This window comes from Rhinolophus ferrumequinum, chromosome 26 (assembly GCF_004115265.2).
Source record: "Rhinolophus ferrumequinum isolate MPI-CBG mRhiFer1 chromosome 26, mRhiFer1_v1.p, whole genome shotgun sequence".
NCBI lineage: Eukaryota > Metazoa > Chordata > Mammalia > Chiroptera > Rhinolophidae > Rhinolophus > Rhinolophus ferrumequinum.
In genome coordinates, this window is record NC_046309.1 from 16275870 (window position 1) to 16405898 (window position 130029).

The 130029-nt window shown below is 41.9% G+C and overlaps 4 protein-coding genes across 5 annotated transcripts; 1 reads left to right on the forward strand and 3 right to left on the reverse strand.

Annotated features, from left to right (window-relative positions):
• Positions 1–5011: 5011 nt before the first annotated feature.
• CPA4 (carboxypeptidase A4) lies at positions 5012–26532 on the reverse strand. The gene is made up of 11 exons (XM_033099000.1): positions 26462–26532; positions 20989–21070; positions 20422–20556; positions 19256–19354; positions 16422–16523; positions 15084–15188; positions 14196–14306; positions 13037–13127; positions 11380–11579; positions 10167–10251; positions 5012–6336 (listed from the first exon to the last, which is right to left on the reverse strand). Exons 1-11 carry the CDS (start codon positions 26527–26529, stop codon positions 6149–6151), a joined length of 1266 nt encoding a protein of 421 aa, XP_032954891.1. The 5' UTR covers positions 26530–26532; the 3' UTR covers positions 5012–6148.
• A 2305-nt stretch (positions 26533–28837) lies between these two features.
• CPA2 (carboxypeptidase A2) lies at positions 28838–50155 on the reverse strand. Its single transcript, XM_033099030.1, has 11 exons — positions 50082–50155; positions 47682–47763; positions 46899–47033; positions 45660–45755; positions 43838–43939; positions 41814–41912; positions 40365–40475; positions 39150–39240; positions 37381–37580; positions 35250–35334; positions 28838–29069 (listed from the first exon to the last, which is right to left on the reverse strand). The coding sequence occupies exons 1-11, from the start codon at positions 50144–50146 to the stop codon at positions 28882–28884; spliced, it is 1254 nt and encodes a 417-aa protein (XP_032954921.1). The 5' UTR covers positions 50147–50155; the 3' UTR covers positions 28838–28881.
• Positions 50156–72673: 22518 nt separating this feature from the next.
• Positions 72674–79727, reverse strand: SSMEM1 (serine rich single-pass membrane protein 1). The gene is made up of 3 exons (XM_033098685.1): positions 79545–79727; positions 74720–74774; positions 72674–73167 (listed from the first exon to the last, which is right to left on the reverse strand). The coding sequence occupies exons 1-3, from the start codon at positions 79725–79727 to the stop codon at positions 72674–72676; spliced, it is 732 nt and encodes a 243-aa protein (XP_032954576.1).
• Positions 79728–81941: 2214 nt separating this feature from the next.
• Positions 81942–106292, forward strand: TMEM209 (transmembrane protein 209). 2 transcript variants are annotated; one of them, XM_033099294.1, is made up of 15 exons: positions 81942–82068; positions 83033–83169; positions 83297–83355; positions 84215–84346; positions 84824–85062; positions 85973–86174; positions 92622–92797; positions 93428–93499; positions 95590–95686; positions 98267–98392; positions 100363–100460; positions 101299–101413; positions 101509–101606; positions 103370–103443; positions 105887–106292. In XM_033099294.1, the coding sequence occupies exons 1-15, from the start codon at positions 82066–82068 to the stop codon at positions 105939–105941; spliced, it is 1683 nt and encodes a 560-aa protein (XP_032955185.1). In that variant the 5' UTR covers positions 81942–82065; the 3' UTR covers positions 105942–106292. The 2 variants fall into 2 exon arrangements, with proteins under 2 accessions (XP_032955185.1, XP_032955184.1); XM_033099293.1 differs by lacking the exon at positions 81942–82068 and adding an exon at positions 82117–82232.
• The last annotated feature ends 23737 nt before the right edge of the window (positions 106293–130029 follow it).

The window sequence follows — 130029 nt, forward strand, 5'->3', positions numbered from 1 at the left end:
CGAAACACGTGGACATTTTGTTATCCAAGGTTTCGAGAGGCTAATAGTTAAAGATGGGGGTTTGTGGTTCTAGGGGCTGTCTAACCCCGATGAAAGGGCATAAAGTACCTAAAGGATGGAAATAGTGTCATTGGTCCATTCTGGGTGTTTCCTAATAATTAAAACATTACCCTAAATTCTCCCTGGATGACAATCTTGAGCACAGAAATAAAGAGGGGGCCGACCCATAGGAACCATGCAGCACCCTTCAATTAGTGGTCGTCATCTGCCATCAACAGCAGCCAGAGAGGGTGGCCGGGCTCCTGTTTCCTCCCTAAATTCTCTCTCATCGCTGCAAAACTGGGAACACCAAGGATTCCGGAGCCAGGCAGATAATACAGGGCTGTGAAACCAGAGGGGCAGGAGGAACTCCGTGCATTTGAAAGGCATTCAGATTCAAACACAAAGTCAGCAAAATAGTGGCCTCTTTGCTTTCTCAGCAATAATCTGAAAGAGCCGGATCCTGAGAATCTGCGTCACCTTTTCCATCTGTGTACGGGCATGTTACTTCTCTTTAAGACTTTGATTCCTCTTCATTTCAGTAGGGATAATAATACCCGTCCTGCATATATCACCAGGTGGTTGTGATAATTTAATTATCCGATATCTATAAAAGCTTTTCAAGCTATAAATCATTACAAAAATGCAAGCAATTTAACCAGTATCAAATCTTTCTTATCTCTCAAGGTGTAATTTATGCTCTGTCTTTTTTAGAACCTAGGGACGTAAATTCCAATCTATTTTCCAAAAATCCCCTGATGATATTTGCTGGGAAAAATACTCTTTTCCTGCTGCCCTAACATGTTGAGGGTATGGCTTATGTGACTGTTAACTCGCTGCCCTGCAGCAAATCGAATCAACAAATATTTACTAGCTGCTGAGCTCGGCCTTGTAGGAGATACAGAAAATGGTGAGATTCACTTTCTGCATTCAAGGAGCATGTTGCCCAGCTGCCCCATTGTACCCCTATATTCTAGAGGAGGAAAGAACTGCCTATGTTCTCTGGATGCCCCCAACACACCTGGAGCTTTACTTCAAATACGAGAAACAGCTGGTGTTCATACTTTAAGGCTCAATACAAATAGTAGAGAGAATTTCTTTTACAAGCTGTCTGGCTTGGCAAAATTCCAGGGTTCATCAAACAGAAAGATAAGGATGGTGATGATAAAAGTGATTCTTCATAGTTGGCCTTAATACAGTGACATAAAAGAAGTGTGATCTACATAGGACATTCCAGAGCTGGAACATAACCTCAACTTCACCAGAAATTGACTTAGGCCAGGGCCTTCCCAGCACCTGTAAAAATCAAAGGTGACCCCATATGCTTGACACGGTTGTCCTTGGAAGGTGGACCTGGGAAGGTTTCAGGCAATGATTCTTTATATTATTCCAGTAAAAGGGCATCCATTTCTATTTAACGTACGAAAGCTCTCAGAGAAAGAACCCCAGTATTTCCAAACCCAAATACTAAAAATGACTTAACATCCAACTAATGATTTTCTGTGAACTGTTGAGATCTTTGTCATTAAGTCTCACGAAAACCCTGAAGAGAAGAAGTCTTCCAGATAGGGACAATGCCAATTGCCTAATTCACAAATAAATTTCCACCACTTGCTGAGGATGATAATTCCAGCTAACACACACTGAGTGCTTTTACTGCCAGTACAGTGCTCAGCACAGTAGCTGACTGAATTCTCTTAATAAGTGATTATAAATAATATCATTATTCTCATTTTAAAGATGAGGAAACTGAGGCTCCCAGAGGTTTACATCATGGCCCAAGGTCACATAGCTAAGTGAGGGAGTTGGGCTATTCTGCTTTTCCTCACCATCTGTAACCTAGAAGACAGAAATTGATGCCTTTTCGTAGGCAGATCAATGAATGGCTCCAGTTTCAGTGGGCAGCGCGTGGGATGACAGCTAATCCATCCATAGCCATGGACTGTATCCTTCACCCTGTCAAGATCTTCTTTTGGTCCCCAACAGGATTGGGTGTAAGGCCTGGAGATGGCTTAGCAAATCCCCTCCCCAGTACTGCCAAAAAAAAAAAAAAAAAAAACCAACCCTCAAAATACTTTTTCCATTATCAATGCTCACTGGTGTCCTTAATAGTGGAAAATTCCATGGAGACGGATTTCATACAAAAGCCTTTTGAACTTAAATGTGTTTCAGAAATTTAAGTCATCTCCATGAATGTTTAGGTTTTCTCTTTTCCAGTGGGGTCCTCACTTACAAAACAGAACATATTAATTATTCGTCGTGGGAAAGAAACATATTGCTCTTAAATTTTTCCACCCGTAAAATGTGGATAATAACATCTAGTCCGCCTTTTTCACGTGGTTTTGGGTAGTATAAAAAGAATACAAAGACAAAAGTTAAGAACAATTTTATAATACAAGCCCAATGCCGTCGTCTCTAACTTTCCCAGCCTATACGCCCCCCACCGTCACCCATCACTCTCCTTACAGCTGCCAGGTTTTTTGTTTTGTTTTGTTTTTTACTTAAAGCAGCTCTCATTACCCAAATTAAATTTATAAATTTAATTGTGTACTTGAGTCTTTCCTGCCTCTCCAACTACAATAAGATTCCACGCAAGAAGGGATTTTGTCTTCTTTCTTGCCATTGTATTGCCAGCATCTAAACCTGTCCCCGGCACACAATAGACACTCAACCAATGCATGTTGAATAGCAACACCTTTATGTGTTAAAATCTATATCTTTATAAACATTTTAAAAATTGGGTTTCAGACCCATAGCACTAGAATCGTCACCATCCTTGGTTAACGGCACACTCATTGTTGATGCACGCATGGCCCTCTTTTATTATTCATTTCGCTATTTGATTAGGTGTTTTAAAAACCCATCTAATAAGTACCTGAGAAAACAGAACCTAAAACAAAATCTAGAGTCCTTCATCTAACCCTGACCCCCATTTCATCCCCCGTGCCTTTCCTCATCTGAGGTCATCATCATGCAGAATCCCAGGTTCATTTCTTAGTCTTACGTCAATTTCCCTAGAAGCAGAGCCTGAGATGATGGGAGTTTTGTTTAGGTGATTTAGTAAAGCAGTGCTCAGAAGAAGGGGAGGTTGGGAAGTAGGGTGGGGCCAGAGAAATGGCTAGGCAAGGCTGTAGAATCGGCTGGAAACTAGATTCGGAGCTCTGGAGCCCACAATGCACTGCAGCATTGACTGGCCTTGAGGCAAAAGACTAGCTCTTTGTACCCCCAAGTCAGTGAGTCATTACCTGACATTTGAGGAGGTGATATAGGGAAAGCAGGTGCACAGCCTCCTGGGTGAGGCAGGCCCCATTTGGCTAAGAGCAAGTCTTCAGAGAAGGATGGAGCCTTGGACTGTGGGCAGCCAACACCCATAGCGGTTAGGGATCAGTGCACTTGACCAGGAAAAGGGGGTCCAGGCATTGCTACTACATCTTGCTTCCTTTTTTATAAAATTTTGTCTGTCTTCCTTAAAAGTGTGTGTATATATTTTTCAGTTATTTGGAACTTTCTAGAAAGGAAATCATACTAAATTTTGTTTTGATTGTTGTATATTTCAGGATGTGAAAATATTAGGTTGGTGCACAAGTAATTGCGGTGTTTTCAATTATTTTTAACTTTTTAAACCGCAATTACTTGTGCACCAACCTAATACCATACTTTATTCACCCATTCTCCCACCGGTGGACTTTTGAGTCATTTTTAGGTCAGGTCATTTTGCTACGAATGTTCTTATATATGTCTCCTCTTGCATATGTGTTTATGCCTGTGATGAAATAGCTGGATGATAAAGTATGGACTTTAAAAGATAATGCCAAACTGTTTTCCAAAATGGTTTTACTAATTCACATGTTCACCAATATCATCTTTTCTGACTTCTGTAAATTGAAGGAGTATAAAATAGTATCTCACTGTGGTCTTGATTTGTGTGTCCTCCATCACTACTCGTCTCTTCATATGTTTATCAGATATACCTGTTTCCTCTTACGTGAAATTCTTGCTCCTTTCTTTTGTCCATTTTTCTATCGTCTTACTTATGCTTTTCTTATTGATCTATAGGAGTTCTTTATGTGTCCTTAGTCTGTCGTGTGTGTTTTGAATATTGTGAATATCTTCTCCTAGTTTGTAACTTTTCTCTCTTTATGGTGTCTTTTAATGAGCAGAAGTTCTTAATTTTATTATAGTCACAGGTATTCTTTTTATGGCTGTTTCTATCTTGTTTAAGAAATATTTCCCTTAAGGAATCTAAAGGACAATCTTAATCTTAGGGGGAGGGGGGCACAAAGGAAGCCAGGTTACAGGTGAGTCACAGAGACGAGCATTGTCATACCCTGCTGAGACATCGTCTGGTCCCAGGCAGCCCTGAGCAGCCAGCACAAGCACGCAGCTGCCCGGTTGGCAGGTGTGTTTTGGTTATAGAATTGGCTATATCGTGCTATTAGAGCTGGATACCATTAAAAATTCTAATCATAGGCTGTAATTAACTTTCCTTGCTCTGATGCCCCGCTCACTAAACAACCTTCTGATTATAATTTGGCTTCCCATGTATCTTGCCTACAGGGAGAGAATGTACTATTCAGGCCGACGTGAGGATCCAATCCACTAAATAGTTACATGCCATGATGTAAATTAATAAATTCGTATTCTGGTTTTATCATCTGCCTCATCTGAGCTCTGTAAGCGTGAGTCAGCATCCCCGAGTCTAATCAACAGGGACACGGAGAATATCAAGCTTCCGAGCTGAAAACTAAGAACTAGACCCAGGACCAGAGTGAAATCACCAAGGTAACACTGCCCTGGAGGCCCCGCGGCCTGATGGAGAAGGTCTTCCTACATGTCATGCGATATGGACAGGGATTAAAATTAATGTTTGACATTATAAAAAACTGCATATTCAAAACCATGGCTTGGTCCCATTCAGGTGAAAGCAAAGAACAGGAGACAATCATAAGACTTGTATTGAATATTTATTGGCTTATGAGCACACACCAGATGCTGCACAAATCCTAGGCAGAAGGATAAGATTTACAGACATATTTGAAAAAAAGAAAAAAGAAAGGGAAGGTGCAGATGGTACATGCTAAGGAGGGATGGAACAAGAGAAACCTGACTGATGAATCCTTGCTCCACCTTGGTACAGGATGCAAAATAGAAGACGATGACTTTAAAGACCAACAAAACCAAACAAAACAAAACAGAGGAAGGAAACACAAGGCACACCAGAGCACAAAGAGGGATGTGCCAGGGTAGTGAGATTATCCAGGCCAGAGGAGTGATTTAGGACCTGTAGTGTGAGGGCAAGATCTTTGAAGTGAGTTCAAAAGGTAAAGTGGAGGTAAGCCCATTAGGACAGATGGGGATAATTTAGCAATCCTGCTATTAGATCATCACTTTATCCAGGGTTTCTGGGTGAGCAGTATCTGTAGTGACACAGATGCCCTTCTGGGATCCCAGTTACATTGAATAATAAAGGGAAGACCATGATCAGAACTGTACTGTAGCATCTGGGAATTTTTGGCCCGGTGATAAGAAGTGACCCTCTACTTTGTATTCAGACAGAAACACACAAAAATAAAAAATGTGGGGGAGGGATGACCTATATCGATGACCCTGAAGGATTTGTTTTTCAAAGAAAAATATGCTCCAGAAGGACTGAGATAAATTATTGGAGGATCTGCATCATCTTTGAGACCACCGTGCCTCCCTTGGGGCCCCCACAAGAGCAAGGGCACCAGCTTGGCTAGATTGGATGAGGCTAGAGGACCATCTCAGATATCCTTTTGTTCTAAAAATGAGGTAGAGACATGCCACTCAGTAAGGGGCGATCCTAAGTGTGGCCTGCCTAACCAGCTGCGAAGAAAGAAAAGCATACAAAGGGCTCAGTGAAACAGCAGGACCAAAATATGGCAGGTGACACACGCGCTTCTCTCAGGTTCACCACCAGAATGTTCGAACTTCAGCAAGTGGGGGCAGGAGAAGGGCTGACCTGTGTTCTCTACAAAGCTAGAGGGCGCTGACTCACTCGTGAAGGAACAAGGTCCCTTTAACAGTGGCTTCTGTGTGCTGTGCATACGTAGAGATGAAGAAGTGTAGACAGAGTGGGGCTCCTCATCTAGTACAGGTGGTCCCGCACATGCTCCATGATGGTCTTCAGCCCCAGCCAGGTCTCCTCTGCGGTGGGAATGATCTGGTCAGCTGGCAGGAGGAAGCCATATTGCCCAGTGTCTCTCAACTCAAAAGTGAATGCATACTTGATGCCATTATTATACGCCCAGTCAATGCTGCTCCCGCTAGCTTGATCTGCAAGTCAGAAGAGAAAACACCTTGGAAGCTCAGTTCCTTTCAGGGTTAGGTGGGGAGGGGCCAGGAGTTCTGCACGCCTGTGTTTCCTTAGGGATCCGGAGTGCTTTCTGCAAGTCATTAGGCTATGACACATAAACACTGCTCTGCTCCGTATGTCTCAGGCTTTCCTGCACCACGAGATCCTTCACTAGTCTCAAGTCAAGAGATAAAATCCTCATTTCCACCTTGTCACTAACTTATTCTGTAGACTCCTGTAGGTCACTCCAAACCAGTCTTGACAGAGTACGGTAGACAGCCTCCACGACAGCTCCAATGATCCTTGTCCCCTGGTATTCATTTCCCTTTCCCAAATCAAATAGGGCTGACTTGACCTGTGTAACTAATAAGAGGTTGCAGAAGTGAAGGTCTGTGACCTTCAAGGCTAGGTCATAAGACATACTGTGGCTTCCACATTTCTCTCTCTGGGGAAAGCCAGATGTCATCTTATAAGGACACTCAAGCAGCCCTATAAAGAGGTCCACATGGTGAAGAACTGAGGCCTCCAGCCAATAATCAGCACTAACTCACCAGGCATCTGAAGGAGCCCCCATAGAAGCAGACCCTCCAGCCCAGTCAAGCCTTTAAATGACTGTAGCCCTAGAAGACATTTGACTGCAGCCTCATGAGAGACTTTGAGGCAGAGCTACACAGCTAAGCCACTCGTGAATTCCTGACCCACAAACAGTTTTAGAAAATAAATGTTTAGGGCCAGCCCAGTGGCTCAGGTGGTGGGAGCGCCATGCTCCTAATGCCGAGGTCTCCGGTTTGATTCCCACATGGGCTAGTGAGCTGCACCCTCGACAGCTAAGATTGTGAACAATGTCTCTCCCTGGAGCTGGGCTGCCGTGAGCAGCCAGAAGTTGGCGTGTGCTGCCATGAGCGGCCGGTGGCCAGCATGAGTGGCCGGCGGCTGGTGAGAGCTGCTGGGAGCCGCTGGGGGCCTGACCAACTACCGGCAACCAACAGCCTCAGCCAGCGGGGAGCGCAAGGCTCCTAATACCCACATGGGCCAGGGAGTTGTGTCCTACACAACTAGACTGAGAAACAACGGCTTGAACCGGAGTGGGGGGTGGAGGAGGCGGAAGAAAGGCGGGGGGAGTATTAAAAAAAAATAAAATAAATGTTTATTGTTTTAAGCTGCTAAATTTTAAGATAACTTTTTACATAGCAAGAGATAACTGATACACAGAAAGCAGCACGGCCCCTGGGATTTCCCTTGGCCAAAAGGCTGGGGAAAGGCAAGAGGCCTGTTTTTTTGCTTCTTCCCAAACTTGACTAAAGCAGAAATTAGGTAAGGGTGCAAAGTGTAGATGATATTGAATAATAAAATAATGATGTCAACAGTGGCAGTCAGTTAGTGAACATCTACCATGAGCCATTCATTATACTGGAAAGTTTACATTTATGATCTCATTTAATCTTTAAAAACCCAGTGAGGGTAAGTATTATCGTCCTTGTTTTTCAGATGAGGAAATCCAGGCTCAGAATGGGTAATTTATCTGCGGAAATACCGATGGGAAATGGCGATGGAATTTAAACCCAGGTCCATCTGATGACAAAGCCCATGCATTCTTCAACCTACTTCCAGACCATTTGGTATATTACGTGTCAGTTAAATGAAAACATGAGTCCTTTTGTTTTTCCACTGTTCCTGAGGGTTATTTCTCATTATACCATTTGTGGTTTTTCTAGATATGTTTTCTAGATTACCTGTTCCCTGAGATTATGGAGCAGGCTCTCTTACACTCTCTCAAATCTTTGTGTGGTTCCCATAGCCTTTCTCTACCCTGAAAAAATGCTGAATAAAAAACAAACAATGGCACCAGAGGTTTCTAGAGGTTATATATACAGCAAGCTCAAGTATTTCAGAACACATTTAAAATTCAGGAAGAAGGCAAGAAGGCCTCTACTGACCAAATCATCAAGTTCACGAATTTCACTTTATTTGGGTCCCTGCTCAAAGTCTATCTACTCTTTTTTTTTTTTTAACTCAAATAGGAACACACTATTTACACTGTTCTGCACATTGTATATTTAATTAATATTTGAAGGTTATAGACTATTAGCACATATAGATCCACCTCATTCATTTAAGGGCTGCATACTATTTCATTGGTGAATGCTCCAAATGTATTTTTATCCAGCATTCTACTGATGGACATTTAGATGTTTACCAGTCTTTTGTGTAAACAATGCTGTCATGAACATCCTTAATACTCACAATCTAACAAGCCAAACCAGCTCAAAGAACTTATTTCCAAGCCCTTAGAAGATCAAAATCAGTAAGAGGAAGGGAAAGGGCTGCTAGAGGCAGTTGGCCTGAAAGCGGTCCAGTCTGAGAGTTAGAAATACGTTAAAAAGATCCTATATCATGATCGAGTGGGATTCATTCCTGATATGCAAAGTTGGTTCAATATACACAAATTAATTAATGTGAAACACCACATAAACAAAATTTAAAATAAAAATCATATGGACATATCAATAGATGCAGGAAAAGCATTTGACAAAATCCAGCATCCATTTATGATAAAAACTTTCAGCAAAGTAGGAATACCAGGAACATATCTCAACACAATAAAGGCTATATATGACAAACCCACAACTAATATCATACTCAGTGGGGGGAGGCTAAAATCATTCTCCCTAAGATCAGGAAAAAAACGAGGTGTCCACTTTCACCTCTTTTGTTCGACATAGTACTGGAAGTCCTAGCCACAGCAATCAGACAAGGAAAAGAAATAAAATCATCCAAATTGGTAAGGAGGAAGTAAAATTGTTATTATTTGCAGATGACATGATACTATATATATAAAAGGTGCCAAAAAAATGTATACACATTTTAAGAAAGGAAAACAACTGTATTAAAATTGTAATACTCAATATATATACTAATAACAAAAGATGAATACAAGTCATGTATATACATTTTTTGGCACCCCTGGTAAAGAACCCCAAAAATTCCACTGAAAAACTATTAAAACTGATAAGTGAATTCAGTAAAGTAGCAGGAGGTAAAATTAATATTAAGAAATCAGTTGCATTTTTACACACCAACAGCAAATTAATAGCTAAGGTCTTGGAGAATGACCATTTTCTTCCATTTTTAAATTTAAAGATCAGACTCACAGAATACAGGAACTGGAAGGATATCAGCAGGAATAGAATGAATTGCACAGATGAAACACTTCACGGAGAAACCAAAATGGTATTTTCTCAAAATGAATTTGAGGTCGTGGGTAAGGAGCCTGAAGACCATCTTCAGGTTTGGGGTTCTGGTAGAGCTGTTTTTTGTTTTTGTTTTTCTGTTTGGCTTGATATTAACCATCGTTGGGAGGATCCCTCAACCCAGCTCCCAGCCTCCCGTGCTCCAACACATGTTCATTTCCGATAGCAAAGTGAGGGAGTCTCATCCACCCCATACCACCACCTCAGGCTGCCAATCCAAAGGTGGGCTGCCATTGAAAATGGAATGATGGGCTTGAGGAATTTTTGACAAACCATGTCAGGATCTTTAATGGAAGATAAGGAATGCAGACTCTCCCACACTGGTAGAACTCAGCTCATTGTAAGCACATAATAAATAGCATGATAGCAGTGATGAGCTGCTGAAGATAACTTCCTGCAACAGCTATCACCACACAGGCCTGACATAACTTCAGTCTATTGCTAACAACAAAAACAATCAGACGACAGCAGAGGAAGTCTAACGTGCAGCTCCTCTGCTGTATTTCAAGTTTCCTCTCAAAGCCTTTTCTAAATAACAAATAAATGGAGTGAGTACTTACAGACAGTGGTGCTGGTAGAGCCCACTTGGTACTTTGTGCCCGACAGGGAAGCCAGAACTTTGGCTGCATGCTTTGCCACCTTGTCCTAGGAGCGGGAATCAGCAGAGTGAGAAAGAATGGATTTCGCAGCCTGACATTCCTCCGTTGTTCTGCACTGCAATGATTTGGAAGATTCTCGGCCCCTCCCCCAATTTTCCCTTCTGTTTCTTCTTCTTTCCCATCCAACGAAAGCCAAGGCCTGACCACAAACTCAGGGGAATGACATGGTTCCTCCAACTCCTTCTCCCACCACATCTCCAGCTCTTTACTTCCTGTTTGGGGAAAGGATAGAAAGAGGTGGAAGAAGGGCCGGATATGCACTCTGAAAGCGTGTGTGTTATATACACGAATCAGAAGAGCTGTACTCAGGCTCTCCAAATATCTAAAGGGCTGCTCACCAGCCCATTAAGAATCTAGTAAAGACACCATCTTCACCTACCCTGAGGGAAGGGAACATCACACTTGTGCACACGAGGGAAGGCCAAGTATGTTCAAGAGAAAACCTTAAGCTGGGTGTTCCCAGAATGGAGGTGGAGACGGGGCTGCCATATATGGATGTGTCCTATGCAGAGCACCTACTGAGACCAGAATCTAGTCCACACTTAGCTGCTAGCCCCGCATCTGCTGGGAGGTTTATGGGCTAGCTGAGATCCTAGGTAGAAGGGCACAGGCAAGCCAATCGGCGGGAGAAGCCTACAGTTGGAGAAGCCTACAGTCACTCTACAGATGCCAGCCCAGGTCCAGTCAATCCACCCTCCGGGCCTATTCACATCCTGGAGTGTGTCACTATATGTGACACAGAGCACTCCTAGGCTGTGGCCTACATGCTACTTAAGCTCTCCTCAACTGGAGTGAGGAACACCTCCCCTCGTCCAACAAAATTCCACCCCCAGCTCTTGGCGAGCAGTAGGTCTGCAATACATTTTGGTCAGAAAAACAAGTGAGAAGGAAAGGCAGGGGTCAGATGTAGTTCTTGGAACTCACAGCAAACACAGAAATAAAGGCACCAACCCCTTCCTGTCCCCAGCAGGCATAATGGCACATCCCAAAGGGTGAGGAGAGAAGGTTGGGTCCTTAAAGAAAGAAGCCCAGGCTCCCGGACTTTCCCTATGAAGCTGCAGTGCCCAAGGGTAAAGCGGGCCTGGGGCTGTGTGGAAGGCAGCCCTTTACTCACCAGCTCTGTAGCATCTGGGGCCTTTTTTTGTGTGTACCCATATGGATACATGAGCAGCTGCGAGTAGCTATGCAGATCAATGAAGCATTTGAAATTCCCGTGTTCTTGAATGAAATCTACCACTGATTTCACCTCCACTTCCGAATGGGCATGGAGTCCATGGTACACTTCGGAGCAAGGATTGCTACTGGCTCCCTCTCCTGTGGGTGTGGCCCAAGTAGAAACAGTAATGCATAAGCCAAGAAAACAGCAATACAGGACCCTCCAACCTGAGGAGGGACAGAAGGTGTTGGCAATGGCAGACCACTACTTGATGCCCCCAAGAATTTGGTCCACGGGTGTATATTTTGCAGGGTGGGTGCAGAAGTGGAAAGTTGGGGTGTTGGGTCTGCCACAGCTGAGAAGGAAAACTGGCAGGACTCCTTTAAAAGGATAGAGTTGACCTTGTATTGTATCACTAACAGTTGTCATAAATAATTAATATCATACTTGACAATGAGATGTAATGAATCAGTATTCTAGATAATTAATATGAATACCAATTAATAATGAAAATGACTCCATTTATTCTGGTGTCAACTCATTCTCTTGGTTCAGATCTTAATGGCCAAACACTGCCAAATAATCTATTGTTGTGACTAAAATCTCTTGATTATTTGACAGGTGTTTAGAAATATTGTCTTCAATGTTACTTCACAATATAGCTCCCTGAGGTATCTAGTGTGTGAGTTTGTGTGTGTGTGAGAGAGAGAGAGAGAGAGAGAGACAGAGACAGAGACAGAGACAGAGACAGAGAGAAACCACCCCAGTTGTGGAATATCTGGCCTAACTTTGATGTCCTCGGTTCCCACATTTGAGCTCCTTTCCCACAGTCATGTTATTTTTCCTCCCAACAGCTTGTGTGGTATTGTTATGCAAGCAAAAGAAGTACATTAAGAACAAAACATCAGGACAGCTGTGAAATGGTGAAAGAGAACCATTCGGATTTGGCATTACAAGGTGAGGTTAGATCCTAACCCTTAACCATAAGCTCTTGAGATGGTCTCTGAGCTTCAATTGCCCCATTTCAGATAATAAAATTCACTCCCTAGGTCAGAAGAATAAATAAGATAACATATGGGAAAATACCTGACACACAGTTGGGACTATTGTGGGAATGATTTTTAAACAGCAGGAACTCAGAACCCAGGTGTCCTAATTCTCATTCTCTTTCCATGACATCAAAAGGCTGAGGTTCATATCTACACATCTAAGTGTAAACTGCTGGAGTTTAATTCTTACCACGGATCTTGCCTGTTACAATAACAGTGCTAATTGGTCTCTTCTGAGTTGCCACCAGGAGCCCTTCCATCCACCCAGTAACACCCCCAGGACAAGCTGGGGTGATCAGGATATAAGGAAGAGGTATGGATTTGTATAAGACTAGAACGGTTTTTTAAATATTAGGTTCTCTTAGGAGGACAGGAATTGCTGAATCATTCCCTTTCAAAATTACAAAAGTAAAAAAAAAAAAAAATTAACTAACAACTAACAGGACATGGAGGGCTTACAGGATTCACCCAAGTCTCTCAATGAATCAGCAATGGAGCCAGCTTGGAACCCTGCGGACCAGGCTACCCAGGGGTAGCAGGATTTGAAAACTATCTCCCCAACCTACCTGCAAAACTAGCATTCCAATTTCTATTTGGATCAACACCAATGCAGGAACTTCCAGGATTTAGGGACCGTGTCTTCCTCCAAAATCGGTTCTGAAAAATCCACCAAGGAAGGAACACACATCCAGAGATGAGTCAGGGCACAAGAGAGGCAAAGATTTTCTTTGGGGGCCAATGACGGACATGGGCACCAAGGATAGGGTGAGCTGCTTACAGTTCTGTCTGGAGGGTCCTTGGGGTTCCTGCCCTCTTGCCCCAAAGAGATGATGCTTAGCCCTTCTAGCCCTGAGAGAAGGGCTCTCTCCAAATGCCCTGAGGAGAACTTTATAATGCAAGAACCAGGCCGATACCCCCTGACCCCACTAAATAATTTTTGGCTTTGGTAAAAGTGGAACAAACAGACATCATGCACCTGAATGAACACTGATGCGATAGAAAGTACACAACTGTCATAGTCTTGCCGAAAAAATGAACCTGAATTCAACCAAGCCTCTACATCTGACCATCAGTGCAGAGGAAATAGGGGGACAAAAGAACAAATTAAATGGCACACAATAAAGAAGCCATCGGCCAAATTCAGAATGGGAGACATTTTATAGGACAATTTACTTGGTTTCTCCAACCCATGAATGACATTTTTAAAAGATGTGTGTGTGTGGGGGGGGTGACTATTGTAGAATAAAAAAAGCCTGCAGAGCCATAAACAACCAAATGCAGGTATAGATCTTATTCGGATTCTGATTTCAACAAATTGACGTAAAGAACTTCTATTACCTTTTTAAAGGTGACAGTGGTGAGGTGTTTGTTTCTTTGTTGTAATTATCATCAACTACAGAGGCATACTAAAGACGTTTGGGTGAAATAACTTGATGTCTGGGATTTGCTTGAAAATATGTCAGGAAAAAAAAATGTGTGGGAGGGAAAGAAATGCAAAGAAGATTGGGAAAGAATCCGTGATAGGGAGTTCGATAGATTGTTCAAAGGAAAAATATTCCCTGGTGATTCTCAGCTCAGAGAATGACTGGAAACGAGACCCCCAAGGAAACTCGTAACATGCACATTTGTGGACGTTTTCTCCAAGACCATGCAACTCTTCAGCGGCAAAGCAAGGAATTCAACAAACAAGACTTAACTCCAAACAGCCCATTGGCTGTTACTCACGTGAGTGTGCGTGTATACATATCCGTCAGGATTGGCCACAGGCAACAAGAAAATATCCATTTTCTCCAAGATGGAGGTGATAGCTGAATCCTTCCCGTAATCAGATACAATCTAAGCAGAGACAATGAGTCTGTCAGCTACGCCATCGCAGGCTGGGGCGCTAGGTCTAGGCCCGTGTACCTTCCCCAGACGCCCAGCTCTTGGAACAGCATCTACCCTCTGCAGACTCCCTGCCACCATCAGAGGCACAGCTCTCTGCAAAGTCCTGGGAGCACTTGAAAACCTGGGTGATCACTGCTGAGTGATGATATCAAGTGCAATGAGTCCTGAGCTGCCTGGTTTATTCATTCCTTCCAAGGGGTGAGATAGGGGAGGGGAGGGCCACACATCATAACAGTTCATGGGAATCTGAGCCCCCACGCGAGTGGTAGGGAAGATGGATCCTCCACACACACCACGCCTCCTTGTCCAGTGCTGGCTTAAAGCAGACTTTCCAGAGCGACATGGAGGCAGCATGAGGTCACTGAGAGCCGGGGTTGGGGGTGGGGGGTGGAGGGGGTGCCTTGGAAAGGGGCTGAAGGCAGAGCTCATCTGAGTTTTGCTGCTGACCAGGCTCTGCTCCCTTTCTGCTGGCTGACTGTGGACCCACATTTTAGGGCCACCTCTGTAGCTTGTTAGCTTGTTCAGTGCCACAAACGGACTGTCATTTAGCCACAGTGGCTTGATGAAGGGGCTCCGACCTTTTGCTTCTCCAAAATGAAAAGGCCCCCAGCCTGCTGTGTCCATGCAAAGCATCTTCCTACCTCATCCCCTGGGCCCAGACTCATGGGAGGCCGCAGGGCCACCCCAGGCCCACCAGAAATCCCTCCTAATGCCAGGTGACATGACCTTCCTTGCGGTCCAGATCGCCGTGGCCTGTGAGACCCACTCCCGGGAGTGGAGGCCTGCATTCAGCCAAATGGCCGGACGCTGCCTGCCTTTTCCAGTGCTGAACTGTGGAAGGAAAAAGAGACCAGAAAATGACCCTCCTGCCCCCGACAGTGTCACCTCCCCTCTCCCCAGCTTGCCCTTATTCATTTAATCCATTTAAGACAATTCAGAGACCAAATGTTCCTGAGGGTACCATCTATTTATCAGGTTTATCCGTGACCAGGGAGCTTAATTGGTTGGCTGCTGGGCAGCTTGAGCAGCTCCAGGGTTAGAAGCAAATGGGAAGGGCAAACAACTGCTATTGTGAATGATAATACTCATGTGATTAGAGATAATACTATGTCTCGTGAAAAACCTCAAATGGTATCCCAACAGAGAGAGACCACTGTGCATGGACCAGCCTGTTCTGGCTGATGCAATAAATGAATTCAGTTTTAAAAAGAGGAAGAGAGGATTCACTACGGCTCGTTGTAAATGGCATTAAATGAATTCTGGATCCTGCCTTTTAGTGGGGGGCCCCCTGCGTCAGAGCTTGATGCCAATGAAGCCAGGGCGTCCATCAGTTTGGCAAATAATCTAAATTTATTTTAGAGCAAGCAGCTCAGTGGCAGGTCTCCTCCCACTGGTAATTTACCCGTTGCTATCAGCCTGGGTTCTTCAGGGCTTGTATGAAGCTAAGGGTTTGACAAATTCTTAGCATCGTCAGTTATTCCATGGTTCGTATCTCCAAATCCCCTTTTATTCATTCGGCTAGATTATTTATGTAATTTATGTCATTGCCATAAATTTTCTACCTCCTTTCCCAATATAGACCTGAATCTGTTAGAAATATCTGGAAATTAGGCTTTGAGCAGCCAAGGGTTATAGGCTGGGCTTAAAATTACATCAGCCCTAAAATTAGCTTCGTAGATTGCTTTTCCAATAAGGACCCCTAAGAGCAGGATAGAATGTGTAGAAATATCCCAATTAGTCTTGATATTTACAGAAGGTGGGAATGAAGGCAAAAGACTGTGGCCTACCTGAGAGCTTTCGGGAATACGACCTACCTCTACTCACCCCCGTACAGACCCCCTTAATCCTGCCTTTCAGTCAAAACTTGGAATGGGATGTGCAAGTAGGGGACTCTCTGTCAGACTAAATTTGAACGCGGGGAGATGTCTCCCACCTCAGTCTCCTCCCTGAAGTCCAGGAGGTCCTAAAAAGCTGCCCGTGGTGGGAGGCCGCTAGCTGGGTCTTGGACACAAGGAACCAGGACCCCGCATTCAGTCTGGCCCCTTGAAGAGCACGGAGTCTCACCTTCAGTACATAAATCGACCGGTTTTCAAACGAATGTCCAATCTTCACCCTGCTCGCCAAGTCAGGAAAATCGCTAGCAATGCTGTGCATTTCATGGTAAATCTGAAGCATGAAAAAAGTGAATTCAGGGGCTTTTAAAAAATGTGTTCAGCTCTAGGTAGGTATCGGAACTTCATGTTGTTGATCTTAATGATTTCTTCCAGCTCCCTATTGTCAACCTTGGCACTGACGATACGGTCAGCATGGAATGCTTATTCTTGAAGAGCAGTCTAAAGAGTCCTTTTCTACAGTATTCTAGAGAATAACATATTGTATCGATCCACAAAATTATAGTCCACTAAATTAGAGACTTGTGCAGATATCGTTCCAACAGTGTCGCCCTTTGCACCGTACTAAACTGGGTAATTAGCAACAAGCTCACTTATCTAAGGTTCTTGGAAGCAGTGCCCTCCAAACTTCTTGATCACTTTCACCATCAGTTAAAAAAAAAATTAGCTTGCTATATACACAAATATATAATATATCGGTTACATATATTATGTTACATGATATATGTATATATATCTCTCCACACAAATATGTACATTATTTTAAAAACAAAAATAAAGATAGTAACATTAATAAGAAATAGAAATATATGTGGAAATATGAATAGAAGTTGTAATAGTTCCTTCCTCCATCCCAGGTGACCATATTGCTTATACCTGCAGTACAGGCACCCCACTTTGGACATGATTCCTTTAGAGGAACAAGTGAAGAGCTGCCATTTGTGGCTACAAATGCTTCCATTTGCTTTCAGTTAAAATTTTTTTAATTTAAACAAGGTTCATCCGTCTTAGTTGCTCAAATCTTTTGAGGGTCAAAAGAAGAAAACAAACAAACTTATATTTAGACCTTAAAATTGGAAGAAGGAGCTTTACAGAAGAGGAAAATGTGCTATCAATGTATAGAATAAAATCAGGCTTAAAGGCTCTATCAGAGTTGCAGTCAACATGGCAGATTGAAGCAAGAAATCACCCCCCAAATATATAGGCAAGCCAGATAAGATACAATGGAAATGATTCACAGCCAAGCTAAAAGCCAAGAAAGAGGAAATTGCAGGTGTCAGTGATGAAGAGGGAACTAGCTAACAGAGTGGAGGGCAGAAGATGAAGCCCAGGTATCTGCCTTAGAAACTGGGGGTTCACAGCAAACCAGGAATAGGACCCAGCGTAGGGCAAGGGCTGGAATTTGAGAGCTGGGAATTAGCAATTGAGCCATGAGAAGGGTCTGGAAACTCTACCCACTAACCCTAGAAAGTGGAGCACAAGCTGCATGCTGGCCCTGAGCCATGAGAGGAAAAAGTTAAAACACCAAGCTGAGTCCAGACAAAGGGTTCAAATTTACACTGCCAACATCAAGGGAAAACTCAGCTGAGAAACTAATAAAAATAATGGCAACCACAACAACACATACAAAGGGTCTGAAACTAGAAAGCTTGGCAGAGACAAACATGAAATTCCCACTAGAGATCTAAGGAGGCCTAAGTGGGGTTGTAGGATATGAGTTCTAAAAAGTTGTTTTTGGAAAGAACAGAATATGATCAAGCCAGGAGGAGAGGGTACACCAATCCACAGCAAAAGCCCTTCCAAGGAACAAGAGATAGCTGTAAACTAGGTGACAATGGCACCCAAAGCCAGAGAACAAAAGCTAATGGATAAAGGAGTGAGGTTCCCACAGCCGGCAAGTGAGCCGTGGAGTTTGGGAGTCTTGGGTGACATTTGCAACCGGTTAGCTCAGCTAGGGAGTGGCCGATGTTAACAAAGCTCATGTTATGGATTTGATCCCTATTTGGGCCCTGAACTCTGGTCCCTGGCTCTAGTCTGAACTCCTAACTTTATCCAGCTGTTCTGCAGATGTATGTCAGTGGTCACAAGAGGGATCGAGGGGCAGTGCCGTTGGAAGTGTACACAATAAACAAAGCCACTGACAATCATGGGAAAGAAGTGGAAATAGTTGGTCAGGCTTTGGAAAAAATCTCCCATCTAGAAGAAAAACAACTCAAAGTATATGCTTTATGAAAAAAGCATGCCAGGAACACCATCTTTGGATATAAATAACAACATGTAGTGAGGTATAGGAAGGAGAATACCAATTTAGATTTGGGTTGTGTTCCTAAGCTAGTAGTTTCCGGACTGATGAAGAAGACATTGAGGGACATGAGAGAGCTGTACTGTACGTGATGCCATTCCATTCTATTAGTTCCCTCTTGATTCCTAAAGTTCCAATATCATATTAAATTATTTCACTCCAAGTTTTTCAGTTGAAGGGTTGGCTTACCTTGAAAGCCAGTCATCTGTATAAAGTGGTTTCTAACTAAACACAGCACTAAAATGCATTATGGAACAAATATACATTATAAGTAGTCATGATAAATGAATGGAAATACTTGGTTAACCTTGAAATAACCACTTGTCTACTTGCCTGGAATAAGTAACATTTTGACCTGGGAGAATCAAATACAAAGATTACGGTGGGTGGGGTATAAGATGGTTGAATTACAAGCACTGGAAATGATTGCAATTATTTCATGGCTTCCTTTAAGAGGTTGCTGAAGAAACGAAGGATGCATGTGGGAGAAAGTGTTCAGTTTGTCTTTCACTATGCTCTTAGGTGGGAGTTAAACAACCCAAGAATTAGAAAGGAATCGAAATGTACTCATTGTAGCCCCTCAGTGAAGGGATATTGTCCTAAGGCCCCTAATTCAAAGTAAGGACGTATGGGAAGTAAAGAAAAGGGGTGACGATACCAAGAAGGCCAATGACCTTGATCTTAACTAGCTCAGAAACACTTACAGATTCCAGAGAATGATAGGCCCCATAGTTGAAATTATTACTGCTCCGTTCTTGCCTTTCATTGTGTTGTAGTTCTTCACCTTCTTTATCTAAAAGGGCCTAAAACAGACACAGCAACATGGTGTAGTGGTCCATTGGAGGTGGAGGTTCACGTCGTTTCTGCCATATCTTGGTACATGGGCTAGCCAAGATGGTGGCACCGTCAGCACACACATCAAACAACACAAATGACAACGTGTAAAAGGGGTCAGATTGCTTCCACATATCTATAAAATCTTACTCCTTGGAGCCCGACGTACACCACTCCATTCAAAACCCACTTACTCCCTGGTAGCAACAGATGTGCTATTTGGTTATTCTATGAACTCTCTAGACATCAGCCCGCATCTGGTATCCAGTGCCTCTGAAATACACAGCTTGGGAAACCATTCAGAAACAAAGAAATTCTTATAACCACTCATACTTTGAAGGTTCCTGGCAGATGTCTATGACATGTGAGGATGATTAATAGGCTCACAGCTGCTCATGCCATCAGGAAACTCCAGGGCCAAATTACCAATTAGTCCATAACCTACCTCGGTGAAGGAGAGAACATGAGCCAGACACTGTCCTGCTGTTCAGATACAGGTCGTGAGGCTGGTGCCTGGCTTGGGCGGTGATGTCCCCTCTGCTGGGGGCTGTTGCTGACATTCCTCCTTTCTCAAAGAATGCTTTTTATGACTGGTCTCCAACACCCTCCCCCCTCTCTGTTCTTCCCTCCTGACTTCAAGTAAGAAAAGGGAGAGAAACTTAATACTTGTGGGCATCTGTGACATTTACATACACTTAATCACTTACTCTTCTCAATAAATTGTTATGAAGAAGGTATCACTATTACCATCTTATAGATGAAGAAACAGGCTCGAGAGGTTAAAAGCTTGTCCAAAGCCACACAGCTAGTAGTTAGCAAAACCAGGATTTAGCTCCAGATCTGTCTGGTTCCCTACCCTATGTATGCCCTTTCTACTACAACATTCTCTAACAAGTCATTGAACTTTACTTCCACATACCTCAATGTCTTCACCGGTAAAATGGAAAAGGATTAAGACCAGAACTTAGATATCTCTTGGGCCCACTCTGGCTGCTTTGCCCTACGCGAGACCAGTGAGGGGTCTTGGCCTACTCACCTGCAGGTCTTCAATTGTCACTGAGTACTCTAAGCCCTGGGACTCCAGGAAGCATTTGACTGGCTGCAGACTGACAGATGGGACCAGGACATCCACAGGAAGACCAAAAGTTGAGGGACATTTCCAGACGTTGAGCTGAAGTGAACAGAAATAAAACCAGGTCAAAGGACGGTTCAGGTAAAAGGCACAATGAGCTCATTCTTCTAGAACAACGGCCAAAAGCCAGGGTGATCCCTGAGGAGCTGGGTTCTGCCCAAGGGCAAACTTCATCCATTTCACAGTTGTATCGGCTCAGGCCTGCCCAGCAGGCAATGCCCAGCAAAGCCCAAGAATTAAAAAGTCAACAGCAGATGGAAAGATGGCGCCCACTGCTGAGGCCTCCTGTCTCCCAGGACAGCACTGCTGTATTCTCTACAGCACTTCTACCCCCTCGACCCTCTATTATGGAAAGGCATGTTGACCGGTACAGGATTATACACAGAAGCTCTTCAGAAATAATGTCGGTGGTACACGTCTTCTCCCCCCGAAGTTAGAAGATACCCAGGAGGTCTAGGAAGAACCGGGTACCTTCAAGTTGTCTGAATTCACTAGCTGATTTAGTTTGCTGATCTCGTCTCCATTTCTGACGTTAATCCTAAAAACTTGGTCCCTGGAGGGAGGGGGAAAAAAAAAAAAGCAAAAGATAATGGTGAGCTTTCAGCTGACAAATAAACCCCAAGCCGACTCTCCCAGACATAACTGGGCTGAATGAGAGGAAATGGTCTAGTCTTTGGTTATAATGTATAGCCATTAAAAATAAGACTACGTGGCAAATATGAAAAAGTGCTTATGGTATAACTTTAAGGGAAGTATTAAGTGAAAGAGCAGGACACAAAATTGTATGTATGCCATGATCACAAGTATGGAAAAAGCAGATGCATTGGAAGAAAAACAGACAACGGAAATATAGCAAATGCTGACAGTGCTTATGTTCGGGTCGTGGGATTATGGATGACTGACTTTTTTTTCCCCTTGTATCTGTTTTCTGTAATGTGGTCATATTACTTTATAATGAAAAACATATATATTTTGCAGAAAGGAATGTTCCTGAGTTACACGCAAAGCTAACTCAAGACATAAAGAAGCACTTCTTCACTGTCAGGGGCTAGGACTGAAACTCTGGCACAAGGTCCATGCTGGAAAGAGCTGGAAAAGAGAACAGACCTTCCCTCCTTGAAGGGTTAGCTATTTTCCTCTGAGCAAAGAGGGGAGAGGCTGGGTGCTCTTTGAATACCGTCCAGCTCCAGAACCCTATAAAAATTCGAATTACGATCAGGGCCAAGGTGCTGAGGCTGAATTTGGGATTCAATCCTCCCAAGGGGGCCCTGAGAGGGCTCAGAGGAAGCCGGCCAGTCCCGAGCCCCCTTTTGTTGTTTGTCCTGCACTTGCTTCATATACACCATTTAGCATCCACCGCAACGGCAGGGATAGAGGCCCCCAAAGTCCTGTGTGTGGGTGGGAGAAGGCCGAGCCTGAAAAGCTGCCTTTGTGCTCTCTGCCGGCTCAAGTAGCCAGGGGAGCCATTAGGCCGTTGCTAGGTGACAGCCCGAATGAATCCGCACTCGATGCTGTCACATGCGTCATCCCTTTGACAGGAATGAATGCAGGAAGAGCTGCTGGAGAGAGCTGTGGGCTGAAGGACCTGTTGACAGAGAAAATGGTTCTGTCACAGGGAGGAAAACGTGCAGCCTCACGTGGCAGATCAGCATCTCCTCATCCGAAAACCGGCTCAATCCGGTTGGACTCTCAGGATGTAACTTTGTTCTGGGAGGCTCTGGAGGATCTCTGAGGGGTCTAGTCCCGCTCCAAGGGGGCAATGAAGAGTTGCCTCCATTGCAAGTGGCAGGTCTGGAGGAAATGCCAGTGTTGAAAGCTCACTTTCTCCTGGTAACTCCTCAGGTCTCCACAGAGTCCTGGGAAGTGGGCAGCTAACCGCATCCACGGGTGCTGCTGGGGCCGTGGTGATGAAGCTGCTGGAGAGACAGGTCTCGGTCTGAACCCAACAGGCTTGCTAGGAGTTGGACTGCAGCCCTGGGAAGACGGGGAGTCAAACCACCATTTCCCTGACACAGGCAGGCCTCACAAAAAAGAGAAGGGTTTCAAACAGAAGGGGAAATCCTTACCTCTGGCAGAGCACCAGGGCTCATCTGCCAAAGTCATGCTCTGTCACAACCCACCTCCAGCACTCCAGAAAAAGAACGTCTTAGAAGTGGTGTTCTAGAAAGCGCCTGTGCACTGATATTGGCAAAATTGGGCATTTGTAAAATATGGCACCGACAAGAGCAATCACAAAGAAGCACAGGAGGTGGGGGGAAAGCAGGAAAAGAGGAACTAAGAATAAGGAGTTCTCGGAGTATGAAAATCAGGTTCCGCATTCGCTTTCCTCTTCCCAATACAACTTCCATGCTCCCGAGGCCGGTCTGTGACAATGGAACGCTGATTCTCACCGGCCCTGATGTGACGAAATCCACAGCCCATTTCATCAGGCCCTAATCAGCCCAGCCACACAGGTTGAAACTGCAGTATTCAGCAAGGCCGTGTGGACAAAAAGGGACCCTGTGATAAATCTACCCCAGTCACCTCAGCGGGTGATCTGATCATAAATGCCTAACTGGGCGGGTCATGGTGGGTAGTCACGTCCTAGGCCTGTAGGAAGGTATACCTTTTCTGCCTTAAACAAAACCCTGTCCATTGTTCGTGTACATCTAGGTTAACACTCCTGTGAAATGCACCTTTTTCAGGCCCCTCAAGGAAGTGCATAGTCTTGTTACCTATTCTGTAATCCCCGCCTTCATGTAATCTTCCTTACCTCCCCTCCTTAATTCCAGATGTATAAAACACATTGCAAAACTGTCCTTCTCTGGAGCATTTGAGACCTTGCTTCTGGGCATGTCATCTGTTTGGCTCAAATAAACTCATAAAAATTCTCTACAGTTTCGGACGTTTTGATGTCGACAAAGGGCTGGTGCAGGGGAGAGTCCTTCCCCATCTGTCTCTCCTCCACTTCCTCCTGTGCTCTCTTGGCTTCAGCCTCAAGCAAATCCCAAGTTCACCACGTACTTTGCCTTTCTATGCCTTTGCACGTGCTGTGTCTTCTGCCTGGACACCCAGCCCTTTTCGTTAGTTGCCTGGCAATCTCTCACCCAGGCTTTAGGACCAACTCCCATCAACCATGAGGTTCTCCCTACCCAGAGGAGGCCGAGTTAGGCACAGTCCTCAGATGGCGTTAAAATTGGGGTGGGGGGTTGTCTGACATTATTCTCATGAACCTAAGTCCATCAAAACCTGGAAGCGGAGAGACCACAAATGGGTTCCAGATGAACGGCAGCCTTTTTCTCGTCCTCATTGTCTTTGTCTCTATTTGGAAAACAGAGTGTGGATGGCTGGGCTGAACACAACCTATCTCCATCATCTAGAAATCCATTCAAAGACCTTAAGCTCGTTCTGACATGGAAGATTGGCCTAGGAGCAGGGATATGAAGGGATTTGCAGGTTGCCATGCTCAGCCCTTCTACTCCACACAAGTGTTCTCACAGCTCTTCTTAATTCTGACTCTCTCCAATGCCCTGGGCTGTCCAGCTACTGCCTGCACAATGGCTGATGATGCTCTCCCTACTCTCTCACACTTGTCCCACGTTCTCGTCAGCAGTGCCGAGCTTCTATCCCTCCCCCTTTGACCATGCGGGCAGCCAAGTGGCCTGGTCTTTGTTCCGTCTCATCTGCATCCCCAGCCAGGCTTAGCCGCCACCATGAGTCCTGAGAGGTGATTTTACAGAACTCTCGCCAGTTCCTGCTGATGCTACGACCCTTTCTGCAACTACTTCTTCTTCTCTGCCTGCCCTACACCTCTGGGCATCCTGGCCACTGTCCCATCTTTAAGATGACTGAAGATCAGGGCAGAAGACACTGGCAGAATGAGAAAGACTGGGGAGTTAGGTGAGTTGGATGAAAGGAAGGGAGACTGGAGTGAGGGGTTTGGGGGAGCCATCACCCTCACCTTCATCAGCCCTACACTTGTGTCCTGGCTTCCTAACCACTTGAATGCTCAGAGGTCAGCTTCCCCATGCTCTAAATGTTCACCTTCTGGGACATTTCTGTGGACCCCAGGAAGGATTCCACCACCTCTGCTGGGTTCCCTATTATGGGGTGATACCAGATTTGAGGGTGAGGATGGCACGAATGGTTAAAACCATCTGCAGTTAGCCCCGGGCACACAGCGCTTTCTGTGCACACTCCTGGGTGATCGCTCCAGCGCCCAGCCCAGCTGTCTCAACCCAGGTGCCCACTGCATTATAATAGAGGTCTGTATCCTGAGAAATACAGATTCTTTTCAGCCACGTGAATAGCTGCAGTGGGAGCCTGACAGCTGCGTGCGTCAGCCCACACGGCGGCGAGCACAGTTATTACACACCTACTGCTGAGCTGTCTGTGGAAAAATCTCCTTCCTGGCCACCTGCTATGCATAACCCCTCTCAGCTATTTGGCAATAGACCAGGTGTGAACAGAAGTCATCACCATAAAAATCACTCAGCCTCATATAAGTACAGTTATTCCCTCTTATCTGTGGCTTTGCTTTCTGTGGCTTCAGTTACCCGAGGTCAGTGTGGTCTGAAAATATTAAATGAAAAATTTCAGAAATAAACAATTCCTAAGTTTTAAATTACACACCATTCTGAGTTCCCTGCTTCATCTCATCACGTAGGCATTGTACCATCTCCCATCATCACAAGAAGAAAGGTGAGTACAGCACAATAAGTTATTTTGAGAGAGACACCACATTCACATAACTTTTATTACAGTATATTGCTATAATTGTTCCATTTTATTAGTTATTCATGTTCATCTCTTACTGTGCCTAATTTGTAGATTAAACTTTGTCATAAATATGTATGCATAGGAGAAAAGAGAGTATTTATAGGGTTCGGTACTATCTGCAGTTTCAGGCATCCCCTGGGGTCTTGGAACACATCCCCTGCAGATAAGGGGAGACTACTATAATTACCTCAGTAAACAACCCCTAAGTCCCTTTAGCCAGACAGCATAATAGAGCGTAAACTAGTAGATATAGATTCATCAGTGAGATCTCAGATTCTATCTGGAGATTACTTTGTGTTATAGCAAAAGGGTACGGGTTTTGCATTCAGAGTTTCAGCTCCCCCGCTTACCAGCAAGTGGCCTTGGGTGGGTTTCTTAATCTTTCTAAGGCTGAGTTTTTTCATGTTTAAATTAAGGAAAATAACACGCCTGCTCTGGCAGAGATGTTGTGTGATCTAAAAGGTAATGCACATGAAAGCTTTTTGCAAATGGCAAAGCATCATGCAGTAATGAGATGTTAGAATTCAATCTTCTGGCAGGGTACCATAGCATCCTTTCCTTTCTCCTACTTCCCAAATGTCCTGTCCTTTGCAAACCACAGAGCATTCTGTGCGCAGCACCTTGAGCTCCACAGGTATACCCTTGCATGTCATTTTGAGAGCTGCGGCTAGGCAAGACCTATCAAATCTCCACATCCCAGATGCTGACGAGAAGGCACCAGCTCCACTAAGCCTTCCCCGTTAACAGAGAGGTGAAACCAAAAAGCCTAAGACCCAGATTTTCCCTTACACATGACAGACATGAGAAACAATTTCTGGTAATTCATAATATAGGAGTAAGAAAGTAGGAAAAAACTAAAGAAAAAAAACACAAAGAAAAAAAGAAAACAACGAATAAAAAACAAAAAGAAAGTCAGAGATGCCTAGAACTGACTTTACAAATAAGAACTAGGAAGAAAAAGAATTGGCAGGGGATTAGGGAGACTACCTAGTCCTGAATTCACAGGACTTGAGCCTGAGAAAAAAGTAACTTGTCCAGGACGACAGGACAGAGCTGGGACAGGAGCCCAGGTCTTTTTTCCCAATGCCATACCCTTGAAGAATAATCAGCCATTCATTTCCAATTCATTTGACTCCCATATCTCTAAACAAACCAAGTAATAATAATAAATCCAAAAGGAACTTACCCAAAAAACTTTTCTCGGCCACAGATGCTGGGCCCAATAAGGGCCCCAAAGAACAGTATCCACTTCATGTCCCAAAGGTGTCAGTCACACAGTGACTGAGTCAAGTTGTATTTATAAGGAGTCGGAGGCCGACTCATGTCCTCAAAAATGTTACTGTGATTCCCAAGCAGCCTTGCAACTCTCTTGGTAGCCAGGCGGGCCCCTACCTGTGCCTCTTCCATTCCTGCTGAGTGATAAAAGCCAAGCCTCCTGATTTACAAGATCAGGAACTTGTTCCTCAGGCTAGCAAACTCTATGCCAAAGGTACCATATTTCTCAACACAGTGTTTGAATAGTGTTTTTTGAGTCAATAGGAAAGTCCCACAGTGCTGGATAGAATTTATACTAATAGAAGAAGCCAGGTTGCAAACCTAAAATGGAGTTATCTCTAGAGAGAGAGAGAGAAGAAAGAAAAAAAAGTGAAGACTATCAAAGAAACCGCACACCAGCTCCAAGACCACACACTTGACAAGCCCTGTCAGAGACATCACCAGAGCAGGTCATAATGACAGCAGTTTGTGGCTTCTGTTATGAATCTGACATAGAATTCTGATGACTCCAGTAAGAAAGTAGAAATGTATGTGGTAAAGGGTATAGGAAGAATGCGTTAGTCTGAGTAAATTACCAGTTTTCCTTAGGGTCTGAACTCAGGTAAGCCTCAATGCTATTAATAATTATAAGACGTCCTGCTGTTTGCTAGGCTCTGAGTCTAGTGTCCTTTACACCAAGTCATAGCAGAATACCTGGAAGACCTGTGTGATCTCCATGACTTCTCCATGGCCTCTGAGTCCTTTGAGTCTGTCCCGGGAGCCCTAAATCCCACAAACCTCCCCCAACCCATTGTCCCATGGTCTACATTCTTTCTGCATTTGCTCAAGGGGAGTGGATACAACCAAGGGTCATGACTGGGGGTGTTGAAGAAAAATTATTCCGACATTTGTTAACACTGTAAGGAAGACTTTATTCAAGGTTTTTGCAATAGGGGTCATGTAATAGGAGACTGCACTGGTTTTTAACTCGGAATACGGTAAAGGCGACAGAGGGGTCAGTGGATGGAAAGTTGCTAAGAGGAGACATCAAGGGTGGGGGGATTCTTGCTTAACTGGCCTAACAGGATTCTGGCTTGCCAAGACTGAGACATCAACAGTGGAGGACGAGGACCTGGACCAGATATTAAGGACGGGGGGGTGACTTACTTAGCAGGATTCTTGCTAAGACTGACGTAGACAGGGCCCAAGGATAAGCCTACTCAAAAAGAGGACTCAGAGAAGCCTGTCTAGGTTCGGTCAAGGAGAGTGTTTGTTGGGAGCTGTGGGCCTGGGGTCTCTATCAGGCTCTGTCGTCCTTCTGCTGTGCTCACCATGGTCTATCACAAAGGTTGGGCTCCCCTTCACCGACATAGATTTCAGCTTTGAAATGAGTAACAAGAGGAGTTCAGACTTGAATCTGCAAGAAATATGAGCTAAAGAATCTAGCACCCAGAATTCTAGGCAAGCCGCAATTCACTTCCCACCGTTTTCTCCCGGTGAAAACCATCAACGTGAAGAAAATCTAAACCCCTCATGTAAGTGAATGTCTAAAGAGAAATTATATGGACTCTGAGACCCAGATTTGATGGGGCAACAGGAAGAGGTGTGGGTCCCCACCAGATTTCATAATGCAGCACATCAGAAAGAGAAAAGCAACGACAACAATGGAACCAGGGGATACAGCACCTAGCATAATGCTCGGAACAACGTAGTTGCTTAGCTAGTATTTATTGAATAAATGAACTCAAAAGTTCCTTTCAAGCTCAAAAATGTGATTCTATTAAGATGAAGGCGATGACACATGCCACAACATGGGTAAACCTCAAAAACATTATGTTGAGTAAAATAAACCAGTCACAAAATGACAATATGATTTCATTTGTCATTTGTCAAATAGGCAGATTCATAGAGACAGCAAGTAGAAAAGAGGTGACCAGGGGCTGGAGGGAAGGAAACGGGGAGTTATTGCTCAATAGATACATAGTTTCAGTTTGGGATGATGAAAAAGTTCTAGAAATAGATGGTGGTGATAATTGCACAACATTATGAATGTATTTAATGCCATTGAACTGTACACTTAAAAATGGTGAAAATGGTAAAATTTTCTGATTTGTATATTTTACCACAATTTTTAACAAATGTTGAAAGGACGTTGGGAGTATTTTGCTAAGGAAGTATCAAAAAAAAAAAAACACAAAAGATGAAGGGATATAGCTCAGTGGCTTGTTGTGTTTTAGGGCAACATAAATTAAAGAAATAATCCTCCTAAGTCAGCATTAGAAAAAGGAATAATTACTACCCAATTTTGTTTCAAAATAGAGAGATTTTAATGGTGTTTATTCCCCCAGAGCCCTAATAAGGGTGGTCTCGCACATGTTCCATGATGGTCTTCAAGCCAAGCCAGGTCTCTTCTGCTGTGGGTAAGATCTGCTTGGCTGGCAGGAGGAAGCCATATCGCCCCGTGTCTCTCAGTTCAAAGGCAAATGAGTATTTGATGCCAGAGTCATAGGACCAGTCAATGCTTCCTCCACTGGCTTGGTCTAAAGAGAACAAAGTCTGGTTACACTCTCCCCACTGGACTCTCACAGATATATAACCTCTATGTTAAGATCCACCATTATCAAAGATAAGTTAGGCCCCTATCTGCATGGACCTTGAGAGCTGAGATGGCTTATGAAGAAAACACAAGATTAATTTGAAAAGCAAAAGGTGTTATGTAAACGGACACTATATTTGGCCTTCCTCTTAGGAGTCTCTCTGGCTTCGCCCACCCATTTGGAACCCTACCTGCTCTCCTAATTGGCGTCTTCTACACCTTAGGGAGACTACCCCACTTCCTTGTTTAAAAGAGTGCTAAGTGCAGATGCTGTTTTCTCTAGTGGGAGAGGAGGGATTACAATAGAGGAAAAGATTTGGTCCCTACCCTCAGGGGACTCTTAGCATAAGGATAGAACAGGCTTTGTTCTGAATATCAAATAACATGCCCAGTACCTAAGTGTGATGGGTTCAACCATGAGAGTAGCATGCACCTGTGTGATGTGTGGCCGCTGACATGACAAATGACAAAGGAAGGTGGCATTAGCCCACAAAGACTTGTGGCAATCATGACTCAGAAGAGCTGACTAATGGACGGGCTCAGAGGGCCCGCCTAGGGAGAGCAAGTAGAGGTCAAATGGAAGAGATGGTTTGGGGGGAAAATGGAGGAAGTCACCTAGTCCCTAAGAATGGAGCTGGGCAAAGGGGAAGGCTAAGGAGGTTGTTCCAGGTAGGAGCAGGACTTGTGCTTAATATTGTGAACTAACACTATGAACCTGCGACCTGTGTCTTTGCCTTCACTCATAGCAGCTATGGTAGCACCTGATAAATACCACATCCCAAATGGTTGCTGACTTGAACTGAACCTTCCTGGGTACCAAAATTACTAACTTATACCTTTTGGTGTGGCTACATGACACAGCCAATCCCACTAAGAAGTCCGTAGTGGACGGAATACTGGCTGCAGATTGAATCCTGATTCTGCAACTCATTAGCTGGGTGACCTAAGACACACCACTTATCTCACTGAGTCCCAAATGTTTCATCCATCAAATAGGGATAATAATATGACTTATTTCACAGAGCAGTGAGAATTAAACGGGATACTGTAATGTTTATGATTCCAACACTTGTTGAGTGCTTACTAAACGTGTTAGGCACTATTGTAAATTGGTTCATTTAATCCCCACTTGGGTCATGAGATAGATATTAGTATTATTTCCATTTTACAGATGAGGAAACTGAGGTTCAGAGAGATTAAGCGAAGAAGCTGGGATAATGTATGTAGAGTAGGCATTCAATAAATGTCAGTTATGATTATAACTATCATTATCAATAAATGACTGAGATCCTATTAAAAAGTTAGACCACATTAAGGATCAGAGGTCTCTGGAGCAGAGTACTGTGGTACCTCGGTTTTCGAACATCTCCGTTGACGAACATTTCGGTTTACGAACGCAGTAAATTTTATGGATCTACGGTATCATTAGATAGTCAAATTCATGCTAAATTTGCATTTTTAGGGATCGATTTTAAAGGTCTGGAACAGATTAATCCATTTTGCATTACTTTCTATGGGGAAACTGTGCCTCGGTTTTCGAACGTTTCAGAACTTGAACGGTCTTCTGGAACGGATTACGTTAAAAAAACCGAGGTACCACTGTAGTTCACCAGGAAACTATCAAGGAACATTTATATAGTGCCTTAGAGTTAGTGAAACTTTTATTCTATGTTCTATCTTTTGAGCCTCTCAACAACCCATTTCACAGATGAAAAAAACCAAGGTAGGATGAGTGACTTGCCCAAGGTTACTTGGTTCCAAAGTTGCAGAGCTATAACTCAAACCCAGGCTCCCTGTCCCCCAGGACTGTGATTTTTCCCCCCTACACTTTCCTGAGAAAGAACTCAAGTAACAACTTCTCCTGGACCAAATACCCATTGGTAGTGCAGCTCCTCACAGCCCTTTGCAGATGAGAAACTGTCCAGGAAATGGCTCACCCACCACAGAAGTCCAGCCACATGTTGGGTGGAGTGAAGCAGGTGCTCAGCCCAGAGCTGCATACCAGTCTGGGGTAGGAGGCATACAGTACTTAATTAAGACTAGTTCTTAGAGTCAGTGTTTATCCAAGCTGACACCAGGCCAGGATCAAAGATAACAGAGTCAGCTCTGGGCAGAGATGTAGTCAAAACTTGCTTGATCATTAATGGAGAGGTTCCAAAAGATCAGACAGCAAACCCTACACCTGTCTGATATTTGCTTATTCAAAGTATCTTAAATATCTATGACCTTACCAAGAAAAACATACAAAACCTCAATCTTCCAAGGTCTACCTTACTTGTAAATACCTAAGCAAAGGAGCGTGAAAAACTAGATTCCTTGTAATAAAATGGCTGAGATCCCATTAGAGGGTCTCAGGGGCATAGGCTACTATCCTGCTGACATTCCAACCTTCCGCCTTCATTCAGAGGCTGCCAACCAGAGACAACAGGCATTCCTCAGCCTTAAGTGGCTATGATGGCCTTCCCCACCGCTGCCACCACTCAGAAGGCCCTCCTCCTTGGCGGTTCCCCACACACACCCCAAAGGGGAGGACGACATCACATGGAACATGGTTAAAAAGGTCTGGGCGACTGTAAACAGTTCAGTCTTCCCAGAGAATAGCCTGAAAATCCTATAAAAGAGCTCCAAAGCTATTCATCCCATATGACTTGGTAATCTTGCCTTGGGAACCTACACCAAAGAGATCCAAACCAAAGAGGAGTTTGTACCAATATGTTCATAGTAGCACTTTTTAGCAAAAAGTTGAAATAATCCAAAGGCCCAATAACTGGGATATAGCACCATGATAAAATAACAAATACCTAGACTGGAAAAACATAAAACTGTAAGAAAATAATGTTAACTGAAAAAAAGCTGGATATGAAATGGAACACAGACATGTAGCTATGGCTTTGCCCCCAGCATGTCTGCAGACTCACCCTCTTGTTCAAGCTGGATCTGCCCATCCTCTGCTTGTTCCCTTTTTGCGCCTCTTCACCCCACTCGGGAACAGTACTACACTGGTCATTTCTCCTGTCTTTTTCACCTCTCCGTCACTTCATCCTTTCCCACAATCAGTAAATGAGTCTCTTATCTCAAAAAAAACGGAATCCTCTACTTCCCTTCTCATCCAGGCTCCGCTAAAGAGTCGTCTACTCAGCAGTGCCCCCTCTCCGCAGCCCTATACCCTTCCAGCTACTCTCACAACTCTTCTGGGACTGTTCTGATGAAGGTCACTACTAAGCTAGTGTAGGGGTTCACAATGAGTTACCCCAAGATGTGTCTCTGTGGTATGCGGACTGTTCTAAGCTAAAGGCAACCGAGACCCTGCAGACTCAAGAGAAACTTCTGCCCTCCCCCACTTCACTACCTAGAAAACTTTGAATTAGGGGCCTTGCCCATAATAAGAGATTATCAGAGATCATCTTTTTTTGACCTATCTACAGGGGAGGGCAAACTTCTAATTATAGAACATCTGGTCTTCTCGCCACCCTGCAATGACATTCCTTCCCTCGGAAGCCCCACGGTGAGTCTTAGAATGTCATATGCGTATATACCTCATTTTCCTTTTCTGTCATTAAACCTCTCATGTATTTGGGGACTCTGACTCTCTCGTATTTGTGGGGCTCCCATACATATGTATGTAATTAAATTTTGTCATTTTCTCCTGTTAATCTGTCTCATGTCTATTTGTTAGACCAGCCAAAAGAACCTTGAGGATAAAGGAAAAGTTTCTTCCTCCCCCACACTAGTGTTAAAAAGAAAAGCCAGAGGCCCAAAATGGCATCACTGGTACTAAAAGCCCTTGATACCAAACCTAGATTTATTACCTAACCTAATTGCGGTTTCAGCCTCTCCCAGGAGTGGCATTTTAAATAAATCAGTTTGGAATTTCCAGATCCACACTAGTGAGTTAATATCCCTGATAAGACCCCCTACCTTCCCCTAAGGGAAGGTGTCCTTGCCTGAAATAACCCACTCTTCACTTCTAAGTCCCACCTTCTCTCTGCTTATAAAAACCTTCCATTTTGTACAACATCCAGAGCGCCCTTTTTGTTGCTAGATAGGACGCCGTCCAATTCATGCATCACTTAATAAAGTCAATTAGATCACACTGAAGTAAAATCACATTTACTTGGTTGAATTTTGCTTTTTAACACTAGTGATGAAAATCCAATAGTAAATATTCTGTCCCGGTAATACTTGGCCTTTCCGTGGTCTCGGTCATTGTTAACTATTGCCTCCTTTCCAACGACTGCTCCTTCCCCGGTTTCTGAAACACAGCGTTCACTGCCTCCTCTTTGACCAGCCCTACTGTGTGTCCCTCCGATTGCTAACCTCTTCTGCCTATCATCTTACCCCGCTCCTCCACCCGGGGCTCTTCCCACCCCAAATGATCTCCTTGTTTTCCTGTTCCAACCATCCTCTGTGTCAATTACCCCTAAATCAATCAATCAATCTATTTCTCTCTCTCTCTCTCTCTCTCTCTCTCTCTGCAGAATCTCGCGGCCTTGTAGCCAAAAGCCTGCCAAATAACTCCACTTGAAAACAACTTCCACATTTCCAGAGCTGAACTCATTATCTTTCCATCCCCACCCGTTTCACCATCCTCTTCCTCAGTGAACTTTCCATCCCCACCCGTTTCACCATCCTCTTCCTCAGTGAATAGCACCATTCACTGTCCTTCAGTAAGAAACTCTCCACACCCAATAAATGACAAAAGCCTTTTGGTTTGACCTCCTACATGTCCCCCTCCTGTCCTCACTGGCACTGCCCTAGTGTGGGCCACCATCTATCTCTCCTTCAAATTCTTCCTACTCTTCCATGTTCCTGATGAACTACTAATTCCAGTTCATTATTACTCCATCCTCCATACAGAAACTAACATGTTTTATCTGAAACACAATGCCTGGAAGCACTCACTGCCCTGCTGAAAACTCTCCCATGGCTTCCCGAATCTTTTGGGTTAAAACCTAAACTCCTTAACATGGTACACAAAACCCTGAACTCCCCCATTCCTCTTCTGACCACTTTCATTCCAGCAGTCCCCAACCTTGTAGTTCACAGAGCCCATCATAAAATTCCATACTTCTGTGCCTTTGCAATGTGCTGTTAAGGAGCTAGAATGCCCTATTTCTTTTACCCATCTCTAGCTATCTGGTGATCAGCCGTCAAAATCCTGCCCTCTTCTTATATGAAGCTTTTCCTGACTCTGCCACTGTCAAATCCTCCCGACTTTCTAATATTTTTGCACCACGTTTAGCTTCCTATTGCACATATCACACTAAAATTCACTGACTCCCTGTTCATCTCCAATATTAAACAATGAATTTTCTGTAGATTTGTTATGTCTCCAGTACTTGGCATAATAATGAGCACGTAGTAGATGCTTAACAAATGTGTGATGAACTGAGTGTGTGCCTTTGTTTACAAAGGATCCCTGCACATAGGAAAACTAGGGAACTACCGGGCATTCAAACGTGGGGACCTGAGAGTCTGGCTGTGTCCATAGGAACTGGAGGGAATCCTTGGGGACTCCAAATCTGCATAAGGGTGCATTAGAATTCCCGGTAGCACTGAAGTTATTGCTTGGTTTTATCCCAGTCCGCTGCAGGAGAGGGGAGTTTCAGGCAATCTGACACAGGCTCGCCAGCTTTATTCCTGACATTGTCGTCCTCGTCTCCCCAAACTCTGCATGGGCAAATGACTGCCATCGAGTCATGCAGATGGTTCCTTTTCAAAAGTCACACCCATTCTGTCCTCACACACAGCACATGGGATGACTCAGGAGGTGAGCTCCTGTTAGCCAAGCAAGCTATAATTCACACAAGTGACGATGTAGGACCAGGTCTTGATAAAGGCCTATTTTCAGGCAGAGAGTCCACACGATGAGAGGAAGCTGTAAGGATCGGAACAAGCAAAGAGTACACAACTCCAATATTTAGGAAGTTCTTTGTTCCAGATATCACATAGTAAGTATCTCATGGAAGAAGAGGCCTCGCCTTACTGAGGGAAACTGGGGAAGGCTGGGCTTCATGCATGAAGGCCTATCTACTTCACATCAGGGTATTAAAAAGCTTTGGCCCCAAATCACATTGTGCCTGCTATCTTAGTGAGTCGTTTGTAAAAACATATAGATACTTACAGATGACGGAGCAGATAGGTCCCACTTTGTACTTGGTGCCATGCAGGCTTTTCAGAGATTGGGTAGCCTTTTGGGCCACTTCATTCTAGAGGCAGAGAACCAAGGAAAGGTGGATGGATAACACTTGTCTTTTGAAAGAACAGATGCCCGATATCAGAATGTAGAAAGGGACACTCTGATTAACTGGACTTCTCATTAATTGAGGCTTAAGCACAACGTCCTTTTCGTTTCAACCACTTTCACTGAGGAGCAAGCACAAGTTCACTTTTGTTGGCTTTGAAAATACAACATGAAGGCCCTCACTGATTATCTAGGTGTTTGCATTAATAATGACCAGAGTCATTTTGCCACTAGCCTTCCTTGTTCAGGGGCACGGATGGAAATAGGGTGGGCGTAAGTAAGGAGCTCAGTAGAATGTGCACTGACCTCAGAATGTACCCAGGAAGTTGGTTTTTGTTTTTTTTGTTTTTTTGCTAGATCCTTACATTGGCTAATTCCCCTGTCTCTTTTTCCAAGAAGTAGAGCTCAGCAAAATATTTTCATTATTTGAGGGTTCCAAATTTGACTGATTGAGGCTTTACGATCCTTGCTAGGGACAAATCTTAAGGTCTTGAACTTGGGTCCAGGAAAACAACTGTACACTTACCAGATGGGGGAAACCTGGCTCGCCAGACACCTCGGAGAGCATGGGGGTTTCAGTTGTCAATAAGCCCAACATGAGTCAACAGTACAGTGTTGCTGCCAAAAAACTGTGACCCTCAACTGCAGCCGCAGAAGTGCACAGCCTGGATGGGGACAAGCATGCTCCGCTGTGCTGGTGAAGCCACAACACAGGTTTTACAGTGACTTCTGGGAGCTACTCTTGAAGAACACAGACCAACCAAAGCAGGTTTGAAAAATAGCAACCTGAATGGTGTGGAAACTTGGGACCATACTACGAGTGCTTGAAAGAATTGCGGGTGTTGAGTAGAGATAAGGAAACACCTAGGAGAAGCAGGTCAGTTGGTCTTTAAGTAACGAATACATTTGCCTCTCACAAGGATATAAACTTGCTCCGTGGAGCCAGATGATAAATCAGGGCTAGTAGGTGAACACCATAAGGAGGTGGTATGGTCTCTCTACAAGGAAGAATGAAAACAATCAAATAAGCTACGACGTGGACTAGGCTCCCGTAAAGGCAGGAAGCCATCCAATCAAAGGCTACATGTACTTCTGGCAGAGATTTAAGCACCAGGTTTGAAAAATTTATGATGATCTAGGACTACTAAAAGTATCTTTTAGGTTCTTTTCAACCCTGACAGAGTTTTCCCCCCAATTCAACCTTGAGTGGTAATATCATCAAAACCCTAAAAACTATCCTATGGTGGGAAAATCCAACTGATAAAACGAAAGATACACCTGGATTAGAATAATCTATTCCATTGCTGCCAGGAGCTGTTGACAATAATCTATTTGAAAGTAAATTGACCAAAAGGTCCCATCTGAGAGATTATCTCTAACATATGGCTTTCAAAAACCAAGCCTAAAAGCCAAATTGGAACTATCTGCACATTCTCTTCAGCTGGGGATAGTTCTTGCTCAGTTGTAAGTAGCCCCTAAGATGTCACCATCTGACTTAAGGCTGCCACCAGTTTGCTTATTCCTGAAACAGGAAAGATGATGGCAGATATCGAGTTAAGGAAGTGAGTGTTTTACACTCAGTATCATACACCGGTGCACCATGAGGGCAGGTTACAGAGCCAAAGGCACCAGGAGGGTATAGGCAAGGAGCTGGGAGACAGCATTGCTTAGCAAAGAGCATCTGACTACAGATCCAAGATCCTCAGGTCCAGATCCAAGTGGTTGTTTCCTAAGCAACAGAAAGTACCTCCTGGGAGCTTATGTTCAAATCAGGGTCTCGCTTGTCTAGACTAAGGCAATAATAATTTCATGAATTCTATTTCCCAAGGAAACTTAATTTAGGAAAGTCTGCATCACAGTGTTCTCAGTGGTTGGACGTATTATGTCTCATTCCTCTTTATAACCTATCACTCGTTCACTCCCATCTGGGTACCTAACTTTGTGACTGAAACTTACTTGTCCACACAATGGATGTTTGTGGCTGAGCTGAAATGAAGTTTCAGAAACTCACCAGCTCATCAAAGTCATCTGACTTGGTACATTTATACCCATAGGGGAACATCAGCAACTGGGAATAACTGTGGAGGGTAAGGAAGGCCTTGACTTTTCCATGACTCTTGATGAAGTCCACTATGGATTTCACTTCGACTTCAGAGTTGGCACTGGGTCCATGGTATGAATCAGAGCAAGGCCTGTTGCTGGCTCCAGGTCCTGATGGGATGCAGAAGGAGCCGAGTGAGAACAGTGAGCTTTAAGGAGAGACTATGGGAGGCACTTACCACACATCACTAAGTTCCTCTTCTGGAAATCAGAGCAAGACTGTCATTGTGTTAGATGGAGTCACCCCCTAAGGGTATCGTCAGGAAGCCTAACTGAAGTGATTCTGGACACATCTCTCTTCTTTAAATATATGGTTCCTCTATATGGCAGAAAGAGCTATCAAATTAGATCATCTCCTCTCTGTGGGAGTTGTTGGAAGAAAAGCTAGATTTAATATTATAGATGGAATTCCTGCATTGGGTGGGAATTGAGCAAGCTCATGTTCTGGGATCTTTTCCAATTCTTAGAGTCCAAGAGTAGAAGATTCTATGTATCTGTACTTCTAAGTCACAGAGCTACAAGGAAACTCTGACACCCTTTCTACAGTGAGGAAATCATACCTACATTTGACAACAAGGCCACCTTTGGCCTTGATTTTTTCCAGCAACTAGAGTTACTCATGACCACTGAAGTGGGTCTGCTGTAGCTTGGCTAGGGCTCTGAATGCTGGAGAAACTCTGATGGGAAGGGGCTTAGACTCCCCAGGGTCTCTAAGTGAATATGGACAAAAAAGAAATACAACCTGTCACCTTATTTTAGGATTACTTTTTAAGAAAAACATTTTGGGGGTGGGGGTGGGAATGACATTAAATTGTTGGGCATTGTTCAATATTTTGGATCTGATGCTTTGATTTTCTTCCTACACTAAAAGAAAAAGATTGTAAACGTGGTGAATGAAGTTGCCACTCATCCATGTCCTGTCACAATTCCCTAGTGTGTCCTTTCTTAGTTCAATGAATCTCGTTAATTTATTTGTCTTACAAATATTTAGTGATTGCTTTCTATGTTCCAGACACTGTGCTAGGTACTAGAAACACTACAGTGAAAAAGATAGCTTCTCACCTCACTGTTATCATACCTAATAAGGAAAAAAACTAAACAAATTTCAATTCTGTGATTAGAGAAATATAAGGAATTTTAATTGATGCCTGAAATCATAAAGGAGACCCCCCCCAACCAGCCTGCCACTGAACTTGGAAAAATTAGAGCTACAAGTCAAGAAAGCTAGAGCAGCAAGCTAATATTTTCTCTTTGAATTTATTTTGAAAATCAATTTCTTAATCCTATTTATACTTCTTTAGTTTTCTTTCTCGAAGCATCTATAGATGATGTAATGCCTCTCCTCTGAAGAGATCCTAACCCCCTCTAGTGGTTGGTTCTGGGCTTCTGGAGGCCTCCCGCCATTGCGCAAAGTCTTACTCTGAGAGCTCAGAAGCCGAGCAGGGCTACGGCTTGTGGGAAAACCAAGATGTGAGACAAAATATATTAAATGCTGCTCAGAGCTCTGTGACAGCACTGAGCGCCTGCGAAGGGAATTTAGTTAAGTGTTTTTCAAATAGGTTTTTAAATGGCTTGAATCCTGAATGGGCTTAGCAGGCTGACAGCATTCCAGAGCCCGGCAAAATAGCTAGTTGGCCAGACAACGCCTGACCATCCCTGGGGGCAAGTCCCTGTGCTCACCTCCAAAACCTGCATCCCAGTTCCGGTTAGGATCAACACCAAAACAGGAGCTCCCAGGTACCTTGGACCGGGTCTTCCGCCACATACGATTCTTAAAAATCCAACCAAAAGAGAATACAGGGGGGAAAAAAAACAAAGAAAGAAAGAAAGCCGGTCATTGAGCCTGATGAGAAGGTCCCTTTAGAATTCTGCTAATTTCCCTCACTCCCTCCCCGAAGGCCCTTTTGGAGCTCCCCTAATTTCCCTTGACACAGAGGTGGCGAATAGTCCTCAGATAGCTCTGCGTAGAACTTCTCGGCAGTCTCACCACAGCGAGTAGATAGTCCCTCATCTCCTCATATGAATACCTGCCACACCACGTTCCATAGAACACCAGTTCTATTACATGTTAACAACAACAACAACAACAAAAGTGGGGAGAGAGCAAGCGTTCTGTGATACAACATGTGGGGGAAATACAGAACTAAACTGGCTCATTTGCTTTAGAACTTCTAAGGGTTTTTTAATGCTTTAATATTTTTTACGAAGCTCCAAGAGAGGGATACATGGTGTGGTATTTCACAGACTTGAGTGTGGAACCTTTATTCATAGGGTATCTCATAAGATGAGTACTAGTATTTGTACGAGTTCCTGTTGAACTCACGTTGAAAAACACTACCATAGATCTCTCCAAAAATAAACTTGCAGCTCTGATTCATTTCGAACATACGTGGGTCATGGTTGACACAATGGCGTTTTGTAATGAGATTTTTAAAGGAAAAAAAGAACTATATAACTCCTTTTAGTAATACTCTAGAGGATTTCTACAGATTTTAAGTAAAATGTTAGATGTATTGTACTGCCTACCTAAATCCTACCGCAAATCTAATTGTCAGCAGGTAACATCCGCCTCCTCTTTTCTATCAATCCTACCACAAAAACACAGAGATAATTGGAACAAATCTCCTAGGTGACTCACGGTGAACACTGAACTCTAATAGCCCAGCCTAACAGCTGAAATGGGCTCTGACGGAGGCAATATGTGAAGACATCGTGTGTTGGAATAAGAAGTGATTATAAACTCCACTATATGCCTCAATTCAGAGCCACTGCTGAGAGATTAGGCATTCTGTTTAGGGTAAATCAAGAACAGAAAGATTACTTTTATTTTGTTTTTGAAGTTCCTACACATCTCCTTAGAGTCTTGTCTGAAGAAGAGAAAAAGTCCACGCTTACTTTTGTTTGAGAGAACACATATCCATCGGGGTTTGTGACCGGCAGCAGGAAGATATCCATTGTGTCCAAAATGGAAGTGATGGATGGATCTTTTCCATATTCAGAGGCAATCTGAGCAGAGCCAACAACATATATATCAAGCGCATACTTTCCTTTTACCAGGGAACACAGGATAGAATATTAAGGCAACGTGTGTTTTCCAAACATGAGCTAGCTATCATTGCTTGTCAATGAGTCCAATCTCCTGCAATGTTAATGTGTTTCATATGCCAGTGTCTATACTTTTATTTCTGGTCAGAATTATTTACTTATTTTAAAAAAAAATCAGATATCACTTATCCAATCTCTCTCAAAAGCAGAATTCTTCCTATTAATTCTGGTGAAGCATTATGCAATGGTGGGCAATGGTGTATAGAGCTTATAGGGATCTATGAACCAAAGAAATTTTTGCAGTTTTCCTTAATCACCACAAAGCGTAGCTTTCCAAAAGAACTCACAACCAACATCAGATAACTGAAATATGCGGAGACTTTTCTAAAGATACAGAGAACCGGTTAAATTCCATTTGGGGAATTAAATTTCTACTTGCGATCAATGGCAGTAGAGTTGAAGTTTCTGCTGGATTAAAATTTATTCATTTCCTGTGCTCAGCCAACCTACAGCATTATTATTCAACTGTTAAATATCCATTTCATAATACCCAAAAGGTAACCGCATTTTAATTGAAGGGAAAAATGTATCAGTCGGTCTGCACGTGGTTGCACATGCTTCAATGGTCTGATGTGGATTGATTTCTTTTGCTCATGAATTAACATTCTGATTTATAGCATGTCATTTTTGAATTACTTAAGAAATACCAGGAGAGGTCACACCCAGCCTGGTGTCCTCACTCTAATTCCAATGAACATGTGGAAGAGAGGTATCACAACACCCCGACTTCAAAATCAGATTAGGAAATTTTTCAGAACAACCAAAAACCCTTAATTAACTCTACTTTGGATCTGTAGGTCAAAGTAAACTCTTCTTAAAAAATAAATAAACTCCTCTAGCCCGTCTATATATTTTCCATGTGAGCTCCTTTCTTGATTGTGTAGATTTCTAGCACATCGTGCCACAGCCCTGGGAATTCCAGGCAGCAAAGCTTTTTTCTCTAGTCTGTTCTTATGCTGAAATCTGACTCCCTGGGGTCTTTCCTTGCTACCCTCTCAATCTCTTCTAGTTGGCTAAGTCTTTTAACAGAGCACACAGTGGCCCGCCAGAGGGAGAGAGACAGGGTGCTGGGTGGGGCAATATCAGAAAAGGTTGAATGGGTCCGTTTCCCGCCTGTGTGACAAGAGAAGGGCTTGGGCTGAGAGCAGGCAGCCGTTAGGACCACGGGGAGTATTGTGTGGTTAGGTGGGGTCCGATCCTAGAAAGACAAAATAATCGAGGAATTTTAGGCAAAATGACCTTATTTGCTGTCCACAATGCAGTAGCTTGTGTAACCCACTCTCGAGCATGGATCCCGGCGTCTAGCCAGATGGCCGGCTTGTCTCCTCCGGTGCTGAACTGCAAAAGAAGCGTGGAAATGTGAACGCTCCACCGCTACGGGCCCCCAGTCTGCTCTCTTTTCCCAGGGGCCTTGTCTGTCCCTCTTTCTGTACTTGATGTGATTGAGAGAGAAGGAGGAAGTGTAGACAAGTGATGTTATTATCCATTAACTCCTCTCACTTAGTGTGATTTTTTTTTTTTGGTCCCCGTCTTTTAAGTCTTTTAATGTAAGCGTAAACGCAGGCTAACGAGAGCAGCATAGAATTTTTCTTCTTTCGTGTTTGTAAAAAAAAGTTGCAGATAATGTAATGATATGAAAATATGTTCATCATATGTTGTAAATTTGAAAAACACGTTACAGAATAGTACGATGCCATTTTTATTTTCTTGAAGGTTAGTTTACGTGTATGTATGTATATGTACACAAACATAAGAAAAAGGGAGAGGGAGAGGAAGAGAGAAAAGAAGAAAAAGAAATAGACATACAGCAACATGTTAATATTACAGCTATCACTCCACAGTTGTGGAATTAGAATTATGGAATTTTTTTTATTTCTTTTTTCCAATTTTATACAATGACTTATTTTTTTGTAATAAAAAAGTCTCATGATAACCTTTTGAGTCCTTCATAAAAACAGTTGGTTGGCTCTGGAGGGGCTTTCCAGAGTTTAAATTTTATCATCTAAGTGACTCAGTTTTATTTGGAGCAGTGGCTTTGCCAATTGGATCAGTAAATGGGGAGGAAAAGATTATTTTTGCACCATCAACTTCTATCTCTGAGCAGCACTCTAAACACAGCAGATAAGGTAAATGAGAAATGCAAATCCTTGCTAAAAACTACATTTCACAGGTTTTGAGGGTTTTAGTTGAAGGTGTTTTGTGCCTTTTCCTCCAAAGAGCCCAAATGTAAAAAGCATGGAACTTTCAAAAGCACATAACATTCTCAACCATGAACCACCCTGGAGAAGAGAAGGGCCAGGATATTCGTACGGGAAGGAGAATTTGCGGTTTCCTGACCCAGCTGCAGCAGAAACAGGCAAGAGGAAAAATTTAAAAGGAAGGTAGTAAATATTAGCAAATGTAGCCCGGTGTCAATAAAATAGGCAAACCACTCCTCCCAGGCCTGCTTTGAGAAAAATCCATCTGTCCCAGCGAGTCCGTTGGTTCACAGCCATAACGTTTCCAAATTTAGCAGGGAGTTGTGACATTCTTCTTCTTCTTTTTTTTTTTTTTTTTTTAACAAACTCTTTCTAGGAAATCTGGGGAAATAATTTTCACTCTTTTTCAGGGCAAGGTGAAAAGGCTTGAAATTATCAGCGTTAAGACAGTGAGAGGTTACAGGTTGGAGTAAAACCCTAATCTTTTTCAGCAAACACCTAAAAAAAAAAAAGGCTTGTTTCTGGGCATTTGCCGTTGCGATGTAGTTGCCTGTCATCCTTTTGCACACTGCGGGAACTTCTTTTTTTTTTAATGAGGTTCAGGCAAGTACTTGGCGCTTTTTATTTTATTTTTTTAAATCTCTCGGTTTAAAAAAAAGAGAGAGAGGAAAGAAAAGAGGAAAAGAAAGAGAAACAAGGCACAGAACTAGCTTGATTAATTACAGAATACCTCCCCTGTCCCCCCCACCTCCCCCTGTGGCCCGCACCACCTCCCCCTCCCTCTGTTCCTATTGGCGAGTTCGTCTCTGGTTCCCTGCGAGTGAATCTATCAAGACGAGAACATTAATTCACTCCTGCAGACCTGCGTCAGTTTGCGCAGGAAACAGAAAAAGAAAGGGGGTGGGGGTAGTGGGGAGGTGCATACTCAAAACCAGCAAGGACCGGTTAGGAGGGGCGGGGGAGGGGGGGAAGGATCTGCAGGCAGAGCCGGGAGTGACAGCCCGCCTGGGAGGAGCAGGATTCTAGAAGCATCGAGAGGAAAAACCACCGCCGCAACCTGTGTACCTTGAGCACGTTCATGGGCCGTTTTTCGAAAGAATAGCCAATAGTCAGTTTGCTCACGAGGTTAGGGTGCTCGGCTACGAGGTTATCCATTTCTTGGTAAATCTGAAATGTTTAAGATGAATAAATAGACATTTGTAAATGAACAATCGGATGCATCTATTAGCGACTTTTCTCTCCCTGCCATTTCCATTCCCTCGGGACAGAGTGGAGAGGGCAGCGCGGCAGATGCTGCGGGACTGGGGACGTTTGAATCAAAGCTGAGACAGGAATCACTGGGCATGTGCAGGGGCTGGAACGGAGGAAGCCATTTTGCAGAACCGGCTCTTTCCAGTTTTGTGCTGAAAACAAAATGGCACGTCTCTGGCTTGCCTGTGGCTTTCCTCAATCCAGCCCTGAGGTGGAACTTCACCCACCCCAGAACGCCTCCCGCCCTCACTAGCACAGGAGCACAAATGGTCGCTTGTGGCACCAAAAAAAAAAAAAAAAAGTGGATTCAGAGGCGAGGCGGGCGTTACAAAACGCTGCAGTGCTAGCTCAGGACCGGACAGCAGGGTGCCTGCCTCAGACTTGTCACCAGCTAGGACCAGGGTGACTATTTGCCAGGGTGATTGAAAGTCTGTGCAGCTGGGGCACCCAAGCTGTGTCCATCGCTGGGATTGAGACATGTCTGGGCATGTCTGGAGAGTGACCGGCATGAAAGCAGTTCCTCCAGCTGTTGCCAGCACTTGCTCTCCAGGACACAGACACCAATTTGTGAGGCCCACAAAGGAGAGAGCCTCTTGTTTGCTTTGCCCCCTTTTCTCCCTCACGGTATCCATCCACAATCCCTTTTCTGAAACCCTTAGGGAACACACATAACTTCAAATCACGATTTTTGGGGGGTGGGGGGTGGATTTTAGGAAAGTAGGAAGCATGTACTGTATATCACACACGTGGCATTGTTCCACAATTCAAATACATCGGTATTTTTGTCAGTGACACAAATGAGTAGTCAGTCAGTTCAGGTCAGATTTTGCCCCCAAATGAGTTTAGGTCATATCAAGTTTTGCCACCAAATAAATTAGGGGGAAATTTTCGTTTTCAGAGTTCTTTGCATTTTACAATTCCTGATCTGGGAATCAGTATATACCGATACCTCCTCTCTGGCCCCTTCATCCTCCCCACCTCTCCCTTAACCCCCCAATTCCCTCATCTCCTACCCCCAAATCAATTAGTGCATATAAACCCCTGTGGGCCCAAGAAAAGCTCCGTGTCACAAAGAGGCAAGTGCAACACTGCCCAGTAGCCCAGGTAGCAGCACGTGACCCAGGTGGAGGAAGGAGACGGTCTTCATACCAACAAAACTCAGCAAAGTCAGCAGAGACGACGCAAGACTTTGCTACTCTGAAGTGTGGGAACTTTGGGCAGGTTGAGAGAAGACCCCACCCTTGGCTGGAAGTCAGAGGTGTCCAAGTGTCCCCTGATTCCATCATCAGAGACAGCCATAAAGCACGGCTATCAAATGGTTCCGTGGGCAGCGCAGGTCAGAGATCAGCAAGGAGGTCTTGAGTGGAGGGCATGAGCCCGGGCGGCTGTCTGTATGCTCACTCAAGACACTCCTGGACGCTTCCAAAAGAACGGGATGGCTGCTGGGATGGGCAGGTGGGCCTCAGGTCCTGCCTTAAGGCAGTGACTCTAATACTGGCCGTGAAACCCTAGGGAAACTTGGAGAAGTTAGAAAAATAGGAGAATCATTCCCATCAAATCACCAAGTGGCTGTATAGGCCCTGTCATCTCAGGAAAGAATGATCCATCTCTCTGATGTTCATTCTGAAACACCTACCTCTTCCAAGGTATGATAAGCCTCAAAGTTGAAGTTACCACTCCGTTCTTTTCTCTGATTAAATAACATTTCTTCATTCTCTCTGTCCAACAGAACCTATGATAAACCAAATCATACCTATGATTAGTTTATAACGATGCATTTGAATCTACAAATGTGAAGGAAATGGTGACACTCAGGTCCCCAGTCCCAAGTTTTCCTCTTTCTGTCCTCTAGGCTTTGGGGTCATGCCTTTCCCTTATTCTGGCAGCACCCTGAAAGTGGATAGGGCATTAATGGGACTTCTGGCCAGCCAGATGCTGCAAATACAGGATGACAGTCCCGTGGTTATCGAATGGCTCGTCCTACCTATCGGAACCCACGGTATATAGATATAGATGTGAACAAAACCAACTCCATCTGTGTGTCCTGGATTTCATTTCGTTTGTAAGTTTTATGCTATGACCTTTGACCAACTTCACAGTCCTTAGCAAGCATAACAAAGCTTTCTAGTTGATGATTATCTGTGTTCCTTAAAATGTAGCCATAAATATTTTTGTTAGCAACATCAGGAATGGCATGACAACTGAAATAAATATCAAACTGGTAATAGTATCCATTATAAATAATCAGCTATCACAAGACCACCAGGAGGTATGGCCCCTGGCATTACTACATTTTTTGTCCCTTTGTCCTGTCAATCATTAGTACCTGAGTATACTATACAAAAAGGTACTATAACAGGGGTCTGATAGCAGAGAATAATTTGTCAACATTGCTGGGCCATCTGTCTGCTCTGGCCCAATCTTCCCGTAAGTAAATTACCCTAGAATAAATTCTGTTATAGTCTACGGAGTTGCATGCTTTGTCTTTCAATCTGAAGATACTTTCTCGTTACAGTGGCCGTTATACCTTTGGCCTATCATCCCACAAGGCCACGGTAACTTCCAATTAAAAACTAGATGAATAACATCTTACTTTGACAAATGCCCATCAGTTTGCATTTTCTATTTCATGCCGGAGACTCTTTTGCCCTTTCCCTTAAATTTTTTATTACCATATCCCAATTGTGCCAAATGCAAAAGAGAGAGGAACAGTGCCTCCCTACCAACTCTGCAGAGGCAGCCCAGACTGCAGAAAGGCCCTAGTGGTACTCACAGGTCCCTTTCCTGGCAGAGGATACCCAAGGGTCAAAGAGAATGGCCCTTTAGTTCATGTGAACCAGCATGCCCCTAGAAGGATGGTCTGTGGGGTAATTACCTGAACATCTTCAATCATGATGGAATAAGGAATGCTCTGGGACTCCAAGAAAACTTTGACAGCCTGGAGGCTGACAAAAGGAACTCGGACGTGGACCATCTCCCCCGGGATGGTGGGTGATTTCCAGAAATCAAGCTAAAAGGGATAAAAGTCCAAGGCAATGAGACGGTCATTCCAAGGAAATGGACAGCTCAGCATGGATAGACTTTTAAGAGATCAGTTCCTATCTATTTTATCTCGAGCCCACAAGACCGGAATCATGTAATCACTATGATATTGCAAGAAGGGTTTTTAAATAACCAAGCAGTGGCATATGTGTTATAACCTCCCCCATTGTTAGATATTAAAACTGGCAGAAGGAAAAGATTATTTAAAACTACAACAGTTTTTTTTAACAGTTGATGTTCAAGTGATTCAATTCATTTCCTAACAGAATATTAATACTATAAATTATTTTAGGAGGGAAATAATGTGTTAAATGTGTTCAACTTTTTTTTCAATCTCTTCAGTCTCTCTTTTCATAGAGTAAACCTGTGAGAGAGAATGGTTTATTTATCCTCATTATACTAAAGGGGAAAATGAGACCCAGGAAATGTAGGTGACTCGCCCAATGTCACATCCTCAGGGCAAGAGCCCAGGTTTTCTGCATCCCAGCAACATGAGTTAGCGTTCTGCACATTGTCAGAGAAGATGAGATACAGTCCAAAGTAGAAGATCTCAATCATCGTGTCTAATTGTGGAGCAGTCACTCTGAGAAATAGAAACTCCCTCTAGAACAGATACCTGAAGATGTTCTTCAGCCTCCAACTCCACCAGATTTTTCATTTGTTCTTCATTCCTTGGTACAATCTCAAGAACTTGGTCTCTAAAGAATATTAACCACAGACATGAACTTAAAAGCAAAACCTGGACATGGTTTCCTGTTGCTTTCTGCTCTTGTTTCTTCCCATGTGCAAAGAGGTTAATGCAGCTGTCAATAATCCCTTTGACAATCAAGAAACAAAGAAATAACATACTGACCCACATCTCCAGAATGAGGAGTTGATAAAATGGCTGTACGCCCCCAAGGGTATGTTATCCAAATAATAATTAAGACATGTACCTGCTCCTACCGTGTTTCCCTGAAAATAAGACTGGGTCTTATATTAAGTTTTGCTCCAAAAGACGCATTAGGGCTAATGTTCAGGGGATGTCATCCTGAAAAATCATGCTAGGGCTTATTTTCCAGTTAGGTCTTATTTTCAGGGAAACACGGTAGCAGGAAGCTTGCCATTAAAGTTACCTTTCCTTTAGCTAATGATTATTCTCAAATAACACCTGCTGCTCATAAAGCATTGGCTTTTAAAACTTGTCTATTCCTGTTTTTAGATATAAGTTTTAAAATTTTGACGTAATTAGTTTGGTGCTTGTAAGAGGAACTGAATTCACGGATGGGTAAACCTAGGGTGCTTTTTTGCTGTTGTTAACTGAAATGTATCAGAGTTCCATCTCCAAACCCCATTAATGTAGCCCAAACTTGGGGTATGCCTAGGGACTACGGGGACCCAGAAAATCATGGTGTGCCTCTCTACACACACACACACACACACACACACACACACACACACACACACAGTGTTTCCCCGAAAATAAGACCTAGCCGGACAATCACTCTAATGCGTCTTTTGGAGAAAAAATTAATATAAGACCCGATTTCATATAAGACTCGGTATTATATTATATTATATTACACCCAGTCTAATATATTATATTATATTATATTATATTATATTATATTATATTATATTATATTATATTATATTATACAAGACCGGGTCTTATAGTACAATAAGACCTGATAAAATAATTTTTGCTCCAAAAGATGCATTAGAGCTGATTGTCTGGCTAGGTCTTACTTTCGGGGAAACACGGTATATACACATAGTGAGGAATAAAGGATATCAAGGAGACCTTGGCGGGAAAGAGAAATTGCAAAAGAAGCAAACACATATCCTTAGAAAAAAGTTGGGTAGCACAGCCAGGTTCTTATAACCCTTCCTTGGTGACAAAGGTTTTTCTTCTATTCCTTCCTCCAAGTAGGCTGACTTCCTGTGTCACTTCCCTGCCCATTTGTGCAATGGGGAATGGATTGGTACAAAGAACAATATACAGGAATGAGAATTCAGGTCTTCTGAAACCAAACATCATGCAATTTCCAGTGAACTCTAGCAGAATACATAAGTGATAGAAGGAGGTTTTCAAGGCTCGCCTGCCTTCAAGCATCCACCTGCCACCGATGGTCTGAAAATTCTTCCATTTGAATCTCATTCTCTTTGGTTATTACATAGACTCCCAGGAGTACCCCCCTTTAAAATGGAAAGGCACTGGGAAAAGTAATACATCAGGCTAATATTTCCTGGTATGGCACACATACGGTAATGGGAATAGTAGCCCTTTGAGTTGCTCAGAGCAGAAAAAAAAGTGGGGAGGAGTTTGATGATCAAAAATATTGGGTATATGCAACACCTAGTTCTCCTGTTATAGATTTACAATGCACACGAATTTAGTCAAAGTACCTAGAAATCCTATAATTTATTTAACCCTCTGCTTCCCGAATTTATTTGACCACCCGCTTTGGGGGCCTAAATTTATTTGACCACTTCATTAGTTCCCTGGAACACTCTTCAAGAAATGCTGTCTAAAGTCCTTCACAGAATCTTGGAACCAAAGTCTTTTGGAGCAAAGATGAATCCTACAAAGCTATGAGAGTTGGATTTGGGCTGAAATCCGCAGCGCTGGTCCTCCCACTTTATGAGGCCCCACTGCTGGGACCCTAGATCTGAAAATGGGGACGCCATGGACTGACATGGAGATAGGCAGGAGGAGGTGGAAGAAATGGCGCTGAGACAAATGGCCAAACAGCTCTATTTCCACATCCCTACCTTCTGGTCATCAGAGGGGAAAATGAGTAAGGACAGAGAGAAATAGGGTATGTGTGTTCAGTGTTCATTTTTGTCTTTTTCTTTAAATGTCATTCATCTCTTTTTTTTAAATCACTCATTCCTATTATTCCCACTACGCCCTCTCCAAATCTAAGAGAACTCTGAAAATGCTGAGCACTTCCACCCGATATTCTACCCCAATCCAGTGAGAGATTCTGTGAATTAAGCAAAATTCAAACAGGCATCAGAAAGCAAAACTTACCCCACAAATGTTTCTCGACAGTAGATATGCCCCAAAAGGGCACCAAAAAACAGGATCAACCTCATGGTCAAGGGTCTTCCCCAAATGTAGAATTCAGTGTCACTCCTGTACTTTATTTATAGGGACCACAGCTGAGGTTAATCTGTCAGCAGTCTAAGAACTCAAATGAATTCCCACATGGTAAAATTCCCACCTGCAGATCAAATTCTCAAGGTTGTACACACCCACCTGTGAAATCACCAACTCGAACATGTTCCATTCCTACGATGAGATAACAAACTTTGTTGGAAAAGAAAACAAAATTACTAAAGCATACCAAGGGCAAATCACGTATTTATTATTTAGAACATAAAGTGCCACTAGCTCTGTCCAGTGTGATCGAAGCCAGATTGATAGACTTAGAGGTTAAAGTCCTTTCTGGGTCTCTGACCAAAAAAGTGGGGGTGGGGTTGGGGCACAGCGTTTATACTAATTACTTAGGCATTCTGTCTATCACATTCCATTAGTTTGCTCATTTGTTTATTTTTATAATGTTTACCCTGAAACACTACAATCCCACAGTCCACATCTGTGAAATCTCCCTGTAGATGTGGCCCAGTCCAGTTCTCACTCTATATTAAAACAAAACAGAAGGTCCTTTAATATCCAATTTGAACTGTCTCTAAAACGATCCATCTGCATTTGTACCAAATTGATGTCCCTGTTTCTGTGCTTTTTCCCAAAATGAAAATGTCTTTCTGATTATGACAATGAAATTGCTTGTTATAAACAGTTTAGATGCCATGAAAGTGTTTGACTTAATCACCAATAAGTGTTCCACCCAAAGAAAACCATTTGGGCTATATCTTTCCAGACTTCTGTGTTTTATAGCTTTTCCTTAAACAAAGATTAGATCATATCATATAGTCTGATTTTTAAACCTAGACTGTTTTAAACAAAAGTGATTTTCTCTTGCCTATAAGCATAGAACCACAGTGATCTCATTTTGTAAAAACTGCAAAAGAAGAAAATACACCTACCTACTTTTAGGAATCATACTTGATTACATTTTAGTCATTCACACACATTATATCCAACCTATCAAGACTCAGCCACAGATACAAGAAAGTTTTCATCTGTCCTCTCTGTTCAAATTCTTCATCTGCACATACTTTAACTCCCTGGCTTAGAATTCTTAAGTACCTACTTGAAGAAGAAAGGCTTACAGCTGTTGTTTCTGGTTTAAGAAACTCCTGGATTCCCTTGGTTATTTTATTCTTCTGGGCTTCCGGAGAAAACAGAAACCAAGAGCCAGAGGCCATAGTTCGTCCTCATGTCCCTAGCACTTATGGAGTAAACAGTAGTCGTATGAATTGAGATGAATGTAGTTGAAGAATCAATAAATGTGTCTTGGAAAAGATGAGGTTTGAACTGAGTCTTAGGGTAGGTAGGATTTGCCAAGGAGAGCCGGGATTTCTGGTGATAGGGAAACAAGAGAAAGGTAGAGGACTGGGAAAACGCACGGCCCACGGTTGGGTTAGGGATGAAAGGGTCCCATTTGGGCAGACTCGCTCCTGAACATGGTGGGAAAGGTAAAATATGAGAAAGCGGAGGTAGAAGTTGGAGGTAGATGGTGGAAGGCCTCATGGTCCAAGCAGAGGAGTTTACACCGAATGAGAGCCTCGGAAAGTTTCTGAGCAGGTAAGTGACGGTGAAGGCAGTATTGAGAGTAATGAATCTTGCAGAATGGGTGGCACAGGAAGGAGACACTCCAAGTAGGGAGGCAAGTAAGGAGCTTCCTAGAGAAATCCAGATTTTAAATGCTGCGTCAGGACTAGGTGGTAGCAGAGGGAAGGCATGAGATGGGCTCAAAGAGGTATTTCAGTAGAAGAATCACAAGTCCGTGGTGAGTGGTTGGTGCCTGAATGGGTAGAGAAGTCAGGGAAAGGGTACTTTCCAGTGGGCAGATAGTCCCCTCCAGGCAGCTTCTCAGCCGTTCTTCGTCCAATGGCCACACTGTGTGACAACCCACTGTAAGAATTTGTTTTATCTCCCCTACAGTACTCTTTCAAAGAGGAAATTTTACTAAGAAGTACCACCCAATGAACTGAATTCACTGTAAGTGTTAGGGACATGATCGCTCTTGTCCTGAAAAGGACAGGGGAAATGAGCCTAGAGCCACATCCAAGAGAAGCTTGGATCCCTCACTCTGAGCCTAGGATTAGTCCAAAGAAGAGCGAGGACTACAAGATGATGCCTGAACTGGGGGGAAAAACTCTAGAAAGTACTATTGTTTCTCTCAGTTACTGACAATGTACACAGATCCCTATCAAAACAGAGTTTCAGTGGCAGCCGGTTGGTTAGAGCGCAGTGCTCATAACACCAAGGTTGTCGGTTCTATTCCCACATGGGCCACTGTGAGCTGCGCCCTTCACAACTAGATTGAAACAACTAATTGACTTGGAGCTGATGGGTCCTGGAAAAAACTATGAAACTCTGTGCAACAATAAAGTATTTTTTAAAAAGAAAAGAAAAAAAGAGGCTGTTTTTTTAAAAAAAACAAGACAAAACAGAGCTTCATCCTTGTACCCCTCATTATTCTGGAGTCTGGATAAATCTGTTTAGATAGCTGTATTGAGGTATACATGAGATACAATAAAACTGCACATATTTAAAATATGCAATTTGATACGTTTTGACATATGTATATACCCATGAAACCATCACCACAATCAACATCATGAACACAGGCGTAACACCCAATAAAATCTGTTTTTGAGAATCACTGAAAAAATCTTAGCTGGAAAGACATCACCAAAGGCCCCTTGCTTTGTAGATGACGAACCAAGACCCCAAGAGGGGAAGTGAGTTTACAAAGCCCCATGGCTGACCTGGGGCTGGAACAGGCACGAGGGGCACCATCCTCAGACCCCGGGTCACTGCTCTGACACTCTGGACTGTCCAGTTATCTGAGGTAATTCTACTCAGCTCTAGGAAAAGACCATTTCAGACCAAACACTTCCTTATCAACCTACCCCTGGGGAAGCTGCAATTCAGAAAGAGAAACATGATAGCTCTCTTTAGAAAAGTGGTCTAATGGCATGTTACTTCCTATTAAGGATGATGTTAGGCACACTTCTCACTTTTGCCCTTTAACCCCAGAAAGTGAGCCACCTAATAGTAGGGAGAGTAAGACACTAAACGGAACCATAGGAGAACCGACTACAAATGAAATCCTCAGTAGAGTTAGCAGATTCCAAAGCACTCCAAAATCAAAACACTGAAAGCCTTTGCATGCAGAAACGGTATTACTCATAGTAAAAAGAGTTCTACAGCTCCGTTAGTAAACTACTAATGAACATTATGGATTATTTCAGAACATTATGGATTAAAGAGGCTTCTGTGCTTTCGCTGAAAAATACACAAAATTATAGTGTCTGAAGAAAAAGTCCTCCAAATATCCTTCAATCAGCCAGACTTTAAACCAAATTTTCCATCAGAGGAAGATGATTATATCAGAGTTGCTTGATTCTCTGCTGCACATGAACAAGGTTAACTCAAAAATTCTATGGAATTGCTTTGTTTTGACAAATATACCATGGTTATGTAAGACGTTAACATTAGGGAAAGCTGGGTGAAAGGTATACAGGAACTTTCTATACTATGTTGACAACTTTTCTGTAAATATAAAGTTACCCCAAAAATTACTCCAAAATAAAAAGTATATTAAAAAATTAAAACCTTCTCGGAAGCCACATGCAAAAACAATGAAAATGCAAACAATATACAATGGGAAATATTTGCAGCATATATTTTAAAGGGTTAATATTTTTACTATATAGATAGCACTTACAAAACTCTAAAAGAAAATGAACAATATCTATCTTGTAGAAAATGGACAATAACAAAAAAGGCAGATCAAACAAACAACACACACACATACACACAAATATATTGCCAAATATTAAAAAATGTTCAATATCTGCAGTAAGCAAAGAAATGCTGTTTTAAAAAAATGAGATGCCATTTTTTCTCCCCAATCAGGTTAGCAAAGTTGTTGGGGTTTTTTAGTTGTAGTAGATATTTGTTTGCTTGGTTTTTTTTGTTGCTTTTAAATTTATTTTTCAATTACAGTTCATATACAATGTTAGTTTCAGGTGTACAACATAGTGATTAGATATTTATATACCTTATAAAGTGATCACTCTGATAAATCTAATACCCATCTGAAAACACACGTAGCTGTTACAAATTTATTGACTATATTCCCTATGCTGTACTTTTCATCCCTATGACTATTTTTATAACTAGCACTTGTACTTCTTAATCCCTTTCATCTTTTTGACCCATACTGAGGAATAAATTTAACCAAGGAGGTAAAATACCTGTACCCAGAAAACTATAAGACATTGAAGAAAGAAATGGTAAAAGATACAAATAAATGGAAGGATATTAATGTGTTCATGGATAGGAAGAATTAACATCATTAAAATGTCCATATTACTCAAAGCAATCTACACACTCAATGCTTATTTTTAATAATACTCAGAATTGATGAGGGTTTGGGAAAATGGACACTAGTAGAAGGGTGTACATTCTTACAGCTTTCCAAGAGAGGGATTTGGCAATTCAGATCCAAAAAATTACAGGTATGGACCTCTATACCTACCATTCTACTTTCTTTTAGGAAAGAAATTTATTCTAAGGAGATCATCATGGATACACACAAAGATTTACCTAGAATTTATATTGTTTAAAATGGTGAAATATTAGAAAAATCCTGGTGTTTTCTAATTGGCAATTGGTTAAATCAAGCAGAGCAAATCCACACCAACCAAAGATGAGGTGACCATTAAAAATTATGTTGTATAAGAAACTATGAATATGTAAAGATATGGGAAGATGTTTATGGAATATTAATTTTGTATTAAGTTTATTGGGGTGACATTGGTTAATAAAATTATATGGTTTTTTTTTTTTTAAAGGCAGCTTACAAAACAAAACATGCATTCAAAATGATTATGTAGGAAAGAAATACACCAAAAGTTTAACCCAGTGATTTGACTACACCAATTGCCAAATTTTCTGTGTAGTTAACAGTAACTTTAATTTTCTTTATTTTGCTTATAATTTAAATGAAAAGAAACGAAAGACCAAAACTCCCTCTGAGGTGAGCAACCACAGATGTCAGCATCTTTCCTTACATCTTGGTCCCAACCTGGTGGGGTTCCTCTTGATACCTTGCTTCTAGCCTGGCTTTTCCTTCAGTCTGTGAGTTCCTCATTTGGATTCACCCTAATAATCCATTTTCCCACTTACCCATCCTTTAGGACTCCCCAGAACTCATCACCCTGCCTGCTCTCTGTTGTCCCCTCCTGCCACCAGCAGTCAACCACTGCGGTCATCTGTGGGACCCAGTTTACACTGGGCCCTGGCCTTCTTCCAAAGACAGCTTTTGTACTTACTTGGGTCTAAAATCCATTAAACAAATTCTTTTTTATATGAAGTCAGTTGGGAAGAACAAATATGCTCCACAGATCATTGCTGTTTGCAACACCAAGCTTGGAAGATGTCCAGTATAATAACTATTTGTCCTTCCTCAGCTGAAAGCAAACAGAGCCACCCAACGTCTTGGTGTAAAGATCTGTCTTCTCATCCTCCTCCTTCTGCATTACATTCTCATTTATGATGACCCCAGTTCAGGATCCATGAATGGATTGCTCATTTCTGGAATACCTACTGTGTGACAGGTACTGTTAAGTTATAGGGCTCCAAAAATGAATAAGATTTTATCAGCCAAGAGCTAAATGTCTAGACCAGCAATATCAAATAGAACTTACTGTGATGATGGAAATGTTCTATATCTACTCTGTCCAATAATATAGCCACCAGACACACATGGCTGTTGACCACCTGAAATGTGACTGATATGACTAAGAAACTGACTTTTTAATTTTGGTAATTAATTTTAACTTAAATTTAAAAACTGCAGCAGTGTAAAATATTTTTCCTTTAAATACACTTTTGAAAATGTAGCATCGAAATTGAGATATGCTATAAATGTGAAACACACACCAGATTTCAAACTTAGCATGAAAATTAGAATGCAAACTATCTCATTAATAATTTTTTACATTCATTACATGTCAAAATGATAGTATTTTGGATATATTGGGTTAATAAAACAGATTATTAAAATTAATTGCTGGGGCCGGCCCGGTGGCTCAGGCGGTTGGAGCTCAGTGCTCCTAACTCCGAAAGCTGCCGGTTCAATTCCCACATGCGCCAGTGGGCTCTCAACCACAAGGTTGCCGGTTCAACTCCTCGAGCCCCGCAAGGGATGGTGGGCTCCGCCCCCTGCAACTAAGATTGAACACGGCACCTTGAGCTGAGCTGCCGCTGAGCTCCTGGATGGCTCAGTTGGTTGGAGCGCGTCCTCTCAACCACAAAGTTGCTGGTTCAACTCCCGCAAGGGATGGTGGGCTGTGCCCCCTGCAACTAGCAATGGCAACTGGACCTGGAGCTGAGCTGCGCCCTCCACAACTAAGACTGCAAGGACAACAACTTGACTTGGAAAAAAGGCCTGGAAGTGCACACTGTTCCCCAATAAAGTCCTGTTCCCCTTCCCCAATAAAATCTTTAAAAATAATAATAGTAATTGCCCTTGTTTCGTTTTACTTTTTTAAATGTAGTTACTAGAAAAATTAAAATTCCATACGTGGCTTGCATTAAATTTCTACTCGGTAGAAATGGTCTAGAGGGAAAAAAAAGTGATGTCCAAACAGACTCCTACTAACATACACTATACATTCCTGGAAACATATACAAAAGTCTAATGTATAAAAGTTAAACAATACACTTACCTGGGGTAGTTAATTCTCCAGGGCTGAAAAAAAGTCACAAAATCCCTAATTTCAACCTGCATTAAATAACAGCCCCTTATCCCCATTGCAAAATTAAGTCATGCTGCTTATTAAGAATTGAAACATTAGAAGGGGAGCTGACTCTGGGTGGTGAACACACAATGTGATTTATGGATGATGTGATACAGAATTGCACACCTGAAATCTATGTAATTTTACTAACAATTGTCACCCCAATAAATTAAAAATAAATTAAAAAAAAAAAACAATTGAAACATTACAGCAATAACTCAGAAAGTTAAGGTATCCCTAGAGATAATTGACAGTTTGAGCTATATAAAAACACATTGTTACTATTGGCTATTTTTGTAAGTGTGAGATGACACTGCATTTGGGGAGAGCTGAATTGTATTCCACTATGTGGACATGCTATAATTTAACCAATCTATTATTTATAGCCTCCAATTTTTACTCTTCAAAGTATATTACAAAGAACATTCCTTACTACCTTTGTATACATTTTATATTTATTTTTCCTGCTTTCCCTTTTGTACGTCTGATGATTATTACCTGTTGGGTGTATATTCCATCAGATTTTTTTTCTGTGTCTATTTGCTAGCTTATCTTTTGTTTGTTTGTTTGTTTTACAGAATTTTAGATAGACTATACACCAATACAAATTACTTTCTAACTTAAAAATATCATTTAGACACCATTCCATGTCAGCGCATATACTTAGACTACCATAAATGCTCATCAAAAAGAAACTAGTTCACTAAATTATTACACACACACACACACACACACACACACACACACACACACATACACAATGGAATAGAATGCATCCATTAAAAGGAAATTTGAGGGAGATTTCCAGTCAAGATGGAGGAGCAGGTAAATGCTGTGCTTTCCTCCTTTCATGACCATATCAAAATTACAACAAATTACGGAACAACTATCATTGAGAATCACCTGAAGTCTAGCTGAACCATAGCTCTACAACTAAGGACATACAGAAGAAGCCATTTTGAAACTGGTAGGAGGGGCAGAGACGTGGAACTGTCTGGTCCCTCACAAGCATGTGACCATTAAAAATTGGGAGGGAGGGACGGACTGGTGGCTCAGTTGCTTAGAACTCGAGCTCTGGCCAATGGGGCTGCCGGTTCGATTCCCACATGGGCCAGCAAGCTGCACCCTCCACAACTAGAATGAAGTCAATGAGCTGCCTCTCAGCTCCCGAGTGGCCAGATGGTTCACTTGGTTGGAACATGGGCTCTCAACCACAAGGTTGCCAGTTTGACTCCTCGACTCCCGCAAGGGATGGTGGGCTGCGCCCCCTACAACTAAGATTGAACACAGCACCTTGAGATGTGCTGCTGCTGAGCTCCCAGATGGCTCAGTTGGTTGGAGCCTGTCCTCTCAACCACAAGGTTGCCAATTCAATTCCCACAAGGGATACTGGGCTGCACCCCCTGCAACTAACAATGGCAACTGGACCTGGAGCTGAGCTGTGCCCTCCACAACTAAGATTGAAAGAACAACAACTTGACTTGAAAAAGTCCTGGAAGTACACACTGTTTCCCAATAAAGGCCTGTTCCCCTTCCCCAATAAATAAATAAAAAAATTGGGAGGGATATCTCACTCCTCCAGGGGAGCATACATGGCCAAGAAACTTTGTAGGCCAGAAGGAGTAGCAGGAAATATTCAGTGATGAAAAGAAAGGAACTACAACCAAGATTACTTTACCCAGCAAAGCTACCATTTAGAATCGAAGGAAGACAGATAAAGAGCTTCCCAGATAAGAAAAAGTGAAAGGAGTTCATCACCACCAACCCAGTATTACAAGGAATCTCAGAGAGACTTCTTGAAGACAAAAAGAAAAAAATTATGACTAATAAAAATGAATAGTAAAATAGCAACAGCTACATATCTATCAACAATTACTTTCAATGTAAATAGATTAAATGCTCCAATCAAGAGACATAGGAGGGCTGAATGGATAAGAAAACAAGACCCTTACATATGCTGCCTATAAGAGACTCACTTCAGATTCAGAAATACACACAGATTGAAAGTAAAGATATGGAAAAAGATGTTTCATGAAAATGGAAACAATCAAAAGAAGCTGGGATAGCAATACTTATAGCAGACAAAACAGACTTTTTAAAAAGGCTATAACAAGAGATAAAGATGGACCCAGTAATCTTCTGGGTATTTATCCAAAGAACCCAAAATGCTACTTTGAGGTGACGTGTGCATCCATATGTTCATTGCAGCATTATTTACAATGGCCAAGATGTGGAGGCAGCCTGGGTGTCTGTCGATGGAAGAATTGATAAAGAGGTACATATATACAATGGAATATTGCTTGGCCATGGAAGGGAATGGTTTCTTGCCATCTGCGGTGGCATGGATAAACCTGGAGGGTACTGTGCTGAGTGGAACATCAGACAGAGAAAGACAGATGCAGTGTGATTTCACTTATATGTGGAATCTAAAGAACAAAACAAACAAAAGAGAAACAAACTCATAGATACAGAGAACATTTTGATGATTGCCATTTTGGGCAGGCAGGGTTGAGATTGAGTGTAAAAGGGGAAGAGATTAGGAAGTACAAAATGGTTGTTGGAATGTAGTCAATAATATTGTAATAACTATGTATGGTGTCAGATGGGTACTAGATTTATCCGGATGATAGATGGGAGGGAAGTTGAGGGGTAGAGTGAAAAAGGTGAAGGGATTAAGAAGTACAAATTGGTAGTTGCAAAACAGTCATGGGGATGTAAAGTAAAACATAGGGAATATAGTGAACGATATGGTAATAACTGTGCATAGTGCTATGTGACATTACACTAGTCAGAGGGATCACTTTGTAAATTATATAAATGTCTAACCACTATGCTGTACACCTGAAATTAATGTAAAATAATATTGAATGTCAAAATAAGTAAAGTGTGAAAAAATGTCAACTCAAAAAAAAAAGGGAAATGAGATAGATCTTTATGAACAAACATGGAATGATATCAAAAATACATTTATAAGGAAAAAAGACAAGTGGTTGAATGGTGTGTGTTACAATTCAACCTTTGTAAGAAAAATAATATTTGCATAATTATCCCTGGCTATCCAAATCTATTAATTTCTAGATTCAGACAGCAAGAGTTAAAGTTTGGGTAATGAATTCAGGTTGTGAAGGATATTAAGTTTTCCGAATATATTCAGCTCTGAAGTTTCAGATAGCGAATAGCAAGGCTTGGGATAGGGAGAAATATATCTCAAAATATTTATCTGAATCTATTCAGTTCCTAGGTTTGGAAAGCAAGAGTTCAGCTTATTACATGTGTTTATGCACACAAAAAAAATGGTCTGGAAAGAATACACATTGAACTGTTAGCAGTCAACATCTTTGGGATGGAATTTTCTTTTTTAACATAAATGTGTGATTTGAATTTCTTACAATGCACATGGGTATTCTAATCAGAAAACAACACAATAAAAACGTCATTTTTAGAAAAGCAGACTCTGGGAATGCGGCCACCTAATGCAGATATAATAAATACTTCAGTGAATATCCTTAAGTATGTATCTATATATATTTTTTGTGTATCTGAAAGAATATTTTTGTTGGACCAATTCTTAATAATGGAATTACTATGTTACAAAGTGTGAGCACTTTTTATATTCTCAGGTTATCCTCCAAAGAAATTATACCAATTTTCTTTCTCACCAACATTGCTTTGAAAGGGCCTCATTTCCAGTTTCCCACAACTGATATCATCAACCATTGGACCTATGCCAATCCAAAATAAAAAGACTATTTCACTCTTTTATTTTGTATTTCTTTATTATTTGTGAGGTTGAGCATCTTTTTATGTATTTATTGTCATTTGGAATTCCTCTTCTGTGAACTTTCTATTTATACGTTCTGACCCTTTTTCTTCTAAGTTGTTTGGCTTTCTCTTATTTTAAAACTCTTTATGTATTAGGGATATTAGGGCTTGCCCTAATGTTGTGTTCCTAAGTTTTTCTCAGTTTGTTTTTTCACTTTATTAACTGAGTTCCTCTCTCTCCCTCTCTCTCTCTCTCTCTCTCTCTCTCTCTCTCTCTCTCTTTCTCTCTCTCTCTTTCCCTTCCTTCCTCTTTCCCTCCCTCCCTCCCTCCTTCCCTCTCTCTCTATTTTTGTGCAGTCCAGGTATCAGTCTTTTCTTTTAAAGCTTCTAGATTTTATTTATATTATGCTTGGAAAAGTCTTCCCTACTTTGAGATTAGGAAACTTTTTACTAGTGCTTTTTTTCTAGTACTTTTATTGTTTCCTTGTTTTATCTTTCAATCTTGTTCCATCTGGAATTAATATTTATATAAAGAATTAGTTCACATCACCTTTCAGATATATTCTTCAGGAACATATTTTTCAGCAATTTACCTGTGTTTTTTTAAATTTTGATCCTTTTTTTCCCCATAAATGAACAGTCAAGAGGCTTAAGTCCAAATATGTGATTGATGCTAAAATGCATGTCTAATGATTTCCAGCTTCCTATCAACCAAACTAAACGTATTCAAATCTACTTTTCTTATCACTAACATCAACACATTTATTTTTCCATGTATAAATATCAAGGACTTCATATTCAAATAGTTGTACAAACACTGATGCACAAAGATATTGATGCCATTAAAGTAAACAAGGCAGTTGTTTGAAAAGTTCATTCATGAGCTCAAATATAAAAATTCAAGTTCTGGGAGTTAAGTCAATGCACAGTGCCCAAAACTTCCAGCTACTTGAACATCAAACATATTAGAGGAAGGATTGGGGCTCATTACAGTAAGATATGATCAGGGCTACAGCAGGGGCCTCAGCTGTGGGAACCCAGCTTTTTGGGAGAGCCACAGAAAATGTTACAGAGGGGTGATCTTTGAGACTGGTCTTAAAATAGAGGAAAGGTTCAACATTTGAAGAGTCCCAACATTTAAAGGTTCGGTGACTGGCTTTTCAGACGAGGAATCACATGTAGGAAGATGGCTAGGCTGGAAGGGGTTTCTTAAAGTCCTAATACCATCTTTCTCTACCCCTCCCAACTTCCCCTCATCAAAAGAGGGAAGGGTCTGATGCCAGACTTATACTTACTGATGGATGATTTGACCTCATTCACAATAAAACCATTACTCCAACCCTGCATATGCATTTTATGCCTTCTTATCTTATCTTTAATTGTGTAATAAAAGGCTTTGCCCTCTTTAAAGGAACGTCAGACAAGAGCAGAGCAGTTCAGGAGATTTTACAGGAGATAGCTGAATGACCTGATTTTGTCCTTTGTGGTAACCTGGGGTACCAGGTAGCCTTGGCTTCTCACCTGCAGAATGCATCTCCTCAGCTGGAGAAGGTGGCAGTCTCCTTTTTATTAAGGCCTGGACGCTGCCCTCCTACAAGTCACCTTCTTCCACACCTTCCAGTTGCACTCCCTTCCTCAATCCAGCCCCCTACTTCCCACCTAGTCCCAATACACTCGAATCATTATTAGACTGAAAAAAGTACTGTTTTCAATATTATTTAAAAACTTAATCCTACTTCCTCTACTCCCTGAGCCCCAAGACTCTGCACATTTGAAATTAATTAAAAGATTTTAATACCAGAACTCCCAACTTAGCAGACATAAGTATATATATATATATATATATATATATATATATATATATATATATTCCTGAATCTCCCATATAATTTATGAATTTTCTGAAAAGCGTGCTGTGTTGTACTCTTTAGGCAGTGGTGTGCTAAAGCCATCTCAGACCAGCTCACCAGAGCCAATCTGTTCATCTCTTCTCAACTCCACAATCAGTGATGTCACTTTGATAGCTTGAAATAAGCAAGAGTGAGAGTAATTATATCACGGAAATCAGCAAGGGCAACAAAATCAGAGCTGTTAACAATCAGAACCGATTGTTAAACATTTACCAACACACCGCTATTTTAAGAAATTTTGGGGGTTTCCAGTAATAGACACCCACTTGAGCTAGCATAAGCATAAAGGGGACTTTATTATAAGAATTTGCTAGCCAAGTGTCATGATGCCTATGAGTGGGTAAACAGATGGGCCTTAAGAAGTAACTGGAGGGGGCAGCTGGTTAGCTTAGTTGGTTAGAGCACGGTGCTTTTAACAATAAGGTTGCCAGTTCGATCCCCACATGGGCCACTGTAGGCTGAGCCCTCCACAACTAGATTAAAACAACTACTTGTCTTGGAGCTGGTGGGTCCTAGAAAAACACACTTAAAATAAATAAAAGTTAAAAAAAAAAAAAAAAAGAGAAGCAACTGGAGCTAGAGACTTGAAAACCATCAGAACTTTCCACCGCATCTCTCTGCCCTTCTGTTTGTTTTGTTCTTTTCTTTAAGTTGCACCCTGTTTTCTCTGGTTGCCAGTCTACATGGAGGAAACTGTGAACATGAAAACCTGCTCTAAATCCAGTCACCTAAAGATGCTGATCTCTTTCCTGGTTCCAATTCCAAATTCTCAAGAAGGGATTCTGATGAGAAGGAAGTTCTACTGAAATCAATGTCTGGATGGGGTGAAAGTGGGGTAGGAAGAGGCAGGATCACACGTTTACCAACATTCTTGAGACTCGGGGAATAAGAGCCTCCTGGAAAGAAGAGGAATGAGGCAGTCAACTCAAAAAGGCCCACACACATTTATAAAGACTTTTTCTCAGCTGTTAATAGCTCCCGTCATCATCACCACAGGCAAAACCACAGGCCCCATCAAAAGACTACACGCCTTTTATTCAGTATTTACAGAGCACCTTCTAGGCAAAGGAAGCTGCATTAAAAATTATAGAAGATAAGAAAATGACTAAGACCCTGTATTGGCTGCAAGTAATAGAAAAGCCAACTTAAAATGCTTAAACAGAACAGATCCGAGAGGACAGAGTAGATAAACACTGTGCCTGCTTCCTTCCGTGAACACATTAAAATTACAACTAAATTATAGAACAATTCAACCTGGAGAGCCATCTGAAGTCGGCCTGCACAGAAGTTTTATAACTAAGGATATAAAGAAGAAGCCACACTGAGACTGGTAGCAGGGCAGAGACGCAAAACGAGCTGGCCCCAAACCTCCGTGTGGTGGTAGAGAATCAGAAAGGATATCGCAACCCTGGAGGTTTCCCCCCAAGGAGTGAGGGACCTGAGCCCCACACCAGCCTCCTCAGCCCCGAACTGGTGCCAATAGAGGAGCCCCCACAACATCTGGCTGTGAAAACCAGAGGGGATGCTGACTATACGGGTGGGACAGAAAACTGTGGGAAACATAGACATTCTCTTAAAGGGCCCGTGCACAGACTCACTCACTTGCGCACACCTTGGGCTCTGGCAGAGGGACAGTGACTCGTGGGGCATTGGAGGCATGTAAGGAGTGGAGTGAGGTGTGTGGCTTCGAGGTGAGAGGGCTGGAAGACAGTTGGCATTTTCCCTGTGTGGAATCCTCCTTCCGTGCAGCTGGCAGGCAGGCGTCATCTTTCTTGTGTTGAGCCTGCCCCTGATACTTATGGCCAAATCTGAATCTGATTGGTCTGGTGAGCTCTGCTGCTCCACCCTGCTGACTCAGCTGGGACCCTGCCCCACCCAACTCAGCACTTTCTCTCTAGCAGCCAGCCCTGCCCACATTGCACTCTTTCTTGGAAAACTATCAGTCTGCAGGCCCCAGGCAGGTGGCAACTGGGCTCAGTGCACTCTGCGGCCTTTGCTTAGTAGCTCCAGACTCAGCAATGGCACCAAACCAGAGTCTATATCAACCTCATGACCACGACTCTTCTTAATCTAGTAACTCCCTGAGACCACCTACCCCATGAGGCTTTATCAATGGCTGAACCTTAGGGAGCCAGTAAAATAGCAATAGCTCATATCTATCAACAATTACTTTCAAAGTAAATGGATTAAATGCTCCAATCAAAAGACATAGGAGGGCTGAATGGATAAGAAAACAAATCCCTCATGTATGCTGCCTACAAGAGACTCACATTAGACTGAAAGACACACACAGATAGAAAGTAAAAGGCAGTTAGTTATTACATGAAAATGGAAATAATTTTTTAAAAAGCTGGATAGCAATACTTACAGTAGCCAAAACAGACTTTAAAACAAAGGTTATAACAAGAGATGAAGAAGGACCCAGTCATCCTACCTCTAGGTATTTATCCAAGGAAACTCAAAATGCTACTTTGAGGGGACCTGTGCATCCATACGTTCATTGCAACATTATTTACAATGGCCCAGATGTGGAGGCAGCCTGGCGTCTATGGAAGAATGGATAAAGAGGAGGCGGTACATATATACAATGGAATATTGCTTGGCCATGAAAGGGAATGGGTTCTTGCCATTTGCGGAACATGGTTGGACCTGGAGGGTACTGTGCTGAGTGGAGTGTCAGACAGAGAAAGACAGATGCAATGTGATTTCACTTATATGTGGAATCTAGAGAACAAAATAAATAACAACAAAAAAACAGAAACCAACTCATACATACAGAGAACATATTGATGATTGCCAGATGGGAGGGGGTTGGGTGTGTGGGTAAAAAAAGGGGCAAGGATTAAGAAGAACAAATTGGTTGTTACAAAGTAGTTTTGGGGATGAACAGTAGAGCATAAGAAATATAGTCAATAATATTGTAATAACTATGTATGGTGTCAGATAGGTAATAGACTAGTCAGGGGGATTACTTCTTAAATTATATAAATGTCTAACCACCATGCTGTACACCTGAAATTAACACAAAATAATATTGAATGTCAACAGTAATTGAAAAATTTTAAAAGGGGGGAAGGTAAAGGGAAATAAGAGGTCCAAATTTCCAGGTATAAAACAAATAAGTCATGGGGATATAATGTACAGCATGGGGAATATAGTCAATAATATTGTAATAGCGTGGTATGGAGTTAGATGGTTGCTGGACTTATCATGGTGATCACTTCTTTAGGTCTATCACTGTTGAATAATTATTGTTTACCCCTGAAACTAATATAATATTGTATGTTAGCTATATTTTTAATAAAAATCTTTTTAAAAAAATACTTAAACGATAAGGGCACTATTCTTGCCTAATAAGAAGTCAAATAGTAGGATGTTTCCAGACTTTGTTAATTCAGCAGCTCAGGACCTACTCTTTTCCGTATTGTCACTCTGACATGTTTAGAGTAATGCCTTTATGGACATGGGTAGCTGTCACACTTGCAGTCATCATGTGCAGACTTGACATCATTCACCAAACAAAAAAGGAACAATTCTTCCCTGGGTCTTTTTTTAAGACTGAAGAAACTTTTCTCAGAATGTCCTCACCAACAAACTAGAATTAGATCATGAACGCATGCATGAACCACTCATTGACAAGGGGAACGGCACCACCATGGCTGGTTTAGACCAATTGGGACCTAACTCTAAGTCTTTAAGGGAAGGCGGAACAATGGAACAAAATGAGGATCTGCTAGAATGGAAGGAAAACAATCAAAGGCGGCTGCCACAGACCCTTTCTGCATCTGAAGGGCTATAATCAGAGAAAAGAGACAAAAAGACTCTGGCCCTAAGTGGCATTTCTCCAAGCCCTTTTGTCTCTGACTCAACTCTGACCTGCCAGTCAGTCTTACTAACCCTGGCTGCAGACCCTTCCAGTAGGATCTGGTTTTTATCTCCCCGCTTCCCCCTTTTGATTTATACTAATTAGTAGCAGAGTTGGCTCCCTGCCTGATGTTCTCGCTGCTAAATCAAGATTTTGAACACATGAAACTTCATGGTGAGAGAAGGCCTTAATAAACAAAGACAATTATAGACAACAGACCCCTGTAATAAGGCAGCTTGAAGAACAGCCTGTGAAAGAAGCCAAGCTCAAAATGACTAGAAAACAGTATTACCCAGGATTATAACATTTTTGTTGTGTGTTTTTTTCCCCAGTATATCATGCTTTACCTTTTGTGCATTGAGTGGAAATCTGAAATGAGAAATAAGTTATTAAAACAAAGAGAAGTATACATGTTTTCATGATACATCTTTTCCCAGCCAACTTCTCTAGGTCTCTCTAATAACTTACATTCTCCATCCAAGAAACTTCAGGTTTCTATTTCCATTTGTACCTTTGTTAAATTTAGATCTAAAGTGCAACTTTTTTACACCAAAAAGTGCCTCTAATCTGATATTCAGTTGACATATAATAGATACAAAAAAAAAAAGGCATTTTCTCTCTTTGTCTCCTTCTGCACCCCTGCATGTCTGTGCCTGATTTGTATTTCCCCTTACCCTCCCGTGTACCTCTGTGACCACATGTTCCTGACAGGTAGAGAATATCCAGGTGGCCTGGTACTTGGAAACTTGTCAGATGTTATTCGAAGCAATAAAGAACACATCATACAAGTCTTTGGTATATTGTTACAGGGAAACCCTGTTTAGAATTCACTAATTGGGAATTTGTGATAATTTGAGGAAGGGCTGGCTGAAGTTAACCTTTGTCCTATCTATGGAAAAAAAAAAGAGAGAGAGAAGGAGAGAGTTCACTGAAGTTCCGAATAGTGTAAACAAGATTGGAAGGGGAACAATTATCTACTTAAAAGAACCAGTTGTTTTGAAAAGCTTTAGAAGTATCCTTTTACATACAAACAGGGTAATTATGATTTAAACAAAGGCTGGCCTGTTTCTAAGGCTTCTTTGAAATGTCAATTACAAATTATTCTTGTCTATTCACCAAGGCTAAACCCACCCCTGTGTACCAGGCAACAGTTGGTTAGCTTGCTTCCACTTACTCTACGTGGAAATAATAAACCTAAAGTTCTTTTAAAGTAGTATCATTTAATTCAAGTTTTTTGCTGATCTAGACATTGGTCTATCTTCTAATGTGGATGAAGATTTTACTAATTACTAGCATATAACAAGCAGGAATGTGTGGAGTGACAAACTGCCTTCACTAACTTAGTGGAATAGCTGGCTGATACAGAAAACCCGACGGAGAACACTACTCCAAAACAGTGGCTTTTATTTTTTACCTTACCGTAGTAAGACACACATTTCTCATTGCAACTGAGCACGCGTGCGCGCGCACACACACACACACACACAGAAACAAAAACAATACTTACCCTCATTATGTGCAGTACTCTGTTATTTTCTACTTATTTTTTGATAAATGCTAGTCACACCCACTAAATTGATTTCACAATCTATTAACGGGTCGCTGTTTTGAAAACACTACTCTAGAATCTGTTCAGAGAGTATTCCTTCACGACAGAAAGGGTTGGCAGTGGGGAAGAACTGTGGTTGCCATCTGGTTTTCTTGATGGTGTAGAAACAGCGCCCGGTTGGGATCCCCGTAGTAGAGACCTCTCCATGTCCCCAGCCTCACCTTTCCTTGACCTACCTATAGCTTAACAATAGATCCTTCCCTGTGGCTTGAGCTCCGAATGTCCCCTGTCCCAGTTCCCTGTTTAGGAAAATTACCCTGCAACTTATGATTAATACCCTTAGGCTTATTGATCACAATCTCTACACTCTAGCATTCTTTCCATGCTACTCCCATCATTGTTCCTGGGTTGCTGACACCACTCTACGTTGCCAGGAGGAAGGTTCCTTGGAGACCCCTGGAACCCTCGCTTAGTCTCCGGAGGACCATCCAGATTTTCCCCTAAATACCCTAAGCCGGTCTGAGAATGCTAAGGCAGTGTTTGAAGGTCAGATCACCGGTGCTCCGACAATAAAGGCATGTCCTACAGCCCAACTCCTGTGTCGGTCTGTTGGCTGAGCGGTGCAGGCAGCATGAGCCCCGGGACTCGGTTGCTCTCCAGTGTCAGTGTCCTCTCCCCATGCGCCTTCTCCAAATACTTGGTCATCAGCCTCACTTCTCTAGTCACTCCTGCCTCTTGTTTCTTGCCACTTAGTGCAAAGCTCATTCCCACCCTCACCAACCCTTCCAGCTCATTTTCCATTCCCCCTCTTTTGTCAAAAGACCAGTCTGAACTCCTGACGGAGAAGCCGGCCAGACTGACCCACTGCAGAGGATGCAAGCTGATGCTGTGTAGCCTCTCCACCAGCAGTGTGAGCCCTGTCCAGCTTTAGGGAACTGTCCCCATCTTTGCTCAGGTTCTGACTCTTGGCTCCATTTTCCATTATCAGACCTCAGTTCTCCTTGGACTGGGGTTGATATTTGGCATTGTTCTCCCAAGTGCTTATCTAATCGCTCTCCACTGAAAACATGGATAACGTATTATCATCACGGTCAAAACAAAACTTTTGTGGTCAGACAAGACCCAGCTCCCCCACACTCACAGCTGTAGGATCTTAGATATACGAGTATCATTTCATTTCCTTAAGCCTCAGTTTCATAATCCATAAAGTGGGGGAAAATATCTAATCTGCAGGCTTGTGAAGGGTAAATAATCCTTATGCCTACCTTATGTGTGACATATGGCAAGCACTCTCTAAATGTTACTATTATCGGTATTATTATTGTTGCTGTTTTTATTATTTAGATTTGACCTACTGGCTCATCTCTCCTCCCACCAAAACCACACCCCCCAGTCCTCAAGGGTAGACACTGGTTCAGAGTTTGAGACCGTCTATGCTGTAGCTATAGTCCCCAGCTCCCCCATGCCCCAACCCGAACCAATGCCTTCCCTCGTTCTTCGCCACATCCATCTCAGTTGGGCTTTCCCCTGCATCCTGTAGTTCCCTGCATGGTAGGTCCTGACGAGAAATTTCATTCCTGATATAGGTGGACATTGCTACAGACGTCAGTTCTGATTCGTTAGCTGCATGGAAAGGCCACAGACCGGTAAGAGGCAAGCCTAAGAATTTTATGCCTCCTCTCAAGCAAGCCACCGAAACAGGTCGTCACCTTCTGCCATAAGAACCGAGGCAGCCTAGTTTACCCCATTCAGCAAGGAGGGACTGAAAAGGACACTTGGTATGCAGTTTGGGGACCCCACCCTGACAGCTCACACCAGGCTCTGCGTACAAACAACATCCAGCCAGGAGGAATGTCTGCAGCCCTGGTTCCAAGAATTGTCTCCCACCTCTCTGGCCCTGGACCTCGCCCATTAATCCAGTTCCAACATGCCTGGCCATGCTTTTGCTCCTTATCCCATGTCCTTGCCTTATTCCTTTGATCCAGTACATTTCTTCCTCTGGCTTTGGATGTCCTTCCAGCTATGTGTGGCCTCTGTTTGGGGTTTAATGTACTCACAGATTACCCTTGTTAATCCCCTCGTATTTACAGGCCCTGGTTCCTTCTTCCTCAGGGGGCTGTCTCTCACCCCCTAACACTGATCTGTTCTAGCCCCATGGATAAGACCATGAAAAGTAGCAGTCTCTGATATAAATGCCTCTTCAGATAGTACTGTCATTTGTTTATGTTCCAAATCCACAAGCAAAACATTTGGGGAATGTGCCATTGCTCTGTTATCTAGAAAAGTCATCCTTTCCTGGTGAGAGTATATCTGCTGGGACATCACTTACAGCTATGGAGGAGATGGTGGTGAACTTACCTTAAAGTGAGGAGCTTCCGTCTTCAGAGAATAATGGGTAAAATCATAGTAATTAAGAGCCCAAATGCTGAAGCCCGAAGACTTGGGTCTAAATCCTACCTCGGCAACTATTCTATATTGTGAGCTTAGTTATTTGCTATGTTTTTGTTTTGGGGGCTTTCTTTGTCTTGGTGCTATTTAGATAAACAAGACAAGCATCTTGATCATATCAAGTTAGAAATATCAGAGTTATTCACTAAGTTTTAGATACTGACCCCTGTCCTGCTTCTCTGCCCCCTGCCCAGCTCCTCCCTTCATGAATCTCTTTGTATAGCGATTCAACTGAATTATTTATGTCATGTTGTCTGGCACTATGATGGGTCACAGAGACACAGAGGTGACAAATCATAGTCTCTACCTTTAAGGGTAGATAGATATATATAGGGGACAGAAAGAGTTACAAACAAATATATTCGTTAAAATGTTAAGGATTCCGAGATGGGGGACTTTTCAAGGTTCCCTGGCACATAAGGCAGGGCTTAGTGAGTTTTCCTGAAGGAACACATGCAGGAGGGTATTGAGAAGCAAAGGAAGTCTCCAGGAAAAGGTTGCTGCTTGAGCTAAATCTTGAAGTTATCCTGTCTTTCACCCACAGCCTCAGACCTATTTCAATTCTGAGGCAATCTGAATAAGAGAACCTCCATAAGCTTAGAAATGACACCCCGTTCTGGATTCTAATGGTCTAGTTCCAATGGCTGGGGCTCCCACATTGCCCCCCTCGTCTCTTTGTTGTAATCAGTTAAAGAAGCTACTATTATCAAAGTGACTCCTGAGCCCAAGTCAGAGCTCTGTGATCTCTCCGCCCTAAAAGGCTCAGTCTTTAGTATTATGTTGCAATCTTTATTGTATGTAGTACTTAAGTCCTCCCCTAAGACTTAAAGCCCTTCTTTGAACTCTAGCCCAGTGACCAGAGTCTCTGCTGCTTATCTTGTCCTGACCGGCCCTCTTCTCTGGGATCTGGGTTTTGCTTTATACCCCAGCTGGGGTTCTGCCATCCATCTAGAGAATGAACTCCAGAATGGCCACCCACCTACCTAGGCCTACTGAATACCCCATTGCTGGGGCCCCCATTTAACACAGCGCCAGCTATGTCTGGGTTGTAGCTAACTTGCAACAAAGACTCTCTCTTTGACCAAACTGTAGTTAGGCTCCTCTGAGCCCTCTTCTGGACCAGATCTCAACTTTAGTGCCCATCCTGTCTTTGGCTTACCCAGCCCAGTGTTCGCAAGAATACTGCTAAGTAAGTTTCGTGAGAGTCCCTCACCCTTGATATCTGATCAAGTTCTTCATCTTCCACCTTGAATGTATAAGTCCTTGGCCGGCCTTTAGCAAGAATCCTATTAAATCAGTTTAGCAGGAATCCCCCCAGCCTTGATGTTTTCTCTTAGTAATTTCCTATCCACTGACCCCCTTACCTTACTCTTTGGCTATAAATCACTGCTTGTCCTTGCTGTATTGGAAGTCTCTCCTCCAGTGCAACAGATTTGACCCTTATTATAATAGTCTTGAAAAAAGTTTTTAACAAATGTCAGAATAATTTTTACCCTTTTAACAAATGTCAGAATAATTTTTTCTTTAACATTTGCCATGCACTTTGCACAATAACCATAGACAGCCCACAGTCCAGCTGCCCCTCTGGGTCTGCTTTCCTTCCGTGGTCTACTCTAGGAATAAAAGATCTTACTCCAGGCTCTTGAGCTCCTCTCCTCCTCACCAGCCTCTAGCTGACACCTGTGCAGTAATACAGCTCAGGTAGAGTCAGTCACCTGGTAATATGAACCTGGAGAATATGGACCAATTCTAACTAACTTTATCAGGTAATTGAAACATAGGAATAAATGTAAATGGTTTCTGAACATAAATATATTTTCAAAGAGCTTTCTTATCAGTATTACAGACATAAATGAAATACATACACTCAAGGAATAAAATATCTGTCCTGTGCTCTATTGAACAAAAAAAAAAAATCACAGTGGATGCAGCTCTCTGATGCTCCAGTGGTGCCATAAACAAATTCATTGGCCTGTTTTTGGACAAAGAATTATCTTCAATTTTACCTCATGGGTTCCAAGTATTTTTTGTTGTTAGTTGAGAGACTTTATTATAAAAGCCTCCTGACCTACAGATCTGGTGATTTTTCATGTTTTATTTATCTCTTACATTTGTCTTCAAGTAAGGTAAGGACTTGAGGAAATTCAAAATTTACCGTATTTTGTTTTAATATCAGGTACAGAAGTTTCCTCTTGAATATCTGTCTTCATTAGGGCTGTTACTGAAGTGTTTTGAAGGAAATGGCGTGTCAACCATTCATTGGTGCTCAAGGCTTTGCAGTGGAGGCAGGGCCTTTCCCTGACTTGATAACTTCCCACATTCTTTTGCCTCTGAGCTTTATTTTTTTTCTTAACACTGGTGGGGGATGGGGTTTCACTTTCACTTTCCTTCCATGAGGAGGTTCCCGAGTTAGATTCTTCACTGCAGTATTCCGTGGTATCACTGTCAGGTTGGGTCTGATTCACCTGGCTGAATTGAGAATGTTGCTTGGCTCGTCTGCGTTCAAGATAGGCATTGACCAAAGCCACTTCAGAGTCAGTTACAGGGGTCAATTGGTTCTGCTTTGGTTTTTTCATCATTTGTAAAGTGTCCCAGGTACCATGTTTGTTTGGCCACTTATAGGAAGTATCTTTGCTTGCTAACAACCAATGAAACAAATCAACAAGTTAGGCACATTGTTGGTTACTATACCTTCAGATTACCTATTAGCCTATGACATGTGTGGGCTCACTCTTAGTTGCCCTATGCCAAGCCACTGCTTTTCTCCACTCATTTGCAAGTGTTGGCAGCTGACTGCATTTTCCAGTACAATACCAAATCTGCCAAAGACCAGAAAGGTCAAATATAGATGCTTGACGTATTACTTTTGAAGTTTCATGGACCCTGATATAAGATCAAGGGAAAAGTCTCCAAACTTTTCCAGAGAAGGACACTTTTTTCCTTTGCCTTGAAGTTTTAAAGATTCAAGTATGTATATGAATGTGATTTGGGTAGCAGGAAACGAAAAAGAATCTTTTCTTTATACAGTGGTGTCCTGGAGTTGGTTTGCAGCGGCCAGCTCGCAAGAGCTTGATTGTTAAGCTTCCAGGAATTTTGAGAGTTGTTAAACACAGCCATTAGTAAAAATTAAATTATCCAAATTTACCACTAAGTCAATTTATTACAAATAAACATAATGCTCAAAACATCACTTCCTAATTATTTTATTATGACATACGCTCTTGAAGGTATTTGTCTGCTGGTATCTGGATGTTGGAAATACCGTGTAATGATGTGCTACTGTGCATCTCTTCCCAACTCCATGTTCAATAACATCATTTTGGTAACTTGAAATCAGTTTGTATGGGATAAAAATCAACAAGCCCTGAAAATCAGTGCTCGATTTCTGGTTTGGTTGACTGTCTAGTCTTAAAGTGATGACGCACATGTTACTAACATAGGTGACCTTTTAAAATGTCATGTTTATAGACACTACATTGTAAATAGCACCCAAAAATGAAAAAAAAAAACACATTATTCCAGAGCATTCTAAAACTGTTGTCCAATTCAGCAAAGAAGTCACTCACATCACTGACAACTAAGTTAAGTTCCAACATACATCTTATTTCTTTTATCTTACTCTTTAACTTAAGGGAAAGTAGCATTCATATTGGAACTACACTTGTTCATCAATTGCAGCCATAGGTTGGCTCAGGATGAAGGGTCTGGCAAAAATCAAGGAAAATATTTTGTGAAAATCAGTAGTCTATATGGAATTTACCATAAAGAGTATTATATGCTTTATTATTTGTAAATTGTACGCTATACATCCTTCATATCAGCAATTTTTTTTACGAAAATATATACACACATTTTTGGACAGCCAGTTGTTAACCATTTTCCAGCACACCGCTGCTTATGTAGGTTATTGGAAAAGATGTCATTTACAGCTAGTAATACTGTAGAAACTTTAACTGTAAAGGTATGTAAAAGGGAAGCTGTGTGAAGAGAGAATGCTGAGGCATGAACAGAGAACTTGAGCTTTACCTGCCAGTAATTTATAGCCTCTGCTAAAGGAACTAAGTTATCCTGCACTGCAGCAAGGAGCTCATCCAATGGCCACCACAGGATGGGGAGGCCTACAACACTTTCCAGACTCAGCACATATTTCTCTCATCATAGTCCAATACTAAATATGCTCTTGCTCTCACCTTTACTTACGGAAGTGCTTGGCCCAGTGTCTTCGTCCTTTTTCTTCTCAGACATCTATTTCAGAAATATAGATTAGTGAGAGTGAGCTTACATCATCCACACCCTCAGATCATACACACCCTCCTAGCCCCAGTTAGTACGTACGGATACAAAAGTTGCACATGGAGAAGCCTGATAGGAAAAAAATGGATTCGTTTAAAACATGGTGTGGGAGGAGAGTTCTACGGATACTCAGAAGCACCAGAAAGATGAACGAGTGGGTCCTAGAGCAAATTAAGCCTGAAGCATTGCTGGAGACAAAAATGCAAAACTGAAACTGTCCTTCTTCCGGCACATCACAAGAAGGCAAGGTTTTTTGGAAAAGACACCACTGCTGAGAAAACCAGAAGGCAGCAGGAAAAGAGGAAGACCAAGTATGAGACGGACTGACTCCAGAAAAGAAGCCATAGGGGAGAGTCTATGAGCAGGGCTGTGCGGATGGGTCATGGTGGACGTCACTCATTCAAGGAGTTGGAGCCCACACAATGGCATGTAACACACACGATAGTTATTTCAGTTGGTGGTTTTTCACTCCCATGTATACTTGTTAAAAAATACTATTGCCTCAGGCCCTTTGACAATGTCTAATTTTAATCATTCGGTGCCGTTCAGTAGATACTTACTGAATTCCTACTATGGTGATCCCGCTTCTGCTGCATTAGGAAGACCAATTTTGGTAGCAGAACCTACCAAAATGTTTTGAACCAAGCAAAATGGAAAAAGGCTTGAGAGAAAATAATACTGATAAGGAGATATAGGTTATAGAGTTTTCCTGTACTCACATTATAGAAAAACATTGTTTAAATATCATTTTAAAAACAGATTTGATGTAGTAGGATTAGTTTTAAATTACTTTCTAAGGACATTTTATCAGGTCATAGTATCGATAATTCTTTCAGAACTTTACCTGAATTCGTATGCTTACTATCTCCTAAATCCTCCAGAAACTTTCCTCCAAAATGCAACCATAATATATTATCTGTGAATATGGCAACCAGAATAAATGATTTCTCTGAATAGTTCCAATTTCAAATATTCTGCCCCAATACTCCATAAATATATTTGTCCCATTTTTGGTGTCAGTGTACCACTTTCTGATGCTGAAAATGGTTTTGCCAAATGATATAAACGTAAAGCACCTCTTTCAGAATGTATCAAAAACTTTAGAGGGCAACAGGTTGGCTCAGTCATTAGAGCGCAGTACTCATAACACCAAGGTCACCAGTTCAATTCCCACATGGGCCAGTGAGCTGCACCCTCCACAACTAGATTGAAAACAATGACTTGACATGGAGCTGATGGGTCCTGGAAAAACACATTGTTCCCCAATACTCCCCAATTAAAAAACAAAACAAAACAAAAAACAAAACAAAAACACTTTTGAATAGAAAAAACTCATAACATTTTTGACATATAATAATCCCTCTGCGAATCTATCAGGAAATAATTCCCAACCAAAAGAGAGAAAGTTTTGTGTACAGAAATACTCATCACAGTGTAATTAGGATAATATAAAATACAAAATTCAAAAGTAGGCAGTAGGTTAATAAATTATGGTACAATTATACAATCACATAATATATATTTGTAAAAATTATTATAACAAAAGTATGTCATAACATGAGGAAATAAATAAGTTAAAAAACGAGGTGCAAATTCATATAGGCAGTAGGATCACAAGTTAGCTAAAAATATGGGGAAAAGAAGACTTTAAGGGATATACACAAGTACTAGCAATGGCTTGCTTTGAGTGGTGAAAGTGATTTTTTTCTTTTCTTTTCTTTTAATTAAAGTTTATTGGGGTGACAATTGTTAGTAAAGTTGCATAGGCTTTAAATGATTTTTTTTCCTTCTAATATTCCTACAATGAGGAAAAAAATGAATTTATATAGAAAGTCAAACTTCCTCTGGATTAAAAAGTGCCCTACTTCTGAAGATCCTTCACCCATTCCTTTCTTAATATATGATCTCTACAATGGTAGGCAAGTATCTTGAACGAGGTACCTCTTTGCTTTTTGGGTTACTGCAATCATTCCCTGAAAACCTTAAGAGTGGAATCCTCTTTGAAGGTACCTCTCTTTAAAAAATGTTTTTTGGGGGGACTTATTTTCAATTTCATATATATAAAGATCATTATTAAAAAATCAGACATTTGTAAACCTCAAAGTTAATAGTAGTTGGTTATGTCTATGTAATCTGGAGTGCTTTTTATTCATTTTTTTCTACTTTCTTATAATTTCCACATTTTCTATAATGCGTAGCTTTGTAATGGAGGGGGAAAGTGTTTAAAAACACTTATTAGGTTTATATCATTTTCAAGGAAACCTTCCATATTTGATTTGATGTCAAATCAAAATATAATCACAAAATCAAAAGAAAGATTTTGCATCAAGCTAAGGGGAATCATATGAACTGTGGTCACCAAAAGTATTTTACTAACTGTCTTTCATGATTCAGTGAGTGAAAAGAGCAGCAATGCCTGACCTAAGGGGTAGGTTAGAACAAAGGAGAAATCTGGGCTTTGGCTACGCCTTTGTGCCACTAACCAACTGTGTGATTTTTTTTTTTAATTTTTATTGGGGAATATTGGGAGACTGCGTTTCTCCAAGGTCCATCAGCTCCAAGTCATTGTCCTTCAATCTAGTTGTGGAGGGCGCAGCTCAGCTCAAAGTCCAGTCACCATTTTCAATCTTTAGTTGCATGGGGTGCAACCCACCATCCCATGCGGGAATTGAACCAGCAACCCTCTGTTGTTGACAGCTCGCACTCTAACAAACTGAGCCACCCGGCTGCTCCAACTGTGTGATTTTACCAAGCCGCTTACCTCCTATTTCCTCCACTTAACAGCTCAATTTCCATATATGCAGAATGAGGAGCTTGAACTGGGTATTGTTTGGGAAAATTCCAGCACTACCAGTCCGAATGAACACCAAAGAAATATATAAACTAAACATAGTATACATAGTCTCTGAAGGCAAAAGGGTAAATACATCTTTAAAAGTGGCAAATCCAGAGGCAATCAATGTGCTTCGTGTTTAAGGATAATTACCACCACATTTCCATCACGCTTTTACCATTACTTCAAGGGTTGTAAATAAAGGCTCAGAGTTTAGCAGAGAAAATGAAGTTCAAAGTGAAGGGAAAATTCCATCCTCCTTGACTAGTTCTCATATGGTTCTCAGATTTCAAATCTGGGACCCTTCAGAAGAAGCAGTTCAGCCGATTTTAGCTGCCATAAGGGAACAAAGTGAAAGACGAAACCTCTAACATAATTAAGGTTTTAATCAGCACTGAATAGATTTAATTCAACATTTCAACTATGCTTTGAAGCAAACAAATGATATGGCAGGAAACTTGGGTCTCTTGCCCCCTCTGTCACTAACCACTTGTGTGAGATTGGACAAGTCACTTAATTTATTTGGGCCTTATCAATTAAAAACAGGAGAGATATTGCTATCTTACTTGCCTACAAACAGGAGACTGAACCATATGCTCTCTTGGGGTCCTTGAAGCTCAGGGCTCTATGATTCCATAGAGCTGATGCAAGCAAGGGAGCAAAAGAATAGCTTAGACCTCGTAAGTAGTCTTCATGATGAAATCGCCAGGAATCAATTTCAATTTTTTGTTAATTTTCTAAAGTAGCTTTTCTTGCCAGACCAGACAAATTCAATATACTTAGCTAGGGAGTCTAAGATATGTATAAGCTATCACTATTCTAAATCTCCTATTGGCAGAGTATCTACCTTAGGAAGCATTTAGACTTAAGATGAAACTTCTTAGGGGGAGGAGATGGTGAGGGAAGAGTCTTCGAGTATTATAACGGAATCCAGGTGGCATAGACATAATATACCTCCTCCTTTCCATCTACAGCTGAGATAGCACTAAGTCTAGCTGACCATTGCAAGCTCAGCGCTCTGGCTATAATGCTAAACGGTGGTGGTTAGATTAATCATCCGCCAGGTATTAATGGCCAGCAAGGATTCCGCGTCAGCGATTTACAAGAGCTTAGTTACTCATAACATGTTGGCGCATCATAGTCCTGAAAAAGCAGGCTGTCTCATTCCTAAGAGAATGGCATTTTCTTCTGCTACCAGGTGATCTAGAGTGGTGACTTCAGTTCTGTTTAGTTTAGTTCTACAGCTTATTCTATGCGGAGAGTATATTGCCCCCTTCTAAAATCCCCAAAAGGCTACAACGTGTATCCTATAAATACAACATTTTTTTTTGTCTGTGATTAAAATTACATGGCTACAAAAGGAATTTGGAGGTCATTAACCAGTAGGGAAGTTTATCCCAGCATTACACAGCCTATGGACAAACTGCAAACAACCTAAATATCTCAGAATTACGGATTTGTTATAGTGCAACCACAAGAAAAAAATCATGCAGTCATTAAGAGTGCTGCTGCATGAATGTAATTTGGAGAAGTGTTACACTATAATATTGTTTTAAAAAGCAGAATATGAAATATATACAATATATTGCCTACCATGTAAGATCAAAGATAGAGAGATATATTGGGATAGAGAAAAAGCAAAAAAAAAAGAAAAAGAACATACTCCAAAATGTTAACAGTGGTTATTTCAAAAAATAGGATTATAGTAGTTTAAGTTTTCTTCTCCATCTTTTTCTACATTCTTGGATTCTCTAGAATGAGATTACATATTTTTAAAACTAGAAAACAAACTTTAAAAACTAGTTTCATCACAGTGAAGTGAATTTATTTTATGGAAAACCCCTAGTATACAGTAAACACATTACTTTAAATGAAAAAGGATATCCTACCCAGATAGAAGCCCGAGAGAAGAACATCAAGACCAATATAATGACAAAATACCAAAGCAGGAAGCTCCCTATTGCCCCACACGAGTCATCCTTCCGGCACTGATAATCTTGATTTGGAATGGTAAAACTTAAAGGTATGGGAGGAGGATCCACCTCCCAAAATAAGGAAAAAAGATCTCCCATGATGGCTTCTTGCGTCAGAAATAAAACATGCTCCAAGGGAGAAAGATTAGTGGGAAGTACTTCACTCCATGTGTATGACAATTTCCTTGGCAACCTATTATGACATATACTTCAGCAACTGTAACAGGAACTGACACACACTTTTTGAATTTCTAAGTTTTGGGGAAGATTTATCTAAATTACCTCTATGAAAGTTTACTTTCTTTCCCCCATAACAATATAGGGCGTTCCGTTTTAATCTTTTTTTCCCCTGAAACAGGTATCTATAGTAGACCCTCAAACAATATCAGTTTGAACTGTACAGGTCCACATGTACTAGGATTTTTCTCAATAAATATCTGTACTATTTTTGATCCACATTTGGGAGCCCAAGGATGCAGAGCCAACTGTATGCATTGATTTACACCATTTTATACAAGGGACTTGAGCATCAGAGGATTTGGTTATCCCTGGGAGTCCTGGAACCAAATCCCCACGGGTACCAAAGGTAGTACAGTTTTGGGGGAGTCAAAGTTATACTGGGATTTTCTACTGTGCAGGAGTTGATGCCCCTGTGTTCTTCAAGGATCAACTGTACTGTATTTTCTTTCAAGGCAGTATTTTAATGTCTTCAAAATCTAAGCCGGAAGTATTCATTTTTTCCAGTCTCCTTTATATGTCTCATATCATTGTAAATTAACATACACAGTTCTAATATGTTACAGACTGAACTTTGTCCCCAAAATTCATATGTTGAAGCCCTATCCCTCAATTTGACTATAATTAGAGACAGGGCCTTTGAAAAGGTAATTAAAGTTAAATGAGGTCGTGAGGATGAGGCACCAATCCAATATGACCAGTGACCTTGCAAGAAAAGGAAGAGACGCCAGGAATGTGCAAGCACAGAAAAAGAAAGCGATGAGACGACACAGAGAGAAGGCAGCCATCTTCAAGCCAAAAGAGACAAGCCTCAGAAGGAGCCAGTCCTGCTCCATGGAAACTTGATCTTAAATTTTCAACCTCCAAAACTGTGAAAAAATTAATTTCTGTTGTTTAAGCCACCCAGTCTGTGGTATTTTGTTATGGCAACTCTAGCAAACGAATACATAATGCCAAAGATAAATCTAATTTGGGTAGCAGTAGTGTTCCTTTTTAAGCTTTCAATAAATGCATACTAATTTATAGATCACATTAAGAGGAAAAATATCAACGTGTCTGTTGTGAATTACATCAAATCTATACAATTTCTTCTTAGGGAAGAGTCAGACATGGAGTGGTAGGAACCTGATATCCTCAACTTGTACATTGAAACCTTTCACTTTGAACAATTTTCAAGTAGTTTATCTCTAAATCTAAAACTAGAAGCGAAACCCATTGCTGCTAAGGCAATCTAAACATTATAAAAATGCGTGTATGATGTTTTTATTAGAAGCACACTTCCCTGCATACCCAAGGGCAAGTCCCCAGGCCCTGGGCATCCTGGCTGTTGCTTGCTGTCTGCCTTAGACCTGTGTAGCCTCCTCCAGGGAGCTCTCGGGGTGGCCCGAGCTGAGCCCACCGTGCCTCCTCCTGCTCACTGCGCCCCACCTCGCCTGCCCCATTAATGACCTGCCAGCTTTCCCTGGAGCTGAGCTCCTCCAGGCAGTAACCAGAGGTTTCACATCCCTGCAAGTGGCTCAGTGGCAGTGTAAGCGTTTGTATTTGTTAAATAAAACCAAACTAAACTCCATGATGAACCTTTCCTCGGGATTAGAAGTTCTTCCCCAAAAAATTCAGGGAAAGTAAAGATTCGGTTTCTTTTAAAATCTCAAAACCCCTAGCAACTTGAACACATTTTGGTTTTTCTTGTTACTGCTGCACCCTCATTTCATGGATATTTAAAAAATAACGTCGGGTCAGAATACTTGATTTTTTTTTTTTAACACAGGTGTGAGAAATGCTCTGTCATTGCTAATGGTGTTTGTACACATTACCACATACTCTATCCTACGATTAGCCACCCTGCTTAATAAAATCGGCTTTAAAATGTGGGTACATAAATGTCCTAAGGAAGCTAAAATTATATTAATACATAGAAATTCAGCTTGTTATCGTTATTACTTTTTACTGCGGGTTCAGAACCTGGTCTGAATTTTTGCAGCTCAGTTTTCTCCCCGCACCAGAGCCATAAATCCTAAAGCTGTCTCCTTGGTAACGCTCCTAGTGCCCGGCACTCCTCCACCCTCCTCTTCTCGCGAGAAGAAATAGCTGGTTTTTCCGGTAACTGTAGACTCGGCAGCCTGTCGCTTTCGCCCTAGCGATTGGCCTCGCGCATGCGCAGTAGAGAGTGGCGCGAGCCAGCGGCTTCCGGCCGAAGATCATGGTGCGTTTTGGGGGTCACTTTTGTGCTTCCTGCACGCGGAATCCAGGCGGGCTGTCAGAGTTCCGCGCCTGCGGATGTGCAGAGGGTTCAGCCAAAGGGGGATGTGGTCAGGCGTCCCGCCATCCGTAGTGGAGCGGAGGAAAGAAGCCATAGGGGATGCTGAAGTTTGTACTGGGAGAGCCGGGGCGGGATGCTCCCCGGACCGGGGAGTTTGACTCGGGCTGGTGGCGGGAAGGGTAGTGCTCTGTACTCTCTGGGCTGCAACTCCGTATAGCTACAACAAATCTTACAACTTGTCTGCAAGACATGAGGCCTAATAAAACAAAGGAAATACCCCAGTGTAGACCAAAACTGAATGCACACTTCTTCCCACTCGCTCTCATCCCCTTCACACCATGAGTACTCGCCCTTCTAAAACTTAAATCCTTATACTTTACCAAAAACACAAAACGGAGTTCTCTGGCGTGCTTGGGTCCGAGTGCAGAACTGTTTGAGATCGTAGGCAGTTAATGGTTTCTGCACAAGGCCGTTAGGAGGAGAGTCTTGAATGGCTTATAGCGTAAATGGAATGTTTTCCCCCAAAACTTAGTATTTCGAGTTTCTTAAATTAGCCCTTGGGCTAGTCCTTGCGACATATCCTAAAACACAATACAGAGTAATTGCAGACATAACTACCAACCCTTAAATGACAAAAGAAGACATTTTTATTTATTGGAAGTATTAAATTGTTTTCTGAAGTGACTCTCCACTTCTCTGTTGATTACAATATGATGCCAATGAAGTTATAATTTAGGGTTTCCCTTTTAATGTACTAACATTACAATGTAAAAAAAAATGGAAAGATATTTTAAAGATGAGGGAAAGTGTGTGCAGTTTTTAGTTACCATTCTAAAGGACACAGGTGTGATTTCTTAAATGGAGTAGTTTCTTTTGATTGATTTTTGTGCTTTTTGTTTTTGACTAGATGCAAGGGGAGCCAAACCTTAGTGCTTCCCTTATTGACAGAACCATCAAGATGAGAAAAGAAACAGAAGCTAGGAAAGTTGTTTTAGCCTGGGGACTCCTAAATGTATCTATGGCTGGAATGATATATACTGAAATGTAAGTTAATTAGCAAAAAAAAAGTGAAAATGTAAGAGGGCAACAATTGGTGCCACAGGTTTTTGTGTGTATTTTGCTTTTTTAAAATTTTTTTAAGACAATTGAAAACCCTTTCTAATTTTTTCAGGACTGGAAAGTTGATTAGTTCATATTATAATGTGACATACTGGCCCCTCTGGTATATTGGTAAGTAATTAATTTTCACTGTGATTTAGAGTTACTACCAATGAAAAACTGTATCAGTTTTGTTCAATTTATGCCTTCATTCAACAAATATTTGAGTGCCTACTATGTTCCAAAAATGAAATGCAACAGAAAGGGAACAAAGTCCTTGCCCTCGTGGAAGGAACACTGTAGTAAAAGAGATGATCAAATTAAACAATGCATTCTAGGTGATAATAAGTTCTGTTAAAAAAAAAAAAAAAGTAAAGTTTGGGGGTGGTGAGATTTGTATTTGTTACTCTTCCTGAAACGCCTTCCCTACTTCTCTACCTTTTCACCTTTCAAGACCAACCAGATTTCTATTCCATTGATGCCTTCCTCAGCCTCTTCATGTCTTTCTGTCCTCTCTCTTCTCTTTAGTAGTCCTTGGGCATCAAGAGTCTTTATGGCAGGTTAAAGTAAATTCCATAGTCTAATACACACATTGATCTAAAGTCTGTGGTAGAGGGGGTGTGTCAAATAGAAAGCAAGAAAAAGTTGTAGAATCTGCATACCTGACTTAGAATCATGGCTTTAATAACTAGGCTGTGTCTCTTGCAAAACTCACTTGACTTCTCTACAATGTTGATTGATCTTTAAAATGGACGTGAAAGTGTTTATTGTACAAGTTGTAAGGATTAGTGATAATATTTTGAAACTCTAGTAAGTGGCCTATACATAACATTCATTAAATGGTAACTGTTATTAAGAATAAGAAGATCGTTTTCAATTTTGTTGTTAATTTGCTAAAGTATGAAGAGTTTTGTTTCCCCCCTTTAACTGTTATACACACACACAGACATACATACACCCTTATTTTAAATAAATTTTTGTTCTCTTACAGAGCTTGCCCTTGCATCTCTCTTCAGCCTAAATGCTTTATTTGATTTTTGGAGATATTTCAAATATACTGTGGCACCAACAAGTCTGGTTGTTAGCCCTGGACAGCAAACACTTTTAGGGTTGAAAACAGCTGGTAAGTGTTTTACATCTTTTGCAAAGGTGGGGGAAAGGTTGGCAATAAATCTTTCTCAATTTAATTTTCCCTTTTCATAGACTTAGCTGGAAGGGAGTTAGGCCATCTGGTTCAACTATATTAAACAAGTCTACAATAGTCTTTAAGACCAACGACTGTCATTCCTATTTGTACAAATTGAATGGAACTAGCATTCAACAGCCTCATGAAAGTTTGTTCCATTATTTTATTACAGTTAAAATTAAATTACTAACTCTTGCTGCATTGAAACTAATTTATTTTGCATTCTGTGGAAATGGTAAACAACTAATTTGTGTGTTTGGTAACAATACTTTATGTAACTTAACAACCAAGTCACTCTATTACGTTCCCTTTTCCTGAAGAAAAACATTCAGTTCATTAAATCTATTTTCATAGAAATTTTATTTATACATACATATTTTATTTATTTACTATTTATTTGTTGCTTTCTTCTAGTTGTACAGACTACTCCTCCACACGATCTGGCAGCAACCCAAGTCCCTCCCTCTTCACCTTCTTCAATTCAGGGTCAGAGTGTGTTGAGTTATAGCCCATCTCGCTCACCCAGTACCAGCCCCAAGTTCACCACCAGCTGTATAACTGGATACAGCCCTCAGCTACAAGGTCTGTCATCAGGTGGCAGTGGTTCTTATAGTCCTGGAGTGACATACTCGCCCATCAGTGGATATAATAAGGTAATGACTCTTTTCTCTTGACCAGTCACATTATTTAAGAATTAGGAGATACTTTGAAAATCTTGCAAGTCGAAACTCCTCATTTTATCGATGAGGAAACCGGGGAACAGTGGGTAATTCACTTGCCCAAATCGCCAATTTAAGAGCCAAGAATATAACCCAGATTTCCTGACACCTAGTTATAAGTTCGTTATATCACATCTTAAAATGTATCCACCCATCATTATGGTATACAGAGTATTTTCACTGCCCTAAAAAATCCTTGTGCTCCACCTATTTATCACGTATTTATCCTACCCCCCAGTCCCACCCCAATCCCTGATAACAACTGATCCGTTTACTGTCTCCATAGTTTTGCCTTTTCCACACTATCATACAGTTGGAATTGTACTGTATGTAGCCTTTCCAGATTGGCTTCTTTCATTTAGTACTATGTATTTAAGGTGCCTTCATGTCTTTTCATGGCTTGATAGCTCATTTCTTTTTAGCACTGATGTACATTGTCCAGATGGACCACAGTTTATCTGTTCACCTACTACAGGACGTCTTGGTTGCTTCCAAGTTTGGGCAATTATGAATAAAGCTGCTCTAAACATCTGTGCGCAGGTTTTTGTGTGGACATACGTTTCAGCTCCTTTGGATAAATACCACAGAGCACGATTGCTAGATCGGATGGTACAAATGTTTAGTTTTATAAGACACCACCAAACTGTCTACCAAAGTGGGTGTGCCATTTTGCATTCCCACCAACAGTGAATGAGAGTTCCTGTCGCTCCACATCTTCCTCAGCGTTTGGTGTTGTCAGTGCTCTGGATTTCAGTCATTCTAATAGATGTGTTACTTTTTGAAAGTCAAAGACCAAAACAAAAATAAATTCCAATTAAAAATAAAGTTATTTTATTTTGTATAGTTGGCGAGCTATAGTCCCTCTCCTTCTTCTCCATACCCTACCACTGTGGGCCCAGTGGAGAGCAGTGGACTGAGATCTCGCTACCGTTCTTCACCCACTGTCTATAACTCCCCTACTGACAAAAAAGACTACATGACAGACCTGCGAACATTGGATACTTTTCTGCGAAGTGAAGAAGAGAAACAGCATAGAGTTAAGCTAGGTATGTATTTTATTTAGATCTAACATATATATACATACATCTATATACATATACATACATCTATATACATATATATAGATAGATGTATATAGATGTATGTATATATGTATATATGGTGTCACTTTACATTATCCTTAACCTATTTTCATTACTTTGATTACACCTGTACATAAATGTTTAAGTCCCTTTGACTAATATACTTGGTGTGACTTAGGAGAGAAATAGGTTTTGTTTTTATGTTATGCAGTTAGAATTAAGTTCACCAAATTTAAGAAGTAAATGTAGCTGGACTACCAGAAATCTTGACCCTTTCATCTCCATTAAGATTGAAAGCTTTTTCATATAATGTAAGTTATCGTTTCTATTTAAAAGTTAAGGCTATCAAATGTTTTTGAAGCGGTGCATAGCAAAGCTCATTGAAATGGTAGTTGTCTCCTTTCCCGTGGTCGTTGGGAAGGTGAGTGTGGTCAGGAAGGATGAAAGGCAAAGCATGGATTTCCTCTAGAAGTACTGCTGTTTTTCTGAACATTTTCGAACTTATCTTTTGTTTACCTTGGGAAACAATGTTAGCAAATCTTAATCTGTTTGGGGTGGATTTGATTATTACAAAGTCAATTTGAAACCAAATTGGGTTATTGAGCAGAGTAATGATTTTTCCCCCTTAGGAACTTTCACAGAAAGCACATGAGGTGCTAAAACATGGCCACAATGAGGAAGCCAGATATTGGACCTTGGCTCTTTGTGTCACTTAAAATCTCTCCATTGATTTTTAATGTAATTTTGCCTGAAGTGCCCCAAATGTCAAAGAAACAAATCAATATTATCTTGTTATTTGTCAGTACATGCTTTTTCTTCTTTTTAAATTTTGAAATATTTCAAGTATACTGCAAATTATAGGGTATAACACAAAGAACAATCTATTTACCCTCTGCATGTCTGTCTTTGTCACATCTAGATTTTCTCAGACTTCCATTTTTATTTCTTCTTTGACCTATAGGAGTTATTTAGAAGTATTGTTATTATTGTTTGGAAGTATTATTGGTGATTGGTGTTACTTTTAATTTCCAATCATGTGAAATGAAGGCTTGGTTATTTATTGTTACTATATTGTGGCTTGAGATTCAGATCTGTACCATACTAATTTGGGGTTTTTTTTTTTTTTTTTTGAGACTTGCATTTCGGCCTGCTATGTAATTAATTTTTAATAATGATTCTTGGTATATTGAAAAGAATGCATAATCTCTAAATATTGGTCTCTATATTTGTTCATTTAGTAAGCTTCTTGATGGTGTTCTTAAATTATCTTATTAATTTTTGTCCACTTGATCGATTAGTTACTGAGAAGGTATATTAAAAGCTCCCAGTGATTGCCTCCCGTTGACTGTCTCCTCGTAATTTTGTTGTATTTGCTAAATATCTGTGAGATTATGTAAAGTGCATGTAAATTCAGAATTGTTCATATCATTCTGGTCAATTATTCTTTTTATCTTTATCTCTTAGGCTTTTTGCCTTCAAGTCTATTTTGTCTGACATTAACACAGCTATACTATTGTCTTTTCATTAGCATTTACCTGGTACATCTGTGTTTATCCCCATACTTACAATCCTTCTTTGCCCAGAGGTTTTAGGTAATTATTTCATATACATTAATTTGTAAATAATAAGTATTTTATGAGTCGCTACTTTGAGACTATATAAATAATCTCTTCCTCATCAGATTTTGACTTACTAGTTTTAACATCCTTTTGTGATTCTTTTCAAAATTAATTATTACTATGTTGGTTGTCATAGTGGCTTTCTAATTCCTCATTCCTTCTGTATTTCTTTTATGTTTAAACTTTTTTATGGTAAAATAGACACAAGATTTATCATTTTAACCATTTTTCAGCGTATAATTCAGTGGTATTAAGTACATTCATATTGTTGTGCAGCCACCTTTTATATTTATTTGTTGGCGTTCTACTGTAAAACGGATCTTTTCAATTATGTCATTTATTTTGATGGTTGTTAGATTGTCTCAGATTTGACTAGTGGGATCCTCTGGGTTCTGTGTTCTTTTGACACAACACTGTTATTCTTTGAGCACTTTTTTTTTTTTAACCTTCCGGCACCACAAGATATTCCACACACCTTTTGTACTTTCCCTGGCTAACTAGCTCTGGAGTCCATCTGTTTCTCCAAGGGGGCCACAGTTGCTTTTAGTGGAAAATGATACTTAGAAATTAACTGGGCATTGGACATGCCATATTAATGAGTTATCATGACTCTAGGTCCTCTCAGCAGACAGCTAGGAAGTATATGTACACACACATCTACATCTATATACTGTTGATTCTTAAACAACAATGAGTTTGAACTGCACAGATCCACTTACATGTGAATTTCTTTTCATTAAATATGTACAGTACTGTAAATATATTTTCCTTAGGAATTTCTTTATATCACTTCCTGTAGCTTACTTTATTGTAAGAATACAATATAGATTACATATAATATACAAAGTATGTTTTGATCGACTGTTCATATTATTGATAAAGATTCCAGTCAACAATAGACTATTAGTAGTTAAGTTTTGGCAGAGTTAAAAGATACACGTGGATTTTTGACTGTACAGGTGGTGCCCCTAACCCCTACATTATTCAAAGGTCAACTGTATAACTATATTAAAAACCATGAGTTAATACTGATACCTCCAATTCCGATTCACCTATACTGGGTTTATTCTAGCCTCTCCTCTCTTTCCATATTTGTAACTCCTTTCTCCAATAGTGAGGACCCAGTCAGTTACAGTCTTTCTCACACACCCACTTTTTTGATAGAGAACCACTTCATCGCTAAATATTTCACACACATCTTCTAAGAAGAAGGACATTTTCCTTTCTAACTACAATATGATTATCATACTTAAGTTACTACTGTTATTCATATTCTCATTTCCTCCAATTGACACAATAATGACCTTTGTAGCTTTTGTTTGGTTTTTTTTTTTTACTGATACAGGATCTAGTCCAGCATTATGTATTGTATTTTCCATGTTTCCCCGGAAATAAGACCTAACCGGAAAATAAGCCCTCGCATGATTTTTCAGGATGACATCCCATGAACATAAGCCCCAATGTGTCTTTTGGAGCAAAAATTAATATAAGACCCAGTCTTATTTTTGGGAAAACACAGTAGTTGTCGTGCTTCTTTTGTCTACTTTAATCTAGAACATTTGTACTTTTTTGTTTGTTTTTGTCTTTTATTACATTTACATTTTGAAGAGATCAGGCTAGTTTTATTGCGAATTTGGATTTATGTGATCATTTTCTCATTATTAGATTCAGTTTAAATATTATTTTTTGGCAAGAAAGCAGGTGGTGGTGTGTTCCTTTCAGTATATCACATCAGGAAACATGATATCATTTTGTCTTTTATTGGTAACATTAAATTGGATCACTTGGTCAAGGTGATGGTAACCTGACTTCTTCAAAATAGCTTTTCCCTTTCATAATTAATAAATCTGTAATGTGATTCCTTGAGACTTGTTCCCCCAATGGCCTTTCACCCTATGGTTTTAGGATCATCCATTGATGATCCTATCCCAGGGAAATTAATACAGTGGTGGTTTCAAAATGGAGACTTTCTATACTTTCTTTTACATTTAGTAGTTTGGCATTTTCCGTAAAGAACTTTCTGTTTGACCTCTCACCGCACAGTTTGTTTGTTTAAGCCAGTTTGGACTCATGGTTGGTTCTTTCTTAGCAATGTCTAAACTGTTTAACTCATTGCGGTTTTTGTAATTTGTCTCTTATTTTTCAAAGTTTTATTTGGTTCTTTTTTTGACATCTGCCTGATTTATTTTACAGTATCTTGTTTTGTTTCTGTTTTCAATTCCTTTTCATATCTCAGTCACTTTAAATATACTTTTTAAAAAGTTTTTGTCCAATAGTTCAGTTATCGAAAGTTCATGGAGATCAAACACTAACATTTTTGTCTTGTTGACTCATGCGTTGAGGCTTGTTTCATTGTGATTTGTGGGGGTTTTTTTGTTTTTGTTTGTTTTTATGGTAAGCTCATCTTCAGTAGAGTTTTATCTGTGCTTTTTCTATCCTGGGCGGCTGGACGGAAGTCTTGTCTCCTCCCAGCAGCTTTGTATTTGCCTCTGCTCGGTGCCCAAGGAGTATCATTGGCTTCGCACTAACTTAAGTAATTTCTAGGTTTGAAGGTTCCGAGATGAATCTCCCAACAACCTATGACACACGAGATTCCTTGGTAGCTCCCAGGGCCAGTGGACCCATTGTTTTCCTATCCGCTGAGAATGTGGCCCTTTGAGGTTCCTGGCCCTATGCCAGGCACAAGGGATGGAGGTATGAGAAGGGTTTCAATCCAACTTTCCACCTCTCCTGGGCCTACCTCTTCATTTCCAGTTCCCGTCTGGGAACTGAAATACAAGCTGATAGGTTTTCCAAAGTTTACAGAATTATAAAGAGCAGCTACAACATCAGCTTATATACACAGGCTACTGATTTTTAATTCCCTCTTCATTTCTAGCCACTGGCTATTCCTCTCACCTTTTTTGCAAGTTTCATTGTCCATTTAAATAAGGTGTTTCATGTAATAAACATTTTTCGATGCATATAATGGGAGATTTTTCAGGTTACCTGGTTTGTTATATTGCCAGAATTCTATATCTCTTTGTGCTTTGATTCTTTACGTCTTTGGAGTTCTCCAGCTACAGGTTTTGTACTGTTTTGTTGGTGGTCATGATTATTACAAAGAAGCCCTATTTTGTCACTGCTTGCTGCATATATTTTGGCTAATGTACAACAGATATCAAAATTTATTTCTGTCACCTTATTTCTACCATCTATGCAAAATTTTTGTCTTCTAAAGCCAGTCTTCCCTGAAATGTTTCTCAAGTTCAAGTTTTCTCGGAAAGCTTGATTATCATTTTTGAAGTTAATACTCAAAATGATTAGTCAAAAAAGAATAACCTTGTACTCTATCATAACCATGTCTTTTACCTTCCTTTTTTATTCCTTATTTATTAAATCATTTGTGTTAGTTTAAGACTTGCTTTCTCTCTTTTTTTTTTTTCAATAAAATTTATTGGGGAGCAGTGTGTTTCTCCAGGGCCCATCAGCTCCAAGTTGTTGTCCTTCAATCTAGTTGTGGAGGGCGCAGCTCAGCTCCAAGTCCAGTCGCCGTTTTCAATCTTTAGTTGCAGGGGGCACAGCCCACCATCCCATGCGGGAATTGAACTGGCAACTTTGTTGTTGAGAGCTCGCTCTCCAACCAACTGAGCCATCCTGCCGCCCAAGACTTGCTTTCTTGACATTAATTCATTCCTGTAAGTCAGCTTTGCCAGAAGTCCTCCCTGAAAACTATACCAAGTGTGATATTTCTTTACTGTGCATAATTATTTTTATGCCAGCATGAAACATACTAGTATTAACCTAAGCTACTAGCATAACACTAGCTAACCTTCAGGGTTTTGATGCTGTGAATTGGCATATTGCCACGTATTTCTTTCATGATTTCTCATCTGTACCTGTAAATAAACACGTAAGAAAACCAGTTTTATTACTCACTTCTCCTAGAAATTCTGCTAAGATTTTTAAAAACTTTTTTCTATTTGTGTTTTTTGTGTGTGGGTCTGAAGTATTGATATTTCGATATCAGTTAAACTCTAAATAAATAAAACTATTTCCTAACTATCATACGAGAACAATTGTCTTTGAAAACTTGCGGTTTACTCAGATGCTGTGCTAGATGCTAGGGAAACAAATACTTCTTGCCCTCAACGAGCTCAAACTCTGTTTGGGAAAAGAGATAAACTCTGACCTTAAAATGGGATCATTTGTCTGATAGAGGCCACTATAGGATTAAGTCCCTAAATGTAAGTGTTTGCATTTCCTAAATTTAAATTTATAAATTTAGAAGTGTAATCAGCAGAGAGTCTCCTTTAATGCAACAGAGGACTGACTTAGTAGAGGCTAGGACTAGAATGCAGAGTACAGAGGGAAGAGTGAATTTAGCTGCCAGCCCGGAGTCATTTACTGGTGGGAGGGTGTAGTTACCCCATTCACAGAGAGCTAAACATTCAAGCAGGAAACTGCCTTAGCCTATTTATTTCCTGAAGAAATTTGTCTTTTGTTTCTCGCTGAATCATTTGAAAGTCTTAGAGAATGAAACAAGCCTAATTTTACAACAAAAATAAACACTTTCCATCACATAGAGTTCATATGGCCCTTAACTCGATACTGCTCAGACATGTTAACTGTTGACGCAAATAGTCCATGTTCTCTAAAGAAAAGATAATGCTGGGGAGGAGAGAGGAGAGAGGCCCCTTGAGCTTCGTCTTCCTTGGTTGCCACTGCCTGGACCGCTTAGACCGCCGGTGTTCGCGTGCTAACTCTAGACGTCAAAATTTCTACAACACACTGATACTCTGAATCGTTGTAGGGAGCCCAGATTCTACCTCGCCTTCCACCAGCCCTACGTTCTGGAACTACAGTCGTTCTGTGGGGGACTATGCACAAACTTTAAAGAAGTTTCAGTATCAGCTTGCCTGTAGGTCTCAGGCGCCATGTGCTAACAAAGATGAGGCCGATCTCAGTTCTAAACAAGCTGCAGAGGAGGTAAATGGACAATAAAAATGACTTAATATTTATGCTTTACAGTTTGTTCGAAACTCTTTTCTACTTCTGGAACAGTTTTTTTTCCCGTAAACTCCATTTTTACCAACTAGGAACATAAATCTGGCACACATTATACAGTGGACAGGCTCCTATCTAACTTTGTGTACCTAAAATGGAATTATATTGTATGTTTTACTCTTTAGGACACATAGTTGACCTGCGTGTCCTGCCTAAAACATTTTTCTTCATTCGTTTATAAAAAGGTAGCTCAAGTATTAATTTGTACTTAATATATATAAGATGCTTGCTTTTAAAATATATTTGAATTAGAACACTTGATAGTCTGTAACTTCATCAGTTTAAGACGAAATACAAGATTTCAATTTTATTCTTAAAAGCAAGACGAATTCTTGAAACATACCAACATAAGGAATTTTAAAGATATATCTGCATGAATAGCAACTAGTACATAATAAGAAAATTATTGCATAATAATTAAGTCGTTATTGATGTTTATGAAGTTTTTTTTCCAGAGTATTCCAAATATTTTTGAGGGTGGGGGAAAGAATGACTGATCTCTGGCAAGATGTTTTCCTCACTGACTGTTCATTTTAAACATGTTTTTAATAGGTTTGGGCGAGAGTAACTATGAATAGACAACTTCTTGATCATATGGATTCATGGACAGCTAAGTTCAGAAATGTAAGTTTTACATTACTCTTTGGACAGTACAAGTGCCTTTTGATATGTAAAGTACATTATTAGAATATCAGATGTTAATTAGATATCAGAATTATTAAAAGTGCAGTGTGGATGGCACATATATAAGGATAAACATGACATTTACTTATATGGTATTTATATGGGATTTTTTTTTTCTCTCCATGTTTAGTAAATTAGCATAATTTGAGTAAAGGAACAATATATTTAGTTATTAAGATCTTAATCGCTTTCCCAGCATCTCAATTTTATTTTTCAAAGAGCTTTTATGTCAGAGCATATTATGTGTCTAGAAAGGTGAGGGAAACAAAAATGAGGTCCTTGCCCTAAAAAAAACTTCAGTTAGAGAGAGAAGATAATATGTGCTTGAAGCTACAACAGAATATATCAATTTCTTTGATTCTTCTAGAGTAGAACCCTCTCTGTCTTTGGCCTAGAGGTTGGGAAGGCCAACTCTTCATGTACAGAGTGAGTTAGTTCCCTGGTTTCAACCCTGCCTCTTCCTCTCGCGCTCTGTGGTACCTGTGCACCCAGATTCTAGTGGACAAGTTGGCCCCTCCGCCCCTACAGGTGGCACCGCTTGGATTCTGTAGAGGCTGCAGCTTCTTCCTATTTCATCCTGCAACTGTCATCTATCCACTCTGTATCTTCTAGAGATAGGTTGCAATTATTTGTACTGCTTTTTTAAAAAATTCTTTTACTATAATTTAAATAGGGTATCAAGAGGGAATGGTGAAAAATGGCAGCCTACTTTTTTGAACCAGAAGCAAGGATGGCTTTTAAAAATAAAAATTCTTGAGCCCAACCCTAGAACTACTCAATCAGACTTTCTGGGAACAGGGCCTACATCTCTCTCATAGAACCCTTAGATGATTTTGTTGCAGCCAAAGAATGGCTGGCAAGTCAGATGCATTTAATAAAGGTTGGAAGAATGAACAAGTGAAATGAAGTCCTAGAACTGTACTCTTTTTTATTTCCACTTATAGACTTGTCTAAATGCTAATATATTTAAAATGCAAAGTCTTGGGCGCATTTGAGATCTTGCTCCCTGGCATATGTCATCAGTTTGGCTTAAATAAACTTAACAAAAATTCCAAAAAAAATTATATATATATATATATGCATATATGTATATATGTATATACATGTACATATGTATATACATATATGTGTGTGTATGTATATATATATGTATGTATATATATATATATATATATATATATATACACACAAAGTCTTGATTAGGAGTATTAGCTTAGAAGAAATATAAACACAATCTCTTATCCAAATTCCCTAAGCTACAGTGTTCTGAAATGTGGGGGTTTTTTTTGTTGTTTTTTTAAAGGAATTGGAGGCATAAGTATTTCATCTGAAACTTTTTTTCATCCTTTCATTTTATAGTGAAACAGAAGCATGGAAACAGAAGTGGTGGAAGTTGCCACAAACACACACATACAAAATATATAACACACAAACAAACCCTATGGGGTATTTCCTTAAACAGTCTTTTCATTTCCCAGAATTAGTTTGATATTAGGCATGCAAAGTGGCATTTGAAATTCCTAGTCCTAAAGTAATATGGTAATATTCACAATCCAGTTTCAGATATAATACATCTATTTTCTACATGGTTAGGAAATTTGGTGAGCCTGCTGAGAGTTAATCAATTATGTTAGTTTGAAAAATTGTCTTACTAATTACAAACCAATATAAATGCTACATGAGTAAATGTGAATAATTACCCTAGAAACAAACTGAAGATTATCCTTTTAGCTAAGTATAATAATCATAGAACCATGTAAGAAAAACTTAACATATAGCTGAAAGTTTTATATTTTCTTCAGAAAAAACAGGCATATGTGATTTCAGACTATAACGTAGTTAACTTACGCTCTACTAGCATATTTACTTAATTCTCTCTAGATTTCAGGTAACTACTTCTTCCATCTCTTTCACATACTCGGTTAATATTCAAGTTCTAGACAGTAAAAAAAATCTTAGTGTTTTATGAATAATTGTTTGAGAAATACTTTCGAATTATGTGTGTAAATATTTACCTCATTTCTTCCTAGTGGATCAATGAGACAATATTAGTTCCTCTTGTACAAGAAATTGAGTCTGTCAGCACACAGATGAGACGAATGGGTTGTCCAGAGCTGCAGATAGGAGGTATGTGAAAATAGAGCCCAGCATCGGACTTACTTTCAGTGAATCTGCGAAGTGGAAAATGTCTTCTTGTAGTGGGCTATTTAACAACTTCCTTTGTTAAGGAAGGTGAAGAAAAAAACTAAATTTCTATAATACAGTTTAGATATTGAGGTGAAGAAAAAAACTAAATATCTATAATACAGTTTTTTTATATAACAGTTTTTTTGAAATGTAATTTACTCACCATACAGTTCATCCATTGAAAGTCTACAATTCAAAAGTTTGGGTTGTGCAGCCATCACCACAGTCAATTTTAGAGTATTTCATCACCCAAAAAAGAAACCCCACATGCCCTTTAGCAGTCATCCCGTTTCCCACTACCACCACCAATTCCCCAGCCCGAGGCAACTACCAGTCTATTTTCTGTCTCTATAGATAGGCCTGTTCTGGATATTACATATAAATGGAATCATATAATATTAGGTTGGTGCAAAAGTAATTGCGGTTTTTGCAATTATTTTTAACCTTTTAAACTACAATTACTTTTGCACCAACCTAATACATTGTCCTTTGTGACTGGCTTCTTTCAGTTAACATATTTTAAGGGTTCATCTATGTGGTAGCATTTATCAGTACTTTGTTCCTTGTTATTGTCAAATAATATTCCATTGTATGGCTCTACCATACCACATTTTCTTTACCCATTCATCAGTTGATTGACATTTGGGTGGTTTTCACTTTATGGCTGCTATGAGCTGTTGTGTACAAGTGTCTGTGTGGACATATGTTTTAATTTCTCTTGCGTATGACCTAGATGTAGAACTGCTATGCTGTATGGTAACTCCATGTTTAACCTTAAGAGGAACTGCCAGACTTTTTTCTAAAGCAGCTGCACCATTTCATATTCCCACAAGTGATACATGAGGGTTCCAATTTCTACATCCTCGCCAATACTTGTTACTGTGGTTTTTATAATTATCCTAATGGGTGTGAAATGGTATCTCACTGTAGTTTTGATTTGCATTTCCCTGATGGCTAAAAATGTTGACTATCTTTTCATGTGCTTATGGGCCATTTGTATATCTTCTTAGGAGAAATATCTTTTCATGTCCTTTACCCATTTTTAAATTGAGTCAATTATTATTTTATTATTGAGTTGTAGGTGTTCTTTATATATTCTAAATGCAAGCCCTTTATCAGATATTAATTACAAAGTTGTACAAAGCATACGAAATATGTAACAGTGCTAATTTAAAAATCACCAGTTTTCAGCTCTCTTATCTGCTAAAAATAAAACTGGTAAGGTTCTGTATAATATAATTTTGCCTAAAATATAAGTAAGTGTTAAGTAATTAGGTTTCAAAATAAGGAAGGAATATTGTAGTCAACCAGCTCTTTCTAGAAAATAAATTTTTCCTTGAAATACGTTAAGTGCTTTGGTTTGTACATTAGCGCTTTCCACTTGTTTTGGTATCTTTTAATCAAACTTTATTCTCTGGACTAAGAATAGAATTATACATCCCTAAAGTGCTTATTTATTGAATGTCCAAATGTTTCATTTGTAATTTACACAGCCCTTACATTAACCTTGGAAGCTAGCTATTAGTGCCCATTTTATGGATGGGGCTAAGATTAAAAGAGGTTAAGAACCGGCCCAGTGTCACAGAGCAGTGATTTGAGGCCAGAGCTCTCTGACGCCAAAGTTAGAATGGTTACTTTCTGTGTCTTGGTGATGTTATTTGAACATCTGCTTATCCTTTTTGAGCTTTCTTTATAAGCTGTAAAAATATGTAGTTTTCACAGTATTTTACCAGTGTGATGTGCTTTTTAAAATAGAACAACATTGTTTCATGGCTACAAAAGTAATATTCATACGTTTAAGTAGAAAACTTGGAAAATACCGAAATACACAAAGAAGAATATTACCCATAATTCTGCTTCCAGATATAACCACTACCAATTTAGTCACAACCAGTTATTATTTGTGGAGAGAAAAGTACTGTGATACTAACTATATCAAAACGATATCAATTATAAGTTATACCATAATTTAAGAACATGAAAAGTGCATATTTAGACATTGAGGAAATATAGTACATACATATGAATATATTTCTAATTAAATCGGGTCATACTATTTTGTTACCTGCTTTTTGCCTCCACCTTTTCTATTTTGTTAAGTATTCTCCAGTATTATTTTTATGGCTGGACTGTATTTTATACATATATATATTTTATAGATATATCTATAGGCCTCTGTGTGTGTGTGTGTGTGTGTGTGTGTGTGTGTGTGTGTGTATACACACATGTATACATATGTATATCTTTTTTATATATATCATTGTATATTAGTTGTTTATAGATCTTCCAAAATGGATTTGGCTGCTTCTTTTGGAGAATGTGTGTGTGTGTGTAAATCTGGCCACATTGCCAGAAATGATAAAATAAATTGTAGGTAAAAGTAGACAAGGCAAGTTGTTAAGATAAACTGTTATTGCTGTCACAGGTTCCTTCAACATCTATTGAGGAAAAAGCATTTTACATTCTCTTAGAGACCCACATAAATAATAATCTGTGTGCTGTGTGTTTTGTTTTGAACAGAGGCTAGTATCACTAGCTTGAAACAAGCAGCTCTGGTCAAAGCGCCTCTCATCCCAACTCTGAATACAATCGTGCAGTACCTAGACCTTACCCCAAATCAGGAGTACTTGTTTGAAAGGATCAAAGGTAACTATTGATTTGAAGAGGGAAAAAAAGCAGAGCTTTTTCACTAATTTGAGGTTTAATAATTAAAGGTAACAAGGAAAAATTTTTTGAAAAATTAAGTGTTACTAAGTATAATCTTGTTTTATAAATATGTATTTAATTATAGCTTGACTAAAGCTTATACTTTAGTATACTTTTTGAGTTTTATGCTTTATATGCTTAGGAATTGTCAAAATAATATACTTAGTCTTGAATATGTTAATTAATAATTTTATTCTATATAGGGAAGTTTAAATAGGAGCTAAATGGGCTCAAGTGAGAATGCCACTCTGATTTCTTTATAATTTCAGCATGTTGATTCTCATTTCTCTCAATTCTTATATATCACATTCATTATGTTGCTTTTTACATTTCTGTTATATTCTGATTATTGGGGGGAAATGTGATCTTCTGAGGAGGCTGACTTAAAAATAAGGAAATGTAGCCTCCCTGATACTCCCACACTCCTTTTGCCTCCCTACTTTTATTTGGATAAACTCTGTAGACTGTTCTCATCACTAAAACAATTCTTAGAAATAATATTTCACTCTTTAGATTTATCATAAATCTTAATTTGAAAATGTTGTGGTGCCCCCTCTCTCCCCTTGGTTTGGTCTGGGGTTCAGGAATAAGCATTTATCATGACTTTTAAAGAACTTTTTATATAAGGAGAATTCAAGCATACATAAAACTAGACACAACAGTATGGTATACTCAACCCGGTCCCAACACCCGTCAGTCCGGGGCAACCTTTGCCGCACCCATAGCCTCATCTTCCTCCTCCCCTCCTGTATCAGTTGAAGCAAATCCTATATGTCATCACTTCATCTGTAAATATCTCCGTATATACCTCTCTAAGATAAGGCCTTTAAAAAACATAACCATAATATAATTATCACACCAAATGTTTTTTATTATAATACTTTCTTTATATTATGAAATATACAGTCTACATACAGATTTCCAACCGTTTCATAAGATGTATAATTACTTGTTTTTATTTGTGTTTATTTGAATTGCAATTCAAATATTACGACGTTATGATTGGTTGGCATATATATAAGTTTCTTGTAAGCTATAGGTTTCCTGTACATTCTTTTTTTTCCTTTGCAATTTGTTGAAAGCACTGGATTGTTTGGCCTGTCGTGTTTTCCATGGTGTGGATTTTGCTGAATGCGTCCCCATGGTGTAGTTTTACATGATCTAGTGTTTTCTATATTTCCTGAAAATTCAGGTTACAATTTTTTGTCAAGATTGCCTAATAGGTGGCAGGGTATTTGTATATCCAAGAAAAATATGTGTGTGTGCATATATAGATACAAAGTATACAAAAGTATTATTATATATCAAATATACAAAAAAGTTAAATAGTACAAAACCCTGTATGGACCTACTAGATTAAATAGTAATCAACATTTTCCACATTTGATTCTCTCTCTCTACATATGCGCACACACACTTTTTAGTTCTGCCATTTGAAAGTACATTGCGGACATCATTATTTTTCAGCACACGAATTCCTGAAAAAATAGCATTCTCCTACATTACCATAATTATCAGACCTTAAAAATTATTTCTGTAATATTATCTAATATACAGTTCATATTCAAATTTCTCCATTGTCCAAAGGATAAAGTCTTAGGTTCACATGTTATATGTGTTATTTTATTTTTTCTTTGGTCTCTTTGTCTAGAACAGTTCAACCACCTTTTCTCACCACATGACATTGACTTTTTAAAGGATCCAGAATCGTAGTCTTGTCTCATATTTTGGCTTTATTTGATTCTTCAGGGTAATGTTTAAATTAATCTTTTATATCTTGTGTTTCTTCACGTTTGGGTCTTTTGATCAGGTGTTTAAGATGATATGCTTCTCTTACTGTAACCTCTTAGCCTTTTTTCATTCTTTTTTGCATATTCTTAGCTTTTATTATTTCACCTTTGTTGCTATAGAACTTTCTCAAGGAGGCTGTATGAGCTCGTTTCGATGGAATAGAGGTGGAGACTTCAAAGGACGCAAGTGGGATACAGACTTGCCCACTGATTCTGCTGTAAGTCTCTAGTTTTGTTATTGGATTTATATTTTTATTTTTCAATTATGAAAATAAGTATTAAAAAGAATTTAGAAACTAAAGTAGAAATAAAAAATTGAAATTGTACTAGCATCTTAACCCAACCACTGTTTATATTTTCGTATATTTTTTCTTTACATAGAGTGTGCTATTTTTTTTCATGTTTTTCATGTCAGAATTGTAATCATTCAGTATGTAAAATTTTGTATCCTGCTTTTTTTCACTATTGCGTTGTTTAAGTGTTTTTCATTATGTCTTATTGTCATTGAACTATTCTCCTATATTGGACCTAAACATTTGAGAAATGTAGTAGGGGGAAGGATTTTTATTTTTCCATCTTAAATAATGTTGCAAGGAATATCATGATGCATATTTCTTTCTTATTTGGTCTTTTGACTTTAAGAAAGATTCCTAGAATTAGATTTATAAGATCAAAGAGTATAAAGTTTTAGGGCATTTAAGAGTTTTTCAAAATCACGTTCTTTATTTTTTTATAGGGACTATAATGTGTGAAAATGAAGTTTTAATTGCTGATACTCAAATTGAGAATTGAAAGTATGTGTATTTTATCTTGGTTCTGCTGTTAATTAACTCTGGGTGTGAATGATTCATTTAACAGAAAACTAGGAATGTCTTTTATCTTTTCATTTTATAGATTTCATCTTATAAATATAACCACTTGAAAGCATTTTTGCTAATTTTCTCTCTAGGGAAAAATTTAAAAATTGGAGTCATTATAAACACAGATGTTTTTAAAGGGCTACATCCACAATAGATTTTCACGCTGACTTTGAAATACTGTTTTCCTCGTTTTTAGATCATCATGCACGTATTCTGCACCTACCTTGATTCCAGATTACCTCCACATCCTAAATACCCTGATGGAAAAACATTTACTTCTCAGCACTTTGTTCAGACACCAAATAAACCAGGTATAAACCTCGCCTAAAAGAATGAGTTGAGCTCTTCACATGAAATACATAGAGTGGTTTTGTTTGTTTTTTCATGTAGCCTATTTCCTTTACAGATGTGACAAATGAGAATGTTTTCTGCATTTATCAGAGTGCCGTCAACCCTCCCCATTACGAGCTAATCTACCAGCGTCACGTTTACAATCTTCCAAAGGTACTTCTAAACATAGAAGTTGCTCTTACAGAATGTCAGGGATGACTTGCTTTGATGATATTTTTAAAATAGATTCTCTTATTGATGGACTAGGTAAACTTTTTAAATTAGGGAAAATGTGTATCTCTCGCCACTTCTTTTTGTCACTATACAAGTATTATATGCTTAATTTGGAAACACATAAAGATAAAGAAAAATCACTCATTATTCCATTACTTACAGGTAGCTATTGTTAACATTTTGGTGTATTGCCTTTTGATAAATTTCATTTTGGATTTTCTCTGTACTTTTTCATGGGTTGAAATCATTTATGTAGTTTTATATCCTTTAAAAAATTAACTGCAATGTAATTTTCCGTGCCATTAAAAATCTTCATGAAAATACTTTTTAATGGCTATACAAAAAACTTCATCATAAGATTGTAACATAATTTATACAGCTATTCCCCTACTATTGGACATTTTGGATATTTCTAATTCTTCATTATCATAAATAATATTCTGAATATTCTCCTGAATATTCATCCTTATTTATATAGCTACCTGCATTTTGAATAATTTCTTTAGCCCAAAGCCCAAAAGTAGAATTCTAGGTTACAGAATATTTTCAAGTCTTTTAAAATACATTATCAAACTACTTTATAAAGCTGGTTATTGTACCAATTTACACTTTTGTCCAGGTACATCACTCTTGATGGCAAACATCAGTTCTGCTGATGACATTTGCAGTCATTTCTGTTATCAGCGTCTTTACTAAGAAATTTTACATTGACTATAATCATAAATTGTGTTCTCCATCCATCAGATTCCCAGGAAAGAATATTAATTTCATTTTTTTCAAGTTTAATATTTCAACTTTGTAAGTGTAAATATTTGGGGTCACTGAAGTTCCTCTAAGTACCCTAAAGTATCTAAAGTATCTAAGTATCTAAAAAAGCAAATGCTGTTTTTTAAAGAAACACTGTCTTTTAAAATATACCCTCAGATTCTTGAGTAAAAACGCTAAATGAATAAAGCAGGTACAGGTTAATCAGTGAATTGAAACTCTAAATTAGGGGCTAGTTTACAGACTAGAAATTACAAACAATAGTATGATTTTAGGGCTAGCAAACGCTGCCTTGTAGTCCGTTGTAGATAAAATAGATTTATATTTAACATGCTACTTATATTGTTATTAACATAGACTGTAACGTATTTTGAAGTGTGATTAAAAGCTTTTTAATCCCCACACATGTATTTATGCTGTTAATTTTGGGGATAGAGCACTTTTTGTGTGTAGTGTACAGGGGCACTCAGAGTAGCTCCCTTCCAGGCCTTCGTAAATGCGGCTCCCCGTGTGTGGAAACTGCCTAGTCTGTTTACTTTCTGCTCATCTTTCAGGTCTCCACTTAAAAATCTTTCCCTTGGGAAGGCATTCCCCGCCTTACCAGTCTGGGTCAGATGTCCATGTGTTCCCATGGAACCCTCCACCTCCCCTCTCAACATTCATCGCGTCACAAAATTAATTCCAGAATTACTTCTTATAATTCTGAATTTACTGCCTGCTTTTTTACTAGACTTTAAGTTCCTTGATTACATGGATCCTTTCTGTCTTATTCACCACAGTGTACCCTCTTGCCAGCACTTTGTTTAATGAATGAGTGAAAGTCTGAATTACATGGAATTCTGAGTTAGTAGAATTGGTGGGATCTGCATTTACCTATCAGACTGACTCTTTTGTTCAATTTGGCTTAAACCTTGCTGTCCTTTTTGTCTTTGTTCCAGGGCCGAAATAACATGTTTCATACATTATTAATGTTCCTCTACATCATAAAGACCAAAGAGTCAGGAATGCTTGGGTAGGTATTTATGCTTAGAAACACAAGTACTTAATGTATTTACTGTTTTTCTTCCTGTGTTAAGATTCTGTGGAAGGCAGCATCACATACTAAAAAGATTTAGGGACTGAGCAATAAGAAATCTGGCCTCTAGTCCTAGACCAACCCTGTCACTAACCAGCTCTGCTGTGTTGGGCAAGTCCATGAATCCCTCCGAACTTCCATTTCCCTATTGGGTAAAAAGGCAGTAAGACCACAGTTTGTCCTGTGCCTTACAATTGTGTCCCTAGAAGAACAACTCTGACATCTGCATTAGGATCTTGCCACTTTCAAAACCAAACCAAACAAAACTGGATTCTAATTTTATTCAAGCCATGCCATTTCAGACTCAAAGCCCTCTACAAAGTGTTTACACTTCGAGAGAGACCAAGTCAGTACCCATTCCGTAATATTATTAACTAGGATGGAACCATTGCAAAATTGGAGTTGTTTACTTTGTTTGTTCTAAATACATAGTAATGAAGCTCACACACTAGTGTAATAAATTTAAAATTTCTGTATTGTTATTTTGGTGATGTGAAATTTTAGTGTATCAAATAACATTTGAAGTAAGCAGACCCCAGCTAATGCTGAGGGAATCTGGTACTAGAAGATCTAGGAGTCTGAAAACCTGGGTTCTGGGTCCAGCTCTGCCTGAAGTAACCTGAAGCTAAGAAAATGTAAAGAGAAGTGCTTGGAGTAAAAAAACAGCTAGAGTCCATTCTAGTTTCGATGTGCATGCCTCTTTTCAGTTTTGTTTAGGGGTCTATCCTGGAGTATATACAGAGGGTGCCAAAAAACTATACACATTTCAAGAAAGGAAAAATCTATTAAAATTGTAATACTCAAGATATACCGATAACAAAAGATGAATACAAGTCATGTGTATACATTTTGTTGGCACCCCCAGTATGTTCTAGAGCTACATTGTCCAATACAGCAGCCACCATGTGGCATCGAGCATTTGAAACATAACTAGTCCAAATTGAGATGTGCTGTAAGTGTAAAACACATAGACTAGAAATCGAAGACCTAGTACCAAAAAAAAAAAAAAAAGCCAAGTAAAATATCTCATTAATAAGTTTGTACATTGATTATATACTGAAATAACATGTTGGATATATTAGGTTGAATGAAGTATATAATTAACATTAATTTCACCTGTTTCTTTTTACTTTTATCTTTTAACTTTTTAAAGGTATTTATTAGAAAATTTAAAATTGTGTGTGGCTTGCATTTGTGATTCACATTACATTATATTTCTGTTGGACAGCATTGCTCTAGAGAAAGACAAGCTCCTGTTAAACATATTAGATGCAAAGATATAAACAGAAATTTATAAACAATTATATATCAGCTTCATTTATATGTTTAATGTAAGAAAGATTAAGTAGTAAATGTACTTTTGTGAGGCATCTAAACATCTAAATGTCCTTCTGCATTTTTTAATTACAAAAATAATGCATGCTCAGTATAGAAATATTTAAACAATACAGTGATAAACTAGAAATTGAAAATTCCCCTCTGATTGGCTTCTCTCACTCTTCTTCCCACTCTCTCGAGGTACCCAGTGTTAATAGTTTCAGGTGTATTTTTCCAGACTACTTTCTGGGAATATGTTGATTTTGTTTAAAAATATATTGTACCCTTAACATATTACTCTGTGATTTGCTTTATAATCTCATAGTATATCTTGAACATTCTTCTATGTCAGTAAATACAGATTTTCTTCTAAAATTTCTAGCTACAAATAGTCATACATATATATATTAGAAAGGTGGAGCATATGGTTTCACATAATAATAGAGATATACAGCTCTCTCTTGATTCCTCAGTGTTGGACATTGTTGGTTGATTTCTTATTTTGTTAGATGAGTAATTTATCTCTTACAGTCCTCTTCCTCTCATACTTTGAATACAGTTATATTACTCTCTGGAGTAGAAGTAGACTTTTTTTGTTGTTTGCAATATGGTTGGGTTTAAGCTATATTAATAATACCCATATGCGAATCCACTAAAGCATCTCTAATAATTAGAAAATTCTTAATTCAAGTGAAACAGATAAAATTCTCTAAGAGTCCTATCATCTCTATATCCTCCATTTTTAAAAATTTAATTGACACTTTTATTTTGATCTGACTTGCTAAAATTATCCTGTTAACTTTCTCTGTCTGATGAAGTTCTTGGCATGCACTGAAAAATTAATTTTCAACACACTATAAATCCTTTTATTCTAAATTTGGGTTTTAAACAAGAAAAGTAATAACTGTTACTAGAATTCACCGATAAACCACGTGTAATGTAACTTATTGCAGAATAGCATTAAATGTTATCAATTAAACATGTATTCCTTCTTTTAGTTATTTGAGAAAAGACTTTCAATGCTTGGCAATCAATTCCACTAAAATTTTTTTTCTTTTTATAGGAGAGTGAATCTTGGTCTATCCGGTGTGAATATTTTGTGGATTTTTGGCGAGTAGTAGGTCATTTAATTCTAAACATTTGGACTTTTATTTGACTGAATCAGAAGTTGAATCTAAGAATCTCTGGTCACCATCTCTTTTGTTCTGAGACACATGTGTATGTTACAGATTCTTTAGATTTAATGAAAAATTAGATTTTATAAAACTTCCTTGTGTAAATATATCCCGTATCTTCTACACCAAGAGACATTGCCCTCAATTTTTTATCGCATTTCAGGTTTTTTAGTTACCTACAAAACTGCAATACTTCAGATTGTTGTTACCAAAAACAATGCAATTCCCCCTTAATTAAATAAATGAGTCCTTTTTTCATTGTAATTTCCAATAAGAATCATCTACCTGATTCTTCCCCACAAAAATTGATTTTTCAATCACATTATTTAGTATAAATACTTAAAAAGAAACAAGTAAATTGCTAAATTATTATTTTTTGTATCTGTCTTTCCCCAGTGTTTGGCAAATCAGTGCAAGGCCCATATTTAAAGGAATGAGAAAAACTCCTAAGTAATGTATAGTTCATGTATATTTTTAAATATCATTGAAAGAGGTTGACAGTATTAGTGTTTAAAAAGTCGACCTTTGTATTAAATTTAGCTGATAGAATTAAACTATTTGGGTCTTTGTTTAAGAGGCTAAGGACTGCTTTGGTTTTAATAACTCAATTTCACTATCCCATAATATTGTATTATATTAAGAGTTCCCTTTAAGATCATATGATACCTATACTTAAATTGTTTAGGTATGTTCAAAATACCTGAAGAGTAAGAAGTTACCAAGTTTGTAAGTTTTGCTTGACTCTCCACCTTTATTTTCTCATGTATGTATATAGTATCTCTAAGGCTAGCTAGCAATTGCATGCATTTTCTGGACTGACATATTATTTGACTGCGTCCATCACCTGGAAACAACCAAAACCAGTATCTTCTGAATAACTACATATGCAAGTGTTATATATGCAACCCATTTTGTATAATTTGTAAATTCTCTTTTTCAGAAAGTTGTTCCTGTTTTTTAAGTCATATGTCCACAGGAAAGGATATTTCTATCTTTTAACTGCTTTTGATACATGTTAAAGATGTTTGCTATGATATTTTAGAAGAAAATATCAAATATATTTTAATAAAAATACATTAAATATAAAAACATGTTAAGATCTAAGTCTGTTATTTCAACAGTTATTAAGGATGTTATGGAATAACAGTTGCTTTACTGTTAGACTATTCAGTTGCATGTTCTTTATTAAAAGCAATAAGGAGGAAAATTTTAGCAATAAATACATTTTTTTATAGGACTTAAGGCAGCTTTTAGTCCAAAAATTCAAATCTTTAATATTTTATTTTTTAAGTGACTGTCAAAAAATACAATATGCAGTAAATATACATGTAAAAAGACTAGCTATACATATTAAAAAAGAAAAAATGTTTCGTTTCCATACTAAGCCTAGTGGGGGTTACTATACTCTGGGTATCTTTCTTATGTTAACTTGTCTTCACAAATGTTTGAGCCAGCTTATCCTTTAATATTGCCTTTATTAAAAATTTACACTTCAGGAAGATGGTGCACTGCGAATATGGTAAATGTTTTGGTCCTTGTGTTAAATGAGTAAATATCTACTTTTCTCTAATTAAATGTTATTGATAGGATATTTTTCACAAGTTTTTATTGCTTGACTCCTTCTTGTGGGACCAAATCCGCTGATCTTCTAGGTTATGTTCCCCATATCATGTACCCTCCTTTTCTCTCTGATTATCAGCCTTTACTTCAGCCACATGTGTTGTAGGGGCATAGTCAGTGTTTATAATTTAGTTACTACAGACATAAAAATGCTGTGTTGCTTGGTTTTCTCAAACTGGTGTGCACTTTACACTGATACTTGAATGGTGAAGGCATGTAGCATATGCACGGCACTTCTAAACCCAGCTTTGTACCGTAAATCCTTTCAGTGTGGGCACCTCTCAGAGGTCAGCCTTTGGTCCTGTTTCACTGTGCTGTGCTCTTCCCTAGAGATCTTCATTCCTCAGCTTCATGTATCACCTCTGCACTCGATTCCCAAGTTGCTCACCAACCATAACGTCTCTCTTGCGCTCTCGTGTTACATTTCCTGTGACCTGTGAGACATTTCCACTTAGATATCCTGCAGACTCTGTGTCTAGAACTGAATTCACATCTTCTGAAAGCAGCTCCCTCTTCTAATATGCCTTTTTCTGTTCATTGTCCTACCAGTTGCCCATGCTCAAAACTCTGGTGTTATCTTTGATTCCTTGAGCTCCCCGGGTCCCCAATCAAATCAGGCAGCCAGCCTCATCCATTCTTTCTTAACAATGTCTCTTGCAGCTGTCCCTTTCCATTTCTGCTGCCACGATGCTCATTTTCACCCTTATCAACTCACACAGGACTACTACAACAGCCTAATTAATCTCACAGCTTCCTAATTGTCGCCATGCCTCCAGATTTTCCAATTCATCCTGCACATTCTCTTCAAATTCATCTTCCTAAAACACCTGTTTGAGCATTTCATTCCCCTGGTAAATTCCTTGGTGTGACATTTAAAGCCTTCCGCAATCTGGCCCCACACTGGCCTTATCACCCAGGTCCTTGGTGGCCGCCGATGCAGGCTGCTCCTTCTGGGCTCCCTATGTGCTCCTTCCTGCTCATCCGAACCACTGTCGGGGGATGCCTCCACCCCGCCTTGAGACATCACTAATTAAACCTTCTACTTTTTGGAGCTGGTCCCGACTACTCCAGCTGGCAGTCATTTCTCCCCCAGGGTGATGAGATCTATGCCCCCTTTTTGGCACATAGCAGCCATGTGAATGGATTCAAAAGGGACTTCTAGTCTGTCTAACAGTGTGTCCTCATATCCTGCCTCATCCTCATAAACACTGAGTTTTTTACTAGTCTGAGCTGTACTGCTGTTCAGGAAAACCTAGTGAAGACTTAAAGCTACTTTTTGGGAAAGCTTGCATTCTCCTCTTTGAAGGACACTTTTGAACAGCCAAGCACGCTGGCTTTCCTTTCGTGACTAGGTAGAAGAAGAGGGAGCATTCCCAGGGGGACTGCGGGGAAAGAGAAAGGTGTCAGGAAAGCGGCGGAACCAAGTCCATGTACTCGTGGGGTTCTTCCATAGTGAGCTGGGGTAAGGCTATTGCACTTGGCAGCAACACATTGTCCCTGATGCTAAGGGTCCACTGGGAGGGGCCAGGAGAGGCTACTGGTCCACCTAGCCTTCCAGGTGGCTGCAGACAGCAGCCCCCAGACTGGGTAGTGGGGGGAGTATGTGAAGATAAGCAGCAGAGCGCTGAGGCTTGTCTGCCCACTTGGGTGAGAGGGCTTTGCACAGTCAGCGCCTGTGCTTCTTGGGCCCAGTGACTTCCTGCCCTCACTGGGTATGCCAGTGGCTTTCTGCTGAGTCTGCAGGGTTATTGGGCATTAGCTCTGAGCTACATACATCTCTAATTTGATCCCTGGATGGCTGTCGGTTGTTTCATCTCCACAGCGAATGAGCCCCACTGACCTGGGGGACAGGTTATGGATTCTGCAGGGGACAGCACCTCAGTTGGAGTTAGGAAGAAGAGTCCAGTTTCACAGGATGGGTGTGCCCCCAGGACCTTATCCATCTAGGACTGCAGTGACCCCAACGATAGTGCATAGCAAAGTCACGCACAGACAGCCCCAGGCACTTCTGCCGATGAAATGCTCTACGTAAATTCTTTCACGCCCCTAAAGCAAAATGAATATTCCAAAGTCAGTCTGGCTAAAAGCCAGTGGCCTGGATGGCCTGTGACTTGGGAGGACAGCTTTGTCATTGATTGGGGCAGCTCAATTAACCTTTTACACTATGATTTTTGATTAAGATAAAAGATATTCTTCCTACCTCAGAGATCAATGCGAAGCTAAAAGTGAAAATAATGGATGACAGTGCTTTTAGGTAGTGAAAAAATCGGCTCTAAAAAGTCTTAAAGGAACAGTGTAAAATTAGGAAATGGCCCCTTCGGCGCTGTAAAGCAGCTCTTTCTTTCTTGGGTCACGCTGAGCTACCGACCTTCATGGCCTTAACACCCTCACACCCAACCCCAACCTTTGTCCTAGCTCAGCTATGTCTGCCTCCTCCCTTTTTCCTTTTCCCACCCAGACCTGGCCATTCCCCAGTCATAGACAGAGCTACCCTTGTATCCTGAAGCCTGGGCTTTCTGGTCTACCAAGAAAACACATTCTTCCTTTCTCCTTTCTAAACTAGAAGGGAAAAATAACAACCCTGAATCAGACTCTGCTTTCATGAACTGCGACCCATAGGAAGAAAGTCAGAAGGTGGTGATCTGCTCTGTTGGGGGCAAAACTTGTTTTTTCAGGAGCCGCAGCCAGCCATGATTCTTCCTCAAACACATGGTATGTAAACTGGAATCGGGCAGCTCTGTGATAGTTTTGGCCCAGAATACAGGCATTAGCTTACTGAGCTCCAACTCCAAAGAAAGGCCCCTTGTGTTCCTGACGGGGAGGGGTATCAGCCACTGGACAGCCTGAGGGGCAGACGAGGAGTCCAGCTAGCTCGTAAGAGAGACTTGGCAGAAGGCGTTCTGAACTAAAGCCATCAGCCCCCAAACCTGGTGCTTTGAAAAAAGTGTTACATGGCGTCCATCTCAAGTTAGTTAACCACACTGAAAAATAAATTCCGTACAATGTTCCAATCCAGTTAAATGTTCTGCATGAGTTCTTTAAAGTTATTTTTATGCCATCTTGAAAATTCCTGGAGTTAACTGCCTTCAAGGGGTGGTTAGACAGCACTTAGACCAAGTGGCGGGTGTAGAACACTTGGAGGCAAAATCCGCATCCTAGAATACAGGGTCTCTTAAATAGGACACTAGGTATTTCCTGTAGAACCGGAGAAGTTATCTTCCTTTTACATTCTTGTATCTCTCCGCGTAGGCAGCTACTTTTTCCCACCTCACAACTCTTTCCCTCATACGTACCCCCTCCCCGCTCATCCACTCCCAGTAGTTTCTGTTAGTGAGGGATCTGCAGCTGTTGCGGCTGGCCCTTCTGACCCCGTCCCGGCAGGTGCCATAGTGGGGCAGCGCTGGAACAAATACCCAAGGAAAACGTCAGGTCTCTCGTGTTCCTTCCACTGAATTCTGTTGATCAAGGCAGCCACACAGGATTCACCTATTTCAAAGGCAGGGGACGTAGACCCCACCTCTCAATGGAAGGATGTCCCACTCACAGCATATGGGACAGAACTTACATTGATGTGGCTATTTTTGAAAAATACAGTCTGCCACAATGTACAATGCCCCCCACAGAAAAAATATTGATATGCTGGCTCCCTGAACCCAGGAAAATAGATCGTAGGAAAATAATCAACAAACAGTTGTGCTTAAAGATGTCCATTGTGTGCATTTTTTCATTTATTCATCCAATAACTACTAATTGAAGTAGTTTGCTAGGTGCTAGGAATACAGAGATGACTTATATCCTTTTCCCCCTCAAATAGCTTTTAGTCTATAATAGATAAAAACAAAAGCCATCCAAATGTCTAGTGATAGAACAGTTAATAAATTATAGTACATCAACTCTGAGATACATCCTTGAATGAGGCACATACAGACTTGTTTTGACCTCTTTTTAGAACTCCCATAACTTTGGAAAGACTGTAGAAAGATGGGGGCAATGCAAAGTTATCTGTCTGCTGTGATGCCAATTATGTAAAACTGCATGCAGATCGTCAAGGACTAGGAAAAAAAAATCTTTTTTCACTCACTATCCCCCTTACCCCATTCAAATGTGAACTCACTTGTTGAAATGGGAATACAGATGATTTTTCATTTTCAATTCTTTTCTCAATGTTACATTGCTTTACAACTAAAAAGGTGAAGAAAAAAAAGGGGTGCGAATAGAATTTTACAGGTCCAAGGAAGAGAAAGCTCTGCTGAGTAAGAAGCTGCGGAGAAATTTCCTGAGAGAGGTGGCAATTGGATTTCAGTAGGAGGAGGGAGCAGCAGGAATTGAGACAGGAAAACAGGAGGGGAAGAGTTGTGTTTGGAAAACTGTAACGGATCCAAATTGAGACGTAGGGGAGCATGGGAAGCCCGGACTGGATGGAGAGGTGGACCTTAGGCACAGAGCTGAGGATGGCAGGCTTTCCTTGGAGAGACTCTGAAGCTTTCTGAGAAGGGAATTAAGTCAGAGCTCAGGGAAGATGACTGACCACAGTCTGGAAGATGGGCAGAGCTGCAGCAGCGACAGACCATGAGACCTCTGAGGAGCCGCTCGTAGCCCAGGGCCTGGACTCCGGAGGTGACAGGAAAGATGGGAGAGCACTTGTGGGAGGAAATGGCCACCCCTTAGGAACTTGCTGCACACAACGCCAAGATTTCAGTTTAGGTGATTAGGAAAATAATGGCACTAATAACAGAAATAGAGCTAGGAGGAAGAGGAACTGGTTTGGATCAGAAGGGAAATTTTCAACACGTTAAATTTGAGCTGCCACTGGGACATCCAGCTGGAGATGACAACAGATAGTTGGAAATATACATCTGCATCTTAACAAAGATCCTCACTTTGGGCAAAACAATTTAAACGTATCCCTCTTCCTGGAATGCTCCTCCCCCAGCTCTCTGTAACAGCCACTTCCCGTCTTCATTATGACTCTGCTCATGTCACTTCCTCAGAGCTTGTTTTGCCACCCTAAAGGGGCACCACGGTCACTCACCGTCCCCCTTACCCTACTCTTCATTGCACGTACCTGAGATTTACTTACTGTGTGCTCCAAGTCCCCGGTACTCCCTTTGGAGATGGAACACTAGTCTCATCTTCCTGTTCGAAGAACTGAATATTCAAGGGCCATTATGTGCCCGTTCACTCTTCCATAAATTTCTATGTGAAATAACAAAGAGGATCTGTTTTTCTGACTCCTTCAGATTGTAGTCTAAGGGTTTAAAATGTTCCTGCGATGTTATAGTTCAAAAATACAACTCAGAAGAAAGGGCACACACCGTTTCTTAAGGAAGGGTCCTGGATGATGGCAGACACTTCCAGGTACACCCCATTGCCCAGCATTTAATCACATGGATACATCTAGCTGCAAAGGATTCTGGGCAAAGCAGTTTGTTCGCCATGGCCATGGCCAGCTAATAATCCTAGCATGATGGAGGAAGGAGAGGATGGACATTAGCAGCAACAGCAGCAGTCTGCAACAGTCGCTGCAGGCGACGTCCGAATAAACCCACAGAGCCTTGGCTGTGCCTGACTCCAAGGAGTGGATATAGGATCCACTGCTGTGCATATAGCATCATGGTCCCCTTGAACAATTAACTCGCACCAAACCCTTCCTTATTTGGCTCACCTTCTCCCCCTTCCCCTGAAAATGAGGAAATGGCCAACGTTTCTGTATGCCAGACGCCAAAATACTACAGAACAAAGTATTGCGGACACATCCGCGCTGCTTCTCCTTGACCAACATTCTAGGTATTTTCAGGTGGCACCAGCGGCCTGATTTGCGGGACCCAGTACAAAATGAAAGTACGGGGCCCCTTGTTCAAACATTATCAAGAATCTAAAAACAGCCACAGCAGAGCACTAAAGTAAGCACGGGCCCTTCTAAGTGCGGGTCCTGTATGACTGCCCTGGTGGCAGGCCCGGGCAGCCAAGTCTATCCTTAGCCTGACAAAACAAAGGAGCTGTTTATATTGGGAGACACCACATGCCAGCAGTGTTGGCTTTTCAGACTACTTCAGCTTTCAGGTGAGATTTTTTTTCCTTGTCATGGCTCAGAAAACTAAGAAGTGATCTTGGGGATCAAACAGCTGAATTACCTCATTTTACAGAAGCCCAGAGGGGCCTCCTTGCTGCTGGTGTCATCGCAGCTGCCACATGCAGCCCTGGCTGCACTGCAGGAGTCCATGTTTTCCCCATCAGGCTGGCTCTGGGGTGCCAGGTCGGCATTCTTGACACTCCTGGGGCCTCCCATTGCCTACTTGGGCTGGTTTCTTCTTCCAGCGTCTGGTCAAAGCAGAGACAAAACCAGGAACCACCTTGTTCTTCCTCCCATTAGGGGAGGTGCCACTGGGCATGGAAAGGCTGAAGTGCCTGAGACGGGAGCCTTCAGCCACTCGGCCCTGATACGCTCTCTCCACACACACCGCCAGGCTCGGGGGCTGTGCCCCTCAGTGTGGAGATGAGCCTGCCTGCCTGGTGCCAAGCTCGCCCTGACAGCACTGGATGGGGTGGGGAACTGGCACGGGGCACAGTCATGCTGCTGGTGGTTGGAGCAGGAGGCATGGGTGTAGGGGTTACACAGAGCAGGGGCAGCAGCCAGGACAGATGGATGTGTCACAGGGAGCAGGCAGGCGAGGTGTCAGATGGGTACGCTTTTCTCTGGGAAAGGAAGGTGGTGCGAGATGCCAGACGGAGGAGAGGGGAGGGATTCGCAAGCAGGGCATGAGTCTCGCATCCAGTCCCCTGGGCAGCTGCCTGTGCCACAAGTTCCCCTGGGTGTGGGACTTGGTGCCAGGCCGCACAGCTGGCGCTGGGAAAAGTGCCAGATTTCCTGTGGGGACCTCGCAAGGTGGGGGCCAGGAGCCTGGGATCTAATGGCCACCTGCTCCTGGCTTGAATCCAGAGACCGCTGGCATCTCTGCCTCTGGGCCTTGCTGACTTAGCAGGCCTGACTCCTCCCCTGTCCCCTCAGGGCCTTACCCCGTCCAGTCCCCTCGCCGCCCTTCCCCCCACCACACACTGCAGAATTCAGGTTTCTAAAGAGCTTGGAGCTGTGAGAGAAGCAGAAGGAGCCAGGGTGTGCCCTTTTCTCCCTCATCTCCCTCCCAGCAGTGCCCTCACTTGGGGGGTGACCTTTACCTGGAAGACAAACTTTGGCCTCCCTGGGGGCAGAAGTCCAGGCAGTACCACCAGGGTGTGCCCTACACCCCAAAGGAGGAAAGGACGGCCTTGCCCAACATGCTGAGGTGCTCTCAGCCCTGACAGCTGTTGTCCCTGCCTCTCCATGATCCTAGGCTGGTGACCACTATCTGGTGACATGGGCAGTTGTGGGCAAAAGAAACCCAACTCTTTTTCAGCCCCTTCAACCTTCGGGTCAAGAGCTGCAAGGAGTTTGCCAAGCCCTCAGGCCCCTCATCCTGCAGGCACCTGGGTCCCCATAGCCACCCAAATGCACATTGGCCCATGTTTCTAGAAGACCCTTCCCAGGGTCCACTGGCCCTTCCTCTTCCTCCCCCACATGGAACCTCACGGGGTGCCTCTCACTGAGCTCTGAGTCTTGGAAAAGCATCAGAGGGCCCTGGGGGTGGGTGGCACCAGGGTGGCCATGGGAAGAGGGCAGTTGCTATGGGTGAGAGGGAGCCTGCCACAGGGTGGGAGAGACATAGTAGCACTTCCCAGGAGCTGTAGGGGACCCAGCTGGGGGGGGAGGGAACGTGGGAATAGAAGAACTTCTGTTCCTCAGTTCTGCCCTCCACATAGGCCATTGCTGGCAAGTGTATGTTCCCAGGCAGGGAGAGGGAGGAAGGTAAAAATGGCCTCTCCTTCCAGTCCTTGCGGCTACTCAAGCACCAGTTCCACTGGCTTTTCCAAGTTGCTCTCTGGATCCCGGAGTTTCCTCAGGGTGCTGTGTGCCAAATATTAGCCTTTCTACAGCTGTGCCAATGGCTCCTGGAGAGAGTGAGGTTTTCACACCCATTCAGTGGTCACTTAGGTCTGCCCCTCTCCTGCCAGAAGCTTCTCTGCCCTAGTTGGGGAGGAGGGTGGGGGGCACCGACCAGTGTCCAGGAAGCTGGAGGGGAAAGAGCCAGTCCAGTCTGGCCCCGGCCTCTGTCCCCTGCTGGACCACCACTCAGGGCCTCGGAAGAAAGGATCTGGCTACAGCGCTTCAGTGTCATTTCCCTTCTTCCTCATCCGTCAGCGAACTTATTGAACACTTCATATGCTCAGGGCCTAGCTGCTTTCACCTTTGGCTAATGACTCCTACCATGTATCTAATTTCTCCGTCTGCAACATGAGATCAATAAACCTCAGCACCGAGGTGAGAGGCTGTTTCACAGCGGAGCGCTCAAAAAGCGACTGCCAGGGGACGTCACCTTTCCTGCCAGCGTGAGGCAGTGACGCAGTTCGTCTCTAACAGTCCAAGGGTGCAGTGAACCCTCGTCCCTCCCCTGCTCGCTGCCTCACCGCCTCAGCACACTTGCCCTGCTTTGCGTCAGAGATAAAGGCTGAGGACGGGGTGAATGGACCCCTGGTATATTTGTGGGGTGCGTGTGTGTGTTGGTGTGTATATGTGGTGTGTGTGTTTGTGAGGCTTGTCGGTGTGGTGTGGTGTGTGGTATGTGCGTGGGGAGGGATCTCACACAGTGGAAAATCGCTCCTTAATGTTCTCTTCCTGAGGTTAAGAGGGAAGGAAGGGCCTTGGTGTGAGCTCTTAAACGAGTGGTCCCCAATGTGTGGTTCACAGCAGCTCTTACTACAGAACCATCCGTGGACCTTACTGAGAATGCAGATTTGGGCCCATCCCAGTTTACCGAAGCAGAACTTCTAGGGTTGGGGCCTCGTAATCTGCACTTTGTAACCAGGCTCTCAGATAAGTCTGAGAGCGGCAGGCCCAGCCAGGTGAGTGGACACGAACACCCCACCTGCGGGAAGCTTTATACTTCCTTCATGCTTCCTTCATGCTTGCTGGGGGCTCTGGAAAATGTGGCCCCTCTTTAGCTTAGAAGCAAATATCTCCCTGGGTCAGTCATCCCCTGCATGCTAGTGAACACTGCATGCTAGTGTTCTTGAACTTTTAATGTCACCTCTGATTAAGCTCCTCTGCCCCACCTTTTGAAACCTCATGGCTTATGCACCATAAATAGGCACCGTCGCTGGGCTGGTTTTGTTCTGAAGTCATTTTTATGGGTAGATTTGTGTTTCCTGACCATTTTAGAATATCCTCGACAGCTGAAACGTTTCCTGTTTCTTTTGTTTCCTCTTGGCTCCCCAGGGTTTTATGTGGGGGTCTGTAGCACCTCCTGCTAAACTGCTAGCTAAATAAAATGGTGACAACTCAGAGAGAGACCCTAAGAGGCTCCGTGGGAGGTATTGGAGTGGTGCTGCACCCCTCTCTGTAAATCCCACATACCTGCAGCTGTCTCCTGGTGTGGCTGTGTGTGTGGGGGGGTCACCTGCCTGGCCTGACCTGCCCTCCCTCACCCCTTTCACTAGAGGAACATGAGGAGGAGGCAAATCCAGGCAGATGATGAGGGTGCGGCTGAGGCAGTGCAGTAGGTGGCCGTCCTAAATCCACTTGGTTGAGAGTAGGTAGCGTGGGGAGGGGATGAGGTGGGGTGGGAGTGGGGGGCCTTCCAGCCAGCAGAGCCAGGAGCATCCCGCTGTTGGGCTTCTCAACGCTCCTCTAAAGAGAGCAGGACCTGAAGCTGCACCCGCTCATTAGTTCCCAGGCTGCAGGACCATCCCAGGCTGCAGGAGAGGGTGCAGCCATCCTCAGTGCCCTCTCCACGCTCTATGCCAAGCGGCACCCCCCACCCCCTGTGGGGCGGGAGGACATGGGAGCTTTCAGGGTCAAATGCCCTGACAAGCCTCTTAGTCTCCCCACCCCACAAGCTTGGTCAAATTTTTTTTTTTTTTTTTTTTTTTTTTTTTTTTTTTAAGGAGGGCACAGCTCACAGTGGCCCACGTGGGGATCGAAGTGGCAACCTTGGTGCTCCCAGCACCGCGCTCTAATCAACTGAGCTAGATGGCCACCCCCAAGCTCTGCCAAATTTTAATTGAAGACTGTGAAACGCAAAGTCCTACAGACACCATTACAAGAGTCTTCTGGAAAATAGGGACTGACCATACTCCCTGCGGTGAAGAGACTGAAAGTAATTCAAGGGTCACCAAGCCCACTGGTCAAGGAGTCTCCAGGCCCCCAGCTGAGCTTCCATCTCTGATGTAGCTAATTCCTCTCTCAATCCTGATCTCATTAAGAGGAAACCAAAAGGGTTATATTATTTGGCTTCCATCTGGCCTCTTGAGATTTAAGGACTTTAATCAGCAGAATGTTAAACAATAAAGTAACTCTGCAGTAACAAGAAAGCCACCAGCTGGCCCTTCCAGTGACCTTGCCAGAGTGCATGGGACCATCTGGGCTTGACTTCCCTCCCAGGGAAGAGCGAGCAAGCACACCATTTTAGGATCTGACTTTACAAAAATGTACTTCCCAAATCAATAAAAGTTGTGCCCTGACATCGCTTACATCTAAAATATCATGTGCTTCCTGCATGCTGTCCCCGCCCTTATCTGTTCCCTATTCCAGGTCAAAAACCCCCAAACAGGGAATTAGACGGCTCCCAGTGAAGAAACGTGGAAAAGTCTAAAAGCAGGAAGTAAATCACACTGGTTGGGAAGACAAGAGGAGTGCTCGAATTCTTTCTCCAAGCCCAAGTCGGGGATTCACCAGAATTCTCCCTGAAGCCATCTCGCTCTCAAGGAGGTGACCTAAACCTCAATCTGAGAAGGATAGATGGAGAGCAGGCAAACTGCCCAGCGGGTCACAGCGCAGGAGGGGTGATTGTGGTTCACATTGACCTTCCTGTTTTCAATGAGCTGCTGAGAAGGAGCCTAAGTTTCTAGACGTGGAGGCAGCCCCTAACTTCCCACACACCTTCCTCTGGCAATGGCTGACTAACCCCTGCCCCGGTTGGTGTCCCTGGGGAAAAAGAGGCAAAAGGGAGCTGGGAAGACTCTGCAGGATTGTAGCTGGAGCTGGGGTTGGGCTCTGCTCTCTGAAGGGCTGTGAGGGAGGGTCTGGGCTCTTCTTTTCCAAGAGGTTCGTGGACGAAGAGGCAGCTGGAGAAATATCTCCACTGAAGGATCCCCTTGCAGCTGTGAGCCCTGCTGGCTCTCCCGCTCACCGTGCCACCCCTCCTCAGACTCCTTATTCCTCAGCCCGTAGAAGCCTGTGGAAGCTTCTTCCAAAGCCGTGGAAGCTTCACCCCGTTGTACTGTTCGGGCATCACAGTTAACGCCGGAGGTCGCCAGCATCTTGGCCATTGGTGCCCTTTCTAAAAAAATTGGTCGTCATCCCCCCAGAAAGCAAGCACCCCAGACTATAAGAGGTTGGGGGAAGCGAAACCCAGAGAGAGACCCTCAGAAGGTGTGGGGACAGAGCCAGGAGTGCAGTTTCCAGGCTCTCGGCCTCACGTGGAAAGGTGCTGGCTCAGGTAGTAAATGGCCATCAACTGTGATTGGATGGCCATCGGCTGTGAGTAGTTGGCCGTCAGCTGTAACCAGTGAGCCATTGGCCACTAATATAACTGCCGTGGCTACGCTAGCAGCAGATGGGGGCTAGTAAGAAGATGGTGGCTGAGCTAGCAAGCGTGGATTGCAGTTAGCACGGCGGAGTGCGGGTTGTGGATTGCCGAGAAGTGGACAGCAGCTTGCAGACAGTGTGGCTCCTGCTTCCTGTCTCTCCAACCCAGCTGCCAGCAAGACTGTGGTGGTATGACCCCTATCTATGGCTCCGTGGGTGTTCCTTTTTGGCCTCACCACATCCTACGTTCTTATGTGGGGAGCGGGACCAGAGACCCTGCAGGCCGCCCCGCACAACAGAAGGTCAGCAAGGACTTGAGGTTGGACTAGAGCTGGTGGGTGGCACCTGGTGGCGGGTGCTGCTCCCATTGCTGGGACCACAGCTGCTCCTGCGCTGTTTTCTGTGGCATCAGTTGCCCAGGGAGCATCTAACCAGACACCTCCTGACTTGCTGGCACGCTCCAGGTCACCCCAGTTTTAGTCTTCTGCTTGATCCTCACAACCTTTCAAAGCCAGATGTTCTTATTTTCAAGGGGAGGAAGGCAAGGCCCAGAAGATCACATTCTAAGTAGAATTGCTGGGACTCAAAGCCATGGATTGTTTGAAGCTCCTGTAACCAAAACACCTGACAGGCTGGGTCCGGGTGCACACATAGCATCAGAGCCCCTCAACCCGCTGGTTTACTCTCTTCAGGGCAGATTCTTCCCAAGCGGAGGCCACTGGCTCAGAGCTGATCCAGTCACCCAGGGGGAAGAAGATGAGTCTTAAATTCTACATGAGAAAGTATTGAGAAGACTCTTTTACCTCCCACCCAGATTTGTCGTACCTTTCCATTCTATCCTGTGTCGCTGGTAAAAAAAAAAAAAAAATTTTTTTTTTTAAAGAAAATAATATAGAAATGGATAAACTGTGGTACATCTCGATGGAATGTTATTCGATGCTAAAAAGACATGAGCTATGAAGCCGTGGAAAGACACGGAGGAAACTTCAATACATATTATTAGGAAGTGAAAGAAGCCAACCTGAAAAGGCGACATACTATATGATCCCAACTATATGACATTCTGGAAGAGGCCAAACTAGGGAGTCAGTAAAAAGATTAGTGGTTACCAGTGTTAGAGGGAGGGGAGATGAATAGGGGGAGCCCAGAGGATGTGTAGGGCAGTGCGAATACTCTGTATAATGGTGGATACATGTCCTTATATATTTGTCCAGACCCACACAGTGTACACCACCAGGAGTGAACCCTAAAGGAGCCTGTGGACTCTGGGTGATAATGATGTGTCAGGGTTCATCAATTGTAACAAATGGACCCCTCTGGTGCCGCCTGTTGATAGTAGGGGAGGCTGTGTCTGTGGGGGGGGGGGCAGGGAGCATATGGGAAATCTCTGTAGCTTCCTCTCAATTTTGCTGTGAACCTGAAGCTGCTCTACAAATGATGAAGTCCTTAAAAAAAAAATACAGGAACATTAAAAACAATGACACCCAAGTCTCCACAATATCCCACTGGATGAGTTTCCTATGTCAGCCGTAACAAAGTACACAAACTGGGCGGCTTACACAACAGAATTTATTGTCACACAGTTCCTGGAAGCAGGGCGTCTGAGCTCAAGTTGTAGACAGGGGCAGTTCATTTTGAGGGTTCTGAGGGAGAGTCGGTTCCAGGTCTCTCTCCTAGCTCAGGTGGTATGCTGGCAGGCTTTGGGGTTCCTTGGCTTGGAAAAGCATCACCCCGATCTCTGTCTTCATATTCACGTGCTATTTTCCCTGTGTGTGTGTTTTGGGGGTGGGGTACTCAAATCTCCCTATTTTATACGGACATCAGTCATCCATTTTTATTTCATTACCTCTGTAGAGACCCTCTCTCCAAATAAGGTCACATTCTGAGGTCCTGGGGGTTAGGATGTCAACATATCTCTTTTGGGGGTGACACAACGCACCCTATAACACCCACTGAGGACACAGCTTTGCTCCAACATGTGAAGGCTGACTGAGTGCTCTGTTGCTATGAAACCCTTCAGACTGTTTAGAAGTAGCCCCAGCCAAGCTGATTTTATTCCATCTCAGAGTTCGCACAGGTAATTTCACATGCAGGCTGCAACTCACACCTGGTTCTCCCATCAGAACCGCCTGTCAACACTCAGCGTGGCTAGACACATTTCCCAGGAGTTGAAGGACAATTCAACATGTGGCAGGTCAGCCTTCACTCAGCGGGTGCAGACAAGCCTCCACCAGTCACATCCAAAGGGTCTCTGAGAGACGTGGGCGCTCCCAGAGCTTTTCACTTTCTTACTATTGTGTCTGTGCCATGGATCCCATGCCAGACATTGCACCGGGGTAATTCCAATGAGAATTCTCCCAATATCTATTGCCCCAAACATACTTACTATCCTACACAGCCATTTTTAATACCTTTTAGAGTGAGTCCCTTTTTGCATTGCCGACTCTAAGAAAGCTAATTAATTATTTTAGACACGGCTATTAAATTGACACAGTGATTAATCTGATAATCCTTTTTATGAAATTACCTCTGAAATGCTAACTTTTCATCTTTTGAAACTCACTGTGTAAATTACTCTGAAGATTACATTGTCCCAGCTTTTGGCTCTGTAAATCTTAGCGGCAGTTTTTTTTGCCAAAAGCAATAAAAGCTGTCCTGAATTTATCAGGTCAATCAGGAAAGAGGCAGGCAGGCAGGAAATTGAAGGTGACTCAAGCTGCAAGTGGGAGTTTTGACTGACTGACGGATTGTTAGAACCTGTTGTTGCTGGTTAGCGACAGGGGACCTCAAACCAATGGGAGAACAGTGGTGGCGTCATGAAGCAGAGGGACACGTGGAGCCCCTGGTTGCAGGTGTCAACGCTCCCTATCTGAGAGAAGAGCTAGTGTGGTTCTAAGCGGTCCTCCCTTCATCCTCCCCTCGCCCCGTGCCCACCATCTCCTCCCAATGCACTAACTGAGACTGCCCAGTGAGTCCCATTTGGGTTCAAAGCCCACTGAGCGCTGCCTCAGTCACCTACCCTGAGCCCTCCCAAAGTCCTTGGCATGGAGTAAAGGCAGCAGCACACCTTGGCTATTGCCCTCTACTCTGCTTTACCCAGTGGGCAGGCTCCTGGGCCTCAAGGTGACTTTAGTCACTCCAGTCATGCTATCGGGGTGTTGCATAGAAGGAATCTTAAAGCCTGATGGGACGACCAGGCCTGGTAGAAATAGCAGCATCCATCTTCCTTCTCTTTTTTTAAGCTACTTTTTTATTTTTAATAGTAAGTGCTGTGCATCCCATGTGTACCTAATCAGGATAGTGTTAGATTGTTCTGATGGCCTCTCCTACGGCTGCAGCACACCTCTTACTTGGTTTGAGACCAGTAAAGGGCTAAACCTATTGAACCTGTGGCCTCATTTATCCATCCATTCGTCCCTTCACACCTCCACCCTCTGCCCATCTATCCCTCCACCTATCCACCAATCCATCCATTCATCCCTCCAGCCATTCAAACGTGTCTGTTGAACACGTACTACGTGCCAGGCTCTGTTCCAGGCTCCAGGGAAAACAGGCAAAACAAGAACATGATAGAGATGATTCCTGCCCTCATGGCACTTCCATTCTAGGAAATAAAGGACGTCAGACAATAAGAGAAATCCTGCGATGGTGTTTCATTCTTTGGCAAGAGAGTAGGAAGTACTGGGGGTGGGGGTGGAGCATCTAAGTATCCATGCTAAGAGAAAGATGTGGGGTGGAGAGCACGTGGGTGAACGCTTCCTGGGCCCTGAAGGCCCCCGCCCCCAGGTTCACTATACAGCCTGGGAAAACTGAGGTTCGAGGGCACCTCCAGCCTCCTGTGTAGTGTCTCCGCTGCTGCTCTGGGCTGAAGCTGGCCAGGTTCTTCCCGCTTTGCTGGGGCAGGAAGCTTACCACCTACCACCTCCCTCTGTCCAGGGTTTTCTCCCATCCCTGCGTACAGAGGTAAGAGGTAAAAGCAAGAGAAAGGTCCCTCCCAGGAGCTGCTGGGATGATTCCTGTGGTGGAATGATTCCTACTGAATCAAATATGGAGCCTTGAAACAGAAGAGGTTTCGGATGCCCTTGCATTCCTTGTGAGAGAAGACCCCAGTGGGTGGAGGGCTCCAGTCAGCAGCTGGAGAGTGACAAGGTGAAAAACAGACAGTTCTTGTCCTCTGGAGGTGTGATGGGGCCACCCCTCTGGGATTCCATGGCCATAATGCTCTGCACAAGTTACCACACTCATCCCTTCAGCCAAAGGATGACTTTTCCACTGTCATGATGCCACATTGAGTGTGTAAGCCTTCCAAGCGTCTAACAGAGGGACAGGGAGAGCACAGAAGAGGCAGCAGTGAGCGTCCACCAGCTCACCCCACAGCTGGAGACCAGTGGGCTTCTCTGGGTCAGACAAAACCTGTATTTATTTGGCCCTGGGGTTCTGGATTCACTCTCTGTGGCTGCGCCTGGGCTGAGCTGTCCCAAGAAAGGATTTGCTGGAAAGGGACAACCAGGTGTGAGTTTGGGGAGGCTGAGAGCTCTGGCAACTGTTTTCTCCTCCTTGGGGGTGAGGTTTAAGCGACCAGTGGATAGCTGTCATAGGAGCAGGGGTTGTTGCATTTCTGGTGTGTCCTCAGCCTTCCTGCTCATCTCACGTTCCTCTGAGGGTGTCGGCCTCCCTGCCTCCCCTCCTCACCTCCCCCATCCAGGCCCACAACGTGTTCCAGAACAACCCCCGACCGTGTGCATGGTGAAGTGGCCGTCCTCCCTGTTGTTTTTCTAGTGAGCCTTTTCTTCTCCGCTGAAGTCACACTGACATCCGAGAGCACAGCGGCTGCCCTCAAGGTTGCCATGGAAACAGAGCATTCTTTCCCTTCTCCCTCCTCTCAGTTTACCTTGGTCGGGGACTGCGGCAAAAACCAGCCTGTCGCTGAAGAAGGGAGGGCAGTGGGCGGGGAAGAGGGAGGAGGGAAAGCCAGCGCTCTAAACCGGATCATTCCGGTTCAGAGCGGCTCGCCCCCTTCCATCCTGAGAACCTCTGGAGCTAGGCGTGGTGGGCTGCAGGGGGAGGCTCTGGCTAGCCCCCCCTTCTCCCCACAAGTTCCACATCAGCTTCCCTCTCTTCTCAGGCCGTCTTCCTCCCTGCCAGTGCTGGGTGTTAGCAAAACCTTTGTGACGCGGCCCCAGGTTGCTGGGCCTCTGCTCACAGCGGGGCTGCACCGGGGCGTCCTGCTGGGGGCGGGGGTTGGGGGGTGAAGAGTGATGGGAGCTTAAATCCAGCCCTGCTCTGTGCCCCGGCCCAAAGTGCCCTCACCGTGCCTGGACAACCGCCAGGTCCTCCGAACAGAGGCCTGCTTCTCTTTCGCCCTCCCTGCGGCAGCCAGAGGGATCGCTTTTGTTTTCTCTCTGGCTTACAGCTTCCCACTGCTCTTAGGATAAAAGCCAAACTATCTGCTACATCTTCTGTCCGGCCTGCGTCTCTGTCCTCGCCTCCCAGGCTCTTCCCCTGGGTCCCCCTTGCTCCCGCCACATGGCTCCTTCACTTCCAGAAGACGCCAGGAGTTTCTGTAATGCTCTGGTCCCTGATGTGATAATATTCTTCACCAGGCGCTTTCTAGCTCCTCGTGCACATTCACTGGATGCTCAGAAAGGCGTTTCCCTATCTTGTCTTTGTAAAGCAGCTCCCAGTTTTTCTGGTTTCCTTCCCTGTGAGTTGGGTCCCCTGCTCCCCATCAGATCGAAGCTCCCTGAAGGCAGGGCCATAAACTGCCGCGTCCTGGGCACCGGGCACGGCGCTGGCGCGTACTAGATGCTGTTACTCACTGGCCCAGAAGGGTGAGCGCCAGCCCCGGGCTTCCCAGCCGGACACCCCCACCTTGCCCTGGACAGGCGCAGCCCTGCGGGCGGTCGGGAGCCCGGGAGCCGGGCGCGGTCGCCCCCTCCTGGCCGAGCTCCGCTGGTCCCCCACTCCCCACTAGGGGGAGGCAGAAAAGCCACTGGGCCGGCTCTTCGCGACGCTTGGATACAAGCATCAGGCCTTCGTGCTGCTGTTGGACAAACTCGATTCTGACAGCCTCGCCATGTACGAGCAGCGGACGTCCGGCCCCGGCCCAACCGGGCCAAGGCCGGGGCGGATGGCTGTGCTCACTCCCGGAGGAGAGGCGACGTTTCGGGGACCCCACTCGGCAAATGTCGCCCCAGCGCCCCCTCCCCACCCCGGTCTAAAATTCCCAACACGGCCCTCCCACCCTAGCCCGGGGCTGAAGGTGGAACCACCCACTCCAGGAGGCCAGAGGGGATGCGGTTCTCCAGACGCCCTTCTACATCTTCCATCTTCTCGTGGTTAACGACTGGCAACCAGCAAACAGGCCCCCTCCATAGGGTGACATTTCTTACAAAGGAAACCTCTCAGAATTGCAGGCAGCGGCTTTGCGGATCTGGGTAACCACCTTGGCCAACCACTTAACTTGGCTTGTCTTGGCCCAGCAATCTGTGAAATGGGGTAAGACCTCCAGGGTAACATTCCACCACCAAGATTTGCTGAGAAGGAAAAGAACCATGAGAATGCTTGGCTGATATGCAAGGAGACAGAGAGGTTGGGCCCTGCAGTTGTGGTGAGGTCAGACAGGGCTGGGGATCTAGTCCTAATTCTCTAAGGCACCTGGCACCTCGGGTCCGTGCCACTCTGAGCAACTTCCAAGGCTGGCAAGTCTGGCCTTTTACTTTCCAGGGAGTCTGGGTAGTGCAGGGGGAGCAAGGGGCAGATGCTGCCATCCTGAGCCACCATCTGACAGCGGTTTCAGTTCACACTCTACCTTTTCCTCCAGGATGAGCCGTAGGAAGTAAATAATCCCCCAGATGCCTGGATATATTCCTTTGCGGTTGGCAGAGCAAATATGTTTGCTCTGTTATAGTGGGATGGGGGAGATTTTGAAAACACCCTTGGGCAGTCTCAGGGACAGCCACCTCAGCTCCAATAGCCAGACAGCTTTAGGTGGAAGGTTCAAGAAAGATGAACTGACTAGTCTGTCCCCTCTATGGTGACACAGACAATGACAGTTGCTTCCTCTGCTTTTCACAGTTGCTATCTGCAATACTGTTCTGAAGCTCCTGGCCTAGTTTAGGTTCCTGAAATAGTAAGTGGCCAGAGCTCCCACCTGTCTCCATCCTTCTTTCCTTCCCAGCCCTGGTGTGGGCTGGGCTGGTAACTGCCCTTCCTGACAGCAGGGCTTGGCACCTTCTTTGCGTCGTAAGCTGCTGAGCTCTTCCTGTTGAGCTGACTGCTGGAGGGGAGCTTGGACACACTTTGTATTTGAGAATCTTAGAGAAGTGTCTCACTTCTCAATTTGCAACTTCGGGACCAGACCCGAGGCCTGTGTGGGATGGGTGGACTCGCCCATCTGCTTTGTGTATCACTAAAAAACCCTCTCTGTCCTCTCACTTCACCGTGGAGTTTATGAAAGAAAATGCTTCTGCCCTGGAATAATGTTCCTGCTTGATTTTATGAATGGACAGGATCGTGAGGGATGGGCTCTGCGTGACAGGAGAAAACCACACTGAAACCCTGAGAGATTGTGTATTTTTAAACAATTCCTTCTCTCCCTCCCTGCACTTTTTCCTTCTACTAGCTTCCAAGACTGACTTTCAAATCAAAGATTCCCAAATACCAGTCAGAATGCATGTGAATCAATGAAGAATTTAAACGTACTAATACTCCGGCCACAGCCACCCTTTGAATCACCCAATCACTTACACTCTGACTTGTTCAGAAAGGACCCAGATTTACCGTGTCCTGAAGAGGAGCTAAATTGAGAGCTGTGAAGGGTTCTACTTTATAAAGGGGAAAAAAAGGAAAACAAACAGAAAACAGCTGTCCCTACCGGTAGCCCTTGCTCACCTCCTCACCTGCTCACTACTGTTAGCAATTTGGGCTTTTTTGGGATACCTTCCTTTAGAGCTCTCATTAATATGCTTTCCTGGTTACTGCTTCAACTTGAGACATTCTCTCTGTTACCTGCCTGCTATGGAAGATGAGGATTTAGCTCACGTACATCAATCTACCTCCCCTGCCTCCTCCTCTTACATCTAACTTCTTTCTTGGTAACTTCCGTGATTTTAAGTAAATACTTCTCCTTTAGTTCTTGTTCCATCCACTGTAGAGAGCAATAATAAATACCTAACATGCTTATTACATGCCGGGCCTCGCCCTAAGCACTTTACACATATGGACTCATTTAAGCCACACAATAATGTCAAGAGATGGGTTACTACTATTGGCCCCATTTTAGGGAAAAGAAAACTGAGGCCCTGGTCTCCCAACTCTCTAGGTCATTTCTTTCTAGAACTGCACTATCAAATACTTAGGTAGCCCCTAGCTACCTGTGGCTATTTACATTTAAATAAATTAAATCAAGTTTCAAATTGAGTTCCTCAGTCACATTAACCACATTTGAAGTGCTCAGTAGCCAGTGGCTAGTAGCTACTACATATTGAACAGTGAAATTACAGAACACTTCCGTCAGTGCAGAAAACTCGATAGTTTAGCGCTGGTCTGGGACCCGGGCCTCACTTTTGAAGACAGTATGGAAACTGGGTGGTTTTATCTATGGCCTCTCTTCTCAATTACTGCAGAAGAATCACTGCAAGAGAACATGGTTGTACTGTCCATTATAACAGCTTAGTAACAGCATTTCAACAAACTAGAATTTTATATACACAGCTGGGAAGAGCAAAAGCACCCAAACCTACTAAGCCACCAAAACCCTTTCCCCCAGCTGAGATGGGCCTTATTTAAGAGCCAAATCAGATACAAACAGGAGTTCATTTCAAAGCTCTGGCTTGTCTATAGCCTAAAAGGCATAGGGTCCATTTCCTTTTCCTGATATGTCTGAGGGGAGTTTACTTTAGAAGAGATGAGAGAAATAAACCAAAGGAAATAAAATCACTCTGCATAATAAATGTAGGGAAGTCTTAGAAATTAATTATGGAATAGAAATTGTACCTTTTCCTCCTTGTAGATTTATCTTGTAACATCAAATACACCTGGGAAGGTGTATTTGTTCCAATAGTTTGTCAATGGAAACAATTAAAAATAAGAGGCATGTGTGCATTTCTGGAAGGATCACTTGAAAGTGACCAGACTTGGAGTGTCTACACCTACTACAGACTTAAGAGACCAGGGAAAAGTACTGCTGGGGAAAGGGATCCTTTAGAGGGTGAAGTGAGACAAAGTAGAGGTTTTGGAGAGGAAAGCATCCGGAAGAGCAAAGCCAGAACTAGGAACTGTGGTTTCATCCCCAAAGGACCCCATGAAAGTCTCAGCTCCTTCTGGGGCTTTTCTCTTGAATCATAATCATGACTCTGTATGTGAAGGTTCACATTTTCCCTTTCAATTCTCAGTAGCTCCTCTGACCTTCAGAAAAGTGTTGATACTTACAAACTTGTCTAGTGGTAGTTTGGGGAACATATGAGATGGGGCAGTAAAAGGGGGTGTGACCTACCCCACAGCCACACCCGTGTTGACGTTGTGAGGGAGCCGTTGAGGGGACTATTGTGTGTCCAGGAGTTCCAGGTGGTAAGCAGACAGAAGGAGCCCACAGGGGGTGGGAGTGGATATTATAGAGAAAAGTGGACCCTGGTGGGGGATAAAGGAGGTGGTGGAGGTGGGTGGGATTGATGCTTAGATCACACAGGTGAGCTCACATACACAAATTACCGTCAGACAATCAAGGTGGCCTTGAACCAAACAGACTTGGATAAGATTTATTGATCAGATTGTTTTAGAAAACCAACAGCAAAACACTGACAAGGTACATAAATACAGATTGGACATTTTAGGGTAAATTCACTAAATTTCCTACCTGCTTGGAGGAAATCAGGTAAGGTGGAAAAGCTGTCCTGATCATACGGCATGCACACCAGACTGCAAAAGGACTTCCACACTATTTAACAGAACTGTGGCAATAGCTTCATAGTAAGGCAAGCATCATGTGTGGCCTAAGCAGACCCTGTACGAGAGCCCCGCCCAGGCTCACCCTCAGAGGCTGCATGTGCGAGAGCTTTCCCTTTCTTGCCTAGGTTCTTTCAGTAAAGTCCTCATTAGCAGGTGCCTTTACAGGGAGGTGTCCCTGCTCAAACTCTGTACAAGGAAGTGGCTTTAGAGAAAGTCAGTGTGTTTCTGATGCCTCCTTTGTATTCTAAATGTGCAACTAGTACAACAGCAATTACTAAGGTGGAACCGCCTCTGGCTCACCCTGTACACTGATTAGGCAGGGCCTTTAAAAAACTTCTAAAAAGTGAAAAAAACAACAAAAAAACAAAATACAAAATAAAAAAACATGAAAATTATACTAAAAAGATGGCACCACTTTTGAAGCACAACTCAGAACTTCTTTTCGTAACACCAGACAGGGGAAGAGGTCGCTTTCCACCGAATCTAAGGACCTTAGAAGGGAGATGCCACCGCGGGGTGTGCTCTGGTGACGCATGCGGAGGTTATGGAACTTGACGGAGCCCACCTCAGGACCTGCCAACACCCCTAGAGTTCCAAGGTATTTGGGGGAAACAAAGCAGTTCAAGCTAAGTGACTAGTTTCTGGAGTTTATGGTCACGAGACCATAAACCCTCCTCCATCTTGGAGCTCAATGCCAGAACAATGAAGAATAAGAAAAATGGCTTTTTGTGCTACATCAGAGTGCTGGCAGGCAGGCAATTCAGGGACCTGTGCTACTTTCTAAACATCTGCAAGACCACCTAAAAACAAAGAGGTTTTACAGAGTTAAGACCAACAGAGTCT

Excerpts from the sequence above, each read along its gene's own strand:
- CPA4 (XM_033099000.1), bottom strand. The coding sequence starts at position 26,529 with ATGAAGTGGATACTGTTCTTTGGGGCCCTTATTGGGCCCAGCATCTGT. Across the intron at positions 19,355-20,421 it reads TGACAATTGAAGACCTGCAG|GCCCTTTTAGATAAAGAAGG; the intron begins GTGAGTAGGCCA and ends TGTCTGTTTTAG. Across the intron at positions 14,307-15,083 it reads CGATCTGGACCGCAAGGAAG|ATTGTATCTGATTACGGGAA; the intron begins GTCATGTCACCT and ends GTCTCTGCTTAG.
- CPA2 (XM_033099030.1), bottom strand. The coding sequence starts at position 50,146 with ATGAGGTTGATCCTGTTTTTTGGTGCCCTTTTGGGGCATATCTACTGT. Across the intron at positions 47,764-50,081 it reads TGTCGAGAAACATTTGTGGG|AGACCAAGTTCTTGAGATTG; the intron begins GTAAGTTTTGCT and ends AATATTCTTTAG. Across the intron at positions 35,335-37,380 it reads CAGATGACTTTGATGAGCTG|AATGAAGTGGCCCAAAAGGC; the intron begins GTGAGTTTCTGA and ends CTCTGCCTCTAG.
- SSMEM1 (XM_033098685.1), bottom strand. The coding sequence starts at position 79,727 with ATGGGAGATCTTTTTTCCTTATTTTGGGAGGTGGATCCTCCTCCCATA. Across the intron at positions 74,775-79,544 it reads TCTCTCGGGCTTCTATCTGG|ATGTCTGAGAAGAAAAAGGA; the intron begins GTAGGATATCCT and ends TTTCTGAAATAG. Across the intron at positions 73,168-74,719 it reads AAGCACTTCCGTAAGTAAAG|CAAGCAAAGATACTTCCTAT; the intron begins GTGAGAGCAAGA and ends ATTGGTTGTTAG.
- TMEM209 (XM_033099293.1), top strand. The coding sequence starts at position 82,143 with ATGTGCAGAGGGTTCAGCCAAAGGGGGATGTGGTCAGGCGTCCCGCCA. Across the intron at positions 83,170-83,296 it reads GGAATGATATATACTGAAAT|GACTGGAAAGTTGATTAGTT; the intron begins GTAAGTTAATTA and ends TAATTTTTTCAG. Across the intron at positions 84,347-84,823 it reads TTTAGGGTTGAAAACAGCTG|TTGTACAGACTACTCCTCCA; the intron begins GTAAGTGTTTTA and ends GCTTTCTTCTAG.